Below are 143338 nucleotides of genomic sequence, written 5' to 3'. Positions count from 1 at the left end.
TAAAAAAACATGTTTCCTTCAGAATCTATTCTTTTGACAATTTTTGATTTGGACAGAGGGGCGCTAGTGAGCTGTGATAATTTAGTTTGAGTTATACTCTCCGGGTGAGATATCCTTGTCGGGCTATACTTTTGTTCTATCATCAGAACTCTATATAACCAAACAATGGCGGTAATACGGTTGGTCTAACCCAGTATTATAAAAGAAAATGCAGCAAAACAGAAATGATAGGAATTGAAATTCTATCGCGCTGTACCACAAAATGTATGTGGCTTACAATTTGTACATTCAGAATAGGGGCTTCCGTGTGGTCTGACATAACATTTACATTGTATTCAATGGCGATCCATTACATAAATTAAACTGAAATTACTCTACCCTATCAACTATTTTACAGCTAGAGAGAGTTAGTTCGATTTAGTATTATATATTACATAAGTATACAGTATATTACATAAAAGGATACATCGTTTAATGATTGCGTAATTCACATGAGTTTCGTGAAATCGTTTGCCAACTTTTGAGAAAAAATATTTAATCGGAAAAAAATTTATTATTAAGGAAGAAAGTAGACACAAGTTGTCATAATTTCCTCAAACGTATTCTGGTCTATTTGACAATGTCAAAAATTATGTCAGAATTATCGACAAAAGCAAGAGATTGTTACTCGAGAGTGGACGCGTGTGACTTTAAATCCATTAGGCTTTTGTAATTCGTGACTTCATGTAAAAGTACTAACAATTCGTAACATGACCCAACACGTGTCCTATTTATTAATTAACCAACTCCCTGAAGTTACACTGAAAATAATTAACGGAACTACCCTGTAACTATAAAAGCGGCTAATGGATGCTTTTATGAAACCCGATGTTATAATTGTCCAATTCATGTCGACAACGAACCCCTCTAATTAATCTTGTTGTAATTACATCTGATAGTGTTCTGGTCTAATTTCAAAACCTTAATTATGGCTTTCAAAATATTCCTATGACATCATAAAAAGCATTCAAACAAATACTCCGATACTGACGGTTGACTTGATTGACATTTTACACATTTTTATATATATATATATATATATATATATATATACATTTTTATATTTATATATATATATACATAAATATTCATAACACCTGATTAGTGTGTTAAGTGATACACTAAATTAGCCTGTTACGTCATTAACTTATTAAATTACTAGCGGTGGTCCGCGACTCCAGCCGCGGAGAATTTAAAAAAAAAAATTTTAAAAAGTAGCCTATGGGTTACTCCAGACTATATTCTATACGTTTGCCAAATCATCGAGATCCGTTCACCCGTTCAAAAAAAACAACTACTTTTGTTTTTTTTTAATAATGACTAGCTTTCAAAAATAAGTTTTAGATTCAGCAAAAAATTCAACAAGTCTGAAATTCAATGACGATTTTCTGTAATTTTTTCTACGTGAACATAAAAGATATGACTTCATCCCCGCGTCAAAAGAGATTCGCATTATAACGCTTCGTTGCCTTACTACTTCGACTGTGCTATTTCTTTCATCATTTGAGTAACGAGTGGGAATATCTGACAATTTAATAATTTTGTACCATTTTTACGAGATTCCCTGATATTAGATAAATTCTTTTAACGTTCATAAGTTTACTGTAAATAAATTTAATACAAATCTTCTTATTGAATCTTAGAGAGAGTGGTAACAAAATTTGTCATAAAGCATTTGAGTAGTTTGAATTACGAAATTCTTTTCTGCTTTATATTTTTGCCTTCTAAGAAAATGGTGGGAAAAGAAAAGAATTAGATATAGGCCTACAGCATACACATTTATTGGACCAAACGCGGACCGTTGTATACTTCACACCTGTCCTATGTGTGTTCGTATTACTGCACTGGTTGGCCATTACCGCGGGCACTACCATGCTTGTTTCATGTGTCCCTTAACTTATGTGTATAACACGTGCGTTTCTATCTTTGCAGAACAGATCCCCCCCGCCGTCGTACGTCCCCGCAGCCCTCTTTTACGCGCCGCCGGAGCCGCTTGAGGTAAACTTATTGATTTATATGTCACCGACCAATCATAAATGCCGACCATTTAAAATTTGCCTAGCTTACGCCTAAATCGTAGAGTCGGCATAAAGTTACTTATCGAAGGACATTATTCAGAAATCTTGTTAATTTTGAAACTGCAACATTGCTACCCTGAGAAAAGTATATAATAATTAAAACTCAGTAACTGGATGCCAAAATTTATTTGGCCTTAATTATATAAACCTTTTTAATTCTACGATTTATAAGATATTCACTTTTACACTATTTCACTAATATTCTTAATGTGTGCTTCAAAGTACCGTCGGTTGTGTCCAGTTGGTATGCGTGTTCCCGGAGCGAGGCTCGCGCGTATGTGCGGCGGCATGTGCGGCGGCTGCACGCGCGGGCGGCGAGGCACGCGCGGTTCGCGGAGCTCGGGAGGCGCTGGACACATTCCGGCGCGACGCGGACGCGCGTCTGCCGCACGTCGTTGTGGTAGACGCGCGTCAACCGCAAACTCTTGACGCTACTTTGTTAGCTAGGTACGTAAGTATGTTGATATTTCAACTTTAAATCTTAATTTTAGTTATAATAACCACTTCCACCGTGGTTTTCTGACAAAACATATCGTCATCCCTGTCCTATGTTTTAAACGGAGATTTTGATCTCAGAAACTCACGATAAGAAATGTTCGTCTTTGTAACTTAAAACTAATGCTTCAGTATTAGAATGTAGGAAACTTGAAAAGAGCTGCTTTGTCTTAATTTGATAAGAAGCACTCAATCTGATATTCAATAGTTTCAACACAAATTAACTAATGCCAATAAATCAGTTAAACACATTACTCTGTCGACTTAGATAATTTAATTTTCACTTAAACTTAATGTCGGCAAATCAATACGGTGATGTGCGGCGAGCGGAGTGGTTTGTGCCGACTTTGATGGAGGTCTGTGACCTACATACATGAATCTTTACTTAGTTCCAGGCGTTACAGACTCTCAATAAACTTTACTATTTCAATTCGCAAACTTAACATTTACTTTGTCATCAATTTTGTCTGTAAAGTTCAAGTATAATTTTATAAGTGTAGTAAAAGATAATACGACCGAAATTCTATTTGCATAATATCCTGATTAGTTAACCTAACATTTACCACGACGTACTCAAGGACAGGATTTCCATATATTAAAGATAACAATAGTGACAAGATTTCTCTCTTCAATAATATACATTAAGTTTAACTCTGCTCCGAGATTTCACCCTTTCCAAGGCCGTTTTACCATCTACAGCATTTTGCAGATTTTTCAAAGATATCATAGGGGGCACTGCAGACGCCCCTTTATATCTAACTCAGGTTTCTGCGGTGCCCATTAAGTCCGGCGCCCTGGGCGGTCGAACCAACTTGCCCTACCCTAACGCCGCTACTGCCCATTTCAATATATTCCTAAGCTTACTTACTAAGCTTCTTACTTAATATGTACAGGAAGTGTGGGTACCCGTTTCATAGTTATTATATGATTTGAATTATTAATACAACTACATAATATTTAAATTTCAGTTTTTCTTATTAAGTTCACTTAAATATATCTCATTTTGGCGATATAAATAAATTTTAAGTATTCTGCAGAGTTGTACTCAAACTTATGTATTTTCAAAGTATTAAAAATGTAATAAAAATTCTCCGCAGGATCACACATGAACATTACCGTATTATATGAAAACCACAAGATATATAAAATTAAGCCACATTTCTCATGAACCAAAGTTATTTGACGTAGGTTTGACAGTTGTCTAAGGACCCTTCGGTCCTTTCGAGGTATTTTTATATCACTTGGGAATTAATATGTCCTCTGTCTATTTACACTTAACTTATAACGCGATCCTTTTAATACTTTCCATACTGTTTTACTGTAATCTAAAACAAAGTTTTTCTTATTATATTTTAATGTCTCAAAGATAAACTTACTAGCTGTTGCACGCCACTCCGTTCGCGCAGAATTAAAAATAATATTAACGAGAAAAAGACTGCATACTAATGCAGTATTTTTTTTTCACAAAGGACACAAAGGCTACTAAGCCTTTGTGTTCTTTCAGACTATGTTCTACATATGCCAAATTTCACCGCGATCCGTTCAACCGTTCTAGAGATACCTTCAAGCAAACATCCATCCTTATCCATCCAAACATTTGCATTTATAATATTAGTAAGATTTACAAACATTTTGAGTTTGTCGGTGTTATTCGTTTTTAAATTTAGTTGTTAGTAGTTTTAATTATTTCTTTATAAATGTTTTTTACGTTTCCCCTTATATCTATATTTTATGTCTACACAGAAATCTATCTCTTCAATAACACATAAAAAAATGTTTGAATAGAAATATTTTCTACATTTAAATTCGCATTTCGCATCAATTGATACTCGAAGCCAATTACGAGGACTCGCGAACGTGTAATGCGAGATATACGAGATCTTAGAAAACTCGAGATATCTTTGTTGAAAAGTAAAGGAAAACATGCAGATGTGTATCAACAACTTTGTACGTACATATAATAAGTAGAGCATTTTTAATCTTGATATTTAAATGTTATAATATTGAATATGAATGAAGACGAAGGAAAGTAAAGGTGTATAGTGTGAAAGTAGATATAAGAAAGGAGTAAATTTAGAAATTATGGACGACGTGACCATATATTTTGACTCAAAACGCGACATTGATTTTTTCCGTTCGTCAATGAAAAATTAAACTTTTTTAAGTTCTTTATTTAAATGAAATCTGTATGCTTAAGTTCTTATTTAGACATAAATATAACCGAAACGTTTAGTATGTGTTTATATTTATCAGAGGTTTTGCTTTAAAAAAAGCGGCACAATTTGGAATCCTGGCGTTCATGTCGGGAACACCGGGACTTTTAACTATAAAAAACCGTTCGATCAAAAAAAAAATCAAAATCGGAGCACCATGGGCGGAGTTACGCTGTAACACACATAAAAAAGAACATACAGGTGAATTTATAAACTCCTTTTCGAAGTCGGCTAAAAAGAGACAGTCCCGTTTTTAACGGTGACGTCTGGTCACGTTAAGAGAAGTAGTTCATACTGTGCCGACCCTCTATAGGGACAAGGGGTTTGATGATGATTACGTAATATGATATGATAGTATGGTATACACGTAAGGTTTTAAATGTATAAAAATGTTGAATTAAACATTTTTTTTATTTGTTGCAGAGCTATCAGAGGAATGAAGAACACTCAACATATAGTACTTGTAGCTGTTGTGAAAAAAAGGTAAAATATATATTTGTATATTTATATGTTGTATATTGGAATTGTATGATAACGCTTAATTTGTTTTTATTATCATAAATATTTTTATGAGCTATTCCTAAGAAGTAAACAAAAGACTAACGAATGTTTTTAAACATATTTCATATAATTTTGATTTTATTCCTACTTATGTTATGGTAAACAATGTTCTTTTAAAATGTTTCAAATCGGAGATAAAGTCAAAGACAACTTGGATAAAATAGAATTCTAAGAACAAAGGTTTCATTGTAAATAACAAACAAAGAGAAAACTGTATTTGTCTTTCCATTTTTATAACTGATCTCGTATTACTCGGAATAACCGATTTATTTAATCTTGTCGACTTACAAAAGATTTTTATCAACCAGGAAATTTTCCTCGAAGTCTGAAATGTAGGGAATTTATAATCACCGAGCTTAACGCGTACTTATCAACTTGAGGCACGTCTTTAAAGGTTTACAAACTTTAGTACTCCTTTATACTTTTTTGAAAGTAGGATTCAAAGATGTATCGTTAGTTAAGATTGACAGAAACAGAGCTTAGATTTTTTGAAGCCTTATTCTACGTTTACTAGACTTAGTGGATACGGGAATCGTAATTTTGAATTAAATATTTGTGATATTCTATATTTTAAGTTGGCAATACCAGAGGAGATGTTCAATGTAACCAGTTTAAGGAAAATATATTTACAACACTTATTAAATCGAACAATCTACTTTCGATCTATTTGAGTGATGTAGTCATTACAGCATTATTTTTTCTTATATCTACTCTAAATTGAAAACTTATACTTCATAAAATTCCCACGAGATGTCGCTGTTCATCACACGGAGACAATTGCCGTTTGTTAGCGCCAGATAAAATTAAGTATAATTTAGTTTACATCGCAGCGCTTTGTAACTTAGTTTACTTGTAGAAAAGGATTTTTATAAATTGGTTACAAAGACAATATAATTTTCTGAAAAAAAGAGTTTTATATTTTTAATAAGTTAGCATTACACGTCGAAAAGGTTTTTTTTATGAATAACGTAGACTTATGTTTATCAATTTTAAAATACATATATATAAAAAGACTATGTAGTCATAATCGAGGAATAATATATAAATACTCATCGAATATGCATCCAGTAAAAAGAAGTCTAGCTGGTACATATAATATTACGACCATGAATTGAGTCGTAACATTCTTTAGATGCGGTTAAACGGGATCGATAAACGGTTTGAAAGCATCCATGACATCACTTTAAAGCTGTTAGCAACTATTTTGTGTTACGTACATTTTTTTAAATATTACCAGATTTCTATAAATTTACTAATATTTTTTTAGCATTCCAACTAAGCTCTTAGCTTGTGCTAGGAATTGGTTTACGACAATACTCGAATGGCGGGATTCGAACCCTCGACCTCGTGATCGGAAGTCCGTACCCTTAACCATTAGGCTATTGACACTTCAAACTTTTTTGAACGATACTGGTAATAAAATGTTCTAGTTATTTTAGATGCATGGATATTTCTTCCAGCTTTGTTATCGATAAAGTTAGAATAAATGCAAATAAATATTCGTCTAGTTAAAGACGTCAAAATAACAAAAGTTGTAATTAAAGCGATGACAGCGGATGAAATGGTACCCGTTTTGGCAGCGGGCTGTATTGTTTTATTGTCTCCGGCAATAACTCGACAAACTTTGTTGGTATTTTGTTGTGTACTAGAAGGACCAAGTTTTCCATCGGCGGTAGATTGCTTTCATTTACTCTGATGGTTGATCATTTACTTTCTATTTATATTAATGTATTTTCTTGATTAAAGTACAGTAAAATATTTTATATAACAACCTGCTATTAATATTTTAAATACAGCTTTCGCTTTTCGAAGACTTAATAAAGTTTTTAACGCAAAATCCCTCACAAGTCTAGTGTAGAATTATTATTATTGAAAAAACTCCCCTAAAGGTTTTCCTTAGTGACCAACAACTTTAAGTGCTGCTCGAAGACGTCTAATCATGCCATCATGTGCAAATAGTAGATTACTTTCTATAAAGTGTAAGAACTTTGTGCGCTTAAATAGAAATACCTCGCGAACATTTTAACTGGGGTAATTGCGTGCCTTCAGTTTGTGGAGTAGGCGTGGGCTTAATTCAGAAACTCATTTGCGTTTTACCTCTTATTATTCATACAAGTTGTTAATGGCAACTTAAAAACCTAAAGTTGTCCAAAGTACAAAGAGAGTAGTTATGATCATTGAAAGAGAACATTTCCCCTACCTATACGTTGCCTCCTTCATCAAATCCATTTCCCCTTCCCATCCTTTCCTTGGGCAGAAAGGGTGGAAAGGGAAAAAAGACTCAAATTACTTCCCCTTTATGCCTGTCTTACGTATGGTCGTGGTATTGCATCGGACGAATAAGTTCATTCGTAAAAAAGATATTATTGCGGGCTCTACTACGGTTAAAATTTTCAAATAATTGTACTAAAGAATGTTCACTTAATTTATAAGCCGTCCCCTACCACTGGTACTCGTAAACACTTATATTTATGAACGTGAGTTTATGCACAATAGTAGGGGTGAGAAGTGCAATGAAAATAACTCTGACATTTATACGATTGAGGAAATAAATTCGAATAACATTATCAGTGTGTTTACATTCGATTGAAGTCGAATTGTTCAAGTAGATGGAGTGGGCTATTAAGATAGTGACGTAGATAAGACAATGACGTACAACAATCTTGGATTACGTTGACTTTTATTAATTTACAAATATGATATATAACAGTATCTATGCTAAGGTCAATTGATGTCATATAAAACTAAATACGTATATTAAAGCAATAATTTCAGTAACCCTAGAACAATATGCCTTTGGTGAATTCGAAGGGAATCTGACAAACTTACATCTTGAGAGAGTAAAATTGTTAACAAAATAAGAATAAATGCGCTTCGTCTTCTTTGACGTCGGTGGTTCGATGGATTAAGCACTTGAATTCCATTTTGCAGGTCCTGGGTTCGATTCCTGATTGTACCAATGTGTTTTTCGCTTTACATATGTGCATTTATATCAATGTACTTACGGTGAAGGAAAACATCGCGATCATTATGGAAATTTTTAATATCTAAACTCTGACTAACGGATACGTTTTTCCGAACTAGCATAGGATATTTAACAATATATAATAAATTTTAAATTAAAATTATTGTTCCATAACATTTTGCAATTTCTTTGGACTCTGTCTCCTATGGTAGGAGGTACTTGTTTATGCAATATGTGTGCATGTGTGTGTGTGACTGTGTGCGTGCGTATTTTTTTATTATTTGTTTCATTTTTGTGTTACTAAGATAATAAGATTGTCTGTTTTGTGCACAATTTTAGCAACCATTGTGTATATTTCTTAAATTTATAAATATTTAATTTAGCTATATCATTGTCAGACTGACCAAGTTATTATAATCTCGTTAGAATTATAATGTTAAAACACAAGTAAGGATTAAATAGGTATTATGAAATGTTAGCTTTACTTGCATTGACGCGTAATAAAGAAGTCTTCCGTGGCGCCATATCTTCCTAATCGATTAAAACTTATCAATATGTAACAGATAATCGATAAAGCATCGTCCATTTATAATATTAAAATACAAACCTCTTACAATTCAAGAGGTTTGTCTACTTTTATCCAACTTTAAAACAATAAAAAAATGTAATTTTTCTTTATGCAAAATTAATATCTACAGAGATTTTGATTTGTATCGTCGTTCTTTTGTTATGTCGAACAAAGGTTCGCAATCCAGTGCTCGAGGGTCGAGTTATGGCCGTTCGTAATTAAAACAACATATCCAAGAGGGATCGAACCAATTGTGATTTGATCAGCTGAATATATCAACCTCTATGATTCTCTGGAGTAGAACAAAATCAATTGGACATCTGCACAATACGATTAAAATTGCCTAGCGCACTTTTAGTACAATAATAAAACGAAAAGGTATTATTGTGAATACTATATATCAAAACGAAATAACTAACACACCGTAAAAAAAATGTACATTAAAACTGTATAAACGAAGGACTGTGTCAGTGCGATTTAAAAATCAATAAAATTATAGTATTAAACATATAAAGCTTTTCTAAAGTACTAAAAACTTGTTATCAGAAAACTAGACATGCTTTTGAACCTTGCTCTGAAATATCACAGTGAATCATGGTCTATAAACATCGTAACAACAGGAAATGCACGCTCGCCGGAAGGTAAATATTCAGGAATATTCTACAGTACAAAGAATGGAGCGGGCAAGAAAGATATCGTGGAAAACTTCTTGCTGCGAACATTACATAACTTAGAAAGAGCGTATTGCAACTAAGATTTTAAACAAACAATAGTTCATTTAATAAGCTATAATTTCAAAATAACTCCTATGACTTAGCAGAAGATTATGAATCGAATCACCTCGTTCTTCAAAATACTATGGTCGACAATTAGATTATTATAGACCCAATTTAGATTCGTTAATTGGTTACTAAGGGAGACCTTAATGTTTTATGTGTGAGAATTTATACATAGAGAGACAATTCTGAGTGCGGTTTTTTGGGCGTTCCACAATTTTATTTCATCAAGAATGAAATATTACAAATTTTAGTTTCACAATAAAGGCACTGCGATTTCTGGCGTCCCACAATCCATTTAATGAAGCAATCCCTTTTACGGCCCATAAAGAGCCCACAAAGTGATCCCTTGCCATCGGATACTAAAAAGCTTTAGGGCTTTACAGTTGTGTTAAAGTATCAAGGTTACATGCCAAACATTATTTGGTGGCATAATTTCCGTTATTTTGCTTTTTGCATTTCGCCAATAGTTATAGAATCTAAAAATTAAAAAAAATGAAGGAAGATCTTTGAATGTTTATAACTGCGAGTACTTCTCAATTAAGTCGGGTTATTCGTTAAATCACATTTATTCCGAATAATTAAAACTTAAGTAGCCTATGTGTTCTCGACTATGTTGTACAACTGTGCCAAATTTCAGCGAAATTGCGTTTGCGAGCGTTAAGTCGTTCCGGAGATACCTTCAAACAAACTTCCATCCATCTAAACATTCACATTATTAATATTAGCAAGAATAATCAGTCTAAATAACTGCTGATTTACTCAGACTCCGAAAGAATACGTATGGCTATCTTAGTTTTCGTTGTCAGAGTTATATCGATGACATTGGAAGTGTAGACCCAGTGTAGACATTTGGCTGTGTAGACCCAGTGTAGACATTTGGCATTGTAGACCCAGTGTAGACATTTGGCTGTGTAAACCCTCAGTAATAGCAACGTGAAAAGCCAAAAAAAATTGTTACTCGAAACGAACTGAACACTGAACATGATTTTAAATGACAGGGGTACAAAGTTGAAAAAGGCACAAAAGCTTTTGTGACTTTTGAAGCTTCACTAACTGCTGCCAGTTTTTATTTTTTATACACTGTAGTTACAAGCGGTATGATTTTCATCAAATTTTTGAAAAGTTTTATAAAACTTTAGTTAAAAATATTGTTTGAAAGCTAAACTGGGTGTCTGAAAAATATGTAAAAAAATATACTATTAAAAAAAATGTATTAAGTGGGAAGTACTAATTAAACCTTCATTTTTTTTAGTGTTTACCTCAAAGACGACTTCGCAGTTCTGCAATACCTGGAAGCAGGCTTCAACCGGGTAAGTTTTCCTATAAATTACACACACTTTTAATCTAAGTTTTTAACATAGCAACTACTAATATTTTTTAAATCAAAATCGTTCAATATTAGTGCTCGAAAAATACTCTAAAGAGTTTTATAGTATAGCGTAGGCGAATATTTGTTGAACATTTAACATCACATATGTTTACTCTTAGGTTTCCCCTACCGCCTTTCTAAATTAATAGTTACATTCAAGTTAACACAAATAAATAATAAAATATAAGATCTTATTTCCTCACTAAAATTGTAAGTTATTCTTGGAGCGTAGCGTTAAGTCCTAGATAATTTTTGCTGTGCGGAATGCGCAATATCTTCGTAATAGAATACCTGAGAAGCTTAGATGATGCTCATCTTAGCATACAGACAGACAGATTAACAGATGAAAGATATATTACATTTTACGATAATATGTCAGTTTCTATGACTTTATAATACCCTTTAGGTCATCATTCTCAAACGTTAAATTGAAGCAATAGCCTCTGTATTCTTCCAAACTATGTTCTATATCAGTGTCAAATTTCATCAAGATCCATTGAGCCGTTAGTTAAATATTAGATATGTATTAAACTAATAAAGTTCTACTATTTAAATTAAATATGCTAGGAAACTGATCAGATATAAAATAGATTTTTGAAAAGTAATAACAAAGATCACGCAATAGTCCCCAGCTGCAAATACTCGTGTCTGCTTCAATACACATGTGAATACTCCATCTGATAGAAACCAATCGTATTTAATAACAACACAGGTTGTTGCATCTATTTATAGCAACTTTAATGCGATCCGTGCAACACCTGCCTACTTTATTATTCAGACCAGGGATATCTTACTAATATTATACACGCAAATGTTTTGATGTATGTTTGTTAGAAGATATCTCCATAACCGCTCAACGGAACTCGGTAATATACTATACAGTTGTAGAACATAGTCTGGGAAAACACATATGCTTCTAGTTTTTTTTATTTCCGCACGGAAAGAGTCGCTGACGTCAGCTAGTAAATAATAATGGTTTGATAATGTCACATTTTATTTTTAGTTTTTACATCTCCAGTACAGACTAGAATCATTAATACATAGTATTGAATTTTAAATTAATAATAATAATTTTATTTTAATTTTATCATAGTGTAGACAATAAACTAGGTTATAATATTACTTCATTGTAAGTAATACGGATATAGAAAAGTTGTACATACTGAACAGTTATAAATCTTACTCTAGCACTGTTTATGCCAGACACCGTAAGTGACCATATTCTCCTCAGGTAATGGTGGAGACAGTGGGTGCCACAGCGTGGTGTGGCGAAATCTTGCAAGCACGCGCCGCGGCCGCTACGTCGCGTGCGCAGGTCGCCGCGGTCGCCGCTCTAGCAGCCGCTGCAGACCGTTGCCGGGATCTCGTTGCCGTCACTGACGACCAGCAAAGGATCCTCGTAAGTTCTACGTTAATTTATGATGGATTGGTATAGACATGAAAATCACGACTTGTTGACGCAAATTTACAACAACAAAATGATATAATGCTAAGTTTAATTTAATAGACCCGTATTCCATCTTCTTGTTGTTAAGATTACAGTTGCTAATTTATCTTTAAACATTTTAATGATTATTTCCCTGTCAATATGTAGTTATGTTCGCTAAGATCTTTTTCCATTAGTTAACGAACAAGTCGTGGGGCCGCATGCTGGGGTGGCGCGGCGACGAGGGTCCGCGCCCTCTGGCGGAGACGGTGGGCGGCGAGGCGCTGCGGCTTGCAGCAAGCGGTGCACGCGACTGGGAGGCGCCTGTCATGCTGCGCCGCCGCGCCGCGCCCGACCCTATCCTGCTGCCCTGCCGCGGCGCCTCCGTCGCACTGGCTAGGTAACACACACCACAACAACTAGAAACCAGTAATTAAGATTAATAAATCAACTATCCAAAGATTGTACAGTAACTTTTTGCGAACCAAATACCTACTAAGATGAATCGTGCAAAATATTTCGTCAATTGAATTACCATAAAATTTTCTTTGTATCGCATAGGAGCACATCTCACGTGGTGTTCGTTTGTGAGCCGGGCGGGGGCGACGGTGAGCGCGCTCGAGGTTCGCTACACTCCATCAGGCGGGGCTCGCTCGACGTGCGCTCTGTTGCCTCCGACGGCCTGCGTAGGACGTCCCTAGCTAAACTGCAGGGATTGCCGCTGGAAGCTCCTATCACTAAGGTATTGTAGATATAAATAGCAACCAATACCAATTAATAATTTGCGAGAAAGAAATTATTATCTAGATTTGCAACTCTCTCGCCCTGCTATATATAGCATATACACTTTAAGTTCAAAATTTTATACATTACAGAAAGTTGTAGATAATCGCAGAATTTCTCCAGAGAAATCACAGTAAACAAAACATATCGATAGATTAAGGTTCTGATTGTAGAAATCTACATGTCATTTCCATGAAATCAACATGAAAGCAGAAATTAGGTAACATTGTTTTACAGGTGATATCATTACTATCTGCGGCGACAGAGGGCGCCCCGCCCGCCACAGTCGCCTGCATTGAACGCGCGGTTGACATGCTGAGGACCTCCGAGCTATACTCTCCTCAGATGAAGGAAGACCCAAAACTCAGAGCTGAAGATCCCATAGCTACCGACCTCATTGGAGCGCTGCTGTCGGTGAGTACGCACACATGAAACATGTTTCTAAACACATTTTGTTTCTCGGTAACTGACGGTCTTAAAATGTTGTGACTAATATCCATTTAAAAGTTCAGTGCCATCGATTCGTCCTGAGATTACTTGAATATTAGAATATCGTAGTGGCATTTAATGTGTTAAGAAAATAGTGAAACATCGGAACATTGCAATATATCTCTTGTTTTATTATTAAAAACATATATGTAATTTTACATAGTTCTTAGTAATGTATATGATTTTCAAATATTTTTTCGTGTATACTGTTTCACTGGTTCCAAATAAAAAATATTGCGGAATTCTAGTGTATATTTGCGGGTTCTGTGAAATCCAATTTCAAAATCGTTGTCACAAAATATAAAACACGAGACGAATATTTCATGTCATTTTAATTTTTTCCCAGATATTTCTCTACTTTCATGTATTGAATGAAATAAAATAAGATGTGTATTTCAAAGACAATTTTTTCTAGTTAGTTATTGTTTTCAGATCACTGAACTTTTTACTTTATAGATAAAAACCAATCGACTCTACCAAATTACATATGTCATAAATATATAAAAAGTTTGAAAATTACCTTAAAATATACAAATATCTACTATAATATATTTATTTACTTTAATATATTTATTATGTCGACTAATTATTATTTATTTGCTTACGATCCTGAATAACTACGGACAGCGGGAGCAAGTGAACACAAATTTGTTCTTTATGGTAGGAAGTTATGTTTATCGTAACCTGCAACTGTTTTAACCTTCACGTCTTGCCTGAAGTACCTCAATAGAATAGTTGCCATGGAATTCTTATGCGTTTAAGCAGAGTTCATTTTATAAAAAGTTCTTTATATCATAAAATACTCAAAGAAATAAAAAAAAATCTTCGACGTTTTTACGGTGAAGGAAAACATCGCGATTACATAAAGATGTCTGTGAAGTAAACAACCCGCTCTGGAGTTTCACTAAAGCCTAGTCATCCTTAACTTAGGGTAGGCTCCGAGCTCCTCAGTATGAACATATAGTGAGCTGATGATGATACCTCAATGAAAATAATCTGCCAAAATCGAACACCGACAGTTAGATTTTTTTTTTAGTACAATAAAACCGAGCATTTAATTTCTTTGTTCAGCCATCAAGAGATATTAAGGGAGTAATAATTGATTAAAAAAGTTTCTTTGAAAAACAATCAGAACATCGTTAAATTTTGTGTCGATTGCTCGTGATAATCAAAGTTTGTAATTACATCGCACGCAGACACCTGTCAAAACGTCCATGAAATTGTGGATAAAAGATGACAAACAATAAATATTGACTTTTAATTTTGTATTTTTTGGAAAAATAATTTTTAAATATAATAAAATAATAACGTTTTATAATAAATAAAGTCAAATAAAGTAATGTAACAATAATTGAAATTTCTTATAATGTTTTGACAACGATTTTAAATAATATTTAAGAAATTATTATTTTTTAATATCTACACAATTATGTTCTCTGCTTAAACCACCCTTCTTTTAATAGACAGGTGTACTTTATCTATATTCTATTTCTTCCGTTTTCTTGCTATATATTATTTTCGTATAATATTTATGTCTATATATTTATTTCTATTATTTTTTTAACTTGAACTTTTATTTACTATTGGTACTACCAACTTCAGCATGTAAACATAAACTATACTGTAACACGAACGTCTACTATTTAATCTTAGATTTAGATGAAGGTAGATTTGATTCTTTTTAATATATTATAGAGATATAATGCAGTGTCAATATTTGTTTAGCAAGGACCGACTAACGTGTTGTCTTCGCGGCGGAGCAGCAATGACTCAACAGTTGTCAGGTCTCAGACGAACAGGACTAATATCAAACACAAGGTAAGTGAACTTTTATTGTAACGAGTGGAGGTATAACCTTTTATATAATTTTATCTTATCTTATTTTTTTAACCAAAATGTTTATGTTCAGGCCAAAGTGGGAAATTGTAGATGACGCAAAAATAACAGTCTTAAGCCAACTACAAAACATAACATTTTATTTGTTTTAAATCAACTTATCTCAAGTTCATAGTACTCTTGGTTTTTTGTCAACAACTTTACCCCTTTCCAACAGACGTCAGGTCAGCTTCGTGAGCTCCTCGACACCGCACTGAGCTGGGAGTTCGAGATCTTCCGTCTTGAGGAATTGACGCGCGGGCGTCCGCTGGCGCACCTTGGGCTGGCGCTGCTGGGCGGACGGTTTGATGTTTGCGCCGCCCTCGAATGTGACGAGCGCACGCTACTCCACTGGCTTACCGTCATCGAGACAAATTACCACGCGGTTAACACGTATCATAACTCCACGCACGCCGCGGACGTACTTCAGGTAAACTATTAATTTTGAATTTCTCCACAATTATAAAGGCAACATATATTGAACTTAATGAGTAGTGTATCACGCATTTTTAATTCATTTAGTTCATCTTTAACATTGGACTAGCAATCGAGAAATATGTTTTTCGGATCGATTTTAAGTATCGAATCTTCATATCTTCATCATCTTTTTTATGCAAAAAGCAAATCTCGTCAAACATAACTATCGTAACGTAACATCGTAACATCGTAGCTAGAATACTTTTACATTTAATCCGCCAAAGCATTTTTACTCTAATGTTAGTTTCCCGGATTACAAGGAAACAGAGTACTTAGGATGCTTGAGTTAAACAAGATGGTCCACTCAACTGAGTAAATCGGTAGAGGTCCCGAGAGGGCTTATTCAGTATTACGATTCGCAAGCGTATGAAGTGGCGGAACCACATTTCGTAGCTTACGTTAGATTAAATTGTATTCACGTGTTTTACTTAGTTATTTCTGCAACTATTTTGCTTTAATTCAAAACAATACTAAAATGATAACATTGTTTAGTTGCGAATCGCGTTGCACTTTTTTAGTATTGTACTGAATATTTTATTAATGACAAAGTTTTATATTAACAAAATGCAGGAGAAGTGTGTAGGAATTATATATTCATTTGTATTGTACCACAGGCCGTAGCATACTTCTTGGAGAAGGATCGTCTGAAGACACTTCTAGAGCCGCTGGAGGCCGCAGCGGCGCTGATCGCCGCGGCCGCGCACGACATTGACCACCCCGGCACCTCGTCCGCCTTCCTATGCAACGCGCGGCACCCGCTCGCTATACTTTACAATGACATCTGTGTGCTCGAATCCCACCATGCTGCGCTCACCTTTAAACTCACACTTAGTAAGTTGAAATATAGTTAGACTTCATTCTATAATAAACATTATCCGAATCAACCAATAATCGTAAATAAGTCAGAAGAATTGCTTGCAGAAGGCTTAAAGATGTTAAATTTCTGGAGTAACGTCTTCGTAAAAGTAGACGTAGCTAAAATCAAAATTTGTTTCCTTTGAAAGGAGAATATAGATAAGAAAAAAAAGAAGAAAAGAATTAAGGAATACATATATGTGAAATCGCACTCACAGACGATTTTTTTTTCATAGATGATGATCGCGTGAACATCTTCAAGAATCTCGACCGCGACACGTACAAGACTGTCCGTCACAACGTCATCGACATGGTGCTGGCCACCGAGATGACGAAACACTTCGAGCACCTCGCCAAGTTCGTCAATGTCTTCTACGCCAAATCCAGCGGCAGCAAGGAGGACGGCATGCACACTGACGTTAGTAAAGAAAACTATATTTCATCCTGCCAGTAACGAATACAAACAATTTTTCTTTTTTTTTGTTATCCAACCTCTTTTTTCACTTTGATTTTTTTTTACTAGGAACCTTTGTCTCTGGACACAACAGCACTATCTCTTCCTGAAAACGTAATCCTAGTGAAGCGAATGATGATCAAATGCGCTGACGTATCCAATGCATCGCGACCTCAGAAGTTCGCATTTGAATGGGCAAGGAGGTATTATAATTTTCTTTATTAAATCACAGTATTAAAAACAACTTGTTTCACATAAATAGTAATGAAATGTTTTCATTAACGAAGAAATATACTCGTCAAAATCTGACTGAAACAATTTTCGGCTCTACTTAGTTACACTTATAGTCAGTTAAGAATAAGGGACAAAAAGAATAAAAAAGTGGCAAGTGTTTTGATCTCTTGACCCAATACGATTCATTGCATTGCTGTGTTCCGTTTACGTCAGTTCCCTCTCCCTTGATTCTATGTCTTTGTGGTGTAGGATCGCGGAGGAGTACTTCCTACAGACGGAGGAGGAGAAGGCGCGCGCGCTGCCTGTCGTGATGCCTATGTTTGACCGCGCCACATGCTCCGTGCCGCGCTCACAGATCGGGTTCATTGACTACATCATTATTGATATGATGGAGGCCTGGGCGGGTTAGTAATGTAGTTTTACTTAATGCATTTTCTTAAACATACGGAAAAAATAGGTCAACAAATCATCAGTAAGTGAACCCTATTACCGCGACTGTTCAATCTTTAAATATTTACTGACCCATTTGTTATAAAGATAAATAGAAAGAAAGAAAGGAAGGAAGGAAGAAAAAAACATTTATTTTCACACATAAAACATATACAAATCAATAGCTTGACCTGAAAAATACATAGTCTAAGATTTAAAAAAAAATTTAAATGGATAGAATCCCAGTAAACTTTGGTAGTCAATGATTATTGTTAATGAGATGAGCATCATAACCCGAATTGACACTAACTGACTAACTTCCTACAGCATTCATTGATATGCCGGAGTTGGTGAATCACGCGCGCAACAACCACACGCGCTGGCGGGAGCTGGACGAGGCCGGCGTCAGCTCGATGGCGGACGTGAAGCGAGCCATGCGCCAGCAGGCCATACAGGCCCCGCCTACTTCCACTGCAGAGCCCACCGCCGAGGAGTGAGCGCGCAATGGATGCGAACTTGACGCAAGTTAACGATGACCCCGATATCAATTTAGTACAGTCTCCTAGGTCATACACAAAGTACAGTCGGCTACGAAAAGTTTGTAACAAAAACTTGAAGACGAAATATGTGCGACTGGAAATTATTTAACGGGAGCAACATATTATATTTCGTGCAAAATAGGATTCCAATGTCATCGCGGTTAACCCGTCTCTATGTAACCTTCTCGTTCGTTTTAAGTAAATTGACACCTAGTTTGGAATATGGATAAAATGCTTTACCTGTGTAATATAACTTTGGAATAATCTAATAATAGGTATATGACAAACCTGCATTGCATCGTGCCACGAATAAATGTTATGTAAGTTAGCACTTTGAAAATTGTTTTACGATGCGCCACTGTTCTATGTTTCGTATCTCATATTTGAAACTAGTTTTGTAATCTAATAATGTGCTTACGCTACAAGTTACGAAATAATTGTTATCTCTTTTTTTTCGAAGATAATGAACGGGATGACAAATATTTTTGTAATGTTTCGCCAGTGTCAACACAAAATAAGGTGAAGGCAGGATTGAGATGTATGATGGACAAAGAGCACGGTACGCATTTGGGTGTCAACGTAAAAAGTCTGAATTGGATCATAGGCACGCTCGTTGCCTGACGGATGTGTCCGAAAATACGCTTATTTTATACTACTTGTAACCATATTAGTATAAGTAACATTAAATTCTATTGTTATCTACATATTCGTATAGTATTAGGATAATATTTGATTCTATATATTTTTCATTATAACTGTCATATTGTGTGAATATTTGGTTCATTGATAATGTAGATTGGTTTTTCGCGTAGTTTGAAATGAAGGCAAGTATTATATTATGCCTTTGGAACGGGTAATATATCTTGTGTAGGTAAAGTCTTTTTTGATTTATTCGTGTCCGTGATTAGAGTGCCATAGACATTTAACGTCAGCCAATCGCAAAGCGACAGAGTTTGTCTCTGATCGCGCGCCATGACAGTACTATTAACGTTCTTTTCAATCGCCATACGTGATACAGTAATCGTTTTTTCCTAACACTAAATTGGTCCACTTTTAATACTTGAGCTTTCAGAAAATTCCTATTTTTTATAATAACTTTTATATAACCTATTTACCGACTATTTCGGCATCGTCATATCAACATTTCCAAGTTTTTTGATCGATTTAAAAATTCCTCCGACGTAACTTTTTTTATCTATAGTTTCATTTCTACTTTCCCTTCCGAGGGTATTTAAATTTGATACCCAACAATTATATTGTATGTTTATAAATCTGGTAATATTTAAGCTACTATATACTATTCGCTTCAACTTAATGTACGTATTTATTAATTTATTATATTCGAATAAGAATAAATGATACGTCTATAGGATTTGTTAAGATTTTTAAATTCGTCTTTATGACGCTGGTACGTATAAGTAATCTGTATTGATGTAGAAAGTTAAAAAAACATTATTGATTTTTTTTAAGAATACGCTTTCTTGTGCTCAATGTCAATAAAAACGGTCTAAAATTGAAAAAAAAAAATACTTCAATGTTTGTATACATTATACTTACCTACATCTACCAATATTTTATATGATAAATATAATATTAGGTATGTATATCTTACTGTAGATCAGTGTGTTCAATCTCATATTTGTAATATAAACAAAACGCACTGTTATTTGTGCAGCTGACTGTACGTGTATTTTTTTAATGATACAGCTGAATAGCTCAATTTTCCTAAAATTCATTTTAATCTTATGTAGCACAAAGTAAATATATAAATTATTGCTTCCGAATTGGAAAATCCTAAGCTATTCATGTTTATAATCAATGTTTATATATTACATAATATACTATTATATATACTACGTTAAGATGAGAGTGTGTGAGGCGGGGGGCTGGTCCCTATATTTATTTGTGGAATTAATGATATATTGTTATGGAATTTTATACGCGATTATTATATGCGTTATATGAGTAGCAACTAATGAATGTTAAAATTATATAAAAACGGCTAATATACGTGAGTGTTTAGCCGTTTTTATATCAGTTTATTATAATGTCTTACGAAAGTTTGAATAATTTAATGAATGTTGTATTAAAACTAAATATTTTCTATATTGTATAACATCTTCGTCTACAATCATCGTTTTAAGTCTTCAAAAACAATTACATCAATACATTCATCCAAATTAAATATTCGAATATAATTTTAAATCATTAAAAATCAATTAAAACGATTTTTACAAGTAGAGATGACATTCCGACAAAAGAGTATAACGATATCTTTTATCGGAGGCCAAGACCCACTTTGGGTCGATGCGCCAGCGGAGTAAGTAGAGTAAAATCCCATATTTTGGCTGGGGAAAATTACTGAATGGGATAACATTCGGGTTTTATCATATTTAGTGTATGTTATAATACATCATACGTAAAACAATAGAATGCAAACACTGTGAAAAATGTTTATCATTTTGTCAATGTCAGCAAGATGACCAACCATCTGTTGAAATGTTATAGATGTCCAATTACGATCAAGATACTTCTACTAGCTATTCCATCACAATGCACAAAAATCTTTTGATAAAACAAGAAGTCGTCATTTTCTTGTTAAATTAAATTACTGGTTTTATTTTAGCTCCTGAATCAGAGCTACATATTTTGACGTTTCGAACAAAAGGCAACGGCTAATGCCCTATATACGCTGGCACGAATTATGTGCGCATCGCAAAATTTTTCGCTGCATTTGTTTTAAAAATAAAAAAAACAAATGTAATTTTTTGAGATTATATTAATTACGTTAAATAATAAAAATACCCGTATATTGGGGTTTTTCTCTATTAGGTAAAAAACCTCGGTATATTCCCGTTGTTTTTCCCATTACCCATCACTAGTAATAAGCTTAAAAATCTAAATGGTTTATTATAAGTTTTATGTTACCTACAGCAAATAAGTTTAAGTTAGTTTTGAACTGTAATAATTTATTCTACATGACAAAAGCACACATGAGACTTAAAGCGATGAGATATATATTTTTAACTGTAGTTTTGCATTGAAATATTTTATTAATGTTTAAGAGTTGTTTATTGCTTCAACTGTAAGACTCAACTAGTTACACTACAAATTCAATTAACAACAAGAAAATGTATATTTTACTTATACGAATTTATTTATAAATATTATATTCTACGTCAGCTTTATGGTTATTCGATTATCAAAACTTTTGCAAAGAAAAACCATTATTTACAATTGAATCAATAAACAACTGGAAAGCATTTTTAATCAATGTCTATGTTCGAAATAATAAAATTGACATTGTTAAGTGTTGTAAATAAAGAAATATTTGGAACATGTGTTAGTTTTATTTCTATTCAACGTAATTTACCTCCTAATCTTATTTCTAAATATCTTATAAAGACACGTCCGAACCTCATTAGGCTCGTAACTATTGATTCCTATCTATTTCTAAATGAACAAACATGACAATGTTTGATATTATAAGTGTGCTAAACTCTGATCATATGTAAATATGCCTGATTAGGCGTGTGTATTTACTGCATAGGTTCCTACTTTTACTTTGGTACTAAACATACTCTTTTATGAAAAGAAAATAATTTTGATGTATATAAAAGAAAGTCGTGTTAGTTACATTATTTATAACTCAAGAACGGCTTTACCGATATGGCTGAAAATTGGCGAGGAAGTAGCTTAGAGTCAGGAGACGGACATACGATACTATTTATTCATTTTTTTTCGAATTTATGCCTTGAAGAGCTGCTTATTTAACTTACTAATATTATAAATGCGAATACACTAATTAATTTTTTTTTACATATCCACTCGGACGGAGTCGCGGGCAACAGCTAATATTCTATATAGATTTAATTGATTTATTTACTGTTCGTTAGTCTCGCTAAAACTCGAGAACGACTGAACCTATTTATCTTATTTTGGTCTTGAAATGTTCGTGGAGAGCTAGGGAAGATTCAAAAGGTAAGAAAAATTCGAATAATTGCCGGAAACTAATTATATTTTTACATACATTTGGTTATTCTGTCATTATTATAAAAATAAACTACTATCAAAGTAAAACAAACATTAAAAAATCTTTAAAACATATTCATACCAACTAGACCTCTACTAATAGACTCCTAATAAACTACTAATGAGTCCTTAGCGCCAGTTTCATGGCTTATCTTTAATTTCAGATAATAATACTGTCTTTCAATTCCTTGTAATCTTGAGTTTATTATTTTCCTCATTGGAGAGTTTTATTTTCATATTTTGGACTTTAATGTCACGTTTTATTTCTCTTATTTCATTTTTCAGTTCAGACTCTAATAATTCTACTTTATTTTCTATAGATAAAATTTTAGAAAGGGTAAAGAATTCTCCATAGCTTGAAGTAATTTCTAGTCTTTTAATTGGATTTTCCATACCCAATTTTTCAGTTATGTTTAATTTTAGCGCTGCTTTTTCATTTTTCAATTCTTGCTCCAAATTCTTAGATTGATTTAGTATATTTTCGATATTTTCTCTAATACTTGTAAAAAAATTGTAGCTGTGTTCAATATCTTTTCTTGCGAAATTAACGACAGCTGCTACTGTATTTACTTCGTTTTGCAGCGCAGCCATTATCTCCTTAGTTAAATTTAAATTGTCTTCTACAAAGTTAATGTCATTTTTTAGACTTTTCTTTTGTTCAACGGTAAAATTGGAACTTTTATCAAAAGATTTTTCACTTTTGATTATATCTATTTTTTTTGTTATCGACTCCATGTTTCTTGTGTTATGCGCTAATTCCTTTGCAATAGCCGAAGTTTGGTTCATTAGATTAAAAATTTTATCAACATCAACTGAAATCGTACCGGAGAATTGTTTGAATATTCCGTAAAAATTATTAAGTTTCGATTTCAGAGTGTTAATTTTCTCTTTCATTTGATGAATCCTTAATTTTGTCATTTCTAATTCAATTTCTTTGGTTTCATAATCTGTGTTCAGAGGCAATATCATATACTCCATGTACACGACATCATTTTTCAATTTAATCGCATTATATTCCAGTTCAAACAACTGTTCGTATGATGTTTTAAATCGTTTTGGAAAACTCTCAATCTCTTAGTGTAAAACGTTACGACGGTGGCTATTATAATTTATAGTGGTAAATAGGTTGTCGATTTCCTCATTGATCCCACTCTTATTTGATTCCAGACGTTCAATCGTAATATGTAGTAATTGTATCTTGTTTTTCAAGATCCTGAATTCCTTGTTGTTTCACTTCTTTGTGAACAAGGCCCGGCTTAACCTGAAAATGAATAAAACATTTTTATATACTGGTACCACAAAATAGTTTGAAAAATAAATATTTTTTTTTACTAATATTTCTTGCATCATTCCAACTAAGCTCAAGGCTTGTGCTAATATGGTTTACGACATTAGTCGAATGGCGAGCTTCGAACCCCCAACCTCGGGATCGGAAATCCGAACCATTAGGCTATTGGCGCTTCAAACTTATGAACGTACAGTGTTACGTACGTTCATTACGGAACAAAAAATGCTAATTCTTACAAACATTAAGAGTTAAACTTATTTTATAAAAATAAACACACTGATTAGGATTTTATTACATATATCGTTATATAAAATACGTGTTTATTTACAGCAACTACAAGTTAATATCAATCAACTGTTAAGTTTCTTAAAGACGAATTAATTTTACTCGTGAAAAAAAATGTCTCCCTCAGTATGCAGTAAAGTATCGAAGTTCATACAACTATTAAGGTACTTACATCATTCTGTGTTTTGTTTTTTAAAAAATTAAGTATAATATCAGTTTTTTTCGGTTGTGGATTTGCATTGACTAATGCCGCTATTGCAACTCCAATTATTAAAACCCGCAATATTTTCAATTTGTGTACTCTGAAAAAAAAAATATAGTATTAACTTACATCAATTTTCTTCCTAGTACAGTGGAGGATGGCAGCATAGAATTATTTGTACAGGGTATAGGCCATTAAAGCTATGAAATTATTTAAAAAAACTTGCAGGACAAAACAAAAAATAAAAACAAAAATAAACAAATATAAATTTAGAGCTTTGAGAAACCCAGACTCACCCTTTGGTGTACTGGTGTGACTTGTCTGGATGCTGACTGGTTATTGAAATATTCTGGAACGGTACGCCTTATTATATAGCATGTCCCAAATTTCAACGATAAAACGTTAATGATGTATAGCCAGATCGATAACTACACGGGGAAAAATACAAAAAAATTCCAAATCTTTTTGGTGGAGGGTATCAAATTATAAGAAAAGTTGCAAAAGTTAATATAACTTTTAACCAAAAACAGTTGGATTTTTTAATGTATTTTTAAACCAACCAACCAAAAAATAACCATAAATGGTAACTTAATTTTAATTTAATTTTTTAGTTATTTGCAATTTTATGTTATTATAAGGTTATTGTTTTTGGTTTAATCTTTATTACCTGTTATAAAAACTTTTTCTTTCTTTCTTCTTCTTCTCCATGTAGTTATCGATCCGGCTATACACCATTACCGTTTTATCATTAAATTTTGGGACACGCTGTATACGGCTCTGTTAATCATCGCAGAACGAGAACAATTTTCCCTATGAGAACAAAATAGTTAATTAAGTTAATTATTATGCATTATCACGTACTCAGTAGGTATGTATGTTAAATTATCACAAATATCTGTTGCGTAATATTTTTGGTTTTTTGTCTGTATTCTGGTAAATCCAAGGAGATTAACACACATGTGCTTTATGGGGTTTTCTGTAATTTTGTTTTTACAGCTGAAAACAGATTACAAATTTTATTGACATCGAATGAACGGAATATATATATATAAATTAAATTTAAAAAACACAACTTTTTTATACACACATATATATATATATGTGTGTTTTGCGTATGCGCACGTCGCAGCAGGACCATGGCATCTTTTGCAAAGAAAAACCTTTATTAATTAATATTCAACCGGAAAGCATTTTTAATGAATGTCGATTTTTTTTTGTATCATAAGGTGGCAAACGAGCGAGCGGTCACCTGAAATCGCTGAAGTAGCGAAGTGACCGTTGCCCATAGACATACGCAATTGCATATGTGTTGCCTACCTTTGATCGACGGAGGTGAGGATGCACAGAAAGAAAATATATTCCCTTTCCATGCATCCTCTCATCCGGAAAGTCCACTTCCACTTCCCATCCTTTCCTTATAAGAAAAGGGTGGGAAGGGAAAGAGGACTAAATAAGGCCTCCGGGACGCATACTCATCAGACTGTACGCGGAGTTGCTCCCACTTCACGCCTGTCTTCTGTGTGGTCGTGGTATTTCACCGGGCGAGCCGGGCCAATTCGTGCGAAGATGTTAAAGCGGGCTCTACCACTGTTAAAATCTACCGATGTTCGAAATAATAAAATATTTAAAACATGTGTTAGTTTTGTGTCAACACAACGCCATTTTACCTCCCAATTTAATACAGCTGTAAGTTTAGAAGCATTATCATAGCATATTATTTAATTGCACTATGCGATATACCTAACTAGCGTGATACATTTGTCACATATTGTTGTCTCTGTTTATCTCAAAGAGAAGAAAAGGGATGGATATATCTGTTAAAATCCCCATCACACCCAAAGAAACTAAAGCACAACATTGATAATCTTCAAGTATATGTAGAAGCAAAAAAATAGAGTCATCATAAAAATATATACGTATTTACATACAAATATACGAGCTAAATATGTCACGTTTGTGTGAGAATAGTTTCAGCAAACACGCTTTACCCACACAACATAACAGAAATATTTGCTAACCTCAAATATTTTCGTCAAATCTCATTTCGATAAAGAGCTTTTAGAAAATTATTTTCAAAACAAATAAACAATTTTTACAACTGAAATTCCACTGATTTAATAATGAATTAAAACATATTTTATCTTTATTTTATATTAAATATTTTGCGGAACGACAGTTACATTGACGAGTGCCTACGCCGACGCCTTGGTCTACGATTACGTCTACGACTGCATCTACGATTACGTCTACGACTGAATCTACGATTACGTCTTCGACTGCATCTACGATTACGTCTACCACTGCATCTACGGTTACGTCTACGACTGCATCTACGATTACGTCTACGATTGCATCTTCGATTACGTCTACGACTCCATCTACGATTACATTTAATTTAAATCAATCACGCAGTCACGTTGTTATGAAGTTTCATGCAGCAGCTGTTATCTGACGAGTTTATTTAGAGGGGCTATTTATGTATAGCAATTTTTCTACTAAAAAAAGTAACAATTTAAATGCAATTGTCTAGTAAAATGTTTGTAGGTTAGGTTTATGTCAAACATATCACCACTCGATCAATGTCTGCCGGCACTTAGTGGCTCGCTGTCGGACCATATTGACACACTAACTCACTAGATTGGATTGGAAATTGAATTGTACTGACACTGTTTTAACATAGGAATGGCGCTTTCGATTGTAACTTTAAAAAAATTAAGTTATTCCCCATTTATAACGTCAATTTTTTAGAATTTCTCGTAGAGTAGGGTACCACTACAAGATTACATACCGTGGGGTGAACTACAAAAGTTACGGTCTAAATTGTCGGCCTATTGTCAAAGTGACAAGACCGATAACTTAATTATCTTTTAAACTTTAACAAACATGGTGATTAAAGGTTGTCACAGCGCCTACGATAACTTCGAATTTTTCTCATGTCATGAAACGTAACCGTAAAAAGCATTTTACTGATAACAAAGCTGCCCTTTTATTAAGATTCTATTGAAAAGGTATGAGATGTATTTTGAATCATCGACCGGAAAACGAATAGACGATATCCACATTTCCGGTCAAGTAACAACTTTTTCCTGCTCTTTCTTGCTCGAACATATTTCGAAGAAGTATACTTTAATGTTCTTTTAGTTATTTTTAAATTTTTTTTTACGTTTTATAAGCTAGCGCTTGACCACGATCCCACCTGGTGAAGTGGAGATTTGGTCGAAAGATGGTACGCGCTAGCTTAGTAAGTGCCTATTCACTCTACTTGAATAAAAATTAAATATAAAATTCTGTTTTTCTTATAATCTCAATAAACACTAATTTACTTAAAATTAAAACAAACATATTTTCATTGAAGGAACAATGACCTGAAATGACAATAAAATAAAAAAAATGTTGCAAAGGTTTACGTTTAAACTTAAAAAATTTTTTGAGTTCTGTTAAGCTTAGAATAATTTTAAACCTAAAATTCAACTAACCTAACCTTCAACCGGTTAAATAATAATCAGTTTTTGAATACAAAATATTCAATAACACAAAAATGACAAACAGATAAAGTTCCAGGGAATGTATGTTCCGTAAATACATCAAAATACTTCGACGAAACTTCTGCAACATTGAGATATCTCTACAATGATTAACTCCGTCTCCGAGCACAGAATTGAATAGATTCCGAGAGTTTCTCTAAGATTAGAAATAGATCCGATCATGAATGGTAGAGAGGTTTCTACCGTATAACAAGATCATTCCGTATACTGGAAAATTTCTATTTATATAAAACTACGAAAAGGTAGAGTAAACGTACAAACATACACGTAATTTTTAATAACCAATATTTAATACGCACACACATTTCTTACATGATTTAAGCAATTACGATCAGCTTGCTTAAATCTTGAGCTAATTTATATACTCACTAGCTGTCACCCCCGACTCCGTCCGCGCGGAATTAAAAACATAAACACAATTAGTAGCCTGTAGCTAGTAGCCAATTGTTCTTTCCGACTATGTTCTATATGTATGCCAAATTTCATCGAAATCCGTTCAGACGTTTTGGCAATAACTACAAACAAATATCCATCCATCCAAATATTCGTAATCCAAAAATATATTTTTTTAAGATATCCCTACTTAAATATTAAATGTCGAATATTTAAAGACATCCCAAATGACTGTTATTTTCTGGGCTAAAAGTTTGTTTACAATTTACAAAGCAAACTCTCCCTAAAGTAATCTTAAACCTTTTAAAGCGAACGAAATTTTGAATGATGGGTAAAAAAGTTCGATTGAATAATGAATGTTAGGTTATGGGAAATTCTACGAAGTATTTAATTAAATAAAGCAATAAATTGTTTATTTTGCTTTCACTTGTTTTATACGTTCTAATTTTAAACGCTTCAAGGTTCAAGTGTTTCCATCGATACGTTTTCGTTTGGACAATTGTAAACTAATGGGCTAAAAGGAGAAACGCGAAAGGCGCGAAAACTAAACTAAATTAAACGCGAAAACTCCTAAAGACTTTCAGTTTAACTTACATTTATGTAGTGTCATATAGACTTTAAACAGATTTTTTTTAACGATGATAGGCCTATAAAGTTTTTTTTTAATAAAAATGTTACTTAATATTGTGCGATATTTTATAAACTTGTTCTATTGTTTCACTGTAACGTGTTATATAGATGAGAGGTTTTTGCTTTCATCGATTTAGACATATGACAATGTTTGTAGATCGCGCGTATACATTTGCATATTTAAAAATGCAAACCATAGAGTTGGCTACGGTCGATTTATATTCAAATAGCCGACCTGTCTGAACGATAATACTGTAGTCATTAGGACGCTATTGTCGATCATACAAAATCTATTGAAAATAACAAGCTATGATAAAATCTTGAATTATAACTGTTGTAAAACGAACATATTGTTTTTTTACAAATTATATGAAGAATGAATATGTTAAAAATTTATGACATTATACGACAGTGGAAACCCACTAAGAGACATCATGCTTGACAATGAAAAGCAAATTTACTAAATTGTTAAAGGTTTTATTACTGTTGATCGGTAATTTGAATATTATCAAGATTATTATAATGATCTCCAGCAGCTATAAAGAATTTCTAGCTACTGGTCATCGTGATGTTTACATTTTTTGGAACTCTATGTCGAAATTTTAGGCCTCCATTGGCAAAAGAGATCTCGGTTTAATTTACCACCAATGATGTTGTTGTTGAATGTTTTGGCATTCCTGCTATTTTTTTTTTTTTGCTATTATATATTTATGTTTGTAACATAGTTAATTGTCATTTAAATTTATATACAATCTTTATATATAAAACCTTGTCTAGTGAATGCTGTGTAAACCTCTCATCTGTATGTTCCTCTGTTTATATTGTCTATGTTATTTGTACGTGATCGTGTTAATTGAATATGCAAATTAAATTATTTTTAATAAATAAATAAAAATTGAATTCCGTAAGATTTTTTGGTAATTTGATTGTTATTTTGTGCCATCTTTTTTTTAATCAATAGCTTGATACAAAGCTAATTTTTAGGGTTCCGTACCTCACAGGAAACAACAGGAACCCTTATAGGATCACTTTGTTGTCCGTCCGTCTGACGAGGCCCTTTTTTGTTGAATATTCAAAAAAAACGTTACTGGTCGAAATTCTATTTACGATCGGTCGTATTAATTTATATTCAGAATTCTACTAGCGCATTTCGCATAGCTGCCTTTGGAGGAATTTGCGATGTGAATTATTACTTGAATTAATATGTACATTTTTAATCTGAAAATAAATACATTTTACCGCCTTATTAAATAAATTGTGTACTCTGAACAGACATTATAAAATTATGAGAGGAAAAACAACAATGTTTTATTTATCAGAATACTGGCTGAAGCCCTCGACCCGCGCGGAATTAAAAAAAAACATGTTTATTAGCCTATGTGTTCTTCCAGACTATGTTCTATATGTACGCCAAATTTCATCGAGATCCGTTCAGAAGTTCTGGAGATACTTACAAACAAACATCCATCCATCTAAACATTCGCATTTATAATATTAATAAGATAACGGAACTAAACACGATTTCTTGAAGTAATAAATGATTAATCCAAAATACACGATGCAATCCAGATAAACAAAACATGCTAAACTTTATGTTTTTAAATGCTATTATCAGTCTTATTAGCTTGTTTATTTGTTATTTAAAAATATACAAAAGGCAAAAGAATACAATAGAATATTGTTCAACAAAAGCGAATTGTTAAAAAGCCTTGTCAATCAATACGTGCTAGACTGAAGTCGTATGATGAATTTCAGTGGCTTGTTGTCTAAATAAACTTTAGATTCAATTGCAAAATTCATTCGCAGCAAATTGAAATAAAGATTCCATTTCTTTTTCAATCGACCAAGATTGATTTATAAAAAATAATAATAGTTCTGACTATTGATATGTTGGACATAAATTAGTAACAGGGGGCGTCGATGGCTCTGGGGTCAAGCATTTGACTTGCAATCTGCAGGTCCTGGGTTCGAATCCCGCCATGTACCAATATGTTTTTCTATTTCCGATTTACATATGTACATTTATCCGACGTTCTTACGGTGAAGGAAAACATCGTGATGCAACCTGCACATATCTGAGAAGAAATTCAATAAGTGTGAAGTCAACGACCTGCACTTGGCCAGCGTGGTTGACTATGGCCTAATCACCCTTAACTTAGGGTAGGCTCCAAGCCCCTCGGTGGGGACGTATATTGAGCTGATGATGATGAAATGTAACATAAAATGCAATGTGTCTAAATTTATATTATATCGCATCTTATAATATGACTCAGAACTGTATCAGTTATGATTACGTATTTTAAAATAACCATAAGTTCTAACTAAAGCTTACTTTTACAGTCATTTGAGTGCGTTTATCTTATCTTACTTAATTATGAAGGATGGGTTGATATTTGTTTGAAGGTATCTCCAAAACGACTAAGCGGATCTCAATGAAATTTAGCATACATATAGAACATAGTCTGGAAGAACATATAGGCTACTAATTATGTTTCTTTTGATTCCGCGCGGACGGTGTCGTGGGCGACTGCTAGTATTAATATAAAATTTACAAAGTCTACTTTGTACTTGTTTGTTTCTACGGACATTTATTCATAAATAAAGTACTTAAAACAGAATTTTATTGTTAGAATTTTCTATTGAAAAGGTATTAATCTATAAATTTTCTAAAGCGTTTATACATTTCACAGAACTGATACCTATAATACTGTAACATCTTATTTCAAATCTAAGAATTCCTTTGTGCGACAACACAAAAGATTTTCCTAGCAAAGGTCGGCGAGATAAAAAGTACAACGGTATAAATCCAGTCGCACACAACCGCGAAAGCGAACCATAACGTTACTCTAAACAGAAAAACAGCAGAATAAATTTCGTTTAACAGTAAATTTGATTTTGTATTTAGTCTAGCAGTTAAATGGTTTAATGGTACAAATCAAGTTCACGCCAGGTTCATATCAAAATTGCAGTCAGTCTTGGTTCGCTTTCATGTCAGTGTGCTAGAGGTCTTATCTATGACAGTGTTTTTCAACCTGTTGCAACCCGAGGGGACTCGTAGAGCGAAGCCTTGAAGTATCCTAGCCTAGCCTAGAAGTATCTTTGACAAAATTGAGATAACAAATTTGAAACGGAATTTTGATCTCAGAAACCCTGTGGGTTTAGTAAGCTTTTCTATGAACGCAATTGTAGTGGGTTTTCAAAAACCTTAACGTGTTCGTAGGTCGCATAAGGTTGAGAAACACTGATCTACGTATTTTAGTCGTATTGAAAGCCTTTTGAAAGCTGTATTTATCACCGTGGTGACCCGTCTCTATTCACTCAGAACTTTCATTTGTTGTGTTATTGTAAGTTGTCCTTTTTATATGTTACTTAATATCGGTATTTCTTGTAAATCTTACTAATATTATAAATTCAAATGTTTGGATAAATAGATGTTTTTTAGAAAGTATCTCCAGAACGGCTGCATTGATCTCGATGAAATTTGGCATATATGTAGAACATAGGCTACTAAATATTTTTTTTTATTCGCGCGGACATGGCCATGGTCGACAGCTATCTTTTATATTTAGTATTATAGTAAGAAACAATGTGTTAATGTTCGAATTAATACGATAAATGAGAGTTAATTCTGATATCTTGGATACTTTTACGCAAACTTGCTTATGCACAAACAAAACTCTTTTAAATAAAAATGTAACGAAAGTGACTGGTTATTATCGTTGTGTAAACAAATTCGAATCGTAAACAAGTTCGAAGTATGTCTAAATAAAAAAAAACAACTAAATTCTAAGGGCGGATTTACACCGTCGAAACATTTGTGTAAAAACAAATTATCATCCCATACACTCAGTTTGGAAAAGTAGAGACGATAATGTAATCTGACTTAAGTACAAATGTCACGGCAGTGGAATTTTACGGTAACATAAAAGATTGTTTTTTGCAAATCTAGGATAATAATCCCTAGTAGCACTTAGAGAGCACTTAATATAGATAAAGGTCGTATTATCAGCTGGACCCTTCCTCGTGCCGGTGAATCCCTGTCTTACTTCTGAAAAGGTTTCTAATGGCAAGGCTTAGATGAGTATTTTTCACTCAATCGACAGGCTTAAATTAATTGGTTTTGATTATGAACGTTCCCTTTTTTAGTAGGTTTTAGAAAAAAAAATCCAAAACGTGAATAAAATATTTGTAAGATCTTTGTTACTTACAAACTTTAGAGTTAAATTTTGACCAGTTTATATAAATAAATTCAGCTATTATTTATAAACATCTATACAAAGTTGTTTTGTTTTTACAAAACAAAAACTTTGCATCAATATTATCCCGTCTTCGTTGTAAATTCATTTTTATTTATATTAAACGAAGGCTCATCGATTATTCATAATAATAAAATTTTAAGTAAAGTTTAGTTGATTTTAGTTTTATTTTACTTCCATCGTCCGTTCGAGAAACAGACATTCCAAGAGAACAATTTTAAACATAATTCTAATATTGTTTCCCCTTTCATCCAATACTGAAGTTATTTATTTAATTAATCAAAAATGACGTCTGTCCTAACTCGCTTGGAACACATTAACTCGCAATTCCATTACGGATCGAGAGACGTTCTATCCAATAAATGGTTTCGAGTAACGTCAAAACAAATTATATTAATTTAAATGGACTGACTAGGATGATCTGTACATTATCAATTTTTCACTGGTTTCAAACAAAACTAGCCTATAACATGGCCGCGTGTAGGATAAAATAATAATTGCCCTTTATTTTAATAAGTTTATATTAATTAATATTATACTATTTAATGTTATCTATATATATAAAAGAAAGCCGTGTTAGTTACACTATTTAACTCAAGAACGGCTTTCTCGATATGGATGAAAATTGGTGAGGAGGTAGCTTAGAGCCAGGAGACGGACATAGGATACTATTTATTCATTTTTTTTCTAATTTAGGCCTTGAAGCCTTGAGCTGCTTTTTATTTAACTTACTAATATTATAAATGCGAATGTTTAGATGGACTTGATGTGGATAGAGGTTGGGTGTTTGAAGATGTCTCTAGAACGGCTGAACGGATCTCGATTAAATTTGGCATACGTATAGAACATAGTCTGAAAGAACACAAAGGCTACACTAATTAAGTTTTTTTTATATCCACGCGGGCGGAGTCGCGTGTTTCAATAATGGTATCCTATGTATAAAAAGTTTCGGTTAGGATTTTTTCCCGTGAGAGCTGCAGAGATGGTCGAGCCAAGGCCGACCAAAAATATTATTCATATTTCATCATTTTCTTAGTAATTCGTACTTAAGTATAATTTCCAAAAAACACAATTTAAAAAGAAAAAAATACCGAGCAAAGCTCGGTCATCCAGATTTTTTTATAATAAAACAAACAACAAAAGAATTTACGTGACATATCGAATACGCGCCCTTCACAGAATCGATTCTCTTAAGGAGTTTATCCGAAATGAAATTCGAAGAAAATATTTGCAGTTAGCAAATACGTTCTCTATTACGATCGGAGCAGAGGCATTCGTTTGCGTATTTGCCGAAACTATTTCGCAAGTACGTGACATATTTCTTTCGCAAAGATGACTTTCAATTCAATATACTAGAAAGAATTTTACGTAGTATAAACACAGACACAATTATTTGTTGCTTATCTTTATTTTTTAACAGAAATTTTTTAAAACTAATAATGAAGTTTTGTAAATACATAATCGTTTAACATTTATAACTAACTAGCTGTTGACCGCGAGGCCGTTCGCGCGGAATAAAAAAAACATGATTAGTAGCCTATGTGTTCCTCCAAATTATGTTCTATATGTATGCCAAATTTCATCTAGATCCGTTCAGCCGACCTAGAGATACCTTCAAACATCCATCCATCTAAGCATTCGCATTTATAATATTAGTAAGATTAAAGTGAAATTATAATATAAAGAAAAGTGTCTTACCCAAGATATCACTAAAGATTTCTCCATTTATTTATCAAATCAACATATTTCCACAAAAATACACTCTTATATTTAATGATTTAAAAATAGCAACCTCAAATGAAATCCACATTTTTTTTTGTTATACCCACAAGTGACGTCGACATATAAAATATATTGGGTTACCATAAATGAAAAATAAATTACGACAATTTATTAAAAAAACATTTTGTAAATAATATTATAACAAACTCTGTCATCGAGATTAGAATATGGAAATTAGAAAATATTTTGTATCAAATCGTAAAAATATAAAATCAATAGAGTTGATAAAATCAAAATAATAAAATAAGGAGAAATATGTACATACAATTTATCTAATACATTGTGACCTCATTATCAATATTAAAGAGAATATAATACTTAAGTCTCCGAGGTCAAGGATAAATTCTCCTCCTATTCAGTAACAAAGCCTTTGTTAGAATCTTTACATTATTTCATGAATACCTGACATAGTTTCCTCGGTGAGATGTTACATCAACGAAAATGTTTGCTGTAAATTATGTGAAAATCCTCGAACATTTCATACTTAGGTAAGAATTTGTGGTCGCATTAATTAGCTTCAAGCGTCACATTATAAGCGGATATTATATTTCATAGTTTAAGCCATTATAGCTACATGTGTAACTAAGCCTAAGCCTAACCTAAAATCTTGTTGACTTCAATCCCAAAAAGACACAAGTATGCGCCATTACCGCTAAAAAACAGCCCTTTGTCGTGGATATTCGTTTCGAGGGCACTCCCCTGGTTGCCTCAGCCAGTATCAGTATTCTCGGTGTTGACATATCGAATGACGTTCAGTTTCGCGGTCATTTGGAAGACAAGGCCAAGCTGGCCTCCAAAAAACTGGGTGTGCTCAGCAGAGCGAAGCAGTATTTCCAACCGGGCCACCGCCTTCAGCTGTATAAGGCGCAAGTTCGGCCCCACACGGAATACTGCTCGCATCTCTGGGCGGGAGCACCCCAGTACCAGATTCTTCCATTTGACCGCATACAACGGAGAGCGATTCGAATCGTCAACGACCGAGCTCTTACTGATCGGCTCGACGCTCTGGCACTGCGGAGGGACGTTAGTTCCCTCTGCATTTTCTACCGCATATACCACGGGGAGTGCTCTGAAGAATTGTTTGGAACGATTCCTGCCGCCGAGTTCCGTCATCGGACGACACGACAGACCGCCAGGTTCCATCCACACCATTTCGATGGCTGGCAATCCACAACCGTGCGGTTTGCGCGAAACTTCCTGCCTCGCACAGCAGCGTTGTGGAATGGTCTGTCCTCGGCGGTATTTCCAAACCGCTACGACTTAGGGTCCTTCAAGAAGCGAGCTTATCACCACCTCAAAGGCCGGCAACGCATCTGCGGTTCCTCTGGTATTGCTGATGTCCATGGGCGTCGTTGAACACCTCGGTGTTCCCGCTGCTCGTTTGCCCCCTTCTGTTATAAAAAAAAAAAAAAAACTAGAGTCAGCCTTGAACCTTTGCCTCAAACAATACGAGTCTTCAGATTCTAAGACCAGAGTCTGCTCCAACTTTATCCAAGTCTGTTCCTTGTTACTTTTTTACTCTCATATTTTATCATGTCATTCATCTTAAGCCTATTATCCTGGGGTCGGCAGCTACTGAACGCCGCCAAGTTTGTTAAGGATCGCCACGTCTTCTTGTTCGTAGCGGAATTCACTCCAGTGCCTCCCTGGGAATATGACTGCGATCCCGACGAAGCCTGACCCAAGACCAAACGCAGAGCCCAAGATAGAGCGAACTGGCGGCGCACTGTGGACGCCCTCCGCCCCACTATGGGAACACAGGACTTTAAGTCAAGTAAATCTATTCTGGGGTCAATAACCATCTGGCTCTTAATCTAACAAATATGTAAAAATGTTAATTTTGTCCTTAAAGTACGTTTGTAAATTGGTGATTTTGATAGTTGGCAAGTAACTACATTTTTTTAATATCTCTGAAACTCGTCCCGATTGCCAGTAACTCCGAGCAACCTTTTGTACTATTTTCCTCATATCCATTATTAGTTCGCCTAACAATAGAACTCTACGTAATATGAAACGCGTATAATCCATTATACTTTATAAGTAATAAGAAACATTACGGACATCAAGCAATAGTAAATTTATTATTCATAAATATATTTTTGTACTAGACAATTATTACTAATATTTAAAATACACATTTTTTTAAATAAATTATTTAGTGACACAGTTGGTCAGTCAAAAAGGGTGAAAAGAAATCAGGTTACTTTAAACTTAACAATAACTACCATAGCCTTGTCATTTTAATCGTACTTTGGCCTTATAAATGCGAATGTTTGGATGGATGGATATTTGTTTAAAGTTAAATCAAGAACGGTTGTATAAATCTCGCTGAAATTTGTCATAGATGTCGAACATAGTCTGGAAAAAAGTTAATTTCATATTACTGCATTAATATATAGAATAGCGATATATATATATATATATATATATTATATTATAATTAAATTTGATAGACAAGTGAGTCATTCAGCACGTTATAATTGCCATTAAATCTTTATTATGGTATAATGAAAAAAATGAGTAACTGGATCCAATATAATTTTTATGTTTCAAATAATAACTTTTTATGTCAGCCTTCTGGAAATTGTATGTTAATGGCCACTCCTGATCTTGTTATATCAGGAAATGTGGTTAACTTTATTATCGCACATAATCCATAATAAAAGAATAACTTTAATATATCTATACTAGCTATCGCCCATCACTCCGTCCGCGTGGAATTACGAAAAACTTAATTAGAGACTGTGTTTTACATCTATGTCAAATTCCACCGAGATCCGTTAAGCAGTTCTGGAGATATATTCTTACAAACAATCCATCCATTCATCCATCCAAACATTCGCATTTATGTTAGGAAGAGTCATGTACAAATCGAATTAAAAAGTACTTTCATTTTAAAAAGTAATATAGTAGTATAGTGGTGCTTGTGGACCATCAGTGGTCTGCGTAAGACCCGACAGGGTATGATGGCAGGAAATAAAATTAAAGGAAGGAAGGTTATTGAAGAAATGTGCCATCAGGGCACTACAAAAACTAGTAAAATTTTAAAGAGGTATGCGGAAGAAAAAAGATTGGATATTAAATAGCCCAAGAATCGAAACATACCTCAATTTTTTGTAATTAAACAAGAAATAATTATGATAAAACATTTTATTATAAACAATAATTAAAAAACATATTTTTTTATAATATTATATACAGACAATCCAATAACAGTCTTCTATGACGAATAATGTAAAAGTCAAAGAGGTGATCACACTAGCTTCGGGTGACCGGTCATTGCACCCACCTGACAGCCTCAACGCGGCGTACACGCGTTAATTACGAGTGTACACCGCGATGGTGACACGGAATCACGCTGCCTGATGGATATAATAAGCGATAACCTTTTACAGAAGGTTTCCACTGCTGTGATACTTGTATTATTATACAATCATCTCTTTCATTTTCTTTGACAAAACAGAGACATTAATATGTATTAACTCAAGTGTCACGACAGTGGAAACCCACTTTTAGGCGACCGCGTCTTACACAGTTACGGTACACGCATACCCAACTGTTTCCAGACCACATCTATATATTTTCCATTACAATTTTAAATGCAACCAGAATAACCAACTTTCAGACGTCGTGTAAGACACATAATTATGACGTAATACGTAGACGACTTTAAAATTGTTAAGAAAAAAAAATCGATATAAAACAATCTTTTTGATATTATTCTACTATCATTTTATAAAAGACTGGAATGAAGTTAAGATCTGCGAAAATGATTTGTTCTAAAAAAAAATATAACGTGCTAGGGTCATAAATATAGATATTATGAATTAAAAAAATATTAATTTCGATTTTATTCGAAAAATTTAACAGGTCAAATCTTACATAGACTTTTTGTTAGTGAAGTTTGATAATTTGTTTTGAAATCTAAAATATTATCAAACTATAAACAAAAAGTATTGAAATCCTGACAAATTAGCAAATTGAAAGTACTATCATTATTAATAAAATAGCCTCAGATTTTCAAACAATAACGACTTAATAATCAATTATTAATAATTAGATTGGTTACATTGTAAGAGACAATTATTACATTTAAAAAGCGTCTGAACAAAAACCGATAAATCACATTTTACCATTTTTTTATGATGATAATTGGTTCATCATCATCATCAGCTCACTATACGTCCCCACCGAGGGGCTCGGAGCCTACCCTAAGTTGACTTGAGGGGTGACTAGGCTATAGTGAACCGCACTGGCCAAGTGCGGGTTGGTTGACTTCACACATATCTTTGAATTTCTTCTCAGATATGTGCAGCATCACTGTTTTTCTTCACCGTAAGAACGTCGGATAAATGTACATATGTAAACTGGAAATCGAAAAACACAATGATACATGGCGGGATTCGAACCCAGGACCTGCAGATTGCAAGTCAAGTGCTTAACCCCTGAGCCACAGATGCTCTATCTGGTGACCGATGCCAATTAGCTGTTCTCGATAAACTTGGCCATATTCACTTTTCAAGATAAAATAACAATGTGATTTAGCGATTTTTGTTCCATTGCTCCTCAATTTGTCTATACTTTCATATTACGGACATGGTATAAGACCCTAGACGTTTATTGTATAATTTCATTTTCGACTAACTTAATGTAATAACTGAATTAAATATTCTGCCCCTGTGCAAAACCCTTAATAACCATATAAATTACAGGTACATACAGTTAAATATACCTCTTTATAATACAATAACAAATATAAAACAAAATATATGAACCCAAGTTTTAACGTGCGTGAACTTTATAAAATCTTACCCGCTTACTTCACCAATATATTTAATTTACATTAGGCGAATACAGATCAAAATATTCTATACTATACACTGTTAAAATCTTGGTGGGTGGGTACAAAACACTGATCTGTTATAAATAGACAGGCTATAAGTCATTGTATTTTGTGCCAATTTGATTTCCGCCATTTTGACGCTGACGGTTGCGGTTGGTAGCGGTAGTAAGGATACGAAGTAACTGTCAGGAATGTTAATACGTTTAACTCGGAACTAAATAAAAGATGTAATTTCAAAGCAATTACCTATCCATTTATAAAGATCAGTGGTACGGTAATAATGACCAGATTCACTTGTCTATGGTCTTTATGGTTGACGCCAAACCCATCACCGTGTTTATGGACATCTACCATAGATAGTCTAATTGCCGTATAAATATAGCTTTTATAATAAATATTTGTTGCCAGTTACACTAGATGTTAGGCGATTATGACTTATTTTGTGGCAATATCGATTATAACAATAAAAAAAACTTTCTCAAAGTAAGACGGGAGTCATGCTTTGCTCTTTGATTTGTTAAAAAAATTTAGTTACTTTATTGAAATGGTTTTGTGTTCCAAAAAACGATGTTAAGAACAACGCCATCTATTACCAATAAACGCCATTAAAATCGTATCTGGAGACAGATCGTTGCGCATACAACCGTATTCCATGGTATTAGGGTCCATAATCGCATACAATCGCATTGAATAATTGCACTTACAATCGTATCTCAAGATGTTAAGGTATATAGGTATAATCGCATATCACGGCGTGAGGATACGTGGGCTAGATAGCGAGCGGTTTGCCCCGGCACTGGTCGACGACGTAGCCGGTGAACCGCTTCAGGAACTTGGGGTACTCGCGCTTGTATACAGCGCGGAGCACGCCAGCGGGAGCCCAGCCGCCAGGATTCACTGGAACGTATATCAATTATATACCAACTGTATAAGGATCCAGTTAACATCGCATTGCTTTATGAAAAAGGGTGATATATTAAGGAAAGTAGTGATGACCAAATTGGTTTTTTGCGAGTGAGATAAATACGGATAGATGATAAGTATGCAGTTAACGAGATGTCCATTACTAGATGGTTTACCCCATTTTTGTCTATTAAAAGTCTTCATTTTTTGTATTCCCTTGAAACATAAACAATATATTGTGAGTACCATTTTACGTAATATCACCTAATACGTGCCTTGCGACCTTTTTCAAGATTTTAGAATTCATAGAATGTGAGAGATATTTTTTTAACAAATAGGGGGACGTATGTATGTATGTATGAAGATGTATGAATGAAATATGTATGTATACCTGTGCTGCAGTAGGCTATACTAGTGGTGATGTTGTCTCGTGTGGGCGCGGCGCCCGCCGGCCACGAGCTGCGGCACGCCAGGCACACCGTCACGAACAGACGGATGCACGCTCCAGTGTTGGGCTGCAATAAAACATTATCAACCTTATCACTTTACATTAAAGTTGATTTTTATATACCAGCAACAAGCGTCTTAAGAAACATACGAACGAATTTATGAAAAAAAATCCATGGTCTGTTTTCTAACCACACGAATCCATATCTCGTGGGATTCAGGTCAAGGCATAAATAATTTATCCATAAAAAACCCCTTTTTCCACTAGCACATCCAGTCTGTTACTTTTATGGGAGTCTACTAAATTTTTCCCAGACTAAGTCTGGATTGTCATAAAATTATCGGTTGCGAAGCAAGCAATTGTCGCACTAGTGGAAAAGGGGTGTATTCCACTATGGTACACTTACAGGGTAATCAGTGTTAGATGTGGAGTGGTTGGTGACGGCGTAGGTGTTGTCGTCTGAAGCGCGCACGTGCGACCAGAAGAGCGCGTCCCGCTGCGACGCCGGCCAGATGCGTTTGAACGTCTGGTGGAACACCAGCGCGTCCGACGATATCTCCTCTACTATCGTCATCGTCTCCAGTGTCGCTGGAATGGTTACAAAGGCCTTATATAACCTCGAAAACAAGCAAGAATTTCCATTTTACACTGGATTTCCACTGCTTAAACATCTGTGTAACAATATCTATCTATCTAATTCTCCTTTACAATTTTTTATTGTACACGCACGTACGTCACGGACGTACACGTACGTCACGGACGTACACGTACGTCACGGACGTACACGTACGTCACGGACGCACACGTACTATTAGGCGGCCGGCACTTTTGGTCTTTTTTTAAAGACGCAAGACTTTAAACTGCTTTTTATTGAATCTACAATAACGACACCGTATAGTCCCCGAATCCGTTACACGTGTAAGCCGCGAGTTTTGAAATATGCCTTACTTTGAATAAAAAATTAACTATAAGTTAAAGTCATTTTGCTAACGACGGAAAACTTCGTCAATGACTAATTGCTGACCGTGCAACCAGTTCATAACAAACAATAGAACGAAACTATTAACTTCAAGTTATTTGTCGAACAGTTCTTCAGGTCTTATAAGAAATATAAATCTTTTCATAGTATGGATAGATTTATCTTATTGTTCATAGTAACTCACTCTCCCATTCGTAGCGGTATCGCGGGTTGAAGAAGTAGTGGCACATCTCTCGCGCAGACACACCGCGCACTTTGTGCATCGCCTTCAGAGGGTCCATCACCATTCCGTCCACTTCCATCTCCCTACACAATAAAAAAACATAATACATACTAAAATCTTAGTAATCTTACTAATATTATAAATGTGAAAGTTTCGAAGGAAGGATAGATTTTTGGTAGAAGATATCTCCAAAACGGTTCAATACATTTCGCTGTTTGGCGCAAATGTAGAAGAATAGTTAGAAAGGAAACATGGCTATTCACTAAGTTTTTTTTAATTCTACGAGGACGAAGTCGCGGGCAAAAACTAGTAGTGTATCAAAATGTGTTTTCCTCATATATTTACGATAAATAAAACAAGCCTGATCTTAACAAGTTCAGTACTACCGAAACGCCAGCGAGTTGATTCATAACAAGTTAATGACCATAAACTTAACTTCAATAAAATTATGACCCTTTTGAATAAAACCATCACCATAATGTTGAAGCTAACAAATCCGCGCCATGGATCCCATATAAATCCAAATCTTACCTGTAGTACTTATCACTACGAGGCCTGCAACATTAATATTGGGTAGAGAAATAATAAGAAACGTAGAAGCCGGAAGAATATTTATAATCTCAACAAACAACAAACTTACCTATATCTGCAATTACTAGAAATTAATCACAATTAAAATCCTTTAATTCTCACCTCCTATACATTCTCATATCGCCCTCCTCCGCAAACAACTGCCAGCCGATACCTCCTCCGACTTCCTCGAACGCTGCCTGTATTTGCTCACTTGATATTCTGTTTATCTGAAAATTGTATAAGTAGATAACATATTAAAACCCTTTAAATACATTAAAATTTTAACATATTCATTTTAAAACACAATGTAGAGATAGATAAAGAAATTGAGATGAAAATGAGGAGAAGATATTAGCCTTACTGTTATGAAAAGCGTCTCTATTCTAACGATCGCCAGGGGGCATCACTAGACAATTTTGTTTATTTAATTGACAAACTATAAGATTTTCGATAAGACTCGAAAATTCTGTAATATTTATGTTAAATCGCTCAAATATAAAATATATACCACTGTTATTTTACAAAATCCTTTGTTTATCTCATAAAAACTGAAAAAGTTAAATATCATAATGGCCGCCATGTGTAGAATTCGATCTTCTGTTTATTTATTAGGCGCGGTATTAAAATGTGACATGAGCCTCACCTCTGGCCATAGTGAGTGCACGGTAAGGCGGTTGTCGAGCGCGGGAGGCGGCAGCTCAACCTGGTCGCGCGTGCGCTCCGCGGGGGGCACCACACGTGCACACCTCTCCTCCTCCATCTTGTCAAAGCCGGTCTCCACAGCATCGTAGAACTCGTCGTCGGGCAGCGTTGAGTGCGGCCCCTCCTGGAATACATACAACAAATATTTAAGATAAACATCATAACTAGTCAGGGGTAACGAAACTAAAATTTATGATCTGCGGATCAGTTCACGGCTCGCATGTGTGAAGGAAGATCACTGAACCGGATCACAGCTCAATTTGCACCTGCATAGACTTATGATTTGCGTTTACAGCTGCAAATTACTAGTCACCAAACAGCTCGTTGCTCATCGGCTCACTTAGTTATAGTAGATCGCAATAAGCGGTGAGCTGATTTAGTTCCGCTCAACGGTTCATTTCATGGAAGCTGAACTATTGAACCGGTTCATTGCTGATTTACACACGTCTAAAGATAACAATAAAAATAGCTCCGGACTAGGAAATCTACGTCAGTTGCACTGAACATGAAATCATAGTTTGAAGACTACTTAACTGTAATAATCGATAACCTCAAGAAGAAGACTAAATACTGTGTCAACAGGTTTTAAAAGGTGCTTTGGGTCGATTATGGGCATTATTACTTTGATATAAATTCAGTGTAAGTATTAGAAATGTACACAAACAAACATTACAAATATTTATTTTAGCAGACATTGTAGAGACGTACAACGCAACGTAACAACGCGTGACCTTGCGAAGTTCTGTTCCAGCGTCATACTTCGCCGATAAGCACTTTCCTTTAACAACCTCATTTAACATCACTAATTAATAATTGAATTCCTAATATTAATTTACTTTAAAAATATATCTCTGAAGTGAATTCAGTGAAGTTTCATTACGTGGTAATGAAATCCGTACCATCAAACTCAAAAGGAAAAAACATTGTGCATATTTCTTGGCTTTTTTTTAGAAAATGTCACTAATCTAGGGACATTCATCGCATATAAATGATAATATGGTTCATTAAAATGTTGCTTTCTAACACATGGGTCGGGTTAAGAAACGAATTTCACCGATTGCGTGAACTCACGCGTGCAAAGCATCCCTGATATAGTGAACAAAACGACAGAATAACAATAAAGCAGATACGTCATACTTTGTAGGTCAGGTCTCTAAACTATTTAGGACACCTGACCTCATATGCTATAAAATTAATCAGATGACCTAAATAGAGACATTTCATTAAGTCAGTTTATACTGGCGAAATCTTGTATATAAAATTCTCGTGTCACAATTTTCGTTCCCATAATCCTCCGAAATGGCTTGACCGATTCTCATGAAAGTGAGCATATTGAGTAGGTCTGAGAATCGGCCAACATCTATTTTTAAACCCGCGCGGACGGAGTCGCGGGCGACAGCTAGTAATTGTATAAAATAGTATATGGGTCCCACTAGTACTCTTTGAGAGAACAAAGTTGACAATATGATATTGTGCGACAATGGAACCCAACGGTCTGCAAAACATCATTCATCATTTACAAATCAACCTTTTCAACGTCCAATGCCTATTTTTTAACCAAGATTGATGATGTCAGATGGAAAAATGGCGACAGATTTATTCACACAGAGTCGATTTTAGAATTTCAATCAACACGTCTTCTGACAATCTGTTTTAAAAAACGACAGATAACTTTAATATGGAACAGCAGCAACTCGAATCAATAGTACATTATACGAGGAAAAAGGAACGAAGAGAAAGGTTCTTTAGGGTTGCCATCTGTCATTATTATTAGAAATGCTCCAATCACAGTCTATACAACTAGTCGCTTTAAGATTATTAATAAGTAAATTTATTGCAGTCTTATAATGTTATAACTATTTTAGCTTCATCGTTTATCCTTAAATTAATATCTGTTTAACATATAACCTACTTGGATCATAGTCCTAATAGAGAATCCAGATCACCCAATTACCTTTGACGACATATAGGTTAACTACACAAAGCAAACAAAAGCATAAAGGGTCAGGCTGTTCTCGTTAACAGCAGTGATTTGGCACAACTCAATTAAGGGTACATCATAAACAATGACATCATAAAGGGCGCGGGATATGAATCGATTAATGTCAAAGATTAAATTGACACGTGCTACTGCGATACATCAAGTTTTCTCAACTGAAGATTGCCACAAAATATTTGAATATGACTATACTAGCAGCTTTAGATGACATTGTCCGTATTATTTTCAGACTTATTTTTATGCGTATACACTTTTCCCGACAAGGTACTATTTCGGTACCAAATTCCGGCTTTACCTTTCCGGAGTTTCACTGGTAGTATGATCCGTATTTTCGCATTTATATTAGTAAAGAAATATGAACGATTGTGTAAAGCAATCAGCAGCCCTAACACTACTTGGAAATACTTTCACCGTAATACTCCCCTGACGCGTAAGGCCTTTATCTCTTATTTCTATACTCAGAAACGTTTCAATCTAGGTCACGTGTACGTGCCATGGAGACTTTACAATTTTATATAATACAAAAACAATTGCCAAAAAGAAGTCATCAGTTTAGATGGATGGATGTTTGAAAGTATCTCCATAACGCCTGTATAAATTTCACAGAATTTTTGCATAGACGTAGAGCATAGTCTGGAATACTAATTAAGTTTTTTTTTTAATTCTAAGATGGAGTAGCGACATCTCGTCATGGTATAAAAATCGTCACTCGACTTAATTCAAATTGTCATTAGATTGAAATTGAAATTTTAAATATAATATAAATTTTTCTTCCAACCAGTCATTTAAACAGTCTCAGTGTAATAATTAAAGACTCCTTGGTATAGTAGCTTTGCAAATTACTTTATTGAAACTAATGCGATCTCGCCATTAGTTTAAACAATGTGTATATGCAATTTAATTTCGACAGGAATTGAAAAGGATAAAGGAAACGCGTTCATCCATTCGGATGTATAATTACTTGATATATCCTATAAGTACTAATAAAAAGTTAGTTTGCTAGTTAGCTAATTATACAATATGTTTTAGCTAAAGATTTTTTCGCTTGTAAAAACATATAATTCTTACTAATCATACTAATGTTATAAATGCGAATGTTTGGATAGATAGATGGATGGATGTTTGAAGATATCTTCAGAATGTATGTATGGATCTCGCTGAAATTTAGCATAGATGTAGAACATTGTCTGTAAGAACACAAAGGCTACTTTCTTTCATCAAGCGCGAATGGAGTTTCGGGCCACCGCTAGAAAAGGAATATTTGTGCAAATTATCATCATCAAGCAACGTACCTATTTACACACCTATCACGAATATTTAAGATTATATAATCAATGAAAAAGTCTGGAAAAATAAGAGTACCGTTAGAGTGTTTTAATGTACAAAATTTTTAAACACTCTGTATACGATCAAAGGTAATGAACGTGTTATAAATCATCCTGTAAATATATTCTAATCCGTTACATGATGTTATATAAGATTATGTTATTATCGTTGAACGCGTCACATATTGCAAATATTTATTACATCAACATCATCTCGTAAGCCTTCATTAGTTACGATAAGAAATTTATTAACAACTAGTATCGTATTACAAAGCACTTTAAAAGACATAACTATCGTAAAAGGAACGTTGAAACTTTATCGATCGTCTATACAATTAAAACACAAAAACAATTATTAAAATTCCATTTCAAATCGACATTCATAAATATAATTGCTAAACTTTTGACATTGTATTACGTAGCCACGTATTCCTAACCTTTAATTATAAACTACTAGCTGTCTCCCCTGACACCGTCCGAGCGGAATTTTAAAAAAACTTAATAAGTTTACGTGTTCTTCTAGACTCTATTCTACATCTGGTCCAAATAAAGATCCTATGAGCCATTCCGGAGGTACCTTGTAACAAACAATCATCCATCTAAACATTAGCATCTATACTGATATTATAAAGCGGAAGAGTTTATTTGTTTAAACGCGTTATCTCAGGAACTGAGCGATTTGAAAAATTATTTTTTTGTTGGATAGTTCATTTATATAGGTAGGCTTTAGGCTATATAACATTACGCTGCGACCGATAGGAGCGAAGCGTCAGTGAGTACTATTTTTTTTTTAATACCGCGCAGACGGAGTCGCGGAGAGCTAGTTTATAGTAATAGTAGGAAACCTATAAAATTATATAGAGGAAATAAAATATAAAAAATGGATTCGTTCCACTTATGACGCGGCTTTTTGTAATGTTTGGAAACACCTGCTGGTTTCAGGTAGTACGTATTTAATAATAATTAAATCAATATAAACAGTGTATCACATTTCAAGACTTAAGTTTATTATACCCAGTATTTTAAAGATAGCAGTTAACCTAATAAATAGGAATTAACTGTCTGTACAGTCTGGGAAAACCATATTGTCTCATTGAATGAGGCATCATTAAGTTATAAAACATTAAAGTTAATTTAAATTAGATAAAAATACATATATACAATAACACTCTTTCATCATTTAACTTTCTACAATAAACTGTTGAAAAAACCAACTTGAATCTAGGCCAAAAAAGGGTCTTGACAGACAGACGGACGGACAACAGTGATATAAGGGTTCCGTTTTTTTCCTATGAGGTACGGCACCCTAAAAATCATTTTTAAGTCTCAATTTCTTATATTGACTAGATGATTAGTACTCGTTACAAATACCACATGTCAACACTATTAAATTGATACAAAAAGAATTGATTTCATAAATGTACTTAAGTCATAATTATATCGTTAATTATTTAATTTCTACTTACATTTATTAACATGTAATATTAACTAAATTCGTCTTCACATCTTTACACTTAGGACATTTAATCCTCATCGTATTTCTTCACATTCACATAAGCTACATAACAGAAAACTACACGCGATTCGAATATAAAATTCAAACAAAAATAATCACTGAAAAAATATTTCAACAATGACGTCTATAAAAATCACAAACAACCACAAAAATGTTCACTAAAAACGCTGGAGAATACTCATAAAAAAACACCAACCGCACCCCGTAGCAACAAAACCTCGGGGTAAATAAAACACTGACGTCACTCCAGGCTTATCCCCGAGCCATGCCATCCAATGTTATGTCTTCACTAATATACAATGACGCAACACGCAGCCTTTCCGACATCGCCGCGCCCCATAGATTTCTGTGCCTAGCAACCGGGGGAATCTTTATTATCTCTTATACAAATCGTATGACTTTTCGCTTATTCGTTTATTGTTAATAATCAAATATAACACAAGATAAATTGGAGTGTGTTCATGATCATGAAAGATTGGCTAATTGACTAATATTAATGGTAAAATCACTGTCCTAAATTTCTTTAATTAATGCTTTAATACTTATAACACTAATGTTGGTACAAACTATTAGTAGTTGGTAGTCATGGGACACTATTTTTAAAAAGATATCACTAGAAAATACTGAAAAGAGTATAAACCTCAAATTACACAAAAATTTAAACTAGGACTAACGTAAAAAGAACACTAATTGATATAATTATATACAAAATTGACATAATTACATATAACAGTTGTCGTAATAATTCGCCAATTGTGAGGTTACGTCATGATGAAATCAAATTATTTGTGTTAGATTTTTTATTACCTCACGCACACGTTTCTAGAGCATGAAAGAAAGTGAAAGAATGAGGATTGCGGGAAGTCAGTCGTGCCACAGGCGATTTTAAAGTTGGAAACCCTCATCAATTAACCATGGTTAATTGGGAGCCATTTTATAACTAATTGCAGTTAGACTTGTCATAGATAAGACTATTAATTCATACTTTTAGGCATTATTAGTTAGAATCCTTTAGAGCGAATGTCTAGTGTCAGTTTGATTAGTGAGGGGACATAAACGTTGACATTTTAATATGGCCAGTGTTGCGTCGATACATAGGCACAATGTCGGATTTTCTTCCTAACAATACTGCAATAATAACGTGTGATAGAACATTAAGTGCTTACAAAAATTGATATCCTACAATCATGTAATATCCACCATATAATTTCCCTACAATACAGATATTAATATGATATTTTCATGACAACATGTATGCATGTGCGCGATTTAATCGCATGCAATTAAGTCCACGTGTACTGCAAATCGATACATCCATTGCCCTTCGCCTTCGTCCGGCCATCAAGTGACACACCCCTACGGTAGAGTGACAGATGATACTTCACACAAACCAATTTAATTCTATGCATAAATTATAAGAAATTTCATCAAGAACAGGTATACGGCAACTGCAGCCAGCAGACAGAAACAGCATTAATTTATGATTCGCATAATTTTTTTTTTACAGAATATGACAAACGAGCTGCTGGAACACCGAGATGATCAACGACACACATAGACCTCCGAAAACAACAGAGCACAGGAAACAAGAGGAAATTAAATTTGAAGTAATTTTGTTTTGTTTTTAATCGTATTACCAAAACTTTACTTATCACAACTAATGCATTAATGAAATTTAACTCATATAAAGAAGAACACCACATAAGTGAAAAATAAACTCATTTGAGTTTGATAGTACTATGAAAATATTTTTAGCGCCTCGCTAAAAACAACGCGAAGTTACGTATGATGATTTAATATTACTGAACTTCCGAATAACCTCGCGATACAGTAAAACACTAAATCGTAACCATTAGCAACAGGCCATGATAATGAACGTAAACCTATTGATTAATAAACAAACACATAACTTTGTTCTATTGCGTCGGGGAATGTCAGTTTACAGGTTTAGTGGCAGTCTGATCGGAACACAATGATAGATAACCAAACATGAATAGTCGATGAGTAAGCTTCTCTTCAATGGAATATTTTATGGTTGAATTTTCGTTACTAACGCACGTATGGTGTTGTTATGAACTTGACTTTTAATCAATTGATATACAATACATAACAACAATTATTAAAATGTTTTCTATTATTCATATAATAATTACAATACACAAACTGAAATGGTAGTGCTTAATAATTTGTTTAATAAAATTCACTAACAGTGGTGTTCTGAGAACCAAATCTCTGTACAAAACATATTGTCGTTCCTATCATTATCTTTGACAACACAGAGATAACAATATGTTTAAAATAGAGATTGGACTCAGAAGCCCACGGAATATGACATTTGATAATATTCTGTAAAATAAATATCTACGCAGTCTTAGAATTCCAGTAGTAACAAGAACAGTATTAGAAATAAGAGTATAACAAGCTTGAAGCAAAGTAAAGGGAGTTTGTTTACATTGGCGCATGTTCAATGATAACCGAGTGCAACGAACCGACAAGGCGTCCCGGCCACACACCCAGCGAACCCGACAGGGTTGTCACAAGGTTGTCACACGGTTGAATCCTAATTCATAATACTAACTTTAGAGTAGAACAATACGATTTTTTCGTATGGAAATAACTCTGAACGTGTCAGTTTCAGTCAGAGGGAGGAGAGAAGAGCAGATTTTTTATCGCAAATAAATTTGATCTTTAAACGATTGAAACAAGGTTTAATATTATTTTGCACTTCCTTTCTTATTAACAGCAAGCGTTAAAAAGTCGTATAAGTAAAATATAAACTTCTAACAATCATATAAATTTTAATATTATTTACGATTACATTTTCTCCGTTCTTCGACCTGGTCTGTGCAAATACACTGTTAACCTAATCATTTAGCCCTTAGCCTATTGTATCAAAAGCAATATTTATTAATCATGGTCAATCACAAGAGATGATTGCATTCAGTATCTTCACAGTCCTAGCGTAAAATAATAACCTGAATCACGGCTTACACATAAAAACTTTTGCTTATTTTATAAAATGTTATATTTGTTTTTCAATTAATTTAACTGACAATTCCAAGTCTACGAGTAACAATCCATAATAACAATCAAGTTGTTGGCTAAAGGAATAAATTGAACTAGAATTGATTGGAAGAAGCCAGACAAGACATTGCGAGTAAACGAATTCCAAATTAATTTTTGTATTGGCCACCATTTCAAATAAATATGCCTAGAAAAGACATATATGATTTATTACCCCTAAAGTACGATATAAAGTATAGTAAACTTAAATATTGAACCGTCCTCAGCTTAAGTTACCTTGAAACTAAAATTAAATGGAATATAAAGGCGGCACTGCAGTAACCGGCTGCCATCAGAATTCCACAACCAGATGCCATGTTTGTGAACAACCGTTGCTTTATGTAACCTGACGACCCAAGGGCAGAGGCAATGACATAATTAAAACATACTAGTGCTCTCACATTGCTCGAATTCATAAAGATTTTTTTATTAATTTAAAATAGATTTAAGCAACTTTAACTGTGTCTCATTTTCAGCCATTTGCGCAGTTTCCTTAAAAACTGATACCAAGTTTACGATACAAATTAAAAAAAGTCTAGTAATAAATATAGCCTATATCCCCTCGGAGATAGTGTAGCTTCCCAACAGTGAAAGAATTTTTCTAATCGGTAAAATAGTGTCAGAGTCTATTCAATATTAACAAACAATCAAATTTTTTCCCCTTTATTATATTAGTGTAGATAAGTATTAAAGATTTTGTACATGATCTAACATAAGTGTTACTCACAAGTGATCTTGTAAACAATATTAGTAATGCACAAAATCGCCTGATTTCTTGGAAAACTACATTAATCATATATGCACCGAACATACATGACTCAAATAATCCAGTTTAACTTAAAATTAATTCAAATATATCCAGTTAGGAGCGTCGGTGGCTCAGGAATCAAGCACTTGACTTGCAATCTGGTCCTGGGTTCGAATCCCGCCATGTACTAATGTGTTTTTCGATTTCCGATTTACATATGTACATTTATTCGGCGTTCTTACGGTGAAGGAAAACATCGTGATGCAACCTGCACATATCTGAGAATAAAATCAAAGACATGTGTGTAGTCAACCAACCCGCATTTGGCCAGCGTGGTTGACTATGGCCCAATTAACTTAGGGTAGGCTCCGCGCCCCCTCGATAGGGAAGGATAGTGAGCTGATGATGATATCCAGTTATTTATCAACTTGTTGCTGAATTAATCACTAGAATTCAATTTGTTCCTACAAAGTCTACATGTAATACTATGTGGTTAGAATGTCTAAATTCGCAAACACATTCGGTGTATTTATGTTTCCATAAACAAACGCGTTCCGCAAGGCTAGACGGGTAATGGTTGCAAACAAGGCTGACCGAGCTTACGTCACGGGCTAATTTCAAAGCAAATTAAACTATACAATGTAATTTGATCACATGATCTCGTATAAATCAACCGATTTCAAAGGGAAAAAGAGACTGTATGTATATTTTCCTTGTACATGCATTGGATGAAACACAATCTTCAGTTATAGTAAACAAAATACAAATATTCAAAGTCCGACTTTTTTTTTTATTACACATTATCACGATGTAATAAAAAAAAGAAATCAATAGCACCAGTTACATTCTTCAACTTATTAAAGAGGTATCAAATGTATTTCCACTTTTCGCGGCGAATTTCTAGATATTCACAGATCCGACTTCATTTCATCATCATTTCATCATCAGCTCACTATACGTCCCCACCGAGAAATTCGGAGCCTACCCAAAGTTATGGGTGATTAGGCCATAGTCAACCACGCTGGCCCAGTGCAGGTTGGTTGACTTCACACATATCTTTGAATTTCTTCTTAGATATGTGCAGGTTGCATCACGATGTTTTCCTTCACCGTAAGAAAGTTGGATAAATGTACGTATGTAAATCGGAAATCGAAAAACACATTGATACATGGCGGGATTCGAACCCAGGACCTGCAGATTGCAAGTCAAGTGCTTGACCCCTGAGCCACCGATCCGATTTGACTCATGTAAACCTAGTACATTCGTAGTTCAAAATTAGTTAGATGTTTAAATACAGCAGCATGAAATATTTCCAATTAACAATTTTCACGGTTATAATTGATTTACGTTGAAAATGAAATTTTAAAAACCTTTACTTTTAATTAACATTTATCCAATTTAGTTCCATACAAATATAGTTTTACAATTAGACCTTTCACCATTGTAATGGACCAAGCTATGGTTACCTTTTAGGCATCTGATTTGCGATAACTAACACAATGTTTAAGAGCCAAATGCCTTCCCTTTAAGTGTCAATAGCCGGGACTTTTGTATAGCGAAATATAAAGTCGGGGGTTCGAATACGTCATTCAAATATTATGTTGAGAGAACAACAAAGTATATAAACACAAAACAAAAGATAGACTAATAAACATGTGATATCATCTGATCGATCATAAAATCAAAATATCAAAACAAAACTAGCTATCGGCCGCGATTCCGTCCGGGCGGAATTAAAAAATTCTTAATTAGTAGCCTGTGTTGTTCAGAATATGTTCTACATCTATGTTAAATTACAGCTAGAACCATGCAGCCATTCCGTAGATATATTCAAACAAACAAACATCCATCCATCCATCTAAACATTCGCATTTATAATATTACATTTATTTTACATTCGAAATAAATTCCGAACCGGTTATGCGTTATCAAAAATGCTAAAAAATTGTTTAGTAAACTTACAAAACATATTTAAAAAAAACGCTGATAAGTACTCGCATAGTTTAAAAACAATACTGTGACAGTAAATATGTAGGTAATTAAAATTACGATAGTCAACATTGTTGCTTTCTAATATAAAAAAAATCTGTAAAGTACTTTTAAAATCGAACTATTTATTATATTGATACAGAGTTTCACGTAAAAGTAGAAATTTTTATACATAATTTTAATTACCAGTGCAAAAAACAACGAAGTTCAAACCCTGATTGGCACTCAGTAAAATGTGTACACAAAAAAAGTTGCATTAAACAAACGTAATATTAAAAAACAAATAAACACAACTAACCTCACGCAGACTTTTCTTAAACAAGTTAAATTTCATTCTGTTTCAGGTAACAAACAAGTTAAAATTAAAAAAATATATTATACACGACCGAGGAACATCACTAGAAGGTCACTAACACAGATAAAGTTACGAAAATAAATCAAGTAAACCAGAGATTGTAAAGGAAACAACTGTAGAGTATTGATAATGAAACATAAACAGAGAACAAAGTATAACGCGCGACACGTCCGTGCTCCGACACGGCCGCCTTTAGTCTGCTGAGGTGAAACCACCCCGGCCTGTGTTGTACACAGTACGGTATACTTCTGTTTATGTTAAACATTATATGGGTTACCTTAACCTTACGTTAGCCGTAACACTTTTATTACTAACCGTGGGTTTCTGAGACCGATATCTCCGTTTAAAAGATATTATTGTCTCTGTTTTGTCAAAGATAATGACAGGGATAACGATATGTGGACATGGAGACTTTGGCCTCATGAACCAGCGGATAATATCGTCACCACTTTTTGAAAAATGAGACTTATTTCTATGTTCATTTGTTTTGGTGGTGAAATTATCTTGAAACGTGAGTAGCTTTGGTGACGAATTGATTTTTTAAAGAGTCAAATTCGCCCAATAATTAAAAAAGATGTATCTAATCTTTAGAAGATTGTTTTATTTTTATCTGTGGCATAACTCTAAGGAAATTCTTGTGATATTATTTCAGTGATGTGATAAAGTATTGAAACTGTACGTTGTAGCAGTTTCCGTATAACTCAAATCTACTTATAGAATAAGATTCCAATATTGATAACTTGGGTGTATATATACTAGTCGTGCCCGCGACTTCGCGTGAAATACTAACACCCTAAAAGATAATTTTCAACATTCTAATTATAAAACTGACGATACCTTCATATAAATCACTGTCTTCTTCAAATCACAGTTGCATCGCCATCTTCTAAATAAAGCCTTTCGCTAAGTTTATTTTTTTCTTTTCCTAGAATATATATATTTCTATTCATAGGTTCGTGTATTCATGTATATTATATATGTATGTTGCTTTATCTGTTTAGTATATCTATATGTAACTAGTATATATATTATAATTAATTCTTGCTCCTATTTATTTATTCGTGACATATCCTGATATTTATATGTTATATACCCCTCTATCTATATTATTCTCTCCTGTCCCACTGGGTTGCCTGGAAGAGATCGCTTGTAGCGATGAATAGCATTAAGAGTTAATAAATAAATAAATAAACTTCCATCCCCACTTACAACCCCTTACAACTCTATTTGCACGTCAACAATAGCTTTACTGCTTACGTTGTGGCGTCAACAAATCACGTATCTAAAAATAGACAAGATAGTGAAATGAAAAAAACATTCATCATTTTATTTATAGCTATCACATCATTAGGTCGCATAGAAAATACTAAAATAAGCGCTACTACGGAATTCGACTTTAAGGTGTGGCAAAACATTTATGCAAGTCATACTATTTCTATCCCAAAATGGATCCTAACTATTCAAAAAAAAATATATTAACTGAGTAATGCATTTGTAGAGCGTCGGTGGCTTAGGAGTCAAGCACTTGACTTGCAATCTGCAGGTCCTGGGTTTGAATCCCGCCATGTACCAATGCGTTATTTTCGATTTCCGATTTACATATGTACATTTATCCGACGTTCTTACTGTGATGAAAAACATCGTAATGCAACCTGCACATATCTGAGAAGAAATTCAAAGATATGTGTGAAGTCAACCAACCCGCACTTGGTCAGCGTGGTTGACTATGGCCTAATCACCCTTAACTTAGCGTAGGCTTCAAGCTCCTCGGTGGGGACGTATAGAGAGCTGATGATGATGAATGCATTTTAACGTATGTTCTATTTTCTCTACTTCCCTTTCCGTTAAATTGCTTTCGAACCATCATCATTACAAAATTAGGATTAATTGAAAGACACCTATTTAGGAGAAGCAAGAAGGACAAAATTCTCGTATCACAATGTTAGTTACCATACTCATCCAAGTCATCTTGACCGTTTTTATGAAATTTTATATGCATATTCAGTAGGTCTAAGAAGTAGACTACTGTAATTTTATTTATCCAACGCGGAGTCGCTGACGATAACTAGTATTATATAATTCACTAACCTCATGATCAGGACCAGGTTTCGACGCCAATCTTGCTTCAGTCAATTGATTCTTTAAAGCCCTAAAACAAAACGGTCAGGTCAACTACCATAAAGGAAGAAAAGGCGCTCTTTGACCTGTAATTTAAACATTACCAAGAAATATTGTATTGGATTTCAAATTTGTATTCTTTATTCAAATTAAATAAAAAAAAGTTGCTAAGAACGTTGTCCTACTCATAGTAGCAAGACAGGAAAAATTAAAGTCCTATAAAATCATAAATTTTTCCTGTATAGTACTTTGTCTTCTATCTTGAATGATAAAAAGATGGATGTTTGTTAAAAAGCATCTCCAGAACGACTGCATGGATCTTGCTGAAATTTGACATAAATGTAGAACATAGCATAAAGAACATAGGATACTATTTTTAAATCCACGCGAACAGAGTAGCGGGAGACAGCTAGACAATGTATAAAGCGTGAAAATTGACATGTCTGATTATAAGAGACCAGGATTAAAGCGGATCATATACTAACATATACAGCTCCTCAGCTTGACGCGCCTGTTTCTCTCTGCGACGTAGTAAGTCAACGCAGTGCTGTAACGTTGCGAGCGTGGCGCCGCAAGTCGCGCGGAACGACGCGCCCGTTGCACGCACTTCGCCCGTATACGTGCGCATGTCCACGCCCCCTACATATACGTACATATTGGGTATCTTTTCTTGCTAATAAACGTGGGTTTCTGAGGCTGAAAATCTCGTTTAAAATATTGTTATCTCTATGACAAAGATAATGACTGGGATGACGATATGTTTTGCAGAGATTTAAGTCAGAAAGCAAGGATTATTTGATTAATTTATCAAGTAGCTAGGAAAACATTAACATGTATTATGTTAATTTCTTGTAAGTAAAAATTTTACTTTTTACCTTACTAATATTATATAATAAATGCGAATATTTGTATGTAAAGATGGATGTTTGTTAAAAGGCAGTACATAATGGCTGAATGTATCTTGCTGAAATTTGTCATAGATGTAGAACATAGTTTGGAAGATCACATAGGCTACTAATTAAGTTTTTTTTTTATTAAGTTTGATATAACCTTACCATCGACAAGTTTAACAGCATCAATAGCTTCAACAATCTCATCATTGATCTGAGGAGAAGACGCGACACACTTGTCAAAGTACTGCTGCAACTGCACAGATTGCTTCGACAACAACTCACTGTATGTCTCCAACTCGGCTATCTTCTCTGTCAGACGCCGTGACGTACGACCTGCAAATATTGATTAACATTAAAAAGTTACCCTAAGCTGTCCTAATCACATCTTTATACTTGTTGTGCCCGCGATTTTACCTGTGTGGACTAGTGTCTTTGTATAGAATTTTTTAATATTTTATTAATTATTTTACAAATAAGACACATAGGTGTTAATATAGATAGGCAACATATGACTTAGGCATATCTTCCAACATACAAAATGACATCAAATAAAAATTAGTTTCAAGCTTCTAGTTCAAAAAATAACTATACTACATCCAAAGAAAAAAATATTATGTTGTATAATGTTTGAATGTTTTGTCAGTGGAAACGTGGCAATGAATTGTTATTATTCTATTAAATATTACGTGGAGATGATATTGCTTCGGAAATACAAGGACGCAATTTAGATTAAAATACCATTAATTTGTTTTTAATTGTTTTTTTAATTGAAAAGTTACAATTATTATTTTTATTGAACATAAAAGATTGGATTTTATGTTATACGTATTTAATAAAAAAAAATAACAGCGTTTGTTTATATTAAAAGTAAATAATAGGTCGAATTTGATATAATTTAAATAGCTTATGTTAGGAAGAAAATCCGACACTGCCGGTGTACTAGTACAACACTAGCCTTACTCAAATGTCGACATATATGTCCCATCACTAATCATTCTGACACTTGACTTTGCAATGTAAACGTCATTCATGGCAAAGGATTGTAATTCATAATGTCTAAAACTTATAAAGTCATTTTTTTAACATTTCAACAAATTAGGTAAAGACTAAACTTATCTCCATGAAAACATAAAAATCGCAAACAATTATATAAAAATGAAATATTTAGTTAATATTGCTATATAGATAACAAAGGAAACGATAACACAACATGTGTTCAAATTAAAGTAGTAAATTCAATGATAATATTCTCGTCAAGTCATATTTTTTTTTTATATCATAAGGTGGCAAACGAGCGAGCGGCTACCTGAAATCGCTAACATAGCAAAGTGACCGTTGCTCATAGACATACGCAATTGCATATGCGTTGCCTACCTTTAATCGACGGAGGAGAGGATGCACAGAGAGAAAATGTTTTCCCTTATTATTCAATTATTACTAATCTAAATTTGGGGCAAACAAGCAGCGGGAACACTGAGGTGTTCAACGACGCCCATAGACATCAGCAATACCAGAGGAACCGTAGATGGGTTGCTAGCCTTTGAGATTGTGATATAACTTTTTATATAAATTAAATATATTCAGAATATTAAAGTAATGTAAGAATAAAACGTGGCTGTTTAAATATACTAATTAACTCATTAACATTGATAAGTTTTAATTGCAACTTTTTTTACAACTGATTATTTGTGATATTAACATATTCTTAGCTTTGTTTCATTTTTTTTTGTACAGTTTAAGTGGGATGGCAATATTTTCAGACTACTGGGATATGGAAATTACATTTATACAGTTAATATATTTGGGGCATCTGTTTAGAAACAAAATATCATATTTTATGAACATGATGTCAAGAAGTCTGTGTTTATTCCGGATAATCTCAGATACTGCTTAACCAATATTGAAGATACTTTCACTGGAAGCATCTGTGTGACTACTTAGGCTACATTCATTAATTCTGCGCTGTCAAAGTCGCGGGCATCCGCTAGTATTCTAATTAAATTAGTATAAAAATGATTTACCATGTGAACCAGTTGATTGCAGAGATGTAACAGAGCCGTGTCTCCTTAGACCTCCACCATTAGAACTGCTGTCTGAACTTGTGCCATAACCTGACTCCACCTAGAAAAATATAACAAAACGATATATTTTAACACATTTAAAATAAAGAAAATATATTTTGAAATCATTCATACAAAGTTCTAAGTTTGTGGTAGGTTTTACAATAACCAAATGGTGGGTTGCGAACCCATATCCACTTGATCTGATGTCTGTATCTGTAATCATAGAGCTATTGGTACTATATTTTTAAATTAAACAAATATCTTTGCTAAATAAAACCTTATCATGTCATATGATATGAAAGTTTAACTGATAACATGTGAGTAATCCTAACCTATTTTCATAAATAAATATTATGATTCACTTTAAAGAAAATAAATTTAGTGGTCTTTATAATATTAACACAAATTATAGAGCTGAAAAACTGATAACCGTGTCTGTAAACCAATGTCATTAAATATAGGTAGATTTGTAAAGATTTGAAAAGATTTAAGAGGTAATCTGCCTTGGTACTGTATCCAGGAATTAATGTATTTGTTTGTCAGATTTCACTAGATAGATAGAGAAATAGAAAACAAATGTCTAAGGGCTTGGCCACATCTAAATCGCGGGTGCGAGCGCAAGCACAATCACTTGGTTCAAACCAGTTAACCCCTTATAGACATATATGAGTAGGAATCATGATTAATGCTTAAGGGGTTTAACTTGCTTGACATTATAAGTAAATCATGAGCTTGTTGCTAGTAAGATGTGAGCACACTCATACAACACCATATATTCTAAATTTCTTTACACATATGAATAAGCCCTAAGACTCGGTGGAGACTATGGTACGACAAGTTTTATTGCTATCAACTTTGGATCACTGTACTACTCTAGTTAGTAAAATATTTATGACTACTCCAGGAAAATATACTCATTTTTACAGTTCCATACCTCATAAGAAAAACCGGAAACCTTATAGGATCACTTTACTGTCCATCCATCTGTCTATCAAGACCCTTTTTTATATAAATTAGTATAAAATTCATAATTATCCTTTATATTGCAATTAGGATAATTTATGGAGTTTGCTAAAACAGTTTACTAATGTGCATGCATCATGTTGCAATTATAAATATATTTCTTTCTGTACTATACAATATTTTGATTGATTCTTACTTTGAATGATTCCAATATGTCAATCCATTGCTGTTTTTCTTCAGGGTTTGATGCTCTTAAATACCATACACAATCATTTACTGATACATCAAATCGGCAATCATCAAATTCGTGTGGCTAGAAAAAAAATTATAACAAATTTCATTTGCAGTACACATGTTTACCATAACAAAATTATCAATTTACATCAATTAGCTTTCATAATGTTCCACATCTCCCTGGCTATGTCCCACTTACATTCAGTTTACACACAGTTTTATAAACCTTAATGTATTAGCTTAATTTATAATAGCTATTTACAACAACCTGCCTGTTGCCAACCCTATTTGGGAGGAATAAATTAGACCCAAATATCAAATTTTAAATAGCTTTGATAATATTGTTGACATTAAATGTATATAACATTTTGGTAGAAAATTATCTCTATGTATTTTTAAATACATAAGATTTATAGCATTATCAACAATGTCGGAAATAATATGATGCTGATAAATAAAACCCAATACCGTCATAATAGATAAAGAAAACTAAATCACGTGTCAGAATACATAAAAAACGAGGGTCGCTGTGGGCAATAAAACGAATACATTGTTCTATTGCACCTGATTTGATATTATTTGTTTCGTTGAGGAAGACGAACAAGGACAAATCAATTTTTGTACTGTCCAATAACAATCTTTTCCATTACCTTTACTTTGGCTTTTTTCAAGCATAATGCACCTCGACACCCAAGATTACTCTCCAATTCGCTTTTATAGTATGATAAAGTGGAATCCTTTAAAACAATGAACCGATCTTGCCAACCATGTATATAATTCGTCCATTTACTTAAGTAACCACGAAGTTCGGCAGTACCGCCTTCGTCAAGGTCTGAATTATCACTCACTGTTATATTTTCATCGACCATTTTGCAAAAGATATGAACTCAAATTTTTAACAAAACAAAATATTACTAAATATGTACACAATGTCGTTACACTTAATAATATTGTTGCTGTCAAAAGTTTGATGTCTGATGTGTGTGATCTGTGATGTGATGATTAGATGTGACAGACATCACATTAAATAAAAATATTTTATAATCTGGAATATTTTAATTTTCCAGCTGGTCTTGAGCTGGACGGCTGAAAGTCGACGGCTTATAGGGTTAATTACCTAATAAAATAATAGTAAATACCTTGTGTTGATTAAAAACTGAAATGTATCAATGTGTTGAGATTAAACTAGGGCACGATATTAATTTTAATACTATACCTTAGAGAAAACAAGTAATTCCTCTAAGTTTAAACTTGGGTATTTCAAATAAATATCTTCCATAAAATAATAATTAAATATGTTGTAATTAAGTTATAGCAACATTACTTTCATGTGATAGATGTTTTTTTGACGTATGGAGTTATAATGACTTCAATTGATTTTTCAAGAAATGAATCTCATTGGTTGATATTAACAAACCGCCAAAATTGTGTCATAAGAACCAATGAAAATCCTCCATCCAAGTTTTGAAGCACTATTTCCGTTCAAGATGGCCGAAAAAACTATGCCTATTTTTGTTCCAACAGAAAAGCCCCTTAAAGTGATAAAGTGGAAAGTTAAACAAGGTACTGTTGTATCGCATGGCCAAATACTCTTTTTATATAGCGACTCTTCGGGCAAAAGTAGTGTACCGCAGAAATTTAAAGCTGCCTGTGGTGGTACTATCTTGTCAATCAAGGTGAAAGAAGGCGACATCGCCGAACCTGGGTAAGTGACGTCACATTACTTAATACACGTTTTATTGTTAATTGCTTTTTTTCTGTACGTTTTGCTATTTCTTTCATCGCGATATTACTTTCTGGCAGGTTTATAAAATTTACATTATTTATCGGCATGTTTGACAAGAAATCTAACATATTAAACTACAATTACTTTAGCGCGGCAAAATACAAATTTGTGAAATATACTTTTTAAACTTATTGCTAAGATATTCAGTATTAAACTGATATATAAACACGGCTAAACACTCACAACACAGCCGTGTTTATATATCAGTTTAGTATAATGTCTCACGAAAGTTTGAATAATTTAATATTCGGTATTACTCATTACGTTTTTAATTCTACATCTTAAGAATTTAAAATATTGAAAGCTCGCAAGACATATAATAAATAACTAACTACTACTAAACTAAAATATATAACAACAATATCTGTTCTGTAAATAATGTGTTGTAAAGTAAACAGAATTGATTATCACTTTCTACTTTTTTGTAGACATGTAAAATTTGTTTTGTATAAAAGTGGTAGTTTATATTTTTATTCAGTGAAATAATTATTGATTTTTCAGGGGTTGTGTGGCAGAATTAAAAGAATGCAAACATTCAACTGTGATGAAAGAAATGTGCGCGGAATGCGGCTCCGACCTCCGTAAAGATGAACGTGTTAAAGGCGAAGTTGCCAGTGTTCCAATGGTGCATTCCGTACCTGAATTAAAGGTACAGTCAAAGAATTTAATTCTCTGGCCACATATAATTAACTACTGTGATTAAATTTTGTCTATGATTGATGATCTTTTGAATACTACTATTTAAAAACAGTAAAATATACATACAACTAAGCTTTAATTATATTTAAATTGATATAAATGTTATCTTTCAGGTTTCTGAGGAATTGGCTCTTAAGTTAGGACGTGAAGATGCTGAACGTCATTTAAAGAATAAAAAACTAGTTCTACTTGTTGATTTAGATCAAACATTAGTGCATACAACAAATGATGATATACCACCAAATTTAAAGGTAACAAAACTTAATGATTTTCTTAATTTCCATTTTTAATCTATATCTTATGTTACACTAGAGGATTATTTTTTAACTGTATGTAAAAAATAATTTAGCTTATTCTACAATATATATTTATAAATATTTAACATTTTGGCAGCAAACTAATAGTGTCCGAGGATGCTAAACAATAAAAAAAAATTACTATGCACACAAAATGTTTAATTTATTTTGTTTTTAGGATGTTCTGCACTTTTTCCTCCGTGGACCCGGAAATACTGGAAGATGGTGTCACACAAGATTAAGGCCTAGGACTAAAAGTTTTCTAGAATCCGCTTCCAAAAAGTATGAACTGCATGTATGTACATTTGGTGCCAGACAATATGCACATGCTGTTACCGAATTATTGGATCCAGAGAAAAAATATTTTTCACACAGAATACTATCAAGGGATGAATTTTTCGATGCTAGAACAAAATCTGCTAATTTAAAGTAAGTTATAGACATTTTTCATGAAATTTACTATTTTTAAATAATAAAATAGAGGAGTTTGATTGTTTCAAACACATACAATTTATCTGTCTGACTACTTACTAATTTAATAAGTGTGTAAGTTTGGATGGTTATGGATATTTGTTATTAAGTATCTTCAAAATGATTGATCAGAATTCGATGAAATTTGTCAGAGATGTAGGACATAGGAGAAAAGCATAGGCTTACTAAGTTTTTTAACTCTACATGGATAAAGTTAGCAAAATGTAGTTTTAATGATATTTTAACAATTTTTAGGGCTTTATTTCCATGTGGAGATAACATGGTGTGCATTATAGATGACAGAGAGGATGTATGGCGTAATGCAGCTAACTTGATACAAGTTAGACCTTATTCATTCTTTCAGTCTACAGGAGATATAAATGCACCTCCACCTTTAGGTAAGTTACATACAAGTTGTTTTACAAATAATATGAAAGAGCAATATTCAGTTGTTATGCACAAGTTATGAAAAATGTTTTAGGCATTTCAAAGTTAAATTAATTTGTTTTTATATGTTGTTTTATTTAATTTCCTGTTGAAAAATATACATGATTAGACAATATACTAATGTACTAAATGACATAAAATCAGTATGAGTGTAGCTATTTTTATTTTGTCCTAAGCAATTTTATTTTCAAACAAAAGTTACCGATGGTTTAGTTTTTTATGGACTAATAACGAATATGGATTGAGATACCAGTTACAAATTAGTATTTTCGTAACTTCATGAACAATCCAAGAGCATTGATTTCCTTTTGAAGACTTTCTTTTACTCAAGCCTTGAAAGAAAGACAGATACAAGGAATACAATTTCATTCATACTGTTTTAATTGAATACAAATAATAGTATTTTATGTTAATGTTATAATAAAAATTGTACATTACAGATAATGAAAAGTCAAAACAAGAAACAAACAATATTAAAAATGGTGGTCAAAAACCTAATCAAGAAATGCCAACATTAGATGATGAACCTGAAAAGAAAGAAGAAACTAAAGATATAACAAATGATGCAGACAAAAAAAATGACATACAAAATGGCAAGATATCAAATGAAGTGACAGAGAATGGAGAAATTAATACAAAAGTAAAGGAGAATGAAAATGAAGTAAATAAAGGGTCTGCCGAAGCTGAACCACAGTGGCCCGAACCAAAAGGTGGAGAGATTGAAATAGATGATCCAGATGATTATCTTATATATTTAGAAGACATACTTAACAGGATACATCAGTAAGTACTTTGCCTTATTCTGTTGAGCCATGCCTTCATATGAAAAATTCTATAACTATATATAAATTGAATATAAATAATATAATATATATAAATTGAAGGTTTCTGAAACTAAAATCTCGGTATAAATTTGGCCTATATCTAGTTTTAATTTAACACCTAAATTATGTTAATATATTTACTGTATAATTTAATTTCCTCAGTTTTGTCCAAATTATGATATAAATTGAAGTGTTATTGCGTAAATCCAATGTTATTTATGAGCTTGAGTGTATTATACACACTTTGTACCTAAACAAGATTCTTGCTAAAAGTAAGATTTTCTTTTCAGGCATTTCTACGATCTATACGAGAATATGGGACGTAAGCAGATACCGGACTTAAAGACTATAATACCTGAGGTGAAGAGTAAAGTGTTAGAAGGTGTCAGCCTGGTATTCAGTGGGCTGGTGCCCACTCATCAGAGGCTGGAGACATCCCGCGCGTACTTAGTAGCCAGGAGCCTGGGTGCGGAGGTCACACAGGATCTGACGGAGAAATCAACACATCTAGTGGCAGTGCGATCAGGTATACAAATAATTTAATTTTTTTTCTGATCAAAAAACTTTAGCCAGACATTTTTTTTTACTATCTGTTTATTTTTATACTTATAGAACTAATTCATGGTTGTATTATTTGAGTTTGGTTTTTTATCAAAATAGTACTAAAGATTCATTGATAATGCTATTGAAAAAATTTTTTGTTCTTATAGGTACAGCCAAAGTAAATATAGCGCGGCGTATGGCGGAGGACAAACGAAGGAAGTTTTATGTGGTGACACCGGAATGGCTGTGGACATGTGCAGAGAGATGGGAAAGGGTAGACGAGAGACTATACTCATTACAACGAGGTGGACAGGTAAATGTAATAGCAAACTGTTGTTACCTAAATATTTATATCAACAAACAAGTCCCCCGAGGAACTCAAGCCTAACCAAAGTTGGGGATGTACTCTTAACCATGCTAATCTAGTGTAGATAGGTTGATTCAATGTGTAATTTAAAGGAACTCAAACCTTTGTTTATATAGAAAAAATAAGAAACACTTCATATTACATTTAGAGATATTAGACTTACCATACTTAATCAGTACCATAGCATAGATTCCCACCAAAATTTACACTAAGTACCTCCCTTACGACGACTCTCCAGTAATTATATATAATAATTGTATATTGTGTACAGAGCAGCTCGCGGCGGCCACCGGCGCATTGCAGCAGCCCGCCGCCCGCACCGCCGCCGCTGCCCGCGCTGCGCAAGCGCACACCCTCAGGACGGTTCATGGACACCATAAATCCACTGCTCTCATTCTCAAGTGATGACATCGCTGATATGGATAGAGAGGTAAATATGCTTACATACCTCATTTTATACTAACTGCCGCCTTCCAAATATTTGCATTAAGATGATCGATGTTTATGTTAACCGGGTATCAATTGTTAGTTTTTAATTTCTTTGGGTTTTTTGATATAAAATCAATTTGAATGAATATTCAATAATATCAGATTGGTATGTGGATACTTATAATTTTATTACTGAAAAATTAATTTATAATAATGATTTAGCATTGCATAAATATAATGTAAAATAATTTTTAATATTTTTTTTACCAGGTGGAAGATATTTTCAATGAATCAGATGAAAGTGCATCATCGGAAGATGAAGAAAAAGCTAAGAAAGTGCAAGATGATCTTGATGATGAAGAAAATCCACCCGAGGACAAATTACAGTCATTAGAATCTGATAGCTCTCAAGGGAAATCACAAGATCCTAATGCTTCGAGTGACTCAGATGAAGGTAATATCACTTTTATTTCTATACATTTATTTCTATATATATTAAAAAAAACATGTGTAACTTCCAGGCTGTTCTATATATATGTCAAATTTCATCAATATCTGTTTAGCTGTTCTGGAGATACCTTCAAACAATCATCCATCTAAACATTCATCATCATCATCAGCTCACTATACGTCCCCACCGAGAGGCTCGGAGCCTACCCTAAGTTAAGGGTGATTAGGCCATAGTCAACCACGCTGGCCAAGTGTGACTTCTAAACATGTCTAAACATTCACATTTATATATAATATTAGTAAAATTCATGGCAAATTTGAATTCAATAAATATTATAACCAAAACAAATAAATCCATACTAATTTGCTTTTTACTCTTTGTAGAAACGCCAAGGCCACGTAAGCGACGGCGAAGGTCATCAGATGATGTGCCGCCAGATGACGACGACAGTTCTTGGAATCTTATGGGTGCAGCGCTTGAGCGGGAATTCTTAGCAGAATAATGCCAATCTTATTAACATAAGTTATATAGTAATATGTCGCAATACATTTCTCTTTGGTTCATAAGTGTTTTATTTATTATTCACTCTTCTAGCTCAGACTCAAAGAGAAATCAGTGTTTATAACATAAGAGTCTAGTCTATCTGTCTCAAACCTGTTTCCTTGTAGTAAACTCTTGAAGCAATATTAGTTAAGTAGAAATATGTAGTCATTGTCAATTTGTTGAAATAATGTTGCTTCCGTTCTACAACCTGATTACACCTAGAACATAATTTGTTTGAGTCTTGTAAGAATTATTCAACTTGATACCAGGCCAAAAAAATATACTCACAATTAGCTTCAATAAAATCAGTTGGTACAAACTACAAATAACATTTTACTAAAATTAATATGTTACACTAATATGCTTCTATTCCATTTCTATTTTGTATGCTAAACCAACTAATAAAAAATTAAAACAAATATACTTGACTACTTATAATTATTTACATACTACAAATTACAATTAATTTATATAGCGTAAGGATCATTTTCATCAAACACATGAAATTTGGTGTATGTAGGTTTGGAAGTGAAGTCCTTCTTTCCATCTTGCCAACCTCGAGGTGGGGCTTTCTTGTAATTAAATGCAGATTCCAACTTCCCATACAGTTCAGATTGTTTCTCAATGTCTTCTCTATATTTTTCTTTAGCTACTTTCTTGCCAGTAACGGGATCAGTAATATCGCCAAATGGATATACAACCTCTTTTACTTGGTGGGTTATGAGTTTAGTTAGTTTTTGAGGTAAAGCTTCTATGAGGACAATATCTCCTGTTTTGCACACTTTATCAGGATCTGAACAGTAGTAGAATTCATCTTTTCTGAAATACTGAAAACATCAAAAAGTATAACAATAAATAAATAGAATAAGGCATTGAACACTACTATCAGAGTTACTTCATCAATCAATCAGTGTTTATTTACATGGTTATGGTCTCATAATATGAGAAGAAATTAATTATTATTTGATTGAAATTATTGCTTTGGTAAAGAGAGTATCATTAAAAATAGTAAATGCTCTACAAAGAAATAGTAAGGTCTTAAATTTAATACAAACCATCAATAAATTCTCATCTAATTCTAACCGCTTTACTCTAATTTTAGCGGCATTCTGCTTGACTGTGGGTACGCACTGTCCAAGCAATAACAGTTTTCGTACATTATCGGCTATATTACGAGCCATTATAATTTATAAATAAAGTAATACTTAGAATTATTGGTATATGATTTTGAATTTTAGGTTAGAAACTTCAACACTAGGGTGACATAACAGAGAGTGTTGCAAGCTAATACTTAACTAGTTACCAATGAAACGACTTAAATGAACATAAATTTTTACCAACCATCTGTAATTTTTTTGGAAAGGTAGAGTACCGGAGTAGAATAATATCCTACTATTAACTCTCACTACCGAAATTGGAAGAAACTGGCACACTAGCGTACTAACTGTAAACCTGGATAAGCGATATAGTATTATACGCGAACAGTATAATAAGCGAAACACAAATTTCACTATTAATTAAATAAGGCCACAGGATAAACTATATTTTCAAACTTGTTCAATTATTTTATATTTACCATTTATAAGTACTCTAAGATAAGAAGGTCATAGGTCAAACAAATATTATCAAGTATTTTTTTATTCTTATAACAATCCCCATTGTAGTCATATGACATTTAAAAAGTTTTCAAAATAACACAACTTTTCTTGATATTCGTTATAAAATAACACTTAAAATATCAAAAAACATATTTTAAATAATAATTGGCCCAATAAGTGACTATATTCCTTAATCGTTCAAAATTATATCAATTAAATTTTATTACACAAAATGGTAGGTTCTTCACAAATAGTATAGTAAGGAAAACAATAACACAATAATTGCTACTAAATTAAAAATATCCCAGTACCAATATAACTACTAGAAATAATACATCTTTGTTTTTTTTTTAATAATTAACAAAAAAAACTGTATGTAAAAAGTCGAAATTAAAGAAATCATCACATACATAATGTTTATGACAAAGGTGTATACCAACAATAAAATTACTATATCAGTTTACCCTTGTTATGTATATGATTTATTCAAGCTGGCACTAATTTTGTGATAGGTTTTACTAAAGTAACCAATGCAGCAAGAGATGACATAGCTCCTAACACCCCAACTGTGCTCGGACTCAATTTTGTATATCCTAATGCAGTCAATGGAATGAATAAATCACAAGAATTTTTGGCAGTATCAATAAATATATCTTTATGACAATGTAGAATTGCATAGAGGTGTTTCAAACTAGAATTAAAATCGAAATTTCTCACAGGAACGTTAATCAAGTCTGAAGGTTTTAGAAACATAGATTTTTTAAAATCTAAAATATGTAGTATTTCATAAAAATCTCTTGCTAAGTTTGCAATAATTGATAACAGCCAGAATCTGTTTGCTGTCTGACTCCAGCCGTTTGAATCAGACTTTAGAAAACCATTTTTCGATAACCATACTATGTGGTCCGCATACAGGTATAAGGCATGTGCTAATTTACTTGCTGTTAGAGTAAATCGTAAGATTGGATCTTCAATATTTATGGTGCTGAGTGCATTATAGAAAATATCTACACACCGTCCTAGTCGAAGAACTGTAAAAAATTATCAAAATATACTATTAATAAACTTTACTATATTTTTAAACATATAAAGAAGCATACTTTGAAATATTTTACCTTTTCTAAATGAACTTAGAGTATTTTCTAAACTTTTTACTCTGTCAACAGAATACTTATTAGCATTTCTGGATTCAAGCTGATGCCAAACGAGCCGACTTGTATATTGCAACAACCTGTAATAAATATAAAACAATATTTTTCACTATTGAGCCCATTGCATGCTATAAATCACTGTAAAAAAAACTAAAAGGGTCGGTTGTAAATTCCTTTTATAGATAAATAGGTGCACCACAGTAATAAATCAGAACATCAGTATTACTTACCTGGCTATTTTGTCTCTTCCCACTGATTGATTGTTTACTTTAATTATAATATCCATTGTATGTAAAGCAATATTAATTCAGTAGTATCCACATAGTATAGAAAAGGTATTTCCGAATCTGAAAGAAGTTATTTGCAAGTATAATTTCGTCTATATTTTACTTTATAGCAAAAAAAAACATTTTTTGGTGATAATAAATATAAAACTTATTTAAAATGTAATAACTGTCGTCATTATTTATAAAAGCTTACTAAGAGTTTCGGGAATTCAAAAATATGTCTGATATGGAGTAAATTTATAATTTGTTATTAAATATAAGCATAAGTAACAACCAAAACTGATCAAAACACTTGTACTTTTGGACTTGTCAAATGGCCTATAAAAATAAGGAAAAACAATGTTTTGAAAACTGAAAACATTTAAATCGATTTTTATCTTAACTCGAATGAAGAACAATTCAAATCACCGCTAGTGCTGCAACGACTTCAAACATATCGCCATTTTAACAGCGTTGTATAGCCTAAATGTAGTCCAAACGCTAAAAGGCTAAAATGTTAAGTAAACTAATCATGAATATGTCATTTTAATTGAATATGCGTTTAGCAAATTTTTCTTACTTATCCCGAGTAGCCTATTTGGAGTCAAATCGGCTATGCCAGTATGCACTGGTTATCGATTTTATTTAAAAAAATTGAGAGTCAAGAAAATTATAGTGAGATTTCGTGACGAAACAGAAAAAAACTACCTAAGATTTTATTGCTTTTGGCATCTGGAGTGCTAAAAGCTTGTTTATACTTTGAGAGTTTTTAAAGTCTTTTTTGTAAAAAAATTTAAACTTCTTGGCAAAACTTAAGTTTTATGGGGGACAACACTACTGACCGGAACGCGGTGCGGTTGCGGAGCGGATGCGGATGGCGTCCATTTTGTAACTAATGCTTGTCTTGTATTTTGTGACTCATGTTGCAGTGAAGCGTTTTATGTTAATTCATAGTGTTCCCAAGAAGCTATCGTTTGTTTCGTTGATTTGAGGTGTTGTGATTAAAGCGAACATTGGTCGCGATAGTTTGTGGTAAGACTTGATAACTTTGTAAGGTGCAGTGTTATACAATATACAATTTCTTCTGGAACAGACGACATTTTGAAGTGACGTGTAATGTTGTGCATTTCAGATAGTGGTTCACCAAACTGAGCTTTCATGATTGGATTACCGCGTAGCGATAGAGATAGAGATCGTATAACGGTGAAAATTCGTAACATGAAGCGAAGCTCATCAAGGGATAGCATGCCGCGATCGAAGAGGACGCGTAGTAGCATAGGTCGTTATGATGATAGTTCAGATGAACGCGTTACACCAGAGCGCATTCGACGTCGCGTGCGGTCGCCGAGTCCCAGAGGTCGGTATATTTCACCCCATCGCGACGATTACGTACGGTCTAGGGAGATTCGTGAAGATTCCGTACGTCCTTACTACAAAGTTCTTTGTGTTAGCGCACTGCACCCTAAAGCTTCCGATGAAATTGTTAAAGATACTCTTTACAGGGAGTATAAAAAATATGGAGAGTTCACCATCAAAATTTCTCACGAACTGGATGAGCGGGTCGCGTATGTATGCTTCAGGAGTGCAGAAGATGCTAGGGATGCGAAGCATGCCAAGCCGAGAATTATTTTATACGATAAAGTAGCTATTGTAGACCCCGTTTACGAACCTCTTAGGGCTGAATACAGAAGTAGGCCAAGAAGCATTACCCCACCAGATTATGACCGTCCATACTCTTATGCTTGGTCACCAGTCCCTGACCGAAGGAGGCCACCACCAGATGATAGGGCATATGGCATACCACCTACTGTGCCCCCGCACCACAGAGATTTTCGGCCTCCAATGCACGAATATCCAATGGCGGGCCCACATGGACCTCCAATGCATCATAGACCCCCAATGCACCACCCACCCCATCCACATTATATGCCAAGGCCCTACATGCCCCGGCCACACCATCCACCCTTTGAGAAAATGGAAAACAAAAAAGACAAATTTCCTAACTACTTGCACCATGTTCAGCCTGAAGATGATCCTTTAGCTACCAGAACACTTTTTGCAGGTAATTTAGAAATTAACATATCTGATGAGGAACTCCGACGTATATTTGGCCGTTATGGTATTGTAGAAGATATTGACATAAAACGTCCACCTCCTGGTACTGGTAATGCTTTTGCATTTGTTAGGTATCAAACTTTAGACATGGCCCATAGAGCCAAAGTTGAACTTTCTGGACAGTACATTGGAAAATTCCAATGTAAGATAGGGTATGGCAAAGCAACACCTACAACTCGTGTCTGGGTTGGTGGTCTGGGTCCATGGACATCAGTAGCCCAATTAGAAAGAGAATTTGATAGATTTGGTGCCATTAAAAAGATTGAATATGCTAAAGGAGAGGCTCATGCATATATTCTATATGATTCCATAGATGCAGCTCAAGCTGCAGTAAAAGAAATGAGAGGGTTTCCTTTGGGTGGACCTGACAGACGTCTTCGTATAGACTTTGCTGATGTAGGTACAGGGGGTCCTTATAGACCTAAGCCTTATGCTCCACCTGTAGGTGAAGATGGCAGACCTGTTGAAGGATATGAGGGATATGAAGGAGGATCATGGGATGAAGGATATACATATGGATCGGGTTATCGAGGTCGCGGTGGTCATCGTGGTCGTGGTCGGGGAATGTATAGGGGTGCATATCATGGTGCAGGGGACTATAGAGATGAGGAATGGAGGAGGGCCCCAGCAGATGGAGATTACGAGAGTCGAGTCAGGCGATCTGGATCACGTGAGCCGGGAGTCGATAGATCACGATCCCGATCGCCACGTCGCCGCTCTCCTGAAAGTGACTCTGATGGATCTCCTCGGCGCAGTAGTGGAATGCTATCATCGGCTAGAACTCTACCTGAAGTAGTCCGTAAAGCAGCAACAATATGGAATGGTGCTCTCATTCTCAAAAATTCATTATTCCCAACCAAGTTCCACTTGACTGATGGTGACTCTGAAATAATTGATAGTCTGATGAAAGATGAAGATGGAAAAAATCAGTTAAGAATTACTCAAAGATTGAGATTGGATCAGCCAAAATTGGATGATGTACAGAAACGTATTGCTACATCTAGCTCACATGCTATATTCTTAGGGGTGGCAGGTTCAACTGCATCTATAACAAATGAAGACACAAGTATTCAGACAAGGCCTATGCGAAATTTGGTTTCATATCTCAAGCAGAAAGAGGCTGCAGGAGTAATATCACTGTTGAACAAAGAAACAGAAGCCACGGGTGTACTTTATTCCTTTCCTCCTTGTGAATTTTCAACAGAGCTCCTAAAAAGGACTTGCCACAACTTGACAGAGGAAAGTCTGAAAGAAGATCATCTTGTTATTGTGGTTGTCCGTGGGGGCTCTGCCTAACTAATATTTTTTTATTACATAAATTATTTAGCATAAAAGTATTATTTTTAGGTTACGACGATTATTTTTTTATTATAGAGTTATTTTATACTGTAATTTATGTGGCGTGTAGTGCACTGTGGGGTGTTTCTAACTTAGTTTAGTGAAGGTTAAAGTATTGTTATTGTGTAGTGCTGTGAATGTAATTACTAAGTTTGTGAGAAGCAATAATTTTTGCACATATCTAGGTTACATTTATATTAGTTTTGCTAGGATTAACTTTGGACAAAATACTGCAATTGTGTATTAATATTGGCAAAGGCAAGTTATAGTGTATACTTTTATCCAGTGTACGTTAGGTGACTGTGTTGTGTGTGAATATGCAAATAGAATATTAAATCTGAAGTTGTAGTTTTTTTACACCTTGTGAGTAAGTGTATTGCTTAAAAGTGCAGTTTCTATGAATTTGTGAATTGTTTGTGATACATGAAGACGCTAGATTTTTATATTCAAAATATGGACATAAAAATTTAATTTTGAGACTAGGAAAATTATGTGGAGCATAAAAGTGAATTCTTTATAAAGCACAGTTTTGTGGGGTTCTGTGATAGCTTAAGTGGTGTGTTGGTGGTCAGTTTAGATTTAGTAGTTTGTTTTATTTACAATCTGTGATTATTGTGGAAAAAATGGGGTGCCAAATCTGTAAGTAGCAAAACTAAAATGTTTTCAGTCAAAAGATATTACCAAAATTAATATTCTTCAATAATATTAATTAGGGCATTCTACATTCTGTTTTTAAGATTTAATTGAAAAGTCTTTAAAAGACTTCCTCAGTAGTGAAAAATCCTTTTTACAGAAGATAGCAAAAGTAAATTTGATGCTATGCTTTCATAGCATTCTACATTCCTTTAGTAGCAGATGTTTTTCCAGCCTTTATTTTGACCAGAGTAAGAAATTTCAACCCACCGGATAGTCCAATTTTTCAGGAAATGAGATGGGAAGGGGATAGGCAGTATTTTCTCTAAGTTGTTTAGGTGCTGTTTTCTGCTAAAACAAGAAATACATTACAGTCTATATAAAGGTAAATAATAATTATGATACCAAATATAAGAGCACTGAGAGTGGCTAGTGCCTCTTTATTTTAAAATTTGCAAATTCGCTTAATGATTTGTGGAGACACAATGTTGTTTCCAAATTAGCAAAATAAAGTCTTAAATAACACTCTTGCAAAATAATTTTGGTGACTAAAATAGAATTTGCCTGTTATTTACAAATTAAAAAAAAATTCTTACCCTCTTATAGCTTCCAATGAAAATTTAGTACTGAAGGAGTTTGGACTTGCCTGGGCTTTGTCTCCATCTAACAAGGAGTTTTATGAAAGATAGTTTCCAGCCATGCAAGATATGCTAAGACATTGCATTATGTGATTTAGAATAAGACAGTCTAATAAAAAGAAATCTGTTTTTGCAACAGATATTTTCATACGAGAATGGCTTCATATCCCTATCTTATTATTTCTTCCAATTTGTATAAATGCTGTTTTATTTTTTATTAGACCAAGTTTCAATGCAGTTCTTCAAAGTATATATAGTTGCTGTGCCGGCTTTTAGTGTAAGTGGTTTGTATGACAATTATTTTTTTTAAACATTGATATCTTGGTGAGCCAGGTAATACTTATTTCTAGTAAATTTAGTAAAAGTTTTATTTGACTTATTTATTTCTACTAATCAGGTATCTGTGATAGAGTTGGAACATATCAGTATTATCTTCTTAACCTTTTGCATTTTGTTATTGTAATAGTGTTGTTGAATATTCTTTTAATAAATAAATGCTTGATTGCTACATACAGTCTTTTAATTCAACAAGTCCCAAAATAATTAAGTTTCAATTACCAATAATGGCAATAAAATAATGATTCTTTTTCACTTAAAATTAAATCTGAGTAGAGAAAGCTTTTTGAATAAATTCTTGTGGCACACAACACAAATATGACGAAACATAATAGAGTTCAGGCATCGATTCAATGGATGGGGATCAAATTTATAAACGCGCGACTTTGTTATTACTGAAATAATAGCATATGCTTGCCAAAATAATTATTAGTGTACCATATTTCACTAAGATAAATGTCATCAGGATTTTTATACCAAACCTAAATAATACGATGCGCCTGTAGCGTACAGAATAGCAATTTCTTATAAGTTGAATTTATTGCTGAAAAAATCGGACCACTATAGTAAGTTATCGATGAACAAAAGCACAGACAAATTGATTTCAACACGGGGGAGATCAACAACGAAATAGTTTGTGATAATGTCAAATGCATATATAATAAAACAGTGAATAAATAATTTACTGACACCTTACAATTGATAAATATATTACATAAACAATATCAATGGGATACCATACCAAAGTATGTTTTTTTCAATAAGACACAATTTTGACATACACGGAAATACGTGTAAAGTATAACATATCTTATTCTAACATTATTCACTGAGATGCAAGTCCTTCCTAAGGGTATAGGCAGAGACATGCATCATATAAGGCTCCTGTTGGAGGAAATTCTCTATGGCCCTTTGCCTGACTTCCTCCCAAGCGTAGAGGTCTCTGTATATTGGTCTTACGAATTTCATACGTCCCTGATGGTTCAGGAAATTGAGCACATCGTCCAGTTTATTTAGGTCTTTGCTTCTGACACACAATCTCATCCATCTGTACTGAATCTCGGAACTCTTGCTGTCGCTGATTTTGTAAGCGTCGTTGAGAGCGTGTAGCTTTTCAACGGTCATTGCATTTCTTTCAACAAGCTCTTGTAATAAATTGATGATCTGGTGCGGCGTGAATCCCTTTATATCATCAGGGGAAATGTTACCTCCTTCAGTGATCTTCGTCGCTAATGCTGTTACCGCTTTCGTCATTGACGTGTCATAGCTAAAAAAGGTATTAAATTTGATAAAGTACTGCCGAATAAATCGTGGGTTTCTGAGGACAAAATCGCCATTTAAACATATTGTTATCTCTGTACTATCAAAAGTGAATGACACGGATGACAATATGTTGTATATAGAGATATTGGTCTTGGAAACCAAGGTAACTATTCAATCCCTGAGAATCCGATTATATCTTATTTATTACAAAGACTATTCAATCACCCTCTAACCGATAATAATTATCGGCTACTATTGTTATCGCGTTAGATCAGTTAAAATGAACTAAAAACGAATATGGCAATTTTTTTAAGTTATCTAAAATAGATTAGATTTACTAGAAGAATACTAACTTGGGTATAACAGGAGGCATGCCATTATGGAAGAACCATGCATCCCAGTCAACACTGCTCAAGTTATTGTTACCACTGAAGTAATCCAGTAAATATTCCTTGAACTCTTCAGTGTCCAGTGAACGTCTCTGGTAATAGTTCAAATACGATCTGATGAATTTGTCAAAGACTTCTGAAAAAGATAACAATAATTACACTTAGATGACTCCTTATCTCTTTGTAACTGTGCTTAATAATATTCTTATGTTCAAATACATAGATATATCATATGTAGGGCAAATGTTCTCTGGACCATATCTTCAATATAACAAACAAAACTCGTTCATATAAAATTATTGTGAGTTTACATGGTCAAAATACTTATCTTTTGATTATACAAATAGAAATATTAAGTTCTTACCAGGTCCTCCTACAAGATCTTCTAAATAGCGAAGAAAGAGCGATCCCTTTTCATAGGGGACTCGTGAGAACGCGTCGTCCGGGTGGACTCCATTTAGGTCCGGCACCAACCTTGTTAGTGGGTTAGTTGGTCCAAATTCTTCATTTATCTACAAAGAAAATACATCTTACTAATATTATAAATGCGAATGTTTGGATGGATGGATGTTTATTACTACGTATTTCTAGAGCCACTTAAAGTATTTCGGTAAAATTTGGTATAGATGTAGAACATAGTCTGCACGAACACATAGACTATTAAGTATTTTATAAGTCCTTGTGCACTTAAAAAAACTTATTAGGAAAACAGAGTCGCGGGCAAAAGCTAGTATTAAATAAGTTACCAAAGTGTTGCTTTTGGTGTTTGGTAGGTATACAATGAGGATTAGTAACTTAAGTTAGACTTTCTTTATTGTAGATTTACTAAGATGATATATATTTATAATAAATATTTTAAATCAAAGTACAATTAGCTTACAGTTTCGGTGAGTTCTTGTAGTCCGAGTAAGCTATGGAAGTCGCGACTGCGCTTGGCCTCTGCGGGGTCCGCGATCAGCGAAGCGCCCACCTTCCTCTCCAGGAACACGGTGAACCCCTCGTTCAGCCAAAAGTGCTCAAAGTTCTTATTGGTGATCAGGTTGCCTGTCCAACTGTGCATGATCTCGTGGACTATTACGTCAGCTTGACTTCTATCCCCAGCCTAAAATCGTATCCATAATTTTAAAAAAATACATACTTCTTATTTACAAATATTCCAGTCTCCCACATTTGATAAACGATGGCTATACAAGATTTATTAAAATTTACTATAAATTTTTGATGAATTTTATTTTTATTTTGGGTATAAACCTGTTTTCCAACCAAAACGAAAGTGAATTTAATACGTTCAGTGCCACTGAATCAGCCTTTTTCATATAGTAAGTAAAATTGTAGTGGCATTTAAAGTGATAATTAACAATCTATCTAACAAACAAATACAAAAGGTGTTAAACATCAAAATATGCACTCAGTTACCAGTAATGTGGGTGTGACAAAGGTGAGACAGGGGTTCTCCATGCCTCCGTAGGGGAAGGAGGGCGGCAAGACCAGCAGGTCGTACTGCCCCCACTGGTACGGTCCGCACAGACTTTCAGCAGCCTTCAGATACTTCTCAGTATCCGCAAACTCCCATGCACTGCGCTCGATCTCCTCTTTCTCAGACCATACGTGTGATCTTTAAAATTAAATCATTTATTACCCGCCTAATACAAAAATCATGCATTACTTTGCATCTATATTGTGAGTTGTAACTACCGCAATCAGACATAAAATGGTGACCTAAGGCTTCACTTACTCTAGTGCGAGACATTTTCATTATGGCGTATTTAAGTAATTATTTAAGGACTGAGTGCAACAGTATCTAAAGTTAACCTATAAATTTAGTTGTCATTAGTGTCAATGACACTTAAATTGTACTGTTGTTGTTTACATTTTTATCGTATAATTTTATCTATATTACGTTTTTTTAATCTATGAAAATTGATGTTAATGTCATGGAAATATTGATATCTTACACCATACGATAAATTCATTATGTACGTTTATGTAATAATGATTGTATACCAAACAACCTTGTATTGGTTATTTAGTTATTGCGGTTAAGGAAAACTATTCAGTGGTTTACCTTTTGACTTGGTCAGTAAAATGCTGAATGTTATTTAAATATTAGTAGAGATTAGTTCTTGTTTGCCTTGTGTGTTTGCGAGTTTTTATGTAGCCACAACTAGGACTTTGTTATTCATTGCATAATATGCACAGTTTGGTAAAAGTCAATTAAAGATAGAATTACGAAAATAAAGTGAAATCTAACAATATCGTTGGAAGGATGTCGAAATTTGAAAGGCATAGTATTACGTTTTTCTTGTCACCCTGAGATCGTTATTTCATTTAACTGGACACGACACTGGATTGGGAACGGAAAAAGTTTTAAAAATTCTATTAGATATTGTCTATCATGGTATTAATATTTACAGATATTTTGGCGGGAGACATGCGCAGAACAGAATTTTAGGTGTAACAAATAGGGATGCGGAGAGAGGCCACTACGCAGCGTGACCTTGATCCGTTAAGAAATTTAAAAAAAAGTCACAATGAGATGTATATAAATTATTCAAACTTTCGTGAGACATTATACTAAACTGATATATAAACACGGCTAAACACGTGACTGATCGACGTGCCGCATCCGCGAAATAATACCAGTACCATTCATCCTGATGTAGGGCCTCGATGGACTCGAAACTAGTCGGTGCCGCAACCGGACGAATATACGCGAGTGTTTATATATCAGTTGAGATGTATATAGTTTGTATAGATAGATATAGATAATAAAGCATTAAGCAGTACATGTATACCTAATATTAAGTTCGTAAATGTTTGCGATATGCTTAAAACATAAATTAACATAGCCTTACCTAGGTCCCAGTTGCTTGCATTCCAATGCTCCTACAGCAATAGCCAGCAAATACGAAGGTATTGGCACATTCTGGTAGAACTTGGTCATAGTATTATTACTGTCGCCTCGGATGGCGCTCATCAGAACTTTAAAGTTCTTTGGGACGGAAACTTCGGCTTCGTACGTAAACTTCACCGCCGGCGTATCTTGGCATGGTAATATAGATCGAGCGTGAATAGGCTAAAAAAATAGTTAAAACATTTTTTTTTATTTTACGTGAAAAGGACATTCGTATCTTTGATAATTATAAAATAAAGTTTACCTGACACTGACTAAACATGTATGGAAGTTTTTTTCCTGATGTCTGATTTGGTTCCAGCCATTGCAGCGCCGAAGCCGTCGGCGCGGTCTGGTATTTTACCTTTATTGCTATTCTGTGAAAGATTACACAATGTCTTAATTAATATTTTATTTCAGCATAAAATTAGTCTAATACTACGCTGTCTATTCTTCTATTAGGAGGTTAAATAATCGAGTAATAATCATAGGTCTATATATTATTATTTTGCTGGCGATCTTATTAGACCTTATTAGACCTTCATAAACACACAAATAAATAAAATTGATACAATCAAGCAAAAAATGGGAAAAAAATCATAAACAAAAACTGAATACCAAACAACATACACCAAGAGATGTTACAAAAAAATAAATTTTCACTACATTTTTCGTCGTATCGAGAACTATATAGACGCAAATTCTAACAAAAACTTCCCTAAATACGTATAAGGGATAAAATTCGTTCATATCGTTTTGTACCTGTTTGATATGCATATTAAATATAATTAAATAGCCTTTGTCAGCGCAGAATTAAAAAAAAAACTTAGAATACTCATTCTTCCATACTCTACATGTGTGAAATTATCGAAAACCGTTTTCAATATAGTGAGTAGTAACAAACATCCATTCATCAAATCTTTCACATTTATAATATTAATATGACTAAATACAATGCAATAGTTAATTTCTAACCTAGAGGATTCCATTTCTTCATCGATCCTCTCCAATTTATAAACACGGTTACAAACCTTATCTTCTTTGTACATTCTTCGTTTATTTTCATTACAAATGTCAATTGCATGAGGTTTATACACATCATCCTCAAAGTCTAGAAATATCGTCGAGATGGCGGTTTCAATTTCTAAATTTTGTGTTATCACGCTTTAAAAGACATTTTTATGCTTGATTCTATCAATTTAAAAGCAGATTTTATTATATTTTGAGCTGTTAACTGCTTTGTTTAACTAACTCCAGTTTATAAATAAAAATATTTTCAACACTTAATAACATAATTAACATTTAAACAAGCAACAATTTATATGTATAGTTATATTCAGATATCTTGGCGGCTCTTAACTTTTCACAAGTGGTTGCGCAGGATAAAATTTTAGGTGTAGAGGGGCGAGGGGAGGACACTGCGCAGCGCACCGATGGCCTTGGACCGCCAAACATTGTATCAATCTTATAAACCCCAAATGATAAAAAAATTACTCTGCTTTGCACCCTGGTTTAATAAGGCTGCCAATATGGCGCGTTGTTTACACACAATATATGTTAATAACAATCTTTACTTGAATGGAGTTAGTCAATGAAAGCAGTGTACTTCTCAAAAGTATAAAATATACTACTTACGGCTCCTGGGGTCCATGTGAGTAAGGCAATGTGATAGCTAATCTAGATCCAAAGTTAGGTACATGTTTGTCCACCGTATATTTCAACTTTGAGCCATCTGATAATTCCACGGAATGTATGGTTAAATTATTCACATCTAAAACCTAATAAAGATATTTGTGAGATTTAAGATTCATCATTAGTGGTGTTACAAATTATGTGGAGCTTGATGAATTTATTTCATATGGTTATGGTCACTTGAACAGTCAAATTTTTCTTAATATATCTACACTAAGGGGTTTGGAGTTAATTTAAGTAATGATTTTTTATTGCAAATTTAAACAATATTAGTGTGATATATGGAATACTAGCAGATCCTGTGACTCCGTCACCACAGAACTAAAAAAAAAGTATCCTATGTATGTCTGCTGAACTATGTTATACATGTCAGCCAAATTTAAACAGGATCAGTTCAGTCACTCTGGCGACACCTGGAAACAAACATCCATCCATCCAAACACTTGAATGTTATAATATTAGTAAAATATGATAAATAATATTAGAATATTTATTGAAGTTATCTCACATGATAACCTGACATAAGAACAGTTCAAATGATAAGAATAATAAGATGGACATTATCTTTTGCACTTGCAAATGTCATATATAGGATTACTTGGATTTAAGTAATGATGGAAATACAAATTTTATTCTTGATATTATAAATTAAAAAGTTCTGTTTATAACATCAATAATAAAAAAAAAACATATTACATTTATGTATTATAAAAACATACTATTTCATCAGTGTGTTGCAGTAAATCAAAGTTTAGCACAGCAATCCCTGATAGGATTTTGGTATCAAAATCCACATCCCACACCAAATTTACATGTTTAATAACTGCTATTTCTGTAAAAAAAAAAATAAAAAAATAATTATGATGAAAAAAAGTTTTCAATGGAAATGCAGGTCTGTTCAAATACTAAAAAAATATAAAAAAAAATAAAAAATACCTGGCCTTGAATAAGAAGAAGGATCTAGTGGACTTAAGGCACCCATGGCTTTCACTTGACTATAACAAAAAAAAGTTAAGAAATAAGTCCAATAGTAACTCATTATCACCAAAGTTCATGTGCTTCACCAGTGAAATACAATTCAACAATGAACAATCATGTCAAGATAAAAATCAAAATTGATAGTTTCGTAACAAAAATTCAATAGGCAATTATATGAAAAAAAAGGATAAGCCATGTAAACTATAAGCAGAGGAAGTAACTTACGAACTTTAATATTTTACTGGTTATTCTCGATTAATTTTTAATTTAAGATTTCCTTATGTTAATACGATTAACGTCAGGGCAATGCTAAGCAAAACAGACTAAAACATATATGAGATGGTGTTTTATACTTTATGTTTAAAGAATTAAGGACAAAATATGTGAAAACACTTTTATGTAAACAATGATTCTACCAGGTACAAGTACTTAGATAAGAATATATTTGTACTATAAAAGTTTTGCACAATGATAAGATATTATCATAGATGTCACGGTAATGCACTTACTCGGGTATTGCGAAATGTTTATTTATTGCAGAATTGAAGAAGGTGGTTATATTATGTTTATAGGGATTAGAAAATAATGGTTTCGTCAATATTGTACTGCAGATTCTTTCACGTCGACAAATTACAGAACTTTTTGTACTTTTTTGCAAAGCTAGGCAAAAATGCCGCTTGACAACTTTTGTGCAGATGACAGCCATTTTTAACAGATAAAAAAGTTAGACTCATCAACTCATCAACCAGTCAACCAGTTACTGAAACAAAAATAGTACCTTTAATTTATTAAAATTTAATTAATTAATTATAATAATAAGATATTTAATTTTTTGTGTATTTGTAACATAAATATTTATATACCAAATTGAACGTTATGAACAGAAATTGTTTTACACAAATAATAGGTTTTAGTTGTTGTATTTATGATGTTACATTCTTGATGCTGTAACTTGCCGGCCGGCGTTACGGCGGTATGTTCTTATTACGATGAAAATGAGCATCCTTTTACTTATCAACTAACACTAGCAAGGATAAGATAAACAAAATTGCTTAGTATATTTAATTATCTTAATAACTTTAAATTTTACATATTTTGACAGAACAATTAGTTTATTTTTAAACTTCATATAGAAACGTATCTGTCAAGTTTGACATTAAAAAATAAAAAAAACGTAATGTGCATTTTTTTAATGCAAATATACCATCGGTGTCAATGTTTATAGTTAGTTTCTAAATAATGAAGTGCATGAATATGTTCTAGATGCATTGCTAAAAGCATTAAAGATAAATAATTTATTCTTACTTAAGATATTAATTGAAAAGTTTTGAGGTGATAAATGTTTTTGTACTGACAGAAAACATGCTGTCTAGGTTTCATAATTATCATGGATCAAATATTGTTCTTTTCGAAGACAACACCGTGGCTTATAGGAAGGCAAGTTTTGCACATGGACTAACATTTAGTGAGAAGCCTTTACTACCTGGTGAAATATTTTTGGTGGAAATCGAGAAAACAGAAAGGGGATGGAGTGGCCATATGCGATTAGGACTAACACTGCTTGATCCGCAAACTGCTGCGCTAGGAGATAAAGGACTTCCACAGTACGCTTTACCTGATTTAGCAAATACTGGTATGTCATGGATCTTTCCCATTTCGAAATCTCAGAACAATGTACTGATTGAGCTTGTCAACCAAGGGGCCAGTGGCCGCCGTGAAAGTGAGCCGAGAATTTCAGTCTTAGGTGAGGGGCACAACGTGAGTACGCCTCGAGGTTTAGTATCAAAAATGCTACTCAGACCACAAATTATGTCACAGAATGGTACACCACAAGGTATATTGCCTATGGATGCTGGTAGTAGAATTGGTGTTATGTTTATCCCAACCCCTAAAAATAGTAAGGATGACCCAGATGTGGCTGAAATGCATTTTATAATTAATGGTGAAGACCAAGGGCCCTGTACTAAGGGTATACCATATACAAGTGGACCAATGCATGCTGTGGTAGATGTGTATGGAACAACAAAGCAAGTTAAAATTGTTCAATTATATGGAGGTAAGTTGTTAGTTATATCTAATTACCTCTTTAAACCATTCAACATATAATTCAAGAAGCACAGTAAAAATTACATATATGTATGCATAGATGTATGAATTTAGAAGAAGTAAGAGAGGCATGTGAGGACTGTCAAGTGGATGTCCATGGTCTCTGCCTACCCCTCTAGGTTACAGGTGTGACTTATGTTATTGTTGAACATATCCTTACTAATATTATTAATGAGAAAGTAACTGTCTGTTCTTTTTTCACACTAAAACCATCAAACTGTTTTAAATGAAATTTGGTATGCAGATAGTCTAGAACATAGGATACTTTTTAACTCAAAAAAGGGGCTGTAAGGGGTCGAAAAGGGTGATAGAAATTAGTATGGAAGTATGGTTATGTTTAAAGGTAGCTAGAAACTTTTTATTTGGGCTGTTAATTTGATATAAATAAATATGGGATGAAAGTTTACTTTAGCATTTGTGAGGTTTAGGTGAATGTTTTAAGAGTTTAATATGTTTTTTTGTTATGTATTATAAGTAGCCTAAATAATTAAAATGCTACCCAAAGACCAGGGCACAGCTAGTCATTCAATAAATACCTAATGTAAGAATTTACATTTTATTTCAGTGAAACCTCTCCAAATTGTTTGCCGAGATGCAATACTACAGTATGTGAATAGTGGATCAGTCAAGGCACTCCCATTGCCAAAGTGTTTGAAAGACTTTCTCCTCTCATAGATGTTAAATGTGATAATTATAATTTGTGGTGACAATAAGACTATGTGGGAATTTAATTTTTAAATATTGACAATTATTGTCTGACATTATGAAGTTAGTTTGTATTTGTAATTAACATGCAAACACAATGCTTAAAATGTATATTAAAATAAATACTTTATAATTATTATTTGATAAAATGATAATTTAATATTAAATAAAATGTGTCTTGAGATGTATTTTAAAAGGGCTTAAAAAAGACAATTAGTAAAACATGTTTAATTTTATACTGATATAAGATATTATTATGAGTAGACACTAAAATATTTGAATTAGACAGTTCAAAATTAATTATATATTTTCATTGTTATTATAAAGCACAAAAGTATAATCAGTAGTGCCTACTAAAATGTTTTAAATTATTTTAATTAAATAACATACATATCACATATCCTTAAGATTAACACTGCCTGTTTGACCGCTTTTTATATAAAATCCTCTCAAACATTTATTGATTATTATGTGTATATAATACTAAAGAATTATAGCGAGTTCCTAAATTTCATTTGAAAGTATTCTATCCCATATATTTTGAAATTGTTATGTAATCACACGAATAATGGAATTGTATATATTGAGGTGATGTAATATATATGTAATACTTAGTGAATGTCACAAAAGGTGACATTAAAATTTTATAAAAGAAATAATTTGGATTAAAAAGTAATTTGTATGAGAGTAATAAAATTTGTATGTAGTTTCATATTTCAAATGTATACAAAAACACAAAGACATAGATGTTGAGTTAGATATTATGGATTTTTATTTGGCACTTCTGTACTTTCATTCGTCAACAGCTACTTACATCTTATATAAATATAATAGTATTGAAATAAACATAAATGAACTGTGGCTCACTTACACCCAGTGTATCCTTATAGATAATTAAAATATGTAGCATTACTATGTAAAATAAATGTTAAAAATCACTGCCAAACCCTAATCGGTGGTTAGGAAAATTTACCATTTAAAAAATTACAGATTTTATAAGAAACATAATATGTAACATAACTAATATAATCTATAGATTATTATACAAGGAATTCTTCATTTAATGTCCATACTTCTCTGGTGGATCTTTTTTTTTTTAATTTTTGTAGCATGGGTTGAGAAAATCAGACATAAATAATTACTTTGGCATCACAATGAAATAATAATTTAGGTATATACTTTGAAACTAATAAGGCCAGTGAGATGATATTAAAGGATGCGTATAGGTTTATTGCCATATTTCTTAATTGCCATGGGTTTCACTCTATTGTTTGAACATCCTGTACATAATAAATTGTTATCTCGTATTTTTTCGTAGGAAATGAGATAGACGAACTTGTGTTTTTGTACATGCGTTTTGCAGTAGAATATCGCCGTGGTATTTGAAGTTTCTCTTATGTTTTATTAAACTCGATTACAGGTTTTTGGCTGAATGTACTGTGAACCTTATTGTGCACCTATTATTTAGTTAGGTTATTGTTACGATGTGATGTTTTTAATTTGTTATTATTGATCTAATATGTAAATTGGTGGAGATAAAACCATGCGAAGATTTATTTATATTCAATAAAATATTTTGCTTTAGTTAATGTATTATTTGTTACCTAATAAAGATGAATATTACTAAAGTCGCGACAGTGGAAATACGATAAAAGGCGGTTGCCGCTAAGTGGAAATAAGCATTAAGCTTGTTAAAGTGTTATAGCCTAAATTGAAGAGGTTAGTTCACGAAATGCCAGTAACTACTAGATGACTAATCTGACTTCCTCGTTACTGGGTCAATATGATGATTCAGCTTATTTTAGTAAACAACAAAGTACGCATACCTAGTGAAATAAAAAAAAAACTTAAGGTATTCTTTGTTAGTAAATCTGATTAATTAATACTGTCATAAAGCTTGTGTCAAAGAAAATATATTTGATTAAAATTAGTAATTGAACAATAAGAGAAAAAGCTGAGCACAGAATATTTAGGTTTAATTTGTCTATCACTACCATTTGGAGAAACGAGAAGGTATGATTATTGTGCCACAAAGTTGATCCTTTTACCTTTTTACGTAAGGTAAGGAACTGTTTTTATATATCTAGGTATCTTCTTAAGACGTCTAGTAGGAAGACTAAATGGAGGACAGATATGATGAATATTTAACGGCCATGAAGCGAGTTCAACGCGAATCTATATACAGGAATTCAGCGTCCGTGTACATGTCGCCACGGGAGCGCCGACGTAAGAGCGATGGAAGGAAACAATCAACGTATACTTATATTTTTAATTAATTTGTAGTAGGGATCATGTTGCCATTGATACCACGATCGTTATCTAAATAAACAGTAAGAAGGCACTTGCTGTTTTTTCGTAAGAGAAGGGGGGCAATTTGCAGCGGTTCCCGTAGTGATTCGATGTCCATTGATATGCACAACACTAGAGGACGCCCAGATTTCTCAGTCCATAAGGGAGAAGCACATTGTTCTGCTCTGTGTGTACATAATATGTAATAACGTTATGTTGAAGTATGGAGCAGGAATGTTCATTTTTAAAGTCTTTGGATTCTAACTTATTTTGCAGTCTGTTGAGTAATATTCGCAATTTAATTTGATTTACTCTGCAATTTATTTTTATATAGAAATATAGCTACGGAAAGTTTAAACGGCGTGGAGCAAGCTAAACGCATTAGTACCATGGCGTCTTTCGTGCCCGATGAGATTGTGTACAAGCATTCTGACCTCTCCGTAAGGACGTATGAGACAGCTCTCATGTTTATTGATGTTTCCGGTAATTACATCTATTACTTATTAAACTCTACAACGAAACAAATAAGTTTATAGGTATTCTTAACAAATCTGGTATTGTACGAAAATATGATGAAGGTAATAATGTAATGAGTCTAAAACATTTTCACAGTAAACATTATTTATACGTCGCAAAAAGTCGAATAAAATCTAACGTGGGATTGTTTTAAGGCTTTACAGATTTATGCGAAGCTTACACAAGAACAGGTCGTGGTGGACCGTCGAGATTGACGCAGGTTCTTAATTCCTACATCGGTGCTATGGTGCAAGAGATTCTGACTCACAACGGCGACATATTGAAGTTCTCTGGTGACGCTTTTCTATCGATGTGGAAGAAAACACCCAGTGGAAACATGCAAGATGTTGTTCATAATGCGATTGATTGCGGACTTCTGATACAAAAGAATTACGGCAGATATGTGACTGACGTTGGTGTAGCACTTAAGGGTTAGATTTTAATACTACTTTAGTCTTTATGTATTTAAAAAGAGATGTTCCAAAATGAACATAACTGAGATTAGCTGAAGGCCTATAGAAAGATATAATATCATTCGGATCCCCGTTTATGACACATCTTATATGACCATATTAACATATTTGTAATGCGACTAATTTCCTGCTGATTACGATAATTTTAATATTTCTTTAATTTCAGTGAAAGTTGCAATATCAGCTGGTGTCTCTCATTTCTCCATCATCGGTGGTGGGGAGCTGTCTCTCGCGCATTATGTGATAGTAGGCCAGCCCGTGTGGGACGTGAAGACAGCGGAGTATATGAGCTCAGCAGGTGATGTGCTCACGACTGCTAGTGCCTGGATATATGTCAATGAAGCTGAATACTGCACACAGCCGTGTGGAGACGGCAGACATACGAAAGTACGTAACTTACAAACATCCACTAGAACAAGAATTTAATGACATTTACAGGCTACAATTACTCCATCGTCGGTTGAACAATAAAAACGAAAGAAATCGATTTTGTTCTTTAATGAAAGTGTATGTACATGGAGAAAATAGATTTATCATCACGTCTTCTGACTTCCAGTTACTCAAACTCGCGCGAACTAATAATTACTGAAGTTCTGTGCAAACTGTTTAAGCGTAGTTTGAGTAACAGTATCTATTAGGTACAAAACATTGAATGAAATATTGCAGGTACTTGGTATTGGTGCGACTTGGAAGAGAGTTGAGAAATTACATTCATTAATTGCATTTAGTAATGGTAAGTTGTGGTATATTTCTAAATATGCCTTATTATATTTATATAGTAGTTATTATAATTGAAATATTCATTTTATTGATGTATAATTAAAGAGGAACCTTTCGAATGTACCGAGCAAAAACATCGACCTGACGGTACCGCCGGTGTAAACTTGAGAGAATTTTCACGTAAGTTTAACAATTTCCTTTTATTTAAATATAAATGCCAAATAATAAACAAACTTTATGTAGACGCGAATTCTAAGATATCTTGGTAGCGGGATGCAGGGGAGTGCACTGCGCGACTATGCCAATGACCTTGGGCCGCTAAAATATTTGTAAAGAACTATAAAATCTCAAGTCAGTGAATGTACTAGTACGTCCAGCGGTTGTGGCCGCTATCCGAGGCTCGTGGGGCACGGCGCTGCGTCGCTTTATGTTGCGCCCTATCCTACGCGCTGTCGACAATGACGAGCCCATGAACTTCCTGGCTGAAGTGCGTCACGTGCTTATCGTCTTCATCAATATCATCACTAAAACTGTGACCGCTGATATACTGATTAGTGTTGTGGATGCTGCTTATAGACGTGTTTGCGGGTGAGTAGTGTTATTAGTATTTTCTTGTGTGGAAATGGGTATATTCCAGACTCTTTTGAGCTTGACTTTCTTTCTTGTTTGATAATCATTTTTGAATAATCATTGTAGTGTGACAGCGGAGGCTGGTGGACTAGTCAACAAAGTGTCGATGTTCGACAAGGACATGATGTTTCTCGTTGTCTTTGGTTTGCGTGGGCTCAAGCACGAAGACGAGGCACGCAAGGCGCTCGAATGCGCACTAACTCTGAAAGAAAATCTCAAGAACTCTAACATCATTAGCGTCAGTATTGGTGTTACATCTGGTTAGTTATTTTATTTACTTTAATGCTTTTTTGACTGTAACTCTATGGAGGAAAATACCGAACGGCAGTACACGAGATAAAATTTTGGACTAGGTCATAATGTAACGGATAATCTTATAAAGCGCGAAAAATATTATGTTGTCTTCTGTCAGTTGGGTACAAGAAGATAAAAAACGGTTATTATTTATGTGTAACGATAACAGTGTGCTATTTATCAACAGGTTCCACTTACTGCGGAGTCGTAGGTCACGTTTTACGACGTGAATACACAGTCATTGGGTCAGCTGTTAATAAGGTATACTTTGTCATATTGTTTTTACAATGGTACAGTAACCTGCAATGAATCAAAATTTCCTTCATGCCATAAATAAAACAATTAGGATGGCATCGCCCATGCTTATATCTTACTAGTTGTCGCCCGCGACTCCGTCCGCGCCGGTTTAAGATAAACTTAATTAGTAGCCTATGTGTTCCTCCAGTTTTACATTTATGTCAAACTTTAACGAGATCCATTCGGCTGTTCTGTAGATACTTTCTAACAAATATCCATACATTACCATTTGTAATATTAGTAAGATTGATAATATTCTTCAAATGTTTATTATCAGGCTGCTAGATTAATGACAACTTATTTGGACAAAGTGACATGTGATAAAGAAACGTTCTTGAAGAGCAAACTGGACCATGACCATTTCAAGCTGATGGAAGAGAAACCATTGAAAGGCTTTTCCAAACCAGGACCTATTTACGAATATAATAAACAGCGGTAAGTAACAATAAGTTATTTCATGTTATACAAATTTTAAATTTGAAATGTGGCATATCACACAGAAGACAGGCGTGAAGTGGAAGCAATTCCGCGTTTCGTCTGATGAGTGTGTGTCCCGGAGGCCTAGTTTAGTCCTCTTTCCCTTCCCACTCTTTTTCTTATAAGAAAAGGATGGGAAGTGTAAGTGGACTTTCCGGATGAGAGGATGCATGAGAACGGTAAATATTTTCTTTCTGTGCATCCTCTCCTCCGTCGATTGAAGGTAGGCAACGCATATGCAATTGCGTATGTCTATGGGCAACGGTCACTTCGCTGTTTCGGCGATTTCAGGTGGCCGCTCGCTCGTTTGCCACCTTATGTTATAAAAAAATAATATCATATACAAAATATGAATAGATATTTCTCAAGTATAGCTGTGATACTTTATTAATTCAGTGGCCACTTCCTTTGATTGTCTAACGAACATTGATTAATATGCATGTATGCGTTTATCAATTTTATAATTTTCGATTAAAAAAAAAAAACATAAAATGAAACCGTTTTACAATGTGTTATGCGTGTTAAGAGTTATGATTTATCTTTGTCACATTATTCGACTAGAATTAGTGAAATGAGAAAAAAATATGTCAAAAACACCTAAAGTAAAATATCTATTACTCTGGAATACAGATTATGTATTTAATCAATGTTATCATCAGCCAGTGTCTTTATTTTTTTAATTATAATGTCTTTTGCTTCTTGCGCAGTCGATCGGACCATCTGGGCTGCTGGAGGCACCCACTGCTAGGCCGTAACGAAGAACTTCGTATATACAAAATGACTCTACATAACGCTTTGGAACAGCAAAATTACAAGTTCACAAGATTTCGGGACCATAAATTTGGAATAGCATTTATAGTAAGAGTTATTTTAGACTAGCAATCGCCCGCGACTCCGTCAACGCAGAAATAAAAAAAATATAAGAAGCCTATGTGTTCTTCCAGACTGTGTTCCATATGTATGCCAAATTTCATCAAGATCCATTCAAGCCATACCTCCCTCCATCCATTTAAACATTCGCATTTATAGTATTAATAATATGTCCAAAAAGAAGAAGAGACTAGGGGTAGCACTTATAATTTTCTAAACAATTGTTGGTTGGCAATTGTTAGTTATTTCTGAGTTAGACACTGGAAGATAATAAAATTTGAATTACCAGTTTAATTCGCAGGGCCCACAACAAGTGGGAAAAACAAGGCTTCTAGATGAATGCCTCTACATAACTCCTAAGTTCGTACTTGTTAATAGAATTTATTTAAAGGACTATGAGAAGGTACTCAAGCATAATTCTTTTATTTTTAGCACAAACTGTATTAAATTTATTCTTGTGTATTACGTTGCCCTTTACTAGACGAAATTTTTAAAAGTTAAATATGTTATTTCTAGACGCCATTTGGTTTAATGCGTAAAATTGTTGCCACGATTTTTTCAAGCCATATGCGACCCGCAAGAGAAAGCCGAGAGAATAGGATAAGACTAAGGTAAGTATTTTTTTTTATATAATTAGGTGATAAACGAGCAGGCGGCCTCCTGAAATCGCTAAAATAGCGAAGTGACCGTTGCCCATAGACATACGCAATTGCATATGCGTTGCCTACCTTTAAACGACGCAGGAGGGGTTGCAGAGAAAGAAAATATTTTCTCTTTCCATGCATCCTCTCATCCGGAAAGTCCACTTCCACTTCCTATCCTTTCCTTATAAGAAAAAGGGTAGGAAGGGAAAGAGAACAAAATTAGGCCTCCGGGACGCACACTCATCAGACTGCACGCGGAATAGCTTCCACTTGACGCCTATCTTCTGTGTGGTCGTAGTATTTTACCGGTGAGCCGGGCTCTACCACTGTCAAAATTATCGTCAAGAACTAAACTTCTTTCAGAGTTCAATTATTTCGCCTTAAATAATGCTTGTTTTATAATGTAGAGATGAAATATATCCCAATTTTTATGTTTTATTTACAATTTATTAGTGTTGATGTAACTTCGTTACGTGCAGTGGAGATTTTAGCTGTGAACACAATATTCGATTGCCGTTTCCCCTTGCCTGAGAAGTTTTCTTATGCCGGAGACTTTCTCGGTGTATATGATATAAAGAAGATTATCAAAGAAATTTTCATAAAGGTGAGATTATAAAAGATTGCAAAAAACATACGCTACTAAGATGGAATCGTTTGAGTATTTGAGCAGTACTTTTACAAGCAATAGAAAGTAGTAAGTTATAGTGCGAGATGGTCTAAAACATAAACATTTTAATAATACATAGTCTTAATTTTTTCACATTCGTTACTATTCCAGAACATTCCAAGCCTTCGTTTAGTTGCCGTGACAGACGCGCAATACGCTGACGACGAGTCTTGGCGCGTCATACTCCTACTTCTAGATATTAAGAAAATCTTTTTTCTTTTCACTATAAGAAATACAGCTTTGACATCAGGTATGAACTATTAATCAAATCATAAATGTTAATTTGTATTCTAAAGAATCAAGCGTTGTTCAATTTTTATAAAAATATACGCCAACTAAATAGAAATAAATATAATATTTAGCATGGTTTTGGTATACCTTATGGCTATATATTTTTCTTGTTTTCAGCTGTGGCAAACACATGTTTGGAAAATGATATGATAGTCAAGTTGGAGGTGTCCGGCATCGACCGCTGGTACCACGCGGCGTTGGTCTGCCAAATGTTAGATGTTCAAGCCATACCCGCGGACTTAGAAAAGTAAATATATTAAAATGTATACAATTATTATATAAATATAAGACAAATAGATGACATAATGTAAATATTTAAATTCTCTTTTAACCTCGCTGTTTTTGGGTAGACAAAGTGGAAACAACTGCTAATATGACGTTTTGGTTCTCCGGTTATTTTTAAATTGTAAGTAATTGGTGTAAAGATGCGATAGCTGAATAATTGAAAAATTATCTTTTAAATAGAGGGCAATGATAGTTTGATAGTTATAAATGAGTGGTTTAAAAACAGGATGATAGAAAGTGCCAGCAATGGTATGCCGGGATGGATCCAGAATTTTGTCATATCGCTGGTACAAAGTGGAGACCTTACGATAGCCACGGTGACTCGGAGCGAGGCGCGCGAAACCGGGGCGGTCATGCCTTCGATATCCCTATTACAGCGACCAGATCATGACCTCTCACTTTATGATGAATCACTTGGAGCGCAGGTCTGTGTATATTGGTTATTGTATTTGAATTTGGAACGGAAACTTTTAAATTTAAATTTTCGATCAGGCCAGTATTTACAGTTTGAATATAAGTTTCGGGACTAAACAAGAGGCGATGCAGGAGACTGATGTAATACAAATGGCGGTTCTCGCTGATTCTTATACCTTTGAGGATATAAAAGGCGATGTTAAAATGGACGGTAATTACTCAATGAATTTCTATGAATAATTGATCTGGTATACTAGAGAAACACGTTGACCTGTCCGGATTAAAGTTGCAAAAGTCCACTGGATAAGTTTAGCAGGTGATCAAGATTTGTGACGTTTAAATTTAGAAAGTCTTCATCCACCATTGAACCGCTGAAAAGGGAGATATTATGAAAGAGTGGGACAAAATACGTAAGGAAATAGATTCAATGTTTATAAGTTCAGTGGTTATAAGCTGTTTTTTTTCTGCAAGTTCTAATTCTGAAGACGTACGACTCGCTAAGTCCTTTCGAGAAGATGGTATTGAAATGCAGTTCAGTGCTGGGCGAGGTGTTCTCCCGGCGCGTGCTGCAACATTTGCTACAGACGGACGAGCAGAGGAAGGTCGCACAGGGTAGGTAGACATGAAAAATAGCCTAGTGATAAAGATGATATATACATCCAAGCTGCAATGCATAACAGATGCAATGTATTTGTTTTATAAAAGCTGTAGCCAAGCTGTTCTCCATCCGTGTACTGGAGTGCGAAGGTGGTGACTTTACGCGAGACAGTTCTCTCGTGTTAGTACATCCAGCGCCGGTGCCTAACGACTGCAAGGCGCCGTACTGCCGTTGTTTGGGCATTAGACCTCCACGTAAGTTACTACTAGTAAGGGGCTGTTGAAGTTTAAAAGACTGTTAAAAAAGAAAGATGAACTTATATCGTAATGATTGCATTTATGGGATTTCCATTGTTTATAACCATTTTTACTTTAAATTTACATAAATTTCAGTTAGTAAGTGTGAGTAGTGATTTTTAATGTAATAAAAATGCATAGATTTTTATTAATATATTTTTTTCTCTAGTCAATTGTAAAGATCTGCCAATGTATGCTTTCTGTGGGTACATGAAATTTAAGCATATAATGTTTCGAACAACGACCTATGAGTTGCTTACTGAAAATCAAAAGGCAAGTTAATTTACTAGTTATACAGATTCCTTTCTTAATACTGTTTTAATACTAGTTTTACAATGTTCGATATTCTTTCTAATTTATCTTTCTTGTTAATAAAGTTTTAAATATAATTTTATTTACAGCGTAATATGCATACGAGGGCGTTACTGTACCTAGAACGATACACGAGGCGTTGTGTCTCCTGCGGTGGCGGATGCTTTGTCAAATTTTTAGGACTTAGATGTAACGACGTAAGCTACTTATCATCATCATCACCATGATTCGAAGACGGTGATCCGTTATCATCACGAATTGATTATAGTACAGTTATGTGTGAATTTAGATGTTGGAAGTTGATATTGGGTTACGTTCTGAAGTCTTTTACTTACTGAATAAGGTTATTAACCTAGCCGTATAAATGGCTATATAATAAGCTAGCTAAAAGTATAGACAAAAAAATAACATCAGACCAACAACATAGTACAGAGATTGAGACAAAATTTACTTTTAAATTATAAGCATAGTATATTTTGAAGTATCAGGAATAATCAACATTTAATTTTAATGTCTTCAGGGATTAATACGCGAAAGTGACGAACTGAAGCGTGTCCGTGAACAGATATCTGGTTTCAGCGCGGAGACTAAAACAGCAGACGAGCAGTATACACACCGGTCTTTTGCGATGCAGCCATCTATGGAGCTAACGGTTTTAAATTATACACCTTTTTATTTATTTTACAATATTGCCTTACTGAGTCTTTGGAATTATACCAAGGTACTTACTAAGTGTGATACTAAAGTTGATCTTTTGACTTTGATGCTGGTAATAAGTTTAATTGTTTTTTCTTCCTCTTAGATGAACGTCCGAAGAAATACGAATACAACCATATTGACGGAATCTGAAGGTATTTTAATTTTATTTTAAAAAAGACTATCAGCATAGTAAAAATCTAAAAACCATGATACATTTTAAGGTTTGGCGGAAAATGAGAGAAGAATCCGTCGCTTGACAGGAGAGTATGGCGGGAGTAGAGACGGTCGTCCATTTTTTTCTTATGACTTTAGCACTTGCGAGTGTTTGCCTATTCTTCTATCCGCATACTGTCAGGCTGTTGACCACTGCTTTGGTGCTGGTAATTATCCTTTATCAGCTACAGATTGTCCTATGGCTTAAAGTAGCTATACAAACAACTTTTATACACTTTACTTCTAAGCACATATTTTATGAACTGAATAAATTTAGTATTCAATAATCCAGTTGCTCAATGATAACAGTTTTTTTATTAGATCTTATTATAAACTTTCAGAGGAATTTGAGAAATTGTTTGAAGCTTACCTGGAATATACGGATTTAAGTGCTATTAATTTAAATATGCCGCAAGCGATTCGTCTGCTCTTTGAAGTGGAGACCTTGATTAATGTAAGATTAGCAGTTCCTTTCTAACTCATTGGCTCTGACAGATTAATACGTATTGAACATTGCGATTGTGATGAGATGAGAATACTGGCATTCTAGACGTTCAAAATCAAACAGCGGGTACTGTGTAATATTTTAAAGGGTGTATATTTTTTGCCATGAAAGTATATGAAAGTTTTCGATCATTTTACAGTCTGAAAAGTTTCGTACAAAAAACAAATGTGATCTTGAATGGATAAATGACTTCCGACTGGGGCGTATCCTGTCGCACCGCGGTGCTTGCCTCTTGGAGTCAGGCGACCTGGATGAAGCAAAGAAGCTGCTCCTGGAAGCATTGAAGCTCTTCTCTGACCCTTTTCCTAGCTCCAAGTAAGATGTTTGTTTTGATATTATAAATTTTCTTTGTGCCTTTGTCCCATACAACCCTTAATGTAACGTTTTGGTAGTTTAGCAAAACATGCTTTTTTACACTTTTTTATCCGAGTGACATTTTGCCATTTTTGTAGTGTTGTTTGCTTGATGGAATTCCCTGTAAATTACAGGCATGCCACACGTCTGCGACATATGTGCGTTTCCTTTAGCCAATTGATGGCATTTTACATCGCACCTCAATGCTACGTGGCCAGGGACCGCGGAGTGTCGGGCCAGTTCTACGAGTGTATAGCATGGACGCTTATCAGTTTGAATAAAGTATTTATTGTTAGTATAGTATAAAATATATTTATGATAAAAAAACGCATCAGATTTTCATATAGTTCCAAAAGTAAGTCATTCTATTTTTAAGCTCAGTGAATAGTGAAAAAGATGGAGTATGCTTCTCCTTAGTTGTATTGATATTATGTGTCTTTATATTCCAGGAATGTAGGGAGAAATCCAATGCAGTTTTAGCTGCAAAGTGGGCCATGAATTATGCTCTACGCACTGACTCTAATTTTCGACTGTTATGTATGTGCTATGGGAATATGATAACTTTATGTGCTCAGGAACGAGATGTACGTAAAAGTCTTTTTATTGCTCATTATTATTGATCTGAAGGCGACTAACCGATTTTACAGAATATTTAGGCTTCCAAAACATTTGATGTATGATAAATTGGCTTTGGCTTACCTCGCTTTTTAATTTATTTGTTCTTTTTCTATGGCTGTTATTTCAGTTTTCAAAGTGCGAAATGCTGGAGCAGCGATCAATGGATATATGTAATCGGAAGATTGGAAAAATCGACGTGACAGAAGTTCAGGCCGCGGGATATCTTTATACTAATATATTTCTTTTTCAGTTTGTATTTACTTTGAGTTTCTTTAATTATTAGTAAATCTTTGTATTTATAATTCTTCTGTGCGTGTGTATGTCACTGAACTTCTCTCAAACGACTGGACCGATTTTGATGAAATTTTTTGTGTGTGTTCAAGGGGATCTGGGAATGGTTTAGATTCACAATTTTGTCCGCTGGACAATGTTTTTAAATTAATTTTTAATTTATTAGTAGTTGTTGATTTTGGAATGTTTTACATTGGATCCGACAGACGGCGCTACCATCGCAGTGTCAAATTTTAAATAATATTCGAATTTTCAAATTAATGACGTGTAGACAGGACAACGTCTGTCGAGTCCGCTAGTGTACTTATAAACATTAACCTCATCAATCTTCGAAATCCAAGTGACACTTCAAGGTAGAATACGAATTCATTTATTTATTTCATTGCGGAATATTTTGTAGTGTGGAAAGTGGCAAGAGAGCGGAGAGTATAGAACTGGGTTTGGAGGTGATGCGTATGATGAGTAGCATCACGGAGCTGAGGACGCGCCAGGTGCTCGTTCTCTGGATCCTGAAGCTGCTGCTCGCAGAGACCAGAGTCCACGATATGATCGCAATTATGCGAGAGTTCTTTTATATGACTGACCATTACGATTTAAGTTGTGAGTCTGATAAATATCGTTGTAGAATTAATTGTTTAGTTGAATAAATCAATAATTTTACGTAATTTTTGTTACTTATTTACGATACGATTTATTTCAGCCGAAACCTGGTACTATTACTATGCGATGGTGATTTTATTGGACACGGGACATACCGTGGAGTCGTATAAAAGTTGCGAAAGATTCTATTTAAAAAAAGGCGACGCCATACTTCGTTCCAAAACTTCTGAAGCAGCATGGAATTTCTTCGTTTGCATGTGGCTTGTGTTAGTTTATCTGATTTTGGACAGATTGATTTTTGAAATTTATCGAGGTTTTTCATTGCTGAAACTCCTGCACAAAGTAATGTTTTCTCTGTTTTGTTAAAGAAATAGAGAGGGATGACAAATATTGTTTTTGTACCAGGAGTTACGGTAAAAAAAAACTAACGACAGAAATCCGAAACCCTATCTATTTCGTGTCTTTATATTTTTGTTATAATTATTTAAAGTACTATACGTGTGGGCATTTGGGAAAAGTCAATAATGTGGGAAGATAAGATAAAGCAACTTGTTTCAATGAAGTATGAAAGTCATGAATTCTGCGCTATGATATTAGTAAGACTGATCGAAGGACTGCTTATAAGTATGGTGCAAGAGGTATTTATCATATGTACTTTTTTCTATGATATTCATAATGTCCCTAGAAGGTAAAAGAGTGCATAGTATGTTTAATATTTCAGATAGATAATAGAAATGTAAGAAAAATTCAAATGTATGCGAAACTTGTAAAGTCTCTTTTTGGAGATTTAAACAGCGCTTGCAAACAAGCTCGCATGTATCAACCGAGGTGGGGAATTTTGAATGGTAATCTGTCGGAGAAATAAATAAGAACTATTTATTCTTAATGTGCTAATACTATCAAAATATTTTCTTTCAGATATTTCTTGTTATTAGCGTACTATAATTGTATAAGTGATAAAAAGTCGCGAGCTTTTAGAAAGCTCAGCAAGGCAACACAACTCTGTAGGCAACATCAGAATACTACTTTACTCATTTGGATTGATCATACAAGGAACGTTAGTATACAAATACTGAAAAAAATCAACAGCTGCGTATATTAGGTATCCCATGTCAGTTTTTATAGCTAGCTTTTTGATTTCAGCATTGGAATGGAACTTTAAAACCGATATTAGTGAATTATTGGACGGAACATATTAATGTTGACCATCAAATGGGCTATCGTGAATTAGATACTACTAAAGGCGAACAAATAATACCATACACTTTGCCGTTACCGAAAGACATGCCTAATTATAATAACATCTAATATTATAGTAAAATAAACTCATCATAATATTACATGAATTTATTTTCTATATATAGCAATGTTTAATTTATACGCAACTGCTATTTAGATAAATGTGTAGAAAAAATAGTAGTATAAAGTAGAGATATTACATTTACCGCTACAGTATGACATAAAGACTAATGTGTAGTCTTCGAAAATATTTATTTGGGAAGCTTTGAGAAAAGTTTTCAAAAAGTTTTGTTCATAATTTGATTAACTCAATTTTATGAAAAATCTAGCAACACGTCGATAACACTGACAACATTGAGTGTTAATGTTGGTTAATGTCAGTAAATGTCATAATAGACATAACCTATAACTCTACTACTATCTTTTAATTTCGTTTACTTTGTTTATAAATTAAAAGAAACTAATAAAGGAAAAAATAACACCGAAGTGACTAAAATTCTTATTTTAAAATGTCAGCTGTAAAAAGGGTCCAGGTAACACACAATCGATACTTGGTTTTTTGGTTAGTTTTTTCTTCTGTATTATTAAGAAAATACGTATTCTGGTTACAGCAATGGGCTACATTTGCTCGTACATGGCATGTTTTTGATTGCAAATGGCAAGATCCGTATGAGTCGGCCGGCGTAATTAAAAAATATTTGATGGGTTTACACAAACCGATATATCATCCGATGAACGACTGTGGCGATGTTGTTGTGTGCATAAACAGTCGAGATATAGCATTAAGAGGCAATGATTGGAGACAACGAGCTTACTTCCACCACACCGGATACCCTGGCGGGGCTACTTGGACATTAGCATGGGAGCTGCATAGTAAAGATCCTACTATGGTAAGGTTTTATGAGTATTATAAGTGTAACATACTGATAAGAAGGAAGGGAAGGGTCTATAACAAATTAATTGTATTTCCTCTCGTAAGTGTGCATATCAGAGGTCTAATTTTAGTCTACTGTCCTTTTCCCCTCTTTTCTTATAAGGAAAGGATGGGATGGAGAAGTTGGCATGATGAAGGAGGAGATGCATAAGTAGGAGAAATATTCTCTTTATTTGCGTCGCCCCTTTCTATGATTAAAGGCAAGCAAAACATCTGCAATTGTGGATGTCTATTGCCAGTTTTGTTTTTCCACTATTGGTTTTTCGCAGGTGGCAACTTGCTTGTTTTTTTTCCTTATAATATAAAAAAATATATTTTTTACCTATTACTTTGTGCCTTAAAATTTAAATAAAGAAATCTTTTGAAGATTTTGATACCAGGCAGACTAGTTATGATATATTATACATTTTATTGCAGATTATCAAAAAGGCAGTATATAGAGCTCTTAAAGGAAATCTACAAAGGCGACACACTATGGAAAGGTTACTTATTTACCCTGGGGAAACTATACCAGATGACATAAAGCAGAATATTACAAACCAAATTCGTCAAATACGTCTTGTACCAACCAGGCTTGATCACATACCTGAAGAAGAAGTCCAGAAATATCCAAAAGTAATGGAATATCCGGAGGATTATGTGCTTAAATAAGTACAAGATAAGCTAAGTTACTTGTGCAGATTTTTATGTAGATTAAAACAGTGCAAATGTAGATAGTTGTCATATTAAATTGTCAAACATGTACTTGTTTATCATTATTATACATCAATTAACATAATTATTATAATGATGATTTTTTTGCTACGTAACAAAACACTGGCTCTTTACTTAATTGAATTTCTTTTTGCTGGGTGCCAGTATCTTTATATGATTTTGGGTGATCATTAAAGGTCAGAGTGAGTACAAATTTATATGGTGTGTGATTGCTTGTTTTTTTAATGCTACAAGACAAGAAAAACATTGACACTATGATATCATCTAAGTCCAAAACATGTCTAGCACAAGAAATATGGGAAAATATATAATATCACGATATATAGATCATAAATACGATATTTGGTAGATGTACATGATCCTCAGATCTTTTATTTTGGTTAAAATTAAATTAAAAACAATAAAAAAAAATTACAAAATATAATTTAATTTCATAGTTATCATTGTATGATAGTGCTCAAGGATGTTATGTTCCTTTATTTTTATTAACGAAGCATCGGGTTGTCGTAAATCTTGCCGGGGTAGTGTACATCGTAAAAGTCTTCGGGAAGTTCGACATTGATGGTCTCCAGCTCTGAAGCACTGATGGGTTCAAACACGTGTCCGATAAGAATAATATCAGCTGCACCAGCTTCTAAAATTTCATTCATTGGTGAATTTACGAAATTAATCGATGTACCATCATCATGAACTTCCTCGTTAAGTGGCATACCCGCAAAGGCGGATATCGCACTGTCTTCAGCAGCCGATTCTACGTTGTCAACGAAATGAACTGCAGCACCATCATCAGCCTGTTCAATAGGGGTGTCAACGAAGTTAACGGCCATTCCGTTATCGGAGAAGCGAGCGACATTTGAATCATCAGAGATTGGTTCCACAGGCGAGTCGACGAAGTCAATAGCTACTCCATCGTTAGCTTCCTCATTGGTCGGTATGTCAACGAATCTAACAATGTTGTCATCTTCACTGATCTCTTCGAAGTTGCTAGCTGAGCGAATGACATGCCCATTTGTCATATCCTCTTGTGGTGAATCTACAAAGTGTACAGCCCTGCCCTCATCCTCGTTCAATGGGGAGTTGACAAAGTTTACTGCGGTGCCGGAGTCCTGGCTTAGGTCGGCGTCTTGTGGCGCGAATAGACTCCTAAAGTCGAAGACGGCAGGCGCGTTTGGGGCCGGCAGAGCCCATGCTACTGATAATAGCGTGATCGCAACGAGCACTCGCATTTTAACTGCAACCAAAAATAAATGTTCTATAGAATATTTTCCTTACACAAGATTGAGCAAATCAAGCACTTTAAAACACTTGCACCAATTAAAACTTATTTTAAATAAAAAAAAATGCGTTAAATTTAACACTTTTAGTAAAATCTTACGAAGTTTGTATCGTACTGTTTGATACCTTTATTGAAATGTAAATAAATTAGAGTGCTGTTGGATGAAATAATATTTCAGTACTTACCTGACAGTTTTATTGTAAAACAAATCACAAATGATAACTTTTCCTCTTATATAGGTAATCAATATATAATTATCGTCTGCAAGATATTGATAGTAGCTACTTATCACAGAAACTTGATTTGTCCACGTACGTTTTGATTTGATATTTAATCCTAACACTTTTATACACTATTATTGTGTAATTACAAATTGTAGTTTTTGTCGTCTTGTTTTGCGTTCTTATTTTTGTAATAACAATATAATTCCATGTCGTGTTTCAGTGAAATCGCATTAAATGCATATTTCATTTCTTTTAACAAATGTAACTACCGTTGACTATAAAAAAATCTATATCAAGTAACTGTTAAAGGCGCTTTGGTGGTTACAAAGGGTTGTTTTCATAACGTCGGCATTGTATGTTTTTAAAGAGAAATAATGCATCAATAACAGCTTTGGTTTGTTTTTAAAATTCAATGATTCATTATGCTTAAATAAAATAATACCTAATACGCATTCACTCTTTCAAACTCTTATATTGTTATGGCTGAATGAACAGCGAGACGCCTAATATTAACAACTGTTTTATTCAGTGATCAACTCTCATAAACTTGTACAACACCGATGGAAATGCAGTGTTGCTTATGAGAAAGAGTACGCTATTAGAGGCCCCTCACATTACGATGCGACGTCGCACCTGATCCACATTATATGCCACACGTGCGTTGCTACGATACACGATATTTCAACGCAAAATGGCGTCATACACCGTGGCAAGCATTTATAAAGACTGTCCGCTTTTTTCCATAAGATAACGGGCAAATCAGCAGGAACAACGTGGTGACATCGACGTCCTTGGACGTCATTAACACCGGAAGAACTGCAGATGTGTGATGATTTACGCTGGATTCTTGAAGGAAACTAAATCGTACCGATTTGAAATGAACACTTCGTCTTCTATCTGTCTATTCGTTGGTACATGGCATATTGAGCAAGCACAGTAAAACGCATGGAAAACGCAACGTTAACGCATAAACAATATAACGCACTAATGTGGCATATCTCTTAAAGGATTCTATGTCGTATTGCTTTAAAAACAATTCCGCTACGCAGTAAAATCGCTCGGTAATAGTGGTGCTAACCAATGAACATAAACAAATAACAATAAATACTTTATTACTTGAAATATATTGAAAAACAATGAAAAACTTAGAAAAAACTAAGATTAGTTTATTATTATGTTCTTAGCGACCTATGACTTATATTTATTATGACTAATAGTTATGATTAATACGGTTTAAATGATGCATATTCGGTTCATAATGTCTATGGGCAATAAATTTCCGGCTTACATTTTTATAGTATTTGGGAAAACCATATCCTGTTTCTTTTGATAACATTGATGTCACTTATAGATTGTTAATGTTAACAAAGTTCGGTGAACGCAAAAAACCAGTACACATTATGTGCTGATAGTGCCTTGACATGAGTAGACGAATGATTGTTATCGAAGAGTTTAACTCTTGTACAGGAACTGGGACAAAAATATGAATGAAAGTACAAGAAAGAGTTTGGATTTATTGGAATCCAATAATTTTCGGTGTACAGTCAGTTCCATCACTTTCTTTATATATTCTTATCTATATATATAAAAATCAAGTGATGTTCGTTAGTCTCGCTAAAACTCGAAAACGGCTGAACGGATTTATCTTTTTTTTGTTTTGAAATGTTCTTGGAGGTCTAGGGAAGGTTTAAAAGTTGAGAAAAATTCGAATAACTGCCGGGAAACCCCTTTAGGAACCTTTTTTTTAATCCCGCGCGGACGGAGCCGCAGGCGACAGCTAATATTCTTATAAATTAGTATTTTGTGGACTTTGGAAGCGATTCTACGATATCCCACGTGATCAAGCATTTAATTTCCTCATTTATTTCACCATCAAAACTAAAAAAATCTTTATGACTAGTCTCTTTACCCATATTTTAATACCATATACATCGAAGCTTTATTACCGAGAGACCTCTAAGCGAGAGGCCTTATCCGGTCCCGATGGTCCTACCTAAATGAGTAACTCGGGATAGAAAGGAGCCTCTATAAACGAGAAATATATTGCGGTCTCTCTTACTCATGCTTATTCAGTTTCGACTTTGTTTATAGTTTGCAAAAACTAATCTTAATATATTGAATTTTTTTTTAAACTATGACAGTGACTCACGTGACGAAATCAGAGGTTATTAAGTCCGGCCCGCTAGAGAACTAGTTGTTTCGTATGTATAGGGGTAATTAATAAAACACAGAATATTCAATTAATAATTATAATAGGAATAAAGTATACATTCTAGAATAAACCAACGTTATTTATATTTCACTTATATAAACATCTCTTTACACCGAATTACCACTAAATATATTTGGCAATATAAAAAATAATGAATACATTAGACTCGAGATTTTTTAAATCGTATATAATATACAATTATTTAAAGTTGTTACAGCCAGAGTTATAAAGTAATTTTTTATTTACTTTCAACATTTTTATATAAACAAGTTTACTTTGCAATCCACTTGCCCCCTTTGTTGTAATCATTTAATAATGCGTACAATAAAAAATAAACAGACAGATAATAACAAAGTTATCCATAAGTTGTTGCTATCTTATCAATGTATGATGATTTGTTTTGAAATTTTTATATTTCTAAATACATTTCTTACATAAAAATAATTTCACTTACATAAAAACAAACAAATAAAAACATGTGTATGTATTAAATTATTTATTTTGTCTTATTTTTTCCAATTTTTTTTTATTTTCAACTTTTTTTTTTAAATCATCTTCGGGAAATTTGATAAAACGTTTGAATTGATAAAGTTCTAATAATTATATTATCATTGTTTAATATAAGTTGATTAATTTAATCTCAATAATTTATAATTTATGGACATAATACCTTTAATGCCAAATTGTTTAATCACTTTCAATAAAAATACGGATTGCGCAAAAAAAATCCTAATACGTCACAGGGGCATAGACAATTACTTTCAGCCGACTTCAAAAAGAAGGTTATCAATTCGCCTGTATGTTTTTTTTTATTAATTTAATAAATGGACACAAAAAAGTAATCTCTTTTTAAAATAATCCATAAAAGCCTCAAAAATAATGAGATCCTAATTCAGTTCTTTTGCCAATTTATACGATAATTTTATAAAAAAAATATATATTATTTTAAGCAATTAAATCGACAGAATATATGAAAAGTATAAATTAATCACTTAGAATAATGTTAGGTAATTTTTTTATATTCATTAAGCTAGTACTTGACCAAGATCCCACCTGACGTTAAGTGATGATGTGGTCATCATCACATGGTAGAAAAATAGTAAAGTGCAAATTCTCTGACTGTAACAATATTTGAAACATTACATGAAATATATTTTATTAAATAAGAATAAGATTATTATATTATAAAACAATTAGCTTAAAATATATAAACGAATGGAACAAAATCACATCCTAATCTTATACATAATAAGCAATCAAATAGTAAATAATTTTTCAAACACAATAAGTTTTTGCTACCTTATATTATGTAACTGTGTAGAAAACCAAATATACAAAACAGTATTATGTTTTTAAATCACATGAAAAATACATTTTTTTTTGTTTTATTACTTGATGAAATTGAATTTTTACAAAGGTTAATAAAAAATTCCTTTAAAAATTAACTTTGCCCTCATTCTGTCTTGTAATTTAAAAAAAAATGATTTAATGTATATGAAATTAATAGCATATAAGGAATGTGTACAGAATAAAACATTATATTTAGTTGTAAATCTACATATCATTTTCACCGTAAAAGTTATAAATTATTATATAATATGCGTGCAAATAAAATGATTGTAGACTTTGATGACGTCACCGTTGATCGCTAAGATCCGGGAAAGTGTGTCATTTGAGTCTCATATTTCTATTGTATTTTAAAACATATTACTGAAAAAATAAACATTAAAATTGGTACTTAATGGACGATTGTAAATGATACAATTACCTAACTTTTAAACATGAAAAACTCTTTATATACATTTATTATATACCACATAGATTATCTAAAGTTAGAAACGCAGAATTATATATTTTTAAACATCATGACTATTTCAATATTTCTAAAATTATATCCATACAAAATATTTAAAAAAAAATGTCGACTGACAACTATCTACAAAAAACCTGTTATGCATATACATGCATTTTATATTAATTTGGGACTACATTTAAAAATTTTTTTTTTATTAATTAGTAAAAAACACTTTTATGACCTATCTACGTAAATACAAATATTTAATATGAGAATTAACGATGTATGGACTATCTAAAGTGTACCATTTACAATGGGCCATGTGATGCAGATTAGTATTAATGGTGTAGATGTTAAGGTCGGATTTGGCGCATCAATGTCGATCAATCCCCCACTCATTTGATAGCGCGAGCCTCCGGAAGGAACGCGTCCCAGTAACGGATCGACTGAAAAACGTAAACAGCGTCAAGAAATTGACAGTTAACATGACATTTAAAGTTTCGTAAGACATTATTATAAAATAAATATGTAAACGGCAGATGTATTTGTCCGTTGTCGGTACCGACTAGAGTGAGCAACGGGCCGCGTCCGGCACCAGTCTCACTTACCCTGGTGGGCTCGGAACTCGGTGCCGACACCGGACAACTATGCGTGAGTGTTTTACCGACGGTTTCTGAGGCCTAGATCTCCGTTTAAAACATTGTTATCTCTGTGTTGTCAAAGAAAATGACAGGGATGACGATATATTTTATATAGAGATTTTGATGTCAGAAACCCACGGTTAGCCCTTTATATATTTTAAAAATATGTCGTTAGTTATGTAAACATGCACTGACCTGAGCTTGATGCTTCATATGTTCCTCAAGATACCGCAGTATGGTAGCGCGCAACTCCGCGACGCGCGTCTCCTCCCACCGCTCCAGTTCTTTCTTGATGACGCGAGAGATCGTGTCGAACTCTTGCTGACCTCTTTCCACTTTAGATTCCCACTAAATTGATATAAAAAATGATATGTAATCTCATTGTCTTCCATAAAAACAGTTCTTAATGATATTTACAAAAAAAAAACGCTTGAAGATATCAAATAAAATTGTATCGCTATAATGCTTTTTTTTAATTTTAGAAAAATATAAGTGCTATCCCTGCGTTTCTGAGACTAAAAACCCATTATCTCTGTTTTGTCTAAGATAACGATAGGTATGACGATACCTTTTATATAGAGTTTTTAGTCTCAGAAACCCACGGTAAATTACCTACATTCAAACTAACTGATGTTTGTTAACCTGATATCTTAATTAAATTCAAATAACTAGCTTACTGAACTTTGATTAACAATTTTCCTTACCTCAATAATCTCATTGGAGGCTTGTTCGATCTTCTCAGGTCTGTTAGCGAGCTCAGCCTTGGCCTTGTTCTCGCGCCGCTTCGTCAGCTGCATCTGTGCGTGCTGCCAGTTCTGGAACACCTGCAATTACATATATACATTAAATTATATACAAAATGCTTATATGTAGTTTACCCCGCACAATAATAATATATTAAGTGCCTTTACATATAAAAATCGAGTCGATAGCGCTGAAAGTGTTAACAAATCTGAGCTTGTTGGCTATTAATTGCTGAAATAATTACAATCAAACCAAGATAAGTGAGAATAAAAGGTTTCATAGGTTTCTCTTCCTTTTTATGGAGTTCGTCCGTTGGTCCCCGTTGATAACTCAAGCTTACCCAAGTTTGACTGTATTCATATCCAATTTAACTACATACCTTAACTCTTTCATGGAAAACATCCTTAATAGCACCGATCAGACCGAGATAATCTTTTATATGTTCAGTTAATACATAAAAGTCTGTATTCGACTGCTCCATTCTTAGGTGTTCAATCTGTGGACAAACAATTACCTTCATAATTGATAACTTTATTATATAAAAAGATATTCACATCCAGTTTATAATTAATTACATACTAGCTGTCGGACGCGACTCCACTGTATTAAAAAAATTTAGTAAGTAGCCTATGTATTCTTCCAGACTTTGTTCTACATCTATGCAAAATTTCATAGAGATCCATTGAAATGTTTCCGAGATACCTTTGAACAAACATCCATCCATCCATCATCTAAACATAAGCATTTATAATATTAGTAAGATAGTAAAATGTACATAATATCTTAAACCAGAAAACGGCCAGCGTCTCAAATAAAATTACATCAGCCGTAATAATATTTCGATGGCACTGTATGCACCTTCTCATGTAAATCAGCGAGATGTGAGAGTGCTCTGGAGAGAGGAGGGTGCGGGTCCGCGGCGGAGAGTGCGGCAGCTGCGCGCGCCGCGTCGTGCGAGCGCGCCGCCAGCTCGCGTCGCTCCCCCGCCAGCGCCTCACAAGCACCGCACAGCCGACGTAACTGCGCCTCCAGACCCTCCACACGGGCTATGCGCTCCTCAAACCACTGAACACATATATTATTTAACTTGTTTAGTGCTAACAATTTGCATATCTTTGGGCTGAGAAGTTTACTTTTATTCGTAAATAGTAATGACGCTAAATGTTTTATCAAAATTTAAGTTCAGAATTAACTATTGATATAAATCATCATCAGCTCACTATATTTCCCCACCCAAGGGCTCGGGGTGTGATTACTCCATAGCCATATAAATAATTCTATTCAATTTTACAATATGAAGTAATAGTCACTATCTAATAGGTTTCATTGAAAAAAAAAACAAATCAGGAAAGAAGACAAAAGGAAAAATGTAAACTTACAGGGTCAGACTCATCCATTCTGTAAGTGATTTTGTTGACAGTCTCTCCAACTTTGTTGAAAAGTCGCAACATTCCCGCACCGCTGAGCGCTGATGTGCTCGTAGCCTTAGGCAGCTCTGTATCTAATTTAATACAAATTAAAATACATGAAAACCTTCCATACGTCATAAAGTAAAAACTTAAATTTTTCGATAAAACATATAATAATTTGATAAAAACTTCTAACTTACCGGATTCAAGAAACTCTCTAAAGTCTGGATCTATACAGAGAACGGGATGCTGCGCGACTCGGTTCAGAAAGCGCTCGAGGGCTGCGCGACGCCGTTCCACAAACTGCGACTGCAGACTGGCAGATGAGTTGGTGCCATTAGCACTCTCCGTTGACGGGGTCGATGTCATCTTTAGTTTTGTTGTACCTGAAATATTAATATGGAAAAGACTTTTCTTTCTGCACTAATAAAACTAATTTTAATTAACTTTGTACAGTAAAAGTGGACAGTTGCAATGTTATGATCCTATATTATTGTGAAACTGATGAAACTGTACCTTCAAAGAGATTGTGTTAAACGACAAAACATTTTAATACAAGTCTTTAGTGATTTGAAACCCACAGTTACTTAAGAATAAAAATTTCTTACCAACAATACTCTTTTCCGGAGCCGGTGGTATAATTCTACCGGAGCGAAGATATTTCTCAGTTAATTTCTCATGGAGACCTAAGAAATCACTAAAGCGTCTGAGGACAGTAAACTCATGCCTGCTGAATATTGGCATATTTGTTTTGGTTAGGACATGATAAGCTACATATGAGCTCATGCCTTCACCAATCTTTTGAGGTTCTGTTACAGTAATTATTATATTATTGGCACGTTCTGTAGCTATCTGGAAAATAAAAAAAATCAAATGTTAAATGGATGTACAGTAGACTCACATACTCAGCGACAAAGCGTCTTAAGCGTGAAAGCTTATTATGCGGGAATGAGATATAAGTGATACTCTATACTATGAAATTACTACTACTTTATTAGTATTTATGTAATTTCGTATATATATGTATTGAATGATATATTTATAAATGTTACATAATTTGTTTAATCATTATTATATGTTATTTAGGGTACACTTATTTTGGATGACAGGAAAATGTTGATGATTAGTAGTAATAAATGGAATACAATTTAAATATTGAAGTGCGTTTTCGCTTTTATTATAAATACTACATTGCGACTTAAATCATTCAACTAACAATGCCTGTGCGTCTGATAAGATTGGAGTTGTTTCATCTCCATATCATTTCATGTGAGAAATCGTATTAAACATCAATAAGGGGGGTTCTACTGTATTACTATACTATAAAATTGAATCTTTAAAAAAAACTACATCTTTTTACTTATAACATTATTAAATTGAATGTGTGGTTGGATGGATGTTTGATTGAAGGTATCTCGAGGACAGCTTATGGATTTGGTTGAAATTAGGCATATATGTAGCACATGATCTGGAAGAATGCATAGGCTACTAATTAAGCTTTTTTTAAAATTTAAGATCGCTAGTAATATATAAATAAAACCTGTGTTATTAAGTTATGGTAATCAACCAATTACTTAGAAAATAGACACTTCTAGTGACAATCTTTAATTTGAATATTTTTATTAATCTTAATTTAATTCCTTACTTTTAAATTGTAAACCTTAATTACTATGAACTGAGTCACAAAGACTTACCTTGATTGAGTCATACTTTAAGCTTTGATAATAAAATTAGATAAGTAGAAAATATGTTATAAACAAATCCTTCACTTTAGTTAAATTGTTTTGATATGAATTAAGTGAAAATATTATCAGTACTTTTAAAGATGACAGGTTACCAGGTTAATGACCTCTCGAAATGAACGTCTAAATGAACTTGCATACATTTTAAATGAACATATTTTTGAGCCAAGAGTCCTTTAATCCATTTGACATAAAAGATAATTTGATAAATAAAAAATATACTAGTTAAAGCAAATATTCAAAACAATACATTGAGCTCTAAAATAAAGACGAAAGTGTTTTGTTTGATTAAAAATAATTTTATTTTAATTGCAATTAACAGTTTAAATTCTTTTAAAGTATATTTATTAACTGACCTCTTCCATAATAGGGCTCCCAACTACAGCTGGCATGGATGACATATCCGTTATTGATACTTTCTCCAAAGACTCACTTGTACCATTTACTTCAGAATCCAGGCTTACTTCCTGTAACACAGAATTTATAGATATAAAAAGTAATCACAATATGTCTGCTCAAACTTATGTTGGGTACTTATTTTAGAGTGTAAACATTAAATTGACTCATTTTTTTTCAGCAGTGGCTCCACCTAACAATGTGCATTTGCTGTTAACTAAAAGCTATATTAGTTTGAATCATGAAATACAGTATTTAATTTGTATTTAAACTCGAGTTTTACATGAATTTATATAAGGAGCTAGGTGATAAGTCCTTAGTGAATAGTAACGACGATAATAACAGGATTAAGTCTTAAAGTACAAGAAATAATAATAGGCTTATTTTACATTAGATCGGAAAATAAAAATTGTTCTTGAAGGTGAATAACATTTATTTAGCATTGTTATCATTCTTCAAATCGTAATTATAGCAATTATGAGTAATAATTGCTTATTATATTGCTAATTTTTATGCCAATAAATACGTAGTTCCTTAGTTTATAAGTTGAAATGAACACTAAACAAAAAGGGGCGTCAACGAACTCTACTGGATACCGCTAAATTAATGTACACCGAAGTAATTTTTAGGAGATTCTAATAAGAAATACCTACCTGAACCGCTGAAGCAAATAGATCTTCCTCGTCTCTGTTGTCATTGTTGATATCAACAGTGCTAAAAACCGGTGCATCGGTCTCTTCAGACATTTTCAATTAATTTTATAGCACCACGTATTTGATAATGTCAGAGTAAAATGATGTTTTTAAATCAATGGCTCAAAGAGGGAAGATAAAACTTTAGTGATGCGTTATGTTGATGGATTGTCAAATTAGCATTTTGACAGATGTTCGTGTGGCATCACAGATTACTTTCACAATGTTTTATTCGGATTACATAGAAATAAAACGAAATTAATTGATAACATGGAAGTTATATATATTTAGTGTTTTTATATTCTTCAAACTCTTCTATAGTTAATAAAAATTATGGAAATAGCAAGATTTGTTTGAAAAGTGTTGCAGTATACGGGTATTTGTTATTCCGATTGGTAGTGACATGTCATCATATTTAAGATCTCACAAGCAAATTGTCAATGTCAAAAACAATCAAAACTTCAACATCAACAACTCAAAATAAAAAAAACGCCGTGTCAACAAAATAAAACTGGAATTCCTACCTCAACAAGAAAAATATAAACGTATTTAACGTTAATATATATTAACTGGTTATAGATTGTGAACTTAAAAAGTTAGTTACACTAAGAATGCACGAATATTGAATACGTCTATGATTGCAGGATTGTGTTATTATTATTTTTTTAATTTTTGTAGATGAGTGCCACCGACAACAAAAAGAAATCTATACCGGTAGCGCCGGTGCCACCAGCGGGTGTTCCAGTCAATCTATTATCAAGCGTAGCTCCGCCTTCTGAACTTCCCAACTTTGTTACAGCTTCCCCAGTTTTACAGGTACATAAAATGCTTTTTATAGTAAGCTAGCCGTTGCCCATGACAACGTCCCCGCTGAATTATAATACAAAAACTTAATCATTATCCTCTATGTTCTACATAATAACAAGCATTCATTCATCCATCCATTTTTCAGGGACCTATAACAGTAGATACTGAAATATTATTCTATCAATGATAATTTAAGCTACCCGTAATGGCATTTTGTTAGTGTGTAATATCAAATTTGTTCAATCAAACTATGAAGATTGCGACATAATTAACCTTTTCAAATACTATTTTTAGAAGCCAAGTGTCATTGTACCAGTGTCACAGCCAGTGCAACCTGCTGCAGGTGATCATGCCGTGATTGACTCATCACAACAGGAGACTTTTAGGTAGTATTCTAACTGTAGAAAAAGAAGTTATTTGTATCATTTTACAATTTACATTTAAGTTTATGAGTATGAAAAACAAACTTAGTAAAGTTCAATTATGAAAGTGTAGCCTTTGATAAAAATATTTTTTTTAATTGCATAAGAACAGTTAAATAAGGGAAGAGTCTTAAATAAAGCAAATAAACATGAATTTCTGTCAGTCATGTATATAAATGTACATTTTATATTTTCATTGAAATTGTAAGAAATTTAATTAATTTAATTTTTAATTGTATTGCTTGATAGTTACTTTCATTCAAGTAACATGTAGATATACTTTATTGCATTTTTTTTAAACACAAATGAACATAAATATTTCAATACTGTTATAATAAAGAGATACATTAACAATATGGATATAATTTTGATGATTAAGCCTAATATACTTTACAGTCCTGCAATACCACCCAACAAGGGTGAGCCCACTCTTCCGATCAGATCACCCGAGGATTCTCAAGCCACACAGTCTCCTGAACCACCTTCCACACCAGAAATAGATAAAATTGGTTTGTATATTTTATATCTATAAATATTGTAATTAAAAATTTATTTACATAAAAGAGAAGTAGAGGATGTGATTTGGTCTTTACATTGAATGTAATAGCAAAATTTAATCTCAAGTTTCTGTTGCCAAAGTTAGTGTTTTCTGTAGTTTGTCTCGGTACCGATCCAATGATAAATATTTCCTTTAGGATTTATGCTATTTCATGAATTACTTTTCTTTAATTTTATGAATTATATTTATTTTATTTTTCTGTGAAATTTAGTAATCTGATCATTCCAATCCTATACCCTGTGCTTTCTTATAATTGTGAGATTCTGTTGTATACTGTGGTGTCTGTTTTAGGTGATATAATGCCTGGTAGTGGTCTGCTGACATGGATGAAGGGTGCGGTATCCTCAGGTGGTATACTGCAACGCGTTGCGGAGAAAGCCAAGAGCTCAGTTGATACCATGATCACAACACTTGACCCACAGATGAAGGAGTACTTAAGTATGTATCTTTGTATCACTGCCATACCCAGAGTTATTTAATCAGTCTCTTAGTGTAGATTTCTAATTCTATGTAATGCGCAGTCCTTGTTTAGTCTTTTTTATTGCAGATTTAGAATGAAAAATTGATATAATCCCCAAATGTGAATGTATATCGGCATTCTAGAGTCTTATCATACTTATAGGCTTGAGTTTTGTCATCGGAAGTTGATTAAATTAAATGTATGTCATGTTAGCTGTGATAAAAAAGTATTAATTACAGAATTTTGTTTTCAATTATGGTACTTATCTTTCAGAAAGCGGCGGAGACTTATATATAGTTGTAGCATCAGATAAGGAAGTCAAAGTATCACCAATTAGAGAAGCATTCCAAACTGTTTTCGGCAAAGCGACTGTTGTGTGAGTATATTATGTACATAACTCTTTCAAACATAAGTTTAGTAAATATAAATTTAAAATATATATTAGAGCGCCTTTAAATATTTAATAGCAATGTTATACAACATTAAAATTAATATTTGAGAAACTTAGGAACAATTACCGATACATTTTTTTTTATTTTCCAATTGTTGGCCTGTGAACTTGGCCATATTTTTACATTTTTCCACCAAAAAAAATGTGATTTATCGGTTTTTCTTCCGAAGCTCGTCATGTGAAATGCATTTGCATTTGGTTCGTCAGGTGCGTGAATACTTTGCGGTGTGTTTTTTTTTTGTCAAAAAGCCTCAATTTAATATTTATTTCTGTGTACATTTCTATTGAAGCGTTATAAGTAAAAAATATATATATTATATAATATGCAAGCGGTGAGGCGGCACAAAGCGATGTGACAGCCGCGCAGCCGGTAGGTTACGCGGCTGCGTACGCGGCGGCCAAGCAGCGCATTGCTCACGTGCGCTCCACCTGCGCGCATCTCACCAACAACGTGCCTGTCCTCGCTATAGAGAGCTATCTGCAGGAGACCGTCAGTGACAGGTGATATACCATACACGTCCACCGGGACTTTCTTATTTATTTATTTAAATACACCAACAGGTAAATTATAAAACATGCGAAAAAACCTTATAATAAAAGCAGAAACTGATAACTTATCCCAATTATAGGTGTTCACATAATACAAGCCCAGTGAAGTAACAAAAAACACCAAAATCTTATATAAACAAGAATTAATTGAATGAAGCAAATTATATAAAAAAATTGATCGCGAAAGTTTAAAAAGTTACCTATAACATGCCCGCGTGCATCATCTACCCAAGTCTCGTCAAAATCAAATCCACCCGTTTAGGAGATTACTCGGAAGAAATGCTCAAAAACAGACAGACAAAAATTAAAAAAACAATCTATACATCTAAATTGTTGCAAGGCATATAACGATATATTTTCAATATAAATATTTTTCTATCACGTCACCATATTAATTAGGTAATTTATATAATCGCATCTTAATATATGAAAACAGTAGGCCGACCATCAACAGACCACAAACAAAACGGAACTGAACCAATACAACTTAGGGACCTTCAAGAAGCGGGCATACCATTTCCTTAAAGGCCGGCAACGCATCTGTAGTTCCTCTGGTGTTGCAGATGTCCATGGGTGTCGTTGATCACCTCGGTGTTAATTAAATTAACTGCCTAAAAAATAAGTTTCACGTTAAAAAGTAGCCGATGTCCTTTCTCAGTCTTTAGACTGTTTTTGTACCAAGTTTCATTTGAATCGGTTCAGTAGTTTTTGCGTGAAAGAAAGACAGACAGACATAGTTACTTTCGTATTTATGATATTAGCAAGGATTAAGACAAGTTGATATGAGCAGGTGGTACGAGATATCACTGGTGTTGCTGTCCCAGCCGTCGCTGGGCATCGAGCTGCAGCTGCAGAGTCAGGGCACGCCGGTGCCGGCCGCAGCTGTAGCCGCGCTGCTCGCCGCCACGCCCGCTGACTATGCGCACGCGCAGACCGGCTACGCGCTCACTGTAGGATCTGTCATGGCGGACAGTTTACATGTAATTTCTTTTCCTATAAATCACACATCATCATCATCAGCTTTCCATACGTCCCCACCGAGGGGCTCGGAGCCTACCCTAAGTTAAGGTTGATAAGGCCATAGCCAACCACGTTGACTTCACACATATCTTTGAATTACTTCTCAGATATGTGCAGGTTGCATCACGATGTTTTCCTTCACCGTAAGAACGTCGGATAAATGTACATATGTAAATCGGAAAACACATTGGTACATGGCGGGATTCGAACCCAGGACCTGCATGATTGCAAGTCAAGTGCTTGACCCTTGAGCCACCAAAGCTCACAAATCACACATTTCACGGGAATATGAATACATATTTCTAATTGATAGATGTAATTTCAAATTTTATATGTAATTTTTTCAAATTTTCTGTCATCTGAAAAATACAAGATGGTTGCCGCCATAAAATGGCGGATTGAAATTTATTTGTTTTGTTCTCGTGATCAAACCTAAATAAAAGTAAAAGAAAAACTATTTATTTATAATTTCATATAATTTTTTTTAGGTGCCTCATACAGAGTGGCAGGAGGCGACAACTGGTGTTAGTAGAAGAGAAATCCTTTCCCTGGCTGCGCGGTCTCTCGCCGGTTCATACAAAAAGTTACTCGCTATATCTGCCGCCGAGACTTAACATGTAAAAATGCAAATGGAATTATAGATCTAATCTGACACGTAAGTCTGAGATAAACTTATTTGTTTTAATCTCTTATCGATTTATCGCGTAATTCATTTAATATTTATCATTATCGATTTTGATCCGAGTGACGTTTTATTTAGAAAAAAAAGAACTAATAACAGAGGAATGTGTTCTTCGTCTTATAAATGTAGTTAAACCTCGAGATTATAAGATTTTTACATTTATATTGTAAATTTTTCTTTTTTTCCTTTGTTTCAGGCAAAATTTTATTAATTATGAGAAAACTTTATTGTAATATACATTTGTAATTAATAATACACCGATTTAGTTAAGATGTTAATAAATATTATCGGAGAAAAAGCGTTTCATTTTTTTTTAATTTGAATAGAGATGAATTGTTTATGGTATGTGCCATTCCTCTTAAAATTATTAATTTGGTATATAAGGTAGTATTATGTATCTCTTATCTTTTATTTTTTTCTATGTAAGAAATAGGATTGATATTTGTATTAGAAATATTTTATCTATGTAAATAAAATAAAATTATTTTTTATAACTGGCAACATTTGTTATGAACATATGACGTTGTTGTGTTTAATAAAGTGAATTCATTCCAATTATTTTTGGGTGTTTTATTTACCCAGTATTACCATAGTTTAAATTCCTTTTCTGAAATAAATACAGCTTTATGTTTACTAACATTTCAAGAGAGCTTTGACTCCCAAACTAAGTTGTCCATCCAACTAAAATACTTATAAAAAAATTGTTAGTGGAGGAAGAGCCTAATCGTTAAGGGTACGGACATCCGATAAGTTGATCAACGGTTGAAATTTCGCCATGCGATGTGAAGATATGTTTTATACAGGGATTACGGTCTCAGAAACCAACCATACGTTACACTACGATCGAGCATAGCTTCTGTCAATTTTTTCGTATTTATTTTTTATATATATGATTTATTTATCATGCTGTAGTAACGACAAACAACGTGACAAGGGGATAAGATAATATTAACAAACAAATAATTACCTATCTTATACAATTAACACGAAATATTGTAAATATTTTCAAACACTTCATTATTGCAATATGCTGCGCTGCTATTTTGAACTTTGAGTTAAAGAAACGTTTTAGGATATTTTTTTTATTTATTTCTAAATTTAAATCTTAAGGTGTATATACACTAGAGCATTTTCTCGAGCATTTCTATGTAATATACGTTCTTACTAACGGTATAATACAGGTTAAAATGTAGTTTCCAAAGCACGTGATACACTAGAACATATAGAGTGACTCGTTGTTCTGTTACAAGTAAATTCTCTAATCTATACTCACCTTTACTCGGTACTATGTTCTATATCTGTGCCTGTCAATAAGATCCATTCAAAAGGACTAAGCAGATTTTCTGGAGATACATTTTAACACCTATCCATCTATCCAAACATTCGCATTTATACTACTAACATACTCTTGATTTACGAAAATATGACATAAATACATTATGATTACTTTCAATAAATGTTGTACCTTTAACTAAATTTATCAAAAGACAATTGAAGGTTTGCACGTTATTAGCACTACTGTGACGCCTAATCGTGATTTATGGGTGCACAATAAAGTTTTAGGACCTTCCTTAGATATGGAAATTTAATCCTAAAGCAATAACTTTTCGGTGATATGGTCTATAATCTTTATCAAAACTTGTAAGTATATATATTTCGTTTTAATTTTATACAATCACATTGTTACAGAACAAGGTAAGTACACAAAGACATGTTTCACCAAGTCTAATATCTCTGTATTAAGAAAAAATCAATAAAAAAATAATAATCAACTTATATTGTCTAAAAAGTTCTATTGTAATATAAAGTACTGGCCGTTTGGTTTTTAGAAAAAACAAAAAAGATGAAATTCTTCGCCGTATTCGCCGCCGTGTTGGCTCTGGCCGCTGGGTCTCCGTATAGTTGGTCGCTGCAAGAGTTGTCCGAAGCCCTGCAGAACCCGCACACCAACCCCGAGTACATCCCATACCTGGAACATGCACTCAACCAGATGATGGAAGACCTGCACGCCGGCAAGCCTGTTGTAAGCTATACAAAGCATATTTTTATACTAGACTTAGGGCAGTTCATTGGCATATTGTGTTCTTCAATCATGACCATTTAAAAAAAAAAAGGTTTATGGAGGAACAAGTCTGATGTCACATTACACACATTTCTACCTATGGATCGAGCCTTAAATTTGATACTTTGCAGATCGTTAGTGGAGTATTATAGAACATGAGTTAAGAAAGACGTAATATTTACAGATAAGGAGATAAATTACTTTTAGTCTTAACAGTATAAATACGTTTCAAAATGCGCTATTTTTTAAAAAGAAGAATGGACGCGAAAAGTTTATATGAAAATCTTTCACTTAGAATTAAAATGAGACATAGTGAAAATGTACTAATATTTCCAGGCTCCTGTTGCTGTTATCATGCCAACAGCTTCCCAATGGACCTTGGAGGAGTTATCCAACGCTCTCCAGAGCCCGGCTACCGATCCCGCCATCGTTCCCTACCTAGAAGACGCCCTCAACGCCATGATGGATGCTCTCTTTAACGGACAACAGATCGTAAGTTATTACGTAACATTACCGATTATTAAAAATATGTAGGAAATGATTATATTTCTGTCTTCTATCTGCCTTACTAAGTCATTAAATGTTTACAAAGCTTAGAAATCGAAAGTAAAATAATGTTTATGTATCCAATTAACGAGTCTGAGTGCAACGTTAAAAATGATAAATTTATTTTACAGGAGACCATGCCAGTCGTCATTCCCGTGGAGCTGGCGCCCGTTCAGGCCGGTGCAGACATCATTACTGCCCCAGTGATCGCTACCCCAGTTCTCCCCACTCCCGTATTGCCTGCCCCAGTTCTCCCTGAGATGCCCGTCCCTGAGGTGCCTGCCCCTGAGGTGCCTGCCCCCGAAGCCCCCGCTGCAACTCCCACCTCTAGCCCTCTGGTTCAGATCATCATCAACATCAACCAACAAGACCAGGTAAGATGATAATCTTCTTGCTGTTACTATGGCAACTAAGATAAACCCAAGTTTATATTAAAATGTCTTAGAGAAAAAAGAAATCTCAACGGATAGCACCAACGATAACCCTAAAACAGTCAAAATACGGATTTGTTGTACTTTAGTTAGTATGTACAAAATATTTATTATAATTTTTAAGTAAGGGTCCTTTTTATCATTTCTTTGATATCAATTTCAGGTTGCGGTGAGCCCTGTAGCCCCTGAAATCGCTCCCACCCCCGTTATGGTTGTGGAGGAGGCTGACAACATCAGCGTCAACCCCGTCGACGTGATCGCGATCCAACCCCCCATGTAAATTACATATAGCCTTCACCCATACAAAGCCATCCCCCAAAAGAATGAAACCTCAAATACAATATAGTATTATATAAAAAATAAGACGAAGAATTTTCACCAATAAATATGTTGATTTTTAATAATGTGTAAATATAACAACCTGATAATAAATTAGTTTATGATGTTACTTTATTGTTTTTATTTAACCCTTTTATCAGGTAAAATATATATAAAGAGCGTCGGTGGCTCAGTGGGTTAAGCACTTGACTTACAATCTGCAGGTCCTGGGTTCGAATCCCGCCATGTACCAATGTGTTTTTTTGATTTTCGATTTATATATTTTAGATCCTCAGTGGGTACGTATAGTTAGTTGATGATGCATTAGGTAAAATATAAAAATCTGTTGTGGAGTTCTGAAACCATATCTAATACTCTTTCGAGGTAGAAAATATAATTTACACTACAGTTTACTCGTTTCTAAGACGATCCTATGAAAGATTGTTATTTGTTGAATAACTTCAGCTTTAATTATATAAATTTAATAAAACAATATTTTGTTAATAGAACCAATATTATTTTTGTAACGATTTAGCAACGAAATCATTACACGTAATAACAAAATAACTTACATCATGTTTATGCATAGTAAAGATTGAATCACGTGCAAAAACAACTTACGTTTCCCCCCCCTTATTATCGACCTGTCAATCTTTACTATCTTATCCGTCATGGAATCATCTCGGTAATGTCACAATAAGAAGGTCATTTATATTCGAAATGATCAAAGTTCATTTATTTTCATATCATACTAGCTGTCGCCCGCGACTCCGTCCGCGTGGATATAAAAAAACTTAATTAGTGTAGCCCACCCATCCGTCCAACCACATCACATCCATCTAAGCATTCGCATTTATAATATTAGTAAGTTAAATAGAAAGCAACTCTTCAAGGCATAAATTTGAAAAAAAAAAGAATAAATAGTTTCCTACGTCCGTCTCCTGGCTCTAATTTACCTCCTCACCAATTTTCAGGCATATCGGTAAAGCCGTTCTTGAGTTATAAATAGTGTAACTAACACGACTTTCTTTTATATGTATATAGATATTCAGATATTTTCATATCTTTTGTTTAGAAGCATGAGTAAGAATATGGAATATGTGCAAAAAAGAGTACGGACCAAGAATGTAGATGTCGTTTCTTGTATAAAAAAACACAAAATACAATGGGTACATCTGTATCTACAGACGTTAATCATTCCATTCAGGTTCAAACCAAACATTTGCCAGCCACCGAGAAGGAGCCGAAGTAGATTAAAGATTTTTTTAATTGTATTTATTGGTCAACGAACAGATGATACGCCATCACGCGAGGCGTTAGTCATTAATGAATATTTTGTTTGAACATGGCTGATAAAATATAGGTTCAATGTAATTATTAATAATAGGAAATACATTATTTCCTTCACAAACCTAAAACCATGACATATGCAGGTTTGGGTTATTCAAAGTTAGTTATCAACACATGTTGGACATGATCGCAATTCTTTGTGTATGGCGGAAGAATTTGAACACAACGAAATGTCGGATAGAAGCAATCGTAATCAACCTGATAAGTTTGACAGTGGTCAAGACAAACGACTATTTTTAAAAATTAATAACATTATTTTATTTTCCTATGACTCACTATGTACACGTGGATTGTTTATCTGTTTTGTAATATTCAACATTTCTTATAAGTATCGAAAATTTTCCGTTATGTACCTGGACATGACATTTATTCCTAGTAATCAATATTAATAATTTACACTAAACACTTAATATTCATTGATTGTACCAGGAATACATAGTCATGTATGAGTGTATTAAATATCATTTGAATTAGTAGAACTTGTAGTATCTGCGGATTTCGTTGACACTTATATGACACATCCTATGTCTCTGTTATTTCCAAGAAAATGTAAGAGATGACGATATGACTACACTGCAGTCGAAAAGTAAGCGGCCGTTAAATCCCTGTGTATCCTTTCCTTATAAGAAAATTATGGGAAAGTAAATGGGACCAAAGTTAGGCCATCAGAATTGCTTCCACTTGACGCCTGTCTTATGTGTTCTTGGCATTTCACCGGTCGAGCCAGCCCATAACAATTGCTATTGCTAGCGTCCACTAATGTTAAGTATAGGTTAAGAGCGACATCCCGTCGTATTAAAATTAAAAAATGAAAAGTTTTCGATAGCTATTTCTCCGTTTCTATTTGCAAATATCATGGAATATAACCGGGAGAAATACACTTCAAATAACAACTTTGATAACAAGAAGTCTTCATCGGTTAGCCTAAAAACCATATCTAAAGTACACATTTCGCAAAAAATGGCAAAAGATAATGTAATAGCACTTATGGTGGCCTGAATTTAGGGCAGTTCTTTTCATACTTCAAATGTGTTAAAAATATTTTACGCGGAATCATGAGTTACATTTATAATTAATATGTATATTATTGCATATAAATTTTGTCAAAAATGTTAATTTAATTTTTAAATTTAATATATTCACACAATTAAATAATAGTCATAACATTAATACACAACATAACACACACACACATACACAACATAATATTCTCTTTTCAAAGGCCATAATAGTTTTTTTTAATTACCTCGTTACTGAAATCAACTAAAAGAACGATTAATATTAATAGTTGAATATTATGAGTGAAAATTAAATAACTTACTATGCGACCAAAATAACATGACACTTAAATTTCTTTTGTGTGAGTTCGTTATGTTTTTGTAGTACAAAATATAAATCATACGCATAGAAATATATAAAACATGAAACTTATAACGGACAACGGAAACGGTAGTTTTTTGCTCGATAGAATTCATGACAGTACAAGGCTGAGTAGACGAATATTATGGTTATCTTAATGGGAACTGACATACTTAGGATTGTTTTATAATCGTATACGTATATATTGATCTCCAATTCTTAGTTTAAACTGAAGATTTTTTTGTATTTTATTGATAAAACGCATAAAACTAATGAGTAAATATTAATGAGATTATTCGCGAATTAAATTACCTGTAATTATAAAAAGTATCAAATTTCTCGATAAATATATCGTCATAATATCCTAAAATAGATATAGAGTTATACGTATGGGAAATTCCTGCGAAAAATTAACCGCAACTTGTGGGAGATTCGATATCAGATAGATAAAAGTTTGGTACAGTCATAGATACGATGACATGCCGAGCCCTCCCTTATCTTTCAGTACTCGGCAGTGATTTATAAAGCCGGGAACACACAAGCTGTCGCCAGTTCGCAGCTACGCTTCACGACACATTGTGCCATCTGTTCCTAACTCGTAAAGTAAGTTTTTCACTAGTGTTAGATTGTCTTTATTTTCTAAAATTTTCTTAAGTTTTAAAATTGTTTCCTCTGTTGCAAAGCAAGTTGTCTTAGATTTGAGTAGATCATTTAACTCGCTGTAAAAAGCTCCGTAGAAGAATAGTTGTTATGTTAAATTGGAATAACTATTTTCTTTAGTTTGTATTGGATTGAATGAAAATTGTTTTTTTTTTGTGAGAGTTAGAGTGGATTTCCACTGCCGAAATATCTACAAATTCATATTGTTATTTTGGCAGAGAATTTATAATCTTAGTCTTTTTCCTCTTCCGAACCTTTCCCAACAAGTTTCGTGTAGTTTATAATTTGCTTATTTCTATTATTAATTGCGGTAGCTTTTAACCATTAACCTCAAACATTTAGACAAATTAGAAAGTTTTCTTCAAACATGAATTTTAACGCGGTCAATATGGGTAGTTTTTTTTTTGTATTCCAAAGGTCGCTAAAACATGAACTTCGTCGCTAAACAGGAAATGATTAATTCTAATCAGATATGCATATTTTTGCGACACGAGACTGCTTCTAATATTAATCAATCAACATTCGTTTGATAAAATAACATTCCTTTTGGATTGAATTTATAATTTAATCTAGCTATCGCCCGCGACTCCTTCCGCGTGGAATGAAATAAACTTAATTATTTCCCGGCAATTATTCGAATTTTTCTCACCTTTTGAACCTTCCCTGGACCTCTACGAACAGACGTTCTCGAGTTTTAGCGAGACTAATGAACAGAAATTGATTTTGGTATAGATTAAATTTTACAATAAACTTTAGCAACACGAGTGTTTGATCTGTATATAAACAAATCAAGCCTCTTTAATACTTTTTCGATGAACCTATAAAATAAATTTACGGTTATTTAAAGTTAAAAACATAAAGGAAATTATGAACAATTTTGTTGAACAAAAGCAGAAATAATATAAACAAAAAGCATATATTAGTGACGTAAAATTAAAATTCCTTCAAAATATAGTACAATTTTTGGTTACCATAAAAGACTATTTCAAACAATTTTAAACTGTATACTTAAGACATTATGGTTTAAAATAACAAAACAATGTAAAAGCTATTTCGCACTTATTTAATGAGGTTTCCTTATTTAGTGAAGCGATGTTTCTAAAAGGAAAACCAAATTAAACATTAAGCTGCCTGAGAATTATAAAACAGTTTGTAAGCTTTATTCAAGTACTGCAGTCGATGTTTTCATACTTTTATGACAATGAAAAACAAAAATTATCCATGAAATATGTCTAAAACTGTACTGTTTAAAAATTCCTTTACAAAATAAAAGGAGTTTCTGAATCCCGGGACAACAGTTGCATTATATTGCTCGGTTGACCAACTTGATTAGACCAGAAATCTAAAGTCTAACCTCCCGCCCCGTACCAACAAAGTTGAATACGTATATATGAAGAGTAAATGAACAATGGTCTTCTATGTTTTAATGATCAATCCATCAAGGTTTACATAAAATTTGTTCTATGCCTTTGTTCCTTCCTTACATTCTTCGTATTTCCTTTCGTTTGTGTATTTCTATTGATCTGTGCTAAAATTTGTACACTTCTTCTTGTACTTGTACTTCTTCTTACAAATGTGAGTGGCACAATAGTAGACATAATTGAAATTAACTGTAGTATATCTAATCAAATCTTTTCTTTACAGATCGACAAATATGTCTCTCCCAACAGTAACTATCGACGAGCTGTCAAAGGGCATCGACGACCCTACCACTAATGACAGCGCCAAGAAACTTCTAGAAGGAATCCTCAATGACTTCATGGACTTGCAGTACGGCAAGGAGACTCCGTACACCACTGGCAAGCAAGTCATCCCATCTGGTTGTACAGTTCAAGACTTAGACAGCGCTATTACTGATGAAACTACTGACAAAAAGTTTAAAGCTGTATTTGTTAAGATCTCGGAAGTTAACAAGAGTGGAGATCTCACTCCACAGACAAACAATGGCGGCTGGGACCCCAAGTTCACCCCCGTCCTTGTCCTTGTTACCCCTAACCCTTAGATTACTTATATAAGTTATTTTATTCGTCCATAATTTACTGATTGTAATATTTAAGTAATTAAATTTTGTTTTATTATCTATATATTTGTTTTATTGTTTTGATGATAGATAAGATATAAATAATACAATATGATTTATGGTGACTTTGAAAAATGAATTCACACATAACAACTAATCACATTGACATTTACTTCTTGTCATCGAAATGAGAAGATTTGTCCAAAGTTCAGCTGGAACTATGATAAAGCGTAAATGCTGTACTCTTTGAGATTATGTTGAACATGGTATTAATGTACAATGTGTTTGTTTGAAGACAACAAATATATGTTTTGCGCATTTTCCCAATTGAAACTCGTATATAATTTTTAGATGTCACTATTTCCTTCTAACTTTGAAATATCCACACTCGAATACTCTTTATATATAAAGATACAAAGAATATATAACACTATATAAAACAACTTTCATCTTTTATCTATCTTTATATTTATAATTCTTCTGAGAGTGTGTATGTCACTGAACCTCTCTCAAACGACTGGACCGATTTTGATGATTTTTTTGTGTGTGTTCAAGGGGATCTAGGAATGGTTTAGATTCACAATTTTCATCAAATATTAACTTCATATTAATTTATTCAAATTAAAGACGCGTAGACAGGACAACGTCTGTTGGGTCCGCTAGTATATGTATATAAATCAATTGCTGATCTTTAGTCTCGCCAAAACTCGAGAATGGCTAAATGGATATATCTTATCTTGGTGTTGAAATGTTCGTGGAGGTCTAGGGAAGGTTTAAAAGGTGGGGAAAATTCGAATAATTGCCGGAAAAACCTTAAAAACAGCCCTTTTCTTTTTCCCGTATAAAAGGGATGTAGAATAGCCTGGAAAAACACATAGGCTAATAATTATGTTTATTTTTAATTCAAGCGGACGGAGTTGCGGGCGACAGCTAGTCTAAAATAAAATTTATTGAAATCACATTTAAATTAAAATAGTTTGTGAGGATCCGATAACTAACCGGAAATTTATTTAAGTTGTGGAATTCTAAATTAGTTCTGTGGGTATTTTAGGTATGGTTCCGGGATTTAAAATATGTCAATGCATGATGTGTAAAAACTAAAATTAATTTTATTGTATTGCTTTAGTTTCGATTGCCGAAACATATACATATGGTGGATGAGGAGTGGACGCATATGCAATTGCGTATGTCTATGGGTAACGGTCACTTTGCTATTTAAGCGATTTCAGGTCAAAAAAAAAAAAATTAAAACCTTCTTGCAAAATTAATTCCATAAAGGTATAAACAGATTGGTCAAAGTTTGTATTGGGAGCTGTTATTCTTTAGTCATAATTGAATTATGAGACATACACGCTTTTCAGTACAAGTAATTAATTAAATATTTCAGACTTTTTCCAAATGAAATACAGGTGTTAAATAGTAGGTGAAGTCGCGGGACATAGTTAGTATATAATAATACAACTGATCTTCATTTTTCGAATTTAAGTTATGTTTTATATTTTAGATAATTTAGAAATAATTGATGTAATTATAATATAATTTGAAAATCTTGTTCATATTAATTTTTGTTCATATGACAAATAATATATTTAGGTTAAGTATACATGGATTTTAATTTATATAAACTAAAATTGTGTTTTCGTATATAAACATACCTTATCACGATAAGGACTTGTTGATAAAAGTAATGGAAAAGTATGTACATGCTCTGATAGTAGGATATACATGTTACACATAATCTATAAATTTATCGATAAATGTTTAGTGATTGGAAAATTTTTCATCGATATTTTGACTTACATGGTTGTATTTTTTTTAGGTCATAACTTACAATGACATTTAGTTTAATTGCATTATTCTATAGTTTCATTTTTTTCTATTCTTTCGTTTATTAAAAAAATTATACATAAAATTCTCGTGTCACGATGTTAGTTACCATACTCCTCAGAAACGGCTTAATCGATTTTTATGAGATTTTATACACATATTCAGTATGTCTAAGATTTGGCTACTACATATTTTTTAATCCCGCTCCGACGGATTCGCGTGCAGTAGCTAGTGTAATTATATTCGTAAGTAGAGTCGCTAGAAATTCCAAAGGATAACATTACCTGATACTAATGCCCACTTGATCCCTTCTTATGTGTACTATTATCCAACTTTAGTCGAATTTACGAGACATAAAATTTTATTAACGAGAGTCGAGTAGCGTTCGTAAAAACCTTAGTTGTTTGAGTTTTATCTTGTAATAATCCAATTTTGTCTTTACGCTTCTGTAGTTAGTTAATTTTACGTTTATGTATTTTATCATAAATAATAATTAATCTCTTAATTTTATACAGAGTAAAACTTATCGGATTAAAACATCGCTTATTTTATAACTAATAAAATTTATTTAAAAGATAATTGTGCAGTTAAAGACAAGTTCGGGTGCAGCTCTTCCACTGGGTGAAGGGGCGCGTAATACTGTAACTAACTTGAAGTCATTTACAAACCTTCTGTCTTGTTCACCGCCAGCAGGTGCCTGATCACTATATCGTCAAGTTCAAGTCAAGGTCAAGTAGTCCTTAATGCACCGCTTCATGTACGTCCGTTGAGTAACACGTCCGATCTGTTATTTTTCCATTCAACTTCCGATGACACCCAACTCTTAACTCTAAATACCGATTCAATTCTCACACAATGGCCCGGAGTCCCCGATACTACAGAATATCGATATCGATATTTGTCTTTAATTTTAATTACACAACACTAGCTTTGAAATCTTATCGCTTATCCAGTATAGTAAATTGAATGATTACTAGTAACGTTATCGTATATTTTTTAACTGAATTACTACAGTGTAACAGTCTTAGCCTGTCTGTAGATAATTTAAATTAATTTAATTAAATTATGACGTTTTTCACAATGGAGCTCACATCCTACTATGTAAATGCGTCTTGAATGGGATTTTAAGACGTTACCGTAAATTCTATTGCCACATACCTATGTCTTTGTTCTTTTAATAGAGAATGAGAGGGATAGATAAAATTTTACACAAGTTTTTCGACAGTAAATGCGCAGTCTCCGCTAACACGGCCACTTAGTAGGAATGGATGGTGTTGGGGATGTCAAACGCGTATACATGGGACGACTCAGCGGTCGCCGATCAGTTGGCCGTAGAAGCTATAGCTTGACGGATGAGACGGATAAAGATCTTAGGGAGTTACAAGTCCGGGACTGGGTTGGGACGAAACGGGATCGGGAAAAGTAGAGACTTTTTTTGTCGTAAACCAAGGCCCACTTCGGGTCTCTGCGTCACCCTAGTTATTTAGTCATTCGACTGCTACATTTTACATTCTTAAAGACATTGATGCAAACGAAATAAAAGTTACAAATGTCAAATCAACACATGTTTTGATAATGTTTTCTATTGATTTATAATTTTAATAAGATTAGTTTTAATGATGATTTATTATATGCGTAATACCGATTGCATAAAAACAGTTGTATACTAAAAATTATTATATTTATAGACTCTTATGTATATATAAGGTGTTCCATGTAATGTGTTTGTCGCGTTGTGTCTATACCTAGAGCTAGGACAATGGGACATGTGACGCATAATTTTTTAACTTCATTATGTTCATAATTACGTAAAAACGTTTTGAAGCTAAATTAAAGGTGGAAATCTTTGCATTAGTATACCCATATCGACACATCCATAGTGTTACAATCATATGAAATTAATACAAGTCTACTTTCTTTCTTGTTGCAGATTTAATCCCCTTCCTTTGCTTGTCGCGGGACTCTTGATAGAAAAAAAATCAATCTAGATTATGGCTACATCTGTTGTCTATGATATGAAGGTGGTTATTATTGTCAGTTGTCTATGATTATTTTATTTGAATACAATTCGTTGAAGTCAGAGTTTCCAAGTTATTTTTAAATATCGTATTTTTCGAGTAAAAATAAGTTGTTCGAATTTCATATGGTACGTGCTTACATTATCTCATATCGAACACTTACTGAACCCCGAGGGACAGGTAAAAAGTCTACGCGCGCCGACTTTGAGTCCGCTCCTTTAGTAAAAATGATATCAAGTTAAATAATTTTGTATCTTTTCGCGAAATATTTTTTCTATATCAATATTTCTTACTTTTTATACAATTTTAATACTTTTAAAAATATATTAGCAGACATTATTATTTCTATCACTAATATTCTATTTCCTACTATCTGTCGCACGCGACTACGTCCGCGCAGAATTAAAAAAAATATTATATAAAAAGTAGCCTATGTGTTGCTGCAGACTATGTTCTACATCTGTACCAACTTTCACAAAGATCCGTTCTGTAGATACCTTCAAACAAACATCCATACATCCATCTAAACATCGTAACATTATAGTTATAAAGGACAATTTAATTTTTTGTGTTTACATTATTGTGGATGTTAAGAGAAAATATTTGTTATTATCACCATTTGTTCATGAATAATTTTCCTTATGTTTTACAGTATTTTTTAGAAAATATTATCAAACAATTCTCATAGACAAGGCTAAATCATAACAACTACGTATTCAATTACAATGTTTTATGACTTCATTAAAAAGGTAATAAAATAATTTGTTTTATCTTTTTTAAAATTGATAAAGCCAATACTATGGTATACTAAAACATGTAGGAATATATCTTCGATTAATCGTTAGTCAATACTTAATAATCTTTATTATGGGTATTATATTCAAATCTTACCGTTTACAATCTTGTTATCTATTCGATAGCTCCTTTTTATTAAATTCGCGTCTGCTCTTTTTATTGACATACAAGTTTAAACTCCCAACAGTAACACAGGTGAGCACTACTCAACTCCTTTATTTTGTGCATCATTTAATATTTTTCTTAACATTTAATTTTTTTTTGTAGGTTTAAATATGAAGGTATTTATATTTGGATTATTACTGGCACTTGCCAACGCCAGCCCTTTACCTTTGGATGAAGAAATCCAAGGTCCAGTAGAGTTCATTGTCAATGGTGTACCTGAAGGAGAAGCATTAGACATCGGTCATATTCTTGATATCCAGCTCACCAAACATGTCGACGGTCAAGTAGTTGAATCATCTGACCTCTTGTATCCATTAACTGCACAAGGGCTGGCTGATGCTGCTGCAGCACAAGAAAACGCACCCGTAAGACCTGATCCCGAAGGTTCACTTTTGCCAGAATCACCTGAACCTTCTCCAGAAGTAGTCATCCCCGGCCCGATAATTCTACCCATGCCAGTCCTTCCTGAAGTACAACCTGAACCAGAGGCAGTCAACCCCGGACCAATAGTTCTACCTATGCCAGTCCTCCCTGAAGTTCAACCAGAACCTGAGGTGGTCGTTCCCGGACCAATCGTTAACCCTATGCCAGTTTTACCCGTAGTACAACCAGAACAAGTAGAAGAACAGACCCCTCAAAATCCGAATGGTGAGATTTTCAACGACGGTAATGTACAAGTAATTGTCAACGGTCCTGAACAGCCAGGTGTGCTCTCGTCTATCCAAAGCTGGTTCCAAATGTTCCTGAATTACTTCAGCAACGGTGTGCAAACCTCGCAGCAGATATTCTAAATTTAAATTGAATTTATAAGGCTGTTTTATAATCTGTTATGTAAAATTATTGTAAATATCAATAAATTCTACACGAAATCAGAACACAAAAATTATGGATTTATAGGATTTGTTTATTTGTATTATAAGTGCACGTACTGTTATTCTCTAATATATTTAGATAATTTTATAAGTCGGTGACGTCATATTATGGACAGAATCAGTAACTAAATAGTCTAAAATTTTGACAAATAAAACAAAACCCTAAAATTATATTACAACAATGGTACGCACAGCAAAATATTGCGAAATCATTGAGTGACTATGACAATACTAATGGAATATTTTGGGCATATACTTCGTGATATTAATTTTATGAGGAAGTCAACTTTTAAAAGGATGCCGTCTTTACCTAGTCTTTTATCAAATTTACGTCTAAACGACTTTTCGAAAACATTTATAAGTTCTTAATTATTGAATGTCATGATTACCAAGTAAAGAATTCTATAATAAAAAGATGTAAGGTCAGAGCCCTCTCACCGCAATTAAAAGATGATAAGCCTAAAGAACAATAAATAAATAAAGGCAAGGCTGGTTTAAAATTTTCCTTTGCATTATTTATTTAAATCTTCATAAATCTAAACCAAGTCTCTGTGGTCTCTAATATCTACGCCGCATAACATAAACTATTCCGCAGGGCTAACTTAATGCTTCTTGGTCTGGCATATTTTCAAATAACTTTTGCCGAGTTCAGGCTACTTAGCTCGTTAGCACTCGGTTTCCTGAGTCACCTAACTTTCTACACGTCGCCATTTTTTGAAATTAATAGTCGTCGTTTTCATGATTTCGTTTCCATTTTCTTTATTTAAATCTTATGGCATAGTATCTATATAAATATTTTACTGATGGTAAATAACGATCAAAAATTTAAGGTTATCGTGTATTGCTTAACTTCACAAAACAACAGGATGATGTAAAATATTTTTGACTTACCAAAGACAAGCCTATGCTTAGGTCATCTACAATTTTCATTCGAACATAACGCACCGGTGTATAAGTTGTGGTTGTTTTAATAAGTTTTTTAACAATCCCAAACAAAGCGGGCATCACGCTCGGCCGTCACGCGAGCCGTTAGCACGCCACTCTTGCTCGATTAAACCGCAGTGCTCGCCCGCTCCATTACAATTCTGCACCATTGTCACTCCGCGACATTGTCACTACTGTTCTTATAATTATACGGTTACTGATTACACCACTAAGTAGCATTTATATAAGGTGATATTGTAGTAACTTAAAAAAAATTAAGTACACAGTTAATTATGTAAGAAAAATTCCGACCAATTGATGACTTGCGTTACTAATAGCATTGTCTTGTTTGAGGCTATTGCTTATCTTTATGCAGTAATAGTGAACTGCCCTTACAGAATTACTTAGCCTTAGTAACAAGGGCGTTATTTAATACCTAAATGATCACGGCTTATGGCATCAAACTCATGTAACAAAACATAACTTAAAGATGTGATTAATCTAGTGAACGATGTCCAACTTAAATTATCTACTTTAATGTAGTTAGTTAAAAGTATACTCAAGAAAAGCCAGAGCAACAACGTGTTGATTTTTTAAATATTTACTTCGGCTAGATAGGTAAGCTTGGATTTGTGCCCCTAATGCCTCAATCCCAGTGCTCTGGACACTGTAAACTTCAAAGAACAAGATTTTCAGTAGATATAAAATAAAATGTTCACACGTCTTTTATCAAAGATATTGTTAATTCGGTATTTGTTTTATGTATATCTAGGATTAGGATTTGCTACCGTAGATTTCTTGACCAAAACCTTTGTATAAAACATATCGTCATCACTGTCATTTATCTTTGACACAATAGAGATATAGAATATTTTAATCGGAGATTTTGGTTCCCCAGAGTAGAGCGTTTATGTTAAATTCTATGAAGAGAATCATTTGAACCCCTTTAAACTAAAAAACAATAGTAAAAAAATCGCCTATGAATTTATCGATTTGTATTAAAAACTATTTTTAAATAATATTAGTGTTTTCGCTTGAGTTTCTTTTTTATGTTGAGTTTATGGCGAAGTCTAGCTCTAATGTATTTTGCTATCACAAAAATATGGCAAATGCATTTCATGCTTGTGTCAACTTAATTTTCATTGGCGCTAGCAGGAGACGGCACGTAAAATGTACATGAACGTATTTTTACCATATTTCACGTCGTACTAAGGAGATTTTCTGAGCATACTAGACTCATGAGTGTTTTGTTAGAATTGTTGTAAGATTACTTATTTTATGCGAGTTAATTCGTGTATTCATTTTACATATAACCCAATGAGAAGTACATATAGTGAAACGAACGAGATATATATTTTTTTCTTTAAGTATGCGATATTTTGGTGTAAATGTATCATAAGACAAAATACGGATTGTTACAAGTGCGTAAAAGATTTCACGAGCCGAGGTTTTTAGGTTTATGACAAAATAGTAGGAAAGTCAATTGGATCATTTAAGTTGGAAATGTCTTGTGTGGAACTTGACGTTACACCTGAAATGGTCGTCTTAGTTCTGATGTATCAATTTCCGGTTAAATGTAACAGATAACTCGCAGCAAAGAGTCTATTTCCTGGCGTTTTCGTCTTACCTTATTATTCTGTTAACGTAGTAAATGGGAAAGTTTTTTAAGGCGGGATTGACATTAGAAATGGAATATTATTTGGCTCATGTTATAAGCTACTTTTTGTTAATTAAGTTTAGTTTTGTTCTCTGTTATTGTAACCTCTATATTTTATTAGTATATTTTACAATTTAGCATTTGATAGAGGCGTATATAAAATTAACATAGTCATTGTTATAAGTTATGGAAATAAATAAACGGGGGAAAAATAATATCTCTGTAGCATGGCGTAGCCCGTAGCGCGTTGCTGACGCACGTCCGTAGCTGACCCGACTCGCGTAGCCATTGCCCTCTACATACGCATTTTTTCACAAATATAGTCATAGTTTGGCACAATGTTTCGATTTCCTTTCTTATTGATTATAATAATATAATGTCGAAATTTGACCGTAAACCGATTTAAATAAATTTCTGAAATAAATTATAAAATCAGTTTTATTAGAAACGCAATGACAGGCAATGATTTTATATGAGCAAGGTTAAAAAATCACCGTGAAGTTATTTAAAAATGTCCGTCTGTCGTTAACCAAGGCTATTTATAAGCTGGTAGCGTCGCGGAAAAAATAATCAATAATGACTTTAAAAGCTATTTTGTGACCTAGAAATGTAAAGGATCGCGTTGCGTTACCCATGGATTCAGCTTTGACCGCATTGTATTCGATCGAGTTAACTTTTTACTTTCACGAAACGTGGCGGTGAATCGATAGGCTGTGCGGCCGCCGGTTGCAGCGCTACGACAATTATTGTGCCGCTGCCGCTGTGTGGCGCGAATTTAGGGCAATGAGACGCGACGGCGTCGGCGACGGCGACGGCGCGCAGCCCGCCCGGGCCAGTTCGCCTCGCGCCCCGCGCCGGCCGCCCGTGTGCCGAGCGAGGTCCGCCCTGTGCCGTGACGTACCCTCCCGCGCCGAGCGTTACCGTGTCGTGTCGTGTCGTGCCGTGCCCGACCGGCACGCTCCGCGCCCCTTCCCACGCGTTCGAACATGTCCCGAGTTACTCTGTGGCGCGAAGTCAGGTTAGTTACCATGCTTTACATTAATTGTTTTATGGTATATGAGCTTGTTGCGTGTATATGTGAATATATTAATTTTTAATAAAATTCTAAAGGTGAAGTGGCAACTGACGGGGAACTCAGTGCTTATCCTGACCTATTTTAACTTGACATCAATGAAAAGAAAGTCACTTGACGTACAGTTTTAGTTTTAATTGATGCAATAATTTTTATGAAAGTTATACTAAATTTTAATTAAGTTCATTGTTAGAAAGTAATTATTTTTTGGTTAGCATTATTCCACCGGAAGAACAATAATCCTTTGTATTACTTTATCTCTTTTGGCTTATTGCATAAAAATGTGGGTAGTTAAAAAAAGGTTATACAAGATACAAGATGTCAAAGTCTCCTAAGAAAATTAATACATTAACCAAAAGCTAGCCAGCTAGACATAACATCAACTATTACATATCGGCACAAATATTCATTTTTTTTTCAAAATGTCATACGTTTTAAATGATGGGTTTGACGGAAATGAATTAGAATACAATTTCAATAGTAATTTAAAATATTTCGTTTCGTATATTTTGCTGAATTTTACTAAGAAAATAGAATAAGTTATTTTTATTGTCAACACACTCACAAAACATAAACGTTGTCCCTCTCCGTCTATTCAAAGAAATTGCGATGGCAATATGTTTAAAGTCATGTGTTTTAGCTGTGAAAACTTATGGCCAAGTACTCCACAATTTTATACCTAAGTCATAATTGAGACTTATATACTGAACTTGATTTAATAAAATTCGAAATATTCAAATAACAAATTGAATTTCTTATGACCCTTTTGGAGGTAGCTCAATAAAAGTGTTTACATGAACTACCCTACAATTTGCATAACTCCGGAAAAATATTCTAGTAGTTTTATTATTTTGTAAGGACAAATAAAAGACTGTAACATTAATTAATTAGTATCAAATATATTGCTAAGAAAATAAGTTAAAATAACCAGTGACATTCAACTTTTGCGCGGATAAAGTAACCTAACTTATTTCTATTTTAACCATTTCGATAACACGATAAAGCTTATTGTGAGTACGTTTATTGCATTAAATAGATTTGATTATGGTAATCCTAAATTTAAACGTTTTATTATAAAAACATGCCCGCCATTTCCTTGAATACCGTAATGTTTTCTCGGCTTGCGCGGACGCCCGATCACGCTTTGCGATAGCAATAGTAGACTATAATATAATAGTAGAAATGGCCTCCTCCACTTTCATAATGTTTTTCTCATTATTTTACTTATTCAAACTTTCGTGAGACATTATACTAAACTGATATATAAACACGGTTAAACACTCACGTATATTCGTCACTCACTGGGAGCTGAGCGACAGGCCGCGTCCGCGAAATAATACCAGTACCACTCATCATGATGAAGGACCCCCGATGGGCTCGAAACTAGTCGCCGCCACCGGACGAATATACGTGAGTGTTTAGCCGTGTTTATATATCAGTTTATAGTATATATCAAAACATATATAGTTATATACCAAAACGAAGAATTTAATGTCTTCAAACAAGATAGATAATTTCTAACTTAAACGGAGTAACTATAATACTAAAAACAGATTGTTTTAGAAAATACAAAACGCTTATTATATTAAATTATTCAAATACACACTAATACATTTTGTAATATTTCATACTTAGTCTTCAAAATGACACTTAATAAAAGTGGTAATACAAAATCTGAATATTGGAATTAAAGCGAGTTTATTGAATTATTACCTTTACAGAATTACTTGTAATGTTAATTTATCGCGCGCGGCTTCACTCTGTCGGTAATTAGAGGAAAATTTAATCAATTAGCTTTTGCAAATAATAACAAGTTCTACCTGAGCTTTTGGCCGCTTAAAGTTTGTTGGATTTGATATATATTTTCAAAGCGTAATTATTATTCGTGGCCTAATTAGTGTTACAGTTTGAACAAAGTAATTTTTACAAATATTATACGTATACTTTTTAATAGTTTGTATTTACACTGAGGATCTGAGACGCAGATTTTGTACTTTTTTTTTAATAACAAATGGCTGATATTTGTTCTGGTCGAACCCAGAGTTGTTATCCTGTTGCGAGTATTTGTCAGTCTCATATCATGCGGAAAGAAAATACATCGCAAAAACTTGCGCGAAAATAAAAGGATATTCGCTAATCTCAATTATTTTATTCCTTAGGATTACAAAGATTGTTTCTCTTACAGACTAAGGCAATAATAGCACAGCACAGTTTTGGCCTAAAATTGCATAGCGTCATTGTGAATGTAAAAATTTAGTTAAAGGAAGTGAATAAAATTAGCTATTGATTAAACAAGGCGTGCTATATCCTGAGTAAGTTGTAAAAAATTATTTTTTTTAGACTCGCATTCATTAAGTTAGTTATGTATGGAAATTAGAATGTATTTTACTGTGCGGACCCTTCGTAAAGAAAATGGTAGGAAGTTATATTATTTACTTACAAAAAAAAGGGTAAAAATAAACAGCAATAAAAAGCAATTAAAAATGTTTAATTCTAAAAGAGAAAGTAGTTTTATTCCGATTGTGAATTTTAAAGTTTACGCAATACAGCCACCGATTGTCTGTGAAGGTAACAATGGGCTTGTTTGTTCGTTGTTATTTGTATGTAAACAAAAGATGTAGTGTACGGTTATGACACAGTTTTTAGTAGCAAGCGCTTTAAGAATCTGCCTTAATGGGTTCCGGTAATACGCGGACTGGAATCACGCGCTTAGTCGACGCTCGTCCCCTTTTCCCGGCCAAAGGTTTTAGGTCACATGACTCGGGATGGAGCGGCATACTAGTAACAGATTCTTTTGTACTTTATAAAATGTCGAATCATCTTTCACTTAGCTAAAAATGTGAAGCTTAATAAAGGGACTAATAACATTTGGAAGTGTTTTGTTTGTACGATACTTTAATGATCAAAAAACACTTTTGTGGTATACGTTTGTTTTATCACTATGGAATGCAACTGCGATATTAAACTTCAATATGTTAGATGTAATATTGAATTGAAAAAAAATTTTTTTTGAAGACGATAACTTTATCTTTCATCTTGTAATAAAGTCCTTTGTTAGAGTATTAAGACTTCGATAGGGGACATAATGGAAAGCGTCTGAAAATGTATTCGAGAGTACGTAATATGAAAGGTGTTCTAAAAGTGTCGGGGTATGCTTGCCATCCTTTTATTGGATACCAAGCATACATAGCTCCGTTCGGAGCGTGATATTCAGACTGTCTATTAGTCTGAAACTGGGTTGCCAGCTAGCCGTTTTAAATTCCAATTTCAGAAGTGCTAAAAAGCGGTGCACACCGGTTTAATCCAATTTTATTGCATTTTCATGTCTACATGTTAAAATCGCTTAAATGGATATTTGTAATGTGTCTACCGCTATAAATTACGATCGTTAATACATTAAAACTTTTTATCAGATTAATACTTAAGCGTATTTGACAATTAAAAATAACCTTAAATAATAAATTGATTAACTCTTATCATTTCATTGTAATAAAATTCTGTAAAGCCGTTTATTTTGCAAAGGTCATATTTGAAGGGTCTATAAATTTGAATATAACTGTACAACTGAGTCCCTCCACGACAATTGCTTTACATCGTCCAGTCCCCTCATAGGGGGTGACGACCGATATATTAACCAATAAAATTGCGCCCTAAACGTGATAATATTACACGTCTTCAATGTAAATCGAGAAAATCTTACTAATATTATTTAAGCAAATTTTTGTATGGACGGATGGATAGAGGATTTCTACAAACCGGCTGCATGGATCTGGCTATAATTTGGCATTTATGTAGAACATAGCCTGGAAGACCACATAGGTTTAAGTTTTTTTTAATTTGACATTTAGTGGTTACGCAGGAGACTGCTAGTAGTTTAATAAGTTATAATAAATTACAAAAGTTAGGAATAAATATACAATCTTAAGAATTAATATTTAAAAACGATTGAGGTTTTTGTTTGTACATTAGGTATTTCAATTTCGTTCGCCAGTATTTGATGTCGGAGTAAATATATTATTTACGCAACAAACATCTTGATTTCTCGCGTAACACTACGCATCGTGTGAGATATTTTTCACGTTACTTAAATATGCACAAATGGTTCCGGCTCTCCCTGAAGACTAACGAAAGGTCAGACTTTTTCCTTTTATATTGGTTTCGTTTAATCTATAGCCATTTTATCCTTAAGCTTTTCCTTATTCTAAATCACAACATCTGTGATTTCTCAACCTAAGATAATGAAATCAATAACAAGCGAACCGTTTCTCTCTCATAATCGCCTAAAGCGCTGTGTATACGATCTAATCGTTTGATCTATAAGTTTGATATAAAAAAAATTATTAAACATTTCATTAATAAAAAATCATCAACTAACGCCACACACCATCAAATAATTCGACAAACACATGTTCTTATGTAAAGGACATACATAAAAATTACATAATATAACATACTAGCAGTCGGCCGCGACTCCATCGGCGCGTAGTTAAAAAAACATAATTAGTAGCCTAAGTATTCTGCCAGACTATATTCTATATGTTTGCTCAATTTCATTGAAATCCGTTCAGCCGTTATGGAGAAACCTTCAAACAAACATCCATCCATCTAAACATTCGCATTTATAATATTAGTAAGATAGTAAGATTTATCGCCTATGTACTTGTTATTACGATTCAAGGCGTGTAAGAAAAGTGGGCCCATACTAAATAACAGTAAGTTATAAACTAAGATTATGTCATCGTATAACTTTACTAATACAATTTTTTTGGGTCACAGAAACAAAGCTATAGTAGAACAATTTGTAATCTCCATCCGAGATAATATTTACTTTATTTTGTTGTTTATTTTCTTTGTAAGAGAAAAGGAAACGAGAAGGGCAGAGGTCACCGGTGACTGATCGCATTATCAACCACGTTACGTCATTTGTTACCGAGACTTGAATGGATTTTTAAAACATACTTTGTTTCTTATAGGTCAACGTGGGTGTCTAATGCTACGGTTTTCTTTAATTTATTAATACATTTTATGAAGAAACAATGTGTACAGACACATATTTATTGATTACAGATACTATTAACATCGATGTAGGTCCCTACCTACTTATGTACCTCCTACCTTGTGTAACACCTCATTTTCGAATAAATTTCCCTTGTGAGTCAGTCTTCATTATTATTTCAATGTTCGGAAACCATCAATACAATTATTTTATTGCAATTCTTTAATTACATTTATATATGTATGCTATATTGAAAATAGTTGTAAATATACGATGAAGTACTCCACTCATATCAATCTTCATTTGTTGCAAAAATATTTAGCCTATCTAATGCATATCTAAGTTTTGAATTATTCAGATTGGTGTTACTTACCCTAAGTTGATTAGACCATAGTTCTTAGGGTAGGTTCCGAGCCCATCTGGGAGGCTGTATGCTTCTTCTTAAAGTGTCATCTTTTCGCGAAGGTTGGCGATCATCAAGGTCATCTGCACTTTCGGAACCGTGGCTTTGAATAACGAACGGGTGCTTTTTCCAGACCACTGACCCTTTTTTTAGCCTTTTTTAGCCAAGATATCCTTCTACATCCTACAAAGTGAGGACGTATATTGAGATAGATTTATAAAGTTCTTTTCGAAAAGAGATTGATATTGACTTCGCAAGTCGCGGTGAATCAAAGTTTCTGTTCTCACCTCCATCTCGCTTTTAACAAAACCGCGCTTGACGAACAACTTTGAGACTTTCGAGCCACTCTCAAACATCTCAAGTACTATTAAATTTCAAAAGAAAAGGTATAAATGTAAAATTGTAGGTTAGACTTCGATATTATTGATTATTGTGTAGTCAAATGGAAAGCAATTCAAATATTGGATGAAGGAAATGAGTTTGAATCATTTAACATTTTTCTGCGGCACTCAAACTCCTTTATTTATTTCTAAGGAAATACATTAAGATGTCATTTAAGTGTTTAAAAAATCGCGTTGCAAAAAATCGTTGCGTAAATTTTTCCAAATGATCAAAACTAAATGGTTAAAAAGATTTCATTACAACAGTTGAAGGGAAAAATAAAAGCGACGAAAGAACTTTGTGTAATAATATTTGTCTGTGAATGAGAGCGTTTGAATACGACAAAAAGCGGAAATGACATCCGCCGCAACACCACCCGACATCCGGCGGCGAACGGAGCTGTATCCAATTGTAATTAAGTTTTACTTAACCGAAACATTGCGTCACTCAATGCTCAAAATGTTTAATTAAAATCAAAGATGTTTATTTTCTTAACATACAACTTATTTACAGTAAAAAGTATTTATTATTTTAGGAAATCAATTTTTTTTTAATGTTTGCTATCAAAAGTGGCTTAGATATTTTGTGAATAACTTCGTCGATCTATAATCGTGTTTCATGTCACCAAGTGGCTGACATGAAAGGGATGTTCGTTCTTATAAAACCAGCGATAAGTTAGCGAGTACGCGTGAGCCGAGAGGCGGCGGCTGTCGAATATAAATTATCCAGATTCATTCACGCTTATATACGCAGGATTTATTCTTTCCGATGTTACGAGTAATATTTTATTGAAAAAGTAAAATTATTGGCACGCAGGAATGTAATATGATAGTATTTAAAATTAAAAAAAAATAGATTGACATTATCTCTACTCTCATTTATATTTATCTGTAAAAATAAACTCAAAAACTACTAAAGCGATTTCAAAAATTATTTTGCTATTAGAAAATAAACGGAGTGACAAAATATATTTGTTATTAGATGCCACGCGGACGAAATCGCGTGCAAAAGCACAAGCTTTTATGTTTTTCTTTAGTTACTACAAAGTAACTAAAGAAAAACATATAACTATAAACTAAACTACTTTACTAAAAGATTACAGAACCGATTTAAACGTTACAGGTCTTTTTTATGAATTTAACAAAAATCGGTAGCTGTTAAAAGACGGTTTAAATGTTAATTAATAGAGAGGAGGGTGCTAGAGATAAGAGCTCGATTCAGAAGCT

At 33.6% G+C, this 143338-nt stretch overlaps 16 protein-coding genes across 25 annotated transcripts in view; 10 read left to right on the top strand and 6 right to left on the bottom strand.

Moving 5' to 3' along the window:
- The window catches only part of Pde8 (phosphodiesterase 8), a 100489-nt gene extending 79806 nt beyond the window's left edge, over positions 1–20683 (top strand). For all 5 annotated transcript variants that reach the window (XM_013307504.1, XM_013307506.1, XM_013307507.1 and 2 more), the window contains 15 exons: positions 1972–2037; positions 2359–2564; positions 5249–5308; positions 10951–11008; positions 12299–12466; positions 12691–12893; positions 13055–13235; positions 13514–13690; positions 15491–15583; positions 15819–16070; positions 16732–16948; positions 17209–17390; positions 17496–17629; positions 17910–18064; positions 18417–20683. In XM_013307504.1, the coding sequence (XP_013162958.1) occupies positions 1972–2037; positions 2359–2564; positions 5249–5308; positions 10951–11008; positions 12299–12466; positions 12691–12893; positions 13055–13235; positions 13514–13690; positions 15491–15583; positions 15819–16070; positions 16732–16948; positions 17209–17390; positions 17496–17629; positions 17910–18064; positions 18417–18586 (2322 nt within the window). In that variant the 3' untranslated portion in view covers positions 18587–20683. The remainder of the gene's footprint in view (positions 1–1971; positions 2038–2358; positions 2565–5248; positions 5309–10950; positions 11009–12298; positions 12467–12690; positions 12894–13054; positions 13236–13513; positions 13691–15490; positions 15584–15818; positions 16071–16731; positions 16949–17208; positions 17391–17495; positions 17630–17909; positions 18065–18416) is intronic.
- A 14799-nt stretch (positions 20684–35482) lies between these two features.
- Positions 35483–36397, top strand: LOC106113978 (uncharacterized). Its single transcript, XM_013307037.1, has 2 exons — positions 35483–35491; positions 35672–36397. The coding sequence occupies exons 1-2, from the start codon at positions 35483–35485 to the stop codon at positions 36395–36397; spliced, it is 735 nt and encodes a 244-aa protein (XP_013162491.1).
- Positions 36398–39423: 3026 nt separating this feature from the next.
- cert (ceramide transfer protein) lies at positions 39424–61962 on the bottom strand. The gene is made up of 12 exons (XM_013307518.1): positions 61629–61962; positions 60941–61057; positions 59740–59839; positions 57881–58051; positions 57311–57464; positions 56796–56856; positions 43654–43836; positions 43131–43237; positions 42399–42520; positions 41642–41823; positions 41179–41302; positions 39424–40781 (listed from the first exon to the last, which is right to left on the bottom strand). The coding sequence occupies exons 1-12, from the start codon at positions 61845–61847 to the stop codon at positions 40654–40656; spliced, it is 1668 nt and encodes a 555-aa protein (XP_013162972.1). The 5' UTR covers positions 61848–61962; the 3' UTR covers positions 39424–40653.
- Positions 61963–62371: 409 nt separating this feature from the next.
- Positions 62372–68156, top strand: Fcp1 (RNA polymerase II subunit A C-terminal domain phosphatase Fcp1). Its single transcript, XM_013307651.1, has 11 exons — positions 62372–62683; positions 63266–63413; positions 63577–63714; positions 63938–64188; positions 64486–64628; positions 65118–65460; positions 65792–66027; positions 66212–66357; positions 66683–66841; positions 67111–67294; positions 67675–68156. Exons 1-11 carry the CDS (start codon positions 62421–62423, stop codon positions 67791–67793), a joined length of 2130 nt encoding a protein of 709 aa, XP_013163105.1. The 5' UTR covers positions 62372–62420; the 3' UTR covers positions 67794–68156.
- A 97-nt stretch (positions 68157–68253) lies between these two features.
- Positions 68254–69274, bottom strand: mRpS17 (mitochondrial ribosomal protein S17). The gene is made up of 2 exons (XM_013307652.1): positions 68890–69274; positions 68254–68661 (listed from the first exon to the last, which is right to left on the bottom strand). The coding sequence occupies exons 1-2, from the start codon at positions 69013–69015 to the stop codon at positions 68302–68304; spliced, it is 486 nt and encodes a 161-aa protein (XP_013163106.1). The 5' UTR covers positions 69016–69274; the 3' UTR covers positions 68254–68301.
- Positions 69275–69513: 239 nt separating this feature from the next.
- On the bottom strand, positions 69514–71369 carry Pex11ab (peroxisomal biogenesis factor 11ab). Of its 3 annotated transcripts, none has more exons than XM_013307189.1 (4): positions 71254–71348; positions 70814–70930; positions 70548–70663; positions 69514–70463 (listed from the first exon to the last, which is right to left on the bottom strand). In XM_013307189.1, exons 2-4 carry the CDS (start codon positions 70867–70869, stop codon positions 69919–69921), a joined length of 717 nt encoding a protein of 238 aa, XP_013162643.1. In that variant the 5' UTR covers positions 70870–70930; positions 71254–71348; the 3' UTR covers positions 69514–69918. The 3 variants fall into 3 exon arrangements, with proteins under 3 accessions (XP_013162643.1, XP_013162642.1, XP_013162641.1); XM_013307188.1 differs by having other exon boundaries at positions 69515–70463; positions 71279–71369; XM_013307187.1 differs by lacking the exon at positions 71254–71348 and adding an exon at positions 71064–71206 and having other exon boundaries at positions 69515–70463.
- A 339-nt stretch (positions 71370–71708) lies between these two features.
- nito (RNA-binding protein spenito) lies at positions 71709–74644 on the top strand. Of its 2 annotated transcripts, none has more exons than XM_013307361.1 (2): positions 71709–71881; positions 71982–74644. In XM_013307361.1, exon 2 carries the CDS (start codon positions 72008–72010, stop codon positions 74258–74260), a length of 2253 nt encoding a protein of 750 aa, XP_013162815.1. In that variant the 5' UTR covers positions 71709–71881; positions 71982–72007; the 3' UTR covers positions 74261–74644. The 2 variants fall into 2 exon arrangements, with proteins under 2 accessions (XP_013162815.1, XP_013162816.1); XM_013307362.1 differs by having other exon boundaries at positions 71709–71904.
- Positions 74645–76583: 1939 nt separating this feature from the next.
- Positions 76584–83867, bottom strand: LOC106114243 (leukotriene A-4 hydrolase). 2 transcript variants are annotated; one of them, XM_013307364.1, is made up of 11 exons: positions 83634–83867; positions 83083–83141; positions 82866–82978; positions 82090–82232; positions 80720–80831; positions 80417–80637; positions 78978–79176; positions 78442–78663; positions 77926–78073; positions 77526–77697; positions 76584–77176 (listed from the first exon to the last, which is right to left on the bottom strand). In XM_013307364.1, exons 1-11 carry the CDS (start codon positions 83828–83830, stop codon positions 76732–76734), a joined length of 2031 nt encoding a protein of 676 aa, XP_013162818.1. In that variant the 5' UTR covers positions 83831–83867; the 3' UTR covers positions 76584–76731. The 2 variants fall into 2 exon arrangements, with proteins under 2 accessions (XP_013162818.1, XP_013162819.1); XM_013307365.1 differs by lacking the exon at positions 83634–83867 and adding an exon at positions 83350–83501.
- Positions 83868–84324: 457 nt separating this feature from the next.
- Positions 84325–86025, top strand: LOC106114082 (neuralized-like protein 2). The gene is made up of 2 exons (XM_013307166.1): positions 84325–85180; positions 85796–86025. Exons 1-2 carry the CDS (start codon positions 84487–84489, stop codon positions 85903–85905), a joined length of 804 nt encoding a protein of 267 aa, XP_013162620.1. The 5' UTR covers positions 84325–84486; the 3' UTR covers positions 85906–86025.
- Positions 86026–88026: 2001 nt separating this feature from the next.
- On the top strand, positions 88027–100798 carry LOC106114382 (adenylate cyclase type 10). Of its 2 annotated transcripts, XM_013307567.1 has the most exons (36): positions 88027–88189; positions 88559–88707; positions 88896–89171; positions 89380–89600; positions 89880–89946; positions 90039–90113; positions 90302–90521; positions 90630–90823; positions 91045–91118; positions 91432–91589; positions 92339–92489; positions 92803–92904; positions 93018–93112; positions 93599–93749; positions 93924–94062; positions 94221–94350; positions 94615–94813; positions 94881–95013; positions 95274–95414; positions 95508–95654; positions 95866–95969; positions 96098–96205; positions 96529–96660; positions 96811–96859; positions 96929–97087; positions 97262–97374; positions 97565–97740; positions 97914–98070; positions 98229–98363; positions 98525–98646; positions 99089–99288; positions 99389–99554; positions 99779–99926; positions 100010–100116; positions 100207–100345; positions 100432–100798. In XM_013307567.1, exons 1-36 carry the CDS (start codon positions 88056–88058, stop codon positions 100594–100596), a joined length of 5136 nt encoding a protein of 1711 aa, XP_013163021.1. In that variant the 5' UTR covers positions 88027–88055; the 3' UTR covers positions 100597–100798. The 2 variants fall into 2 exon arrangements, with proteins under 2 accessions (XP_013163021.1, XP_013163022.1); XM_013307568.1 differs by lacking the exon at positions 92803–92904.
- A 153-nt stretch (positions 100799–100951) lies between these two features.
- Positions 100952–102203, top strand: mRpL13 (mitochondrial ribosomal protein L13). Its single transcript, XM_013307570.1, has 3 exons — positions 100952–101060; positions 101139–101417; positions 101879–102203. The coding sequence occupies exons 1-3, from the start codon at positions 101037–101039 to the stop codon at positions 102110–102112; spliced, it is 537 nt and encodes a 178-aa protein (XP_013163024.1). The 5' UTR covers positions 100952–101036; the 3' UTR covers positions 102113–102203.
- A 377-nt stretch (positions 102204–102580) lies between these two features.
- On the bottom strand, positions 102581–103729 carry LOC106114383 (uncharacterized). The gene is made up of 2 exons (XM_013307569.1): positions 103637–103729; positions 102581–103406 (listed from the first exon to the last, which is right to left on the bottom strand). The coding sequence occupies exon 2, from the start codon at positions 103399–103401 to the stop codon at positions 102661–102663; it is 741 nt and encodes a 246-aa protein (XP_013163023.1). The 5' UTR covers positions 103402–103406; positions 103637–103729; the 3' UTR covers positions 102581–102660.
- A 3596-nt stretch (positions 103730–107325) lies between these two features.
- On the bottom strand, positions 107326–113480 carry Snx1 (sorting nexin 1). The gene is made up of 10 exons (XM_013307729.1): positions 113268–113480; positions 112575–112685; positions 111085–111328; positions 110677–110862; positions 110447–110568; positions 109926–110132; positions 109447–109563; positions 109028–109147; positions 108519–108671; positions 107326–108128 (listed from the first exon to the last, which is right to left on the bottom strand). Exons 1-10 carry the CDS (start codon positions 113358–113360, stop codon positions 108078–108080), a joined length of 1404 nt encoding a protein of 467 aa, XP_013163183.1. The 5' UTR covers positions 113361–113480; the 3' UTR covers positions 107326–108077.
- A 319-nt stretch (positions 113481–113799) lies between these two features.
- LOC106114066 (protein PRRC1) lies at positions 113800–118437 on the top strand. The gene is made up of 9 exons (XM_013307142.1): positions 113800–113901; positions 113985–114122; positions 114408–114499; positions 114932–115044; positions 115386–115532; positions 115828–115930; positions 116336–116506; positions 117345–117534; positions 118063–118437. Exons 2-9 carry the CDS (start codon positions 113985–113987, stop codon positions 118186–118188), a joined length of 1080 nt encoding a protein of 359 aa, XP_013162596.1. The 5' UTR covers positions 113800–113901; the 3' UTR covers positions 118189–118437.
- A 1614-nt stretch (positions 118438–120051) lies between these two features.
- Positions 120052–132613, top strand: LOC106114508 (calphotin-like). The gene is made up of 5 exons (XM_013307744.1): positions 120052–120279; positions 120655–120810; positions 120996–121168; positions 129522–129526; positions 132180–132613. The coding sequence occupies exons 1-5, from the start codon at positions 120100–120102 to the stop codon at positions 132596–132598; spliced, it is 933 nt and encodes a 310-aa protein (XP_013163198.1). The 5' UTR covers positions 120052–120099; the 3' UTR covers positions 132599–132613.
- Positions 124818–127064, top strand: LOC106114509 (uncharacterized). The gene is made up of 2 exons (XM_013307745.1): positions 124818–124925; positions 126627–127064. Exon 2 carries the CDS (start codon positions 126637–126639, stop codon positions 126982–126984), a length of 348 nt encoding a protein of 115 aa, XP_013163199.1. The 5' UTR covers positions 124818–124925; positions 126627–126636; the 3' UTR covers positions 126985–127064.
- Positions 132614–143338: the final 10725 nt, after the last annotated feature.

Source organism: Papilio xuthus, unplaced genomic scaffold (genome assembly GCF_000836235.2).
Source record: "Papilio xuthus unplaced genomic scaffold, Pxut_1.1 DF828142.1, whole genome shotgun sequence".
Taxonomy (NCBI): Eukaryota; Metazoa; Arthropoda; class Insecta; order Lepidoptera; family Papilionidae; genus Papilio; species Papilio xuthus.
The sequence above is the reverse complement of the archived record's forward strand: the minus strand, read 5'-3'. Positions and strand labels throughout refer to the sequence as shown.

Excerpts from the sequence above, each read along its gene's own strand:
- nito (XM_013307361.1), top strand. The coding sequence starts at position 72,008 with ATGATTGGATTACCGCGTAGCGATAGAGATAGAGATCGTATAACGGTG.
- LOC106114243 (XM_013307364.1), bottom strand. The coding sequence starts at position 83,830 with ATGGCTGTCATCTGCACAAAAGTTGTCAAGCGGCATTTTTGCCTAGCT. Across the intron at positions 82,979-83,082 it reads TTCTTCTTATTCAAGGCCAG|AAATAGCAGTTATTAAACAT; the intron begins GTATTTTTTATT and ends TTTTTTTTACAG. Across the intron at positions 77,698-77,925 it reads AGATCTTGTAGGAGGACCTG|AAGTCTTTGACAAATTCATC; the intron begins GTAAGAACTTAA and ends TATCTTTTTCAG.
- Snx1 (XM_013307729.1), bottom strand. The coding sequence starts at position 113,360 with ATGTCTGAAGAGACCGATGCACCGGTTTTTAGCACTGTTGATATCAAC. Across the intron at positions 111,329-112,574 it reads GGAGCCCTATTATGGAAGAG|ATAGCTACAGAACGTGCCAA; the intron begins GTCAGTTAATAA and ends TTTATTTTCCAG. Across the intron at positions 108,672-109,027 it reads CCTCCAATGAGATTATTGAG|TGGGAATCTAAAGTGGAAAG; the intron begins GTAAGGAAAATT and ends ATATCAATTTAG.
- Pex11ab (XM_013307188.1), bottom strand. The coding sequence starts at position 70,869 with ATGGATATTATAATTAAAGTAAACAATCAATCAGTGGGAAGAGACAAA. Across the intron at positions 70,664-70,813 it reads GGAAGAGACAAAATAGCCAG|GTTGTTGCAATATACAAGTC; the intron begins GTAAGTAATACT and ends TATTTATTACAG. Across the intron at positions 70,464-70,547 it reads TCTAAGTTCATTTAGAAAAG|TTCTTCGACTAGGACGGTGT; the intron begins GTAAAATATTTC and ends AATTTTTTACAG.
- LOC106114509 (XM_013307745.1), top strand. The coding sequence starts at position 126,637 with ATGTCTCTCCCAACAGTAACTATCGACGAGCTGTCAAAGGGCATCGAC.
- Fcp1 (XM_013307651.1), top strand. The coding sequence starts at position 62,421 with ATGAAAATCCTCCATCCAAGTTTTGAAGCACTATTTCCGTTCAAGATG. Across the intron at positions 63,414-63,576 it reads ATTCCGTACCTGAATTAAAG|GTTTCTGAGGAATTGGCTCT; the intron begins GTACAGTCAAAG and ends GTTATCTTTCAG. Across the intron at positions 66,028-66,211 it reads TCTAGTGGCAGTGCGATCAG|GTACAGCCAAAGTAAATATA; the intron begins GTATACAAATAA and ends TTGTTCTTATAG.
- mRpS17 (XM_013307652.1), bottom strand. The coding sequence starts at position 69,015 with ATGGCTCGTAATATAGCCGATAATGTACGAAAACTGTTATTGCTTGGA. Across the intron at positions 68,662-68,889 it reads TAGATGAGAATTTATTGATG|TATTTCAGAAAAGATGAATT; the intron begins GTTTGTATTAAA and ends TGATGTTTTCAG.
- LOC106114508 (XM_013307744.1), top strand. The coding sequence starts at position 120,100 with ATGAAATTCTTCGCCGTATTCGCCGCCGTGTTGGCTCTGGCCGCTGGG. Across the intron at positions 120,280-120,654 it reads TGCACGCCGGCAAGCCTGTT|GCTCCTGTTGCTGTTATCAT; the intron begins GTAAGCTATACA and ends TAATATTTCCAG. Across the intron at positions 120,811-120,995 it reads TCTTTAACGGACAACAGATC|GAGACCATGCCAGTCGTCAT; the intron begins GTAAGTTATTAC and ends TTTATTTTACAG.
- LOC106114066 (XM_013307142.1), top strand. The coding sequence starts at position 113,985 with ATGAGTGCCACCGACAACAAAAAGAAATCTATACCGGTAGCGCCGGTG. Across the intron at positions 114,500-114,931 it reads TCACAACAGGAGACTTTTAG|TCCTGCAATACCACCCAACA; the intron begins GTAGTATTCTAA and ends TATACTTTACAG. Across the intron at positions 115,045-115,385 it reads ACCAGAAATAGATAAAATTG|GTGATATAATGCCTGGTAGT; the intron begins GTTTGTATATTT and ends TGTCTGTTTTAG.
- LOC106114383 (XM_013307569.1), bottom strand. The coding sequence starts at position 103,401 with ATGCGAGTGCTCGTTGCGATCACGCTATTATCAGTAGCATGGGCTCTG.
- mRpL13 (XM_013307570.1), top strand. The coding sequence starts at position 101,037 with ATGTCAGCTGTAAAAAGGGTCCAG. Across the intron at positions 101,061-101,138 it reads CAGCTGTAAAAAGGGTCCAG|CAATGGGCTACATTTGCTCG; the intron begins GTAACACACAAT and ends TTCTGGTTACAG. Across the intron at positions 101,418-101,878 it reads ATAGTAAAGATCCTACTATG|ATTATCAAAAAGGCAGTATA; the intron begins GTAAGGTTTTAT and ends ATTTTATTGCAG.
- cert (XM_013307518.1), bottom strand. The coding sequence starts at position 61,847 with ATGGTCGATGAAAATATAACAGTGAGTGATAATTCAGACCTTGACGAA. Across the intron at positions 59,840-60,940 it reads ACATATTGGAATCATTCAAA|GTGGAGTCAGGTTATGGCAC; the intron begins GTAAGAATCAAT and ends ATATTTTTCTAG. Across the intron at positions 41,303-41,641 it reads CATCTAACACTGATTACCCT|CCCAACACTGGAGCGTGCAT; the intron begins GTAAGTGTACCA and ends GTTTTATTGCAG.
- LOC106114382 (XM_013307567.1), top strand. The coding sequence starts at position 88,056 with ATGGAGGACAGATATGATGAATATTTAACGGCCATGAAGCGAGTTCAA. Across the intron at positions 97,375-97,564 it reads AAGTGGAGACCTTGATTAAT|TCTGAAAAGTTTCGTACAAA; the intron begins GTAAGATTAGCA and ends ATCATTTTACAG. Across the intron at positions 99,927-100,009 it reads TTATAAGTATGGTGCAAGAG|ATAGATAATAGAAATGTAAG; the intron begins GTATTTATCATA and ends TTAATATTTCAG.
- LOC106114082 (XM_013307166.1), top strand. The coding sequence starts at position 84,487 with ATGCTGTCTAGGTTTCATAATTATCATGGATCAAATATTGTTCTTTTC. Across the intron at positions 85,181-85,795 it reads AATTGTTCAATTATATGGAG|TGAAACCTCTCCAAATTGTT; the intron begins GTAAGTTGTTAG and ends ATTTTATTTCAG.